The sequence below is a fragment of the Primulina tabacum genome, chromosome 4 (genome assembly GCF_025594145.1).
Source record: "Primulina tabacum isolate GXHZ01 chromosome 4, ASM2559414v2, whole genome shotgun sequence".
In the NCBI taxonomy this organism is placed as follows: domain Eukaryota; kingdom Viridiplantae; phylum Streptophyta; class Magnoliopsida; order Lamiales; family Gesneriaceae; genus Primulina; species Primulina tabacum.
The window spans coordinates 49154091-49298269 of NC_134553.1; the positions used below are offsets into that span (position 1 = coordinate 49154091).

General features: G+C 35.7%; 11 protein-coding genes, 4 long non-coding RNA genes and 1 pseudogene across 20 annotated transcripts in view; 10 read left to right on the top strand and 6 right to left on the bottom strand.

Moving 5' to 3' along the window:
- Positions 1–8218: 8218 nt before the first annotated feature.
- On the bottom strand, positions 8219–15282 carry LOC142543706 (aluminum-activated malate transporter 2-like). Of its 2 annotated transcripts, none has more exons than XM_075651111.1 (7): positions 15039–15282; positions 14754–14894; positions 14381–14653; positions 14087–14205; positions 13762–13905; positions 13328–13666; positions 8219–8278 (listed from the first exon to the last, which is right to left on the bottom strand). In XM_075651111.1, the coding sequence occupies exons 1-7, from the start codon at positions 15259–15261 to the stop codon at positions 8234–8236; spliced, it is 1284 nt and encodes a 427-aa protein (XP_075507226.1). In that variant the 5' UTR covers positions 15262–15282; the 3' UTR covers positions 8219–8233. The 2 variants fall into 2 exon arrangements, with proteins under 2 accessions (XP_075507226.1, XP_075507225.1); XM_075651110.1 differs by lacking the exon at positions 8219–8278 and adding an exon at positions 12846–13024.
- An 8335-nt stretch (positions 15283–23617) lies between these two features.
- On the top strand, positions 23618–24764 carry LOC142543707 (uncharacterized). The gene is made up of 2 exons (XR_012819814.1): positions 23618–23766; positions 24299–24764. It is a non-coding gene; the product is annotated as an uncharacterized LOC142543707 (long non-coding RNA).
- On the bottom strand, positions 24380–26368 carry LOC142543708 (uncharacterized). Its single transcript, XR_012819815.1, has 2 exons — positions 25509–26368; positions 24380–25101 (listed from the first exon to the last, which is right to left on the bottom strand). It is a non-coding gene; the product is annotated as an uncharacterized LOC142543708 (long non-coding RNA).
- A 6425-nt stretch (positions 26369–32793) lies between these two features.
- LOC142541752 (uncharacterized) lies at positions 32794–35306 on the top strand. Of its 2 annotated transcripts, none has more exons than XM_075648218.1 (5): positions 32794–32962; positions 34022–34252; positions 34384–34461; positions 34554–34625; positions 34813–35306. In XM_075648218.1, exons 1-5 carry the CDS (start codon positions 32915–32917, stop codon positions 35026–35028), a joined length of 645 nt encoding a protein of 214 aa, XP_075504333.1. In that variant the 5' UTR covers positions 32794–32914; the 3' UTR covers positions 35029–35306. The 2 variants fall into 2 exon arrangements, with proteins under 2 accessions (XP_075504333.1, XP_075504335.1); XM_075648220.1 differs by having other exon boundaries at positions 34387–34461; positions 34813–35303.
- A 387-nt stretch (positions 35307–35693) lies between these two features.
- LOC142543709 (uncharacterized) lies at positions 35694–37925 on the bottom strand. Its single transcript, XM_075651112.1, has 5 exons — positions 37620–37925; positions 37440–37517; positions 37260–37335; positions 36100–36173; positions 35694–36002 (listed from the first exon to the last, which is right to left on the bottom strand). Exons 1-5 carry the CDS (start codon positions 37722–37724, stop codon positions 35934–35936), a joined length of 402 nt encoding a protein of 133 aa, XP_075507227.1. The 5' UTR covers positions 37725–37925; the 3' UTR covers positions 35694–35933.
- An 8392-nt stretch (positions 37926–46317) lies between these two features.
- On the top strand, positions 46318–47825 carry LOC142543712 (small ribosomal subunit protein uS13z/uS13y/uS13x). Its single transcript, XM_075651114.1, has 4 exons — positions 46318–46457; positions 46566–46726; positions 47318–47506; positions 47590–47825. Exons 1-4 carry the CDS (start codon positions 46455–46457, stop codon positions 47693–47695), a joined length of 459 nt encoding a protein of 152 aa, XP_075507229.1. The 5' UTR covers positions 46318–46454; the 3' UTR covers positions 47696–47825.
- A 1858-nt stretch (positions 47826–49683) lies between these two features.
- Positions 49684–50593, bottom strand: LOC142543711 (uncharacterized). The gene has a single exon (XM_075651113.1). The coding sequence runs from the start codon at positions 50302–50304 to the stop codon at positions 49825–49827; it is 480 nt and encodes a 159-aa protein (XP_075507228.1). The 5' UTR covers positions 50305–50593; the 3' UTR covers positions 49684–49824.
- A 907-nt stretch (positions 50594–51500) lies between these two features.
- On the top strand, positions 51501–55005 carry LOC142543713 (uncharacterized). The gene is made up of 4 exons (XR_012819816.1): positions 51501–51641; positions 51733–53578; positions 53668–54108; positions 54991–55005. It is a non-coding gene; the product is annotated as an uncharacterized LOC142543713 (long non-coding RNA).
- Positions 55006–55511: 506 nt separating this feature from the next.
- On the bottom strand, positions 55512–56207 carry LOC142543714 (uncharacterized). The gene is made up of 2 exons (XR_012819817.1): positions 55899–56207; positions 55512–55793 (listed from the first exon to the last, which is right to left on the bottom strand). It is a non-coding gene; the product is annotated as an uncharacterized LOC142543714 (long non-coding RNA).
- Positions 56208–56649: 442 nt separating this feature from the next.
- Positions 56650–57970, top strand: LOC142541753 (FCS-Like Zinc finger 5-like). The gene is made up of 2 exons (XM_075648221.1): positions 56650–56991; positions 57787–57970. The coding sequence occupies exons 1-2, from the start codon at positions 56717–56719 to the stop codon at positions 57917–57919; spliced, it is 408 nt and encodes a 135-aa protein (XP_075504336.1). The 5' UTR covers positions 56650–56716; the 3' UTR covers positions 57920–57970.
- A 6470-nt stretch (positions 57971–64440) lies between these two features.
- LOC142543715 (type I inositol polyphosphate 5-phosphatase 4-like) lies at positions 64441–68571 on the bottom strand (annotated as a pseudogene).
- Positions 68572–103497: 34926 nt separating this feature from the next.
- Positions 103498–106593, top strand: LOC142543716 (heat stress transcription factor A-7a-like). Of its 3 annotated transcripts, XM_075651117.1 has the most exons (3): positions 103498–103726; positions 103820–104154; positions 105548–106593. In XM_075651117.1, the coding sequence occupies exons 2-3, from the start codon at positions 103846–103848 to the stop codon at positions 106325–106327; spliced, it is 1089 nt and encodes a 362-aa protein (XP_075507232.1). In that variant the 5' UTR covers positions 103498–103726; positions 103820–103845; the 3' UTR covers positions 106328–106593. The 3 variants fall into 3 exon arrangements, with proteins under 3 accessions (XP_075507232.1, XP_075507231.1, XP_075507233.1); XM_075651116.1 differs by having other exon boundaries at positions 103498–104154; XM_075651118.1 differs by lacking the exons at positions 103498–103726; positions 103820–104154 and adding an exon at positions 104996–105486.
- A 15238-nt stretch (positions 106594–121831) lies between these two features.
- LOC142543717 (protein indeterminate-domain 12-like) lies at positions 121832–124555 on the top strand. Its single transcript, XM_075651119.1, is given in 4 exon segments — positions 121832–122225; positions 122227–122356; positions 122457–122856; positions 123708–124555. Coding segments are annotated over 4 exon segments (1206 nt in total). The 5' UTR covers positions 121832–122180; the 3' UTR covers positions 124339–124555.
- Positions 124556–138319: 13764 nt separating this feature from the next.
- LOC142541754 (uncharacterized) lies at positions 138320–139457 on the top strand. The gene has a single exon (XM_075648222.1). It carries the CDS (start codon positions 138524–138526, stop codon positions 139376–139378), a length of 855 nt encoding a protein of 284 aa, XP_075504337.1. The 5' UTR covers positions 138320–138523; the 3' UTR covers positions 139379–139457.
- Positions 139458–140337: 880 nt separating this feature from the next.
- On the top strand, positions 140338–140970 carry LOC142543718 (calvin cycle protein CP12-2, chloroplastic-like). Of its 2 annotated transcripts, XM_075651121.1 has the most exons (2): positions 140338–140763; positions 140859–140970. In XM_075651121.1, exon 1 carries the CDS (start codon positions 140383–140385, stop codon positions 140758–140760), a length of 378 nt encoding a protein of 125 aa, XP_075507236.1. In that variant the 5' UTR covers positions 140338–140382; the 3' UTR covers positions 140761–140763; positions 140859–140970. The 2 variants fall into 2 exon arrangements, with proteins under 2 accessions (XP_075507236.1, XP_075507235.1); XM_075651120.1 differs by having other exon boundaries at positions 140339–140970.
- A 1120-nt stretch (positions 140971–142090) lies between these two features.
- The window catches only part of LOC142543719 (DNA replication licensing factor MCM7-like), a 5636-nt gene continuing 3547 nt past the window's right edge, over positions 142091–144179 (top strand). Inside the window, 7 exon segments of the mRNA XM_075651122.1 lie at positions 142091–142277; positions 142360–142427; positions 142582–142641; positions 142724–142947; positions 143230–143407; positions 143481–143603; positions 143682–143771. Coding sequence (XP_075507237.1) covers positions 142247–142277; positions 142360–142427; positions 142582–142641; positions 142724–142947; positions 143230–143407; positions 143481–143603; positions 143682–143771 — 774 coding nt within the window. The 5' untranslated portion in view covers positions 142091–142246.

Below are 144179 nucleotides of genomic sequence, written 5' to 3' on the forward strand. Positions count from 1 at the left end.
TGCCATAATATTTTGTAATGTTTGATATATTTCACTATTGAATAAGATTACGAAAAAAATTCTTGAATAGTCTAATTTTCCCCGTTAGACAGAGAGTCTTTAAAGGTAATGATTTGCTCTGAATATGGCTTCTGGAAAGCAAATCCAAGTGAAAGTGAATATGTTAATGACTATGTTCTTGAGTTTGTATGATGTGATTTAAAACACAGGGCGTAATATGAAACATGGGCTAAGAAAATCAGTCTAGCATTTTGGTCTGGAAGGTGGAGGCTTTATTTATGAGCAGTTGATACAAGAAACTGAACCTTGTAAGGTAGTGATTTTTTGTTTGTTATTCCTTTAATGGAGCAGATTCAACGCACTTAATATGTTGGAAAAGCCACGGAACCAAAGTTTAGTGTTTGTGGGCGATTCTATAGAAAGAAATCAATGGGAGTCCCTTCTCTGCATGCTATCGTCTGCTATTGCTAACAAGACATCAATATATGAAGTGAATAACGGCCCAATCACGAAGCATTCGAGCTCTTTAGTTTTAAAATTTAGTGATTTCAACTGCACACAGTAGAGTACTACAGGGCTCCATTTCTGGTGTTGCAGAGCCGACGTGCGGCTAGTGTGCCTGAAAACGTGAAACTGACGTTGAAGCTGGATGTAATGGATTGTGTCGGCAATCATTTAAGTTGGGGGGACCAATTAAAAGAATGAAAAAAAAACGTGGGTGATGCAGAAGGAAATTTCGTTTTGTTTTCAGAAGACGCATTTTTAACGCGTCTTCACACTGACAGAAGGCTCTATAAATAGAGCTCCCCCTTCATTCTGAAATCATCCATTCTTCGAGTTTTCTCTCATCTTATAAACATTTGAGTGCTTACCAACAATATTCTTATGGGCTTTCTAAGATTCGACGATGTCTTAACTGCGGTTCTCGGAGAAGAAAGTCGGCGCAAGAATAAGGAAGATAGATTGGTAACATCGAAGCAGGCAGAGGCTTTGCCGATGATAAGAGGAAGATTTATGGACCGTGACTCCAGTGGGAGCCAAAGACGAGGTAGATCAAAGTCGAGAAGTAAGAAGAAAAATATTTATTGCTTTAAATGTGGCGGTAAAGGGCACTTCAAGAAAGAGTGTACGAGTATCGATAAAAGCTCTCAAGGAAATGTGGCCAGTACGTCAGGCAGTGGTGAAATATTATTCAGCGAAGCAACAACTGTTGCAGAAGGAAGGCACAAATTTTGTGATACATGGATTATGGATTCAGGAGCGACGTGGCACATGACGTCTCGGAGAGAATGGTTTGATCATTATGAACCAGTCTCAGGAGGATCTGTATCCATGGGAAATGATCATGCCTTGGAAATCGCTGGGGTCGGTACTATCAAAATTAAAATGTTTGATGGCACCATTCGCACCATACAGGAGGTACGACATGTGAAGGGACTGACAAAAAAAATCTTTTGTCCTTAGGGCAATTGGATGATATCGGGTGCAAAACTCGGATCGAGAACGGGATCATGAAAATTGTGAAGGGAGCGCTTGTGGTTATGAAGGCGGAAAGGGTTGCTGCAAATCTGTATGTACTTTTGGAAGAAACACACAAAGAGGCAGAACTAGCTGTTGCATCAATTGGTTCAGGAGAAGAATTAACAGTGTTATGGCATAGAAAGCTCGGGCATATGTCAAAACGAGGGTTGAAAATTCTCTCAGAACGGAAGTTGCTGCCGGGACTTACAAAAGTGTCACTACCCTTTTGTGAGCACTGTGTTACCAATAAACAACACAGATTAAAGTTTGACACTTCTACTGCCAGGAGCAAAAGCATATTGGAGCTGATTCATTCGGATGTTTGGCAAGCACCGGTTGTATCCCTAGGAGGAGCGAGATACTTTGTCTCGTTCATTGATGATTTCTCTAGGAGATGTTGGGTGTATCCAATCAAGAAGAAATCAGATGTTTTCCAGATCTTCAAAGATTTCAAAGCTCGGGTTGAACTTGATTCTGAAAAGAAAATCAAGTGTCTGAGGACTGACAATGGAGGAGAATATATCAGTGACGAGTTTGATGCATATTGTCAACATGAGGGCATCAAGAGACAATTCACGACGACTTACACACCTCAACAGAATGGAGTGGCGGAGCGGATGAACATAACCTTGTTAGACAGAACAAGAGCTATGTTGAGGACTGCAGGTCTAGAAAAGTCATTTTGGGCAGAAGCAGTCAAAACCACTTGTTATATTGTCAATCGTTCTCCTTCAGTGGCGATTGATCTGAAGACTCCGATGGAGATGTGGACCGGGAAGCCGACAGATTATTCTCATTTGCATAAATTTGGAAGTCCGGTGTACGTTCTGTACAATGAGCAAGAAAGATCAAAGTTGGATTCGAAATACAGAAAATGTATCTTCTTGGGTTATGCTGATGGAGTAAAGGGGTTTCGCTTGTGGGATCCTACTGTTCACAAGCTTGTCATCAGCAGGGATGTTATCTTCGAGTAAGATAAAGTAAAGGGAGACAAAGACACACTGAATTCAGAAACTACTATTTTTCAGGTGGAAAATAAGACGGACGAAGGTCAAGTTTCTTGTGAAACAGTACCAGAGCACGAAGAACAAGAACATGTTGAGTATGAGATTTCCAATGTAAGACAGTCAACTCGAGACAGAAGACCACCAGGTTGGCTTTCAGATTATGTCACTGAAAGCAATATTGCATATTGTCTATTATCAGAGGATGGTGATGAAACGTCTACTCGTTTTAAAAGTGCGGAAATATTTTTTTTTTTTGCTTGCAATTATAAAATTGCATTTAAAATAATCGTATTTATTTACCAACAAGAATGACGCAGTTTAAAAAAATACTAACGTCATCCAAAATCAACATAAACGTAAACGTATAAAAATTCTTAAAATCATCAACGTATAAAAATGTTCATATCATCTCATATATCATAAATCATAAAGCGGAAAACATGTGGTCCTCGGGTCGTGTCACTGCACCAGGTTTGCCTACTCAGAGTTCAGCACCTCCTGTCTCCTACCCAAAATGCTCACCTGCATCACACACGCCTAGTGAGTCTAATGACTCAACACACCTGTACCAGTAATAACAAGTACATATACGTAGCACACAGCAGTGAAAAATAGCATAATCAGAATACGTTTCATGAGCTTAAAAACATGACCATAAGCGTGTCGTGTAAAATCGTAACGTGTCAAAACATGTCTCATCATGTTATCATATCATATGCGTAACTGTGACCTGTCAAAACATGGTAATAGCATGTATCATCGTATCAGCATATACGTGTTAAAATCTTAATTTGAATTCCGTTCATTAGCTGTGACTTTCGTATCATCATGTCATCATGTCAGTCGATGGATCCATCTACGTGTAACCGCGGTACCCGACGGCGGGGGACATCAGCGACACTCTCACCCGTCAACTGAGCCCGAGCCTATCATGTCATCATATCATGTCAATGGAAATACGATCGTCGGGCTCCCTCTGGGCTTTCTCCCGTAAACAGGCTCCCTCTGGGGCCTTTTCCCTCACGATATCTCCAATCATATCATCGTGTCAGTCACAACTAAATCACTTCCTTCAAAACGTGTCATCATATTCATCACTTAATAAAAGTATGCATATACATAATTTTTCTTTTAAACCAAGCATGCACCGTATTTATCATAATTTCGTAAAAATCATAAACGTGATGCATGAACATTTAAAAATATCATAATTTGTGCTCAGGACGCTGCCAGAACCAAAACCTCACCCCGGATGCAAAATGACCATTTTGCCCATGTCAACTCAAAAATTATCGTTTCATCCCTGGACCTCTAAAATTGACCCGAAGCTTACGGAACTCCTTAAAATATCCCAAAACATAATTAAAAGTATTCCTAGACGTAAACTCGAGCTCATAATACAACTTAACCGATTCGTTTCAAAACTTGGACCGGGGTCCCGGTTTTAACCCGAATTGAACCGAAACTAAACCAAATTTTCCCAAACTTAACCCATCCTTAAAACACACTCTAACAGCCCCTAATCTCCCCAAAATCAGCCCCTTAACCCACGGCTAAACCTGCTGTATTAAATGGTTTTCTCGGCCACCCTTCCTTTGAGCAATCACCAACCTACTCATGGCCCAACCCCTCACACATCGGTCCTCCCCTACAGCACCACCTGTCCAGCCCTCAAGACACACTATTAGAACCTTAGTGACTCATCTAAACTAAACCAAACTCAAAGAAAATAAAACGGCTGCACACTAAACGTAGGACCCGATCGCCCCTCTTGCTCCAAACTCTCGGCTCTCCACTCGTACACGTCCAGCCGATTTCTAAACCCCATGCCAGCGACTTGACACCACCAGCAACCTCTAGATACTCAAGAACCGCGGCCCCTCGCACCAGGAAATCAGTAGAAAGAAAGAAAACGTGAGAAAGAAAATGAAACATGCAAGTTTTCATGTAAAGTTCCTTCAAAGATATTAGCATGACATAGATCATAAGCTTTTCATAAAATACTGAAATTTACAGCGAATATATGGCGTGTATGAAGCAGAAATAAATGATACATGCGTGCCTTATGATGCGTGGAAGAACAAGAATGACTCGAGGGAGCCGGAGATTTTTTTCTTTGCAACAAGAAGCCAAAAACGTGGCCTTCAGCTGGTGCTTTCTCTGAAATCGAAGGGGAGGAAATTTTGAGTGGAGGTGTCGGCTGCTGAGAGGTGCAAAGTGGCTAGGTTTAGGATTAAGGGTGCATTATATAACAATTAAATGACTAATTAACCTATTAATGGGCCCTAATATTATTTTAAAGATTTAAAACCGATATTTAAGCTCAACAAGCCTAAAATTAGGCCCATTAAATCCCAACGCACTCCTGAAAAATATTTCGTGTTGAAAAGATTTTGAAAATATTAACCGAACTATTAAAAAGTCCCCCGATTCGATAAATTTTGCGTACTGTAAAAACTAAAACACTGCGGTTAAAAATACCCAAATAAAATCCCATTTTTGAAAAATACACTTAAAATGTTTTAAAATTAATATATAAAACAAATCGTGTAATAAAATAATTTTCCTGAGAAATCTCCGGACTCTGATCCTCGATCGAACGTGAAATGCACCTATAAACCCTAATGCATGAACTTTTAAAATTTCATGAATGAATTATACATAAAATGCACAAAATAATTAAACACATAATTTAAAATAAGACCCTAGATTGCATGAACTTTAAATAAATCATGAATTACACAATTTCATGGAATAAAGATGCATTTAATGCTTTAAAACAATTTAATAAAATACGAAAGAAATTTAATAACTTGCATGCATGTGGCTCACGCGGACCTTCAAATTTTTAGGACGTTACAATCTTCCCCCCTTAAATTGAATTTCGTCCCCGAAATTCGCTTATCCTTGATAGTCAAAAATAAAAAATAAAAAAATATATAGACTCTTAATTCTAATATCCCAATAACTCGCACTTCCTCTGCGCTACTCTGATAAAACAAGCGTTAATTTGTCCTTACGTCTCCTAAATCCTTAATAAATTTGCCTACCAAAATTCTCGTTTGCGAATCGCAACTTAAAACAACTTATGGTGACTTAGTTCTATTCTACTAATAGCTCGAATTTCAACTTTTTTCAAACTTCCCAGTATTAGAAATGGCAGTCCGAATTTTATTGCGTCTTACTTTTCTTATATTATACCCATAATGTTTATCAACCTATTACATTGTCATTTATGCTGTTCAACTAAAGAAATCTTAGTACCAAACTCTACTGATCAACTTCTATCATCGGTGATACACTTAAAAATTAAACCTTATGTCAACTCCGTAACAAAATTAGCCTAAGATTCTTGAATCGAATCTTTATCTTACGGCACCAAACTTACGCAACTTACTATTTACAAGTACATCCCAAATATTAAATTGTTGCAAATCTTAAATTCGAGTAACGTTAATCCATAAAACCCAAATATACACTATCGATCTTCTACCTAATTAATAAAACCTTTCTAGCATCAATCACATGCTTAAACTATTTTCTTCCCAATTACAATTTAGTTGATGCTTAAGACTCTTGGCTTTCCTCGTTGGAACGAATTTCGCATACTTACGTATCCTCAATATTTAATTACTTCTAGCGTATAAAACTTACTAAGTTATCCCATGTTAATGCTGAACTAATTATAATAAATAAACTTCACTTACAACCCATAAAATTCTAGAATATCTGTATCAAAATTTTAGATTTCTTACTCGCTGAGAATCGTAATATTCGTCCATTGGTAACCTATGCTGAACACAACTAATTCCCCTTTGTTTTCATTTCACCCAAAATTTCCGTATAAACACTTATCTCATAAACTTGAAATTCAAGCTTACTCAACCCAAGTAGTATTAGATAGAACAATTCCAACACATGTATTCACTCATTCCCAAGTTTCTTAATGATTTACCAAAAAAAATTATCAAGACAAGGTGTTTACCTAATTCTTACATGCGTTTATCAAGTAATCCTAACCATCCATCATACTCAACTTTCTAGAAAAACTTAACCCCAACAAAGGTATAAATTTAACTCTTAAGATCTTAAGTTCCCAAAATTTTGTTAACTCAATGTCTACTCTTATAACTTAACTAACTTATCAACTTCACCTTAAATTGTCATCACTTTAATTTCTTAATTTGCCACAACATAACACTTATATTTTCGAGCCCAAGATTGATTCATCATACAATTTCCTTGATTACCATTTCTTATAACATTATAACCCAAATATCTCAAGGTTCTAAATATCCCTTTAAATCTAAATCATAAAAATTCCGGTCATTTAAACCATTCGATTCTCACTTACTGCTAACTTAGTCCCCAAATTTAATAAAAATTACAAAATTAATTCTTACTTTCCTCGAATATTATTCAATTTGTCCTTAATTTTGAGGTCTAACAATTATCCATAAGTTCTTGCGTTCCTAATTCCACTTTATAGATTTCTCGTAACATAAAGTTCAATAATTTTAAGTTTATTAAACCAAAAATCAATTCTCATAACTTTGAAAAATTATTGATTTAACCCAAGTGTTCCTCCAAGTTCGAATTTAATCCTTAAAATTTCGGAATTTGCAATTTGGCCCTTAAAATTCTCGAAAATTACCATTTTGGCCCTACAACCCTACGAAATTTGCATTTCTAGTCCCCATAAAATTTTCCATCTTTGCCTCATTAAACCTTTAAATTCTCGAAACTCAGAATTAAATCCCAAACTTTAAATTCGAAATTAGTCCCTTAGAATTTCATTTTTGCACTTAGGTCCTCAAATAATTGGTTATTACAATTTGATCCTTAACATTATCAATTCATACAATTCAATCCTTAAATCTAGCTAGGTAGAGCATGCATCCTAAATAAATTTTACGTTTTAAACTTCCAAAGATTGTCGTAGTCTCGAATCATTAACCCTTACATGGAATCCTAAAAATTAACTCAACTAGCAACCACGAACCGTCAATAATTTCTTAGAAAATCTACAAGTCCCAAAAGCATTCATAATTGTCAAGTTTAACTTATGACCCACAAGTAGAACATCAGTACTACTAACCAAAAATTAATATAGACAAATCATTTCTAACCTCTCCTAATTCCCAATAGCAAAAATCTTATTCATGTCAAATTCCACCACAAAGCCAGCATGCAAGAAAATCATATAATTTCTCAACTCATGTCGTAATATGCATAAAAATTTTGAAACATATAATCTCAAAACATAACGACAGATAAACATGTACTGTAAAGCATATATCATGTAAACATGCAGGTGATAGCATTAAAAACATTTAAAACATTTAAATCATAAAGGCTTACAGACTTGAGGCTTGAAGACTGAGCGGCAGAAGCTGACGGTGGCACAACCCTATACAGGACTCTTGCTCTGATACCAACTGAAACGTCTACTCGTTTTAAAAGTGCGGAAATATTTTTTTTTTGCTTGCAATTATAAAATTGCATTTAAAATAATCGTATCTATTTACCAACAAGAATGACGCAGTTTAAAAAAATACTAACGTCATCCAAAATCAACATAAACGTAAACGTATAAAAATTCTTAAAATCATCAACGTATAAAAATGTTCATATCATCTCATATCTCATAAATCATAAAGCGGAAAACATGTGGTCCTCGGGACGTGTCACTGCACCAGGTTTGCCTACTCAGAATTCAGCACCTCCTGTCTCCTACCCAAAATGCTCACCTGCATCACACACGCCTAGTGAGTCTAATGACTCAACACACCTGTACCAGTAATAACAAGTACATATACGTAGCACACAGCAGTGAAAAATAGCATAATCAAAATACGTTTCATGAGCTTAAAAACATGACCATAAGCGTGTCGTGTAAAATCGTAACGTGTCAAAACATGTCTCATCATGTTATCATATCATATGCGTAACTGTGACATGTCAAAACATGGTAATAGCATGTATCATCGTATCAGCATATACGTGTTAAAATCTTAATTTGAATTCCGTTCATTAGCTGTGACTTTCGTATCATCATGTCATCATGTCAGTCGATGGATCCATCTACGTGTAACCGTGGTACCCGGCGGCGGGGGACATCAGCGACACTCTCACCCGTCAACTGAGCCCGAGCCTATCATGTCATCATATCATGTCAATGGAAATACGATCGTCGGGCTCCCTCTAGGGCTTTCTCCCGTAAACGAGCTCCCTCTGGGGCCTTTTCCCTCACGATATCTCCAATCATATCATCGTGTCATCGTGTTAGTCACAACTAAATCACTTCCTTCAAAACAAGTCATCATATTCATCACTTAATAAAAGTATGCATATACATAATTTTTCTTTTAAACCAAGCATGCACCGTATTTATCATAATTTCGTAAAAATCATAAACGTGATGCATGAACATTTAAAAATATCATAATTTGTGCTCAGGGCGCTGCCAGGACCAAAACCTCACCCCGGATGCAAAATGACCATTTTGCCCCTATCAACCCAAAAATTATCGTTTCATCCCTGGACCTCTAAAATTGACCCGAAGCTTACGGAACTCCTTAAAATATCCCAAAACATAATTAAAAGTATTCCTAGATGTAAACTCGAGCTCATAATACAACTTAACCGATTCGTTTCAAAACTTGGACCGGGGTCCCGGTTTTAACCCGAATTGAACCGAAACTAAACCAAATTTTCCCAAACTTAACCCATCCTTAAAACACACTCTAACAGCCCCTAATCTCCCCAAAATCAGCCCCTTAACCCACGGCTAAACCTGCTGTATTAAATGGTTTTCTCGGCCACCCTTCCTTTGAGCAATCACCAACCTACTCATGGCCCAACCCCTCACACATCGGTCCTCCCCTACAGCACCACCTGTCCAGCCCTCAAGACACACTATTAGAACCTTAGTGACTCATCTAAACTAAACCAAACTCAAAGAAAATAAAACGGCTGCACACTAAACGTAGGACCCGATCGCCCCTCTTGCTCCAAACTCTCGGCTCTCCACTCGTACACGTCCAGCCGATTTCTAAACCCCATGCCAGCGACTTGACACCACCAGCAACCTCTAGATACTCAAGAACCGCGGCCCCTCGCACCAGGAAATCAGTAGAAAGAAAGAAAACGTGAGAAAGAAAATGAAACATGCAAGTTTTCATGTAAAGTTCCTTCAAAGATATTAGCATGACATAGATCATAAGCTTTTCATAAAATACTGAAATTTACAGCGAATATATGGCGTGTATGAAGCAGAAATAAATGATACATGCGTGCCTTATGATGCGTGGAAGAACAAGAATGACTCGAGGGAGCCGGAGATTTTTTTCTTTGCAACAAGAAGCCAAAAACGTGGCCTTCAGCTGGTGCTTTCTCTGAAACCGAAGGGGAGGAAATTTTGAGTGGAGGTGTCGGCTGCTGAGAGGTGCAAAGTGGCTAGGTTTAGGATTAAGGGTGCATTATATAACAATTAAATGACTAATTAACCTATTAATGGGCCCTAATATTATTTTAAAGATTTAAAACCGATATTTAAGCTCAACAAGTCTAAAAGTAGGCCCATTAAATCCCAACGCACTCCTGAAAAATATTTCGTGTTGAAAAGATTTTGAAAATATTAACCGAACTATTAAAAAGTCCCCCGATTCGATAAATTTTGCGTACTGTAAAAACTAAAACACTGCGGTTAAAAATACCCAAATAAAATCCCATTTTTGAAAAATACACTTAAAATGTTTTAAAATTAATATATAAAACAAATCGTGTAATAAAATAATTTTCCTGAGAAATCTCCGGACTCTGATCCTCGATCGAACGTGAAATGCACCTATAAACCCTAATGCATGAACTTTTAAAATTTCATGAATGAATTATACATAAAATGCACAAAATAATTAAACACATAATTTAAAATAAGACCCTAGATTGCATGAACTTTAAATAAATCATGAATTACACAATTTCATGGAATAAAGATGCATTTAATGCTTTAAAACAATTTAATAAAATACGAAAGAAATTTAATAACTTGCATGCATGTGGCTCACGCGGACCTTCAAATTTTTAGGACGTTACAGGTGAGCCATCGAGTTTCCACGAGGCTACTCAAAGCTCGGATGTATCCCTGTGTATGATAGCAATGCAAGAAGAGTTGGAGGCATTAGACATGAATAAAACTTGGGATCTTGTTACACTACCACGAGGAAGGAAAGCCATTGGAAACAGATGGGTCTATAAGATCAAGCGTGATGGCAATAACCAAGTAGAGCGGTATCGTGCTAGATTGGTGGTAAAAGGGTATGCTCAGAAAGAAGGCATTGACTTCAATTAGATATTTTCTCCTGTGGTTCGGCTTACAACAGTCAGAGTGGTGCTGGCATTGTGTGCAGTGTTTGACCTACATCTAGAACAGCTAGATGTGAAAACGGCGTTTCTTTATGGAGATCTTGAAGAAGAAATCTATATGCTCCAGCCAGAAGGTTTTGCGGAAAAAGGCAAAGAGAACTTGGTTTGCAGGTTGAACAAATCTCTGTACGGTCTCAAACAGGCGCCGAGGTGTTGGTACAAGAGATTTGATTCCTATATCATGAGCCTTGGATACAACAGACTGAGTGCAGACCCTTGTACATATTTCAAGAGGTCTGGTGATGATTATATTATTTTGCTGTTGTATGTGGACGACATGTTGGTGGCAGGCCCCAACAAAGATCAAGTCCAAGGATTGAAGGCACAGTTGGCTAGAGAATTTGATATGAAGGACTTGGGACCAGCAAACAAGATTCTAGGGATGCAAGTTCACCGAGACAGAAGTAACAGAAAGATTTGGCTTTCCCAGAAAAATTATTTGAAGAAAGTCTTGCAACGCTTCAACATGCAAGATAGTAAGCCAATATCGACCCCTCTTCCTGTTAACTTCAAGTTATCCTCCGAGATGTGTCCTAGCAGTGAAGCAGAGAGGATGGAGATGTCTCGAGTACCGTATGCATCAGCAGTGGGAAGTTTGATGTTCGCCATGATCTGTACAAGACCAGACATTGCTCAAGCAGTGGGAGCAGTTAGTCGGTATATGGCGAATCCTGGACGAGAGCATTGGAGCACTGTTAAGAGGATCCTTAGATACATTAAGGGTACCTCGAATGCTGCATTATGTTATGGAGGATCGGATTTTACACTCAGGGGCTTTGTCGATTCAGATTATGCAGGAGATCCTGATAAGAGGAAATCTACCACTGGTTATGTGTTTACACTTGCAGGGGGAGCAGTAAGCTGGGTTTCAAAATTGCAGACAGTTGTGGCGTTATCTACAACAGAGGCAGAATACATGGCAGCTACTCAAGCTTGCAAGGAGGCAATATGGATTAAAAGGTTATTGGAGGAGATCGGGCACAAACAAGATAATGTTCCTTTGTTTTGCGACAGTCAGAGTGCCTTGCACATCGCAAGGAATCCAGCCTTTCATTTCAGGACGAAACACATTGGAGTACAATTTCACTTTGTGCGGGAAGTAGTAGAAGAAGGAAGTATGGATATGCAGAAGATCCATACGAAGGACAACATAGCTGATTTTCTGACCAAGCCAGTGAACACTGATAAGTTTGAGTGGTGTAGATCCTCAAGTGGTCTAGCCGAAACGTAAGCAGCAGGGAATGGCAAGATTGAAAGGGTGTGTGGAGATGTGTTTGATTTTCAATCAAATCTCCAAGTGGGAGAAATGTCGGCAATCATTTAAGTTGGGGGGACCAATTAAAAGAATGAAAAAAAAAACGTGGGTGATGCAGAAGGAAATTTCGTTTTGTTTTCAGAAGACGCGTTTTTAACGCGTCTTCACACTGACAGAAGGCTCTATAAATAGAGCTCCCCCCTTCATTCTGAAATCATCCCTTCTTCGATTTTTCTCTCATCTTATAAGCATTTGAGTGGTTAGTTCTATAATATTTGTGAGGTGTTTTGTTCTCCTGTATTAAGAGAGTGTGTGTTCTCTTTGGAAACACAGTGAGTGAGTTGTACACCACAAAATATTATAGTGGAATTCTTTTCATCTTGTCCGTGGTTTTTACCCTAATAATTTTTAGGGGTTTTCCACGTAAATCTCGGTGTCCAATTTATTCTTTATTTTCGGGTTTTATTATCTCAAATTCTGCACGTGGGACCAACAGATTGGAGCTCCGTGCAGTAGAAGGGTGCTAATTTGTCGGTTTTTAACAGTGGTGGAACAATGAGAAGACCACCAGATCTAAGGTGGTTGTCATTGACATGCAAAACATACATTGAGTTCAATATATCGATTGAGGTCTTACTACAGTATCAGAGGATGAATAAAATAGATTTATTGAATATAATCGAAGAAAAGATGGTCACTCTTTTATTTGTATTACTTAGGGCCTAATGCAGGACCGGCTCCTCTTCGTCGCCAAGACTGCAGCCACTGGTGGCTGACTGGTGTTCTCGTCTCTTGGAATGAACTTTTCTATGCACTCTTCCTTAAAAGACACATTTCTCATGGAAAAAATTTGACAAGTCGTCCTAATTCTTAGGAATGTCTTAAGAATTCTTATATCAGGAATAATATTGCAAAAGCTGCTGCATCTGGAAATACTAGCATACTTCGTATTTTCTTGAATACATATACATAAATCTATAAAAATATTATTGAGTTTATATAAATCGATTAATACATTAACGCATTTTCTAGTAGTAAGAGTCACAAAAATTCGTTTTTTAACAGATATATATATATATATATATATATATATATACATCAAGAAATGTAGTCATACTTTGCATTCGAATTTGGTGCTCGAAAAATCTGCCAACTCCCCAAGTTCTTCCACTTTTTTGGCTAATATTTCGACCCTTTCGACAATTTGCATCAACAAGAAATTAAAGCTGGCAATAGCAAGATTTTCATCTGAAGTAAGGGTTCCACCAATCTTGGAAGAGGGATATTGTGGGGTAAATTGTAGTTTCAGAGATTGCAGATTTGGAGATAGCAGATTCTTGGCTTGGCACCGATCCATTTTCTTAGTGCTTTCTCCAAGTTCTTTCAATATAAATACGATGGATATCATCAAAATTTCACAAGGTTCCTTCATTTTTTGCCTTTGCATTGATGTTGGCTGATTTGGAAATACCAAATAGATTTTGTAAATTAGGAAAAGAATATTAAATTATTTATTACATATATTTAGTAATAAAAAAAAATTGAAAGTACCTGCTTCGGGGATTGAATACATTGTTGCAAAGAGAGAACCAGAACACCGAGATCTCTTAGATACTCTCCGATTTCCAAGTATTTAGTCCATGGATAATTTAATCCAAATTTCCCATGCCAAGGCTCCCATTTGGCAAAATTTGCCTACATGTTAGAAAATAAAATTAGTGTACAACTATATTGAATATTATTAGTCGTTAAAAGAACATACATAATAATTCGAGTTCAAGCTCGAGTTCAACATATCATTAGATTCTCTTCATAAAAATGTGAAATATGGGAAAAATCAGATAAGTAATTTCAGAGTGTGATGTGAAGTCCGTACCAATGCTTCATCGTTGGACTTGGAGTTCAAAACTGCCTTGCAAGCTTGGATGTAAGCGCCGCCGATTTCTTGTTTGTTTTCCTTCTCACTTGTAATTGTGAAATATTCATCCAAACATCCTACGTACACCAATATTATTACAAAATTTAATTTCATACAAATCATCCTTCGTACCATAAATATATATGTTTTTTGTAATATGCCATTTACCACACAATTAACTATATAAGCATATAATAGAGTTTGGATTGACTATTTTCTTAGAGCTCAAAACTTGGATTCTACTAAACTTGCCTTGGATACTTGTTGAAAGTTTGTTAAACCTTGACGCCATTGAGTAATGTAATTCATCACTCGCCCAGATGGGAAATATAAACAAACTGATGAACATGCATATAGCGAAACCCATGCCGATTGTAGCCAGTCGATCACGGGCCAGCTCCACCACCTTCTCCGCCCGGATCCCGGAAACCACCACCAAGTTGAAAGTGAGGATGAAAATCATGGCTCCGTAGTCATATCTTCTCTTGATTCTTGGGATTGTTCTACAATATGTAGCACCAGCCGCTGACCACACGTTATACACGTTGTTATTAATCGAGAAAGATGGATAGATAATATATAAATATATATATATATTATCAAAGCCGTATATTTGTTCTCTTACCAAAGATAAAAATTGAAAGGCCGACAGTGACATGATTGCCAATCCCTCCAATTTCATCAGCCAAGATAGCAGCCAAACAGCCCAATCCACCACCTAATACAGTTCCAATCCCACGATTAATCCCTTTGCCTAACGTAGCGCCTGCAATTCATGTAAATTATATCTCAAACACGCACCAAATATAATTGGGCAATGCAGTTAATCTGCATGTCCCTAAAAAAATATCTATGTTATTGGAAATTTCTTTTGTAATGATAATTAAAAAAAACAAACAAACAAACAAACCCGTGTAAAATTCGAAGACGACAACCACCGTCATAATAGCCCACATAGCATTTTCTCCCACTTGCTTGAATAGAGGATTAAGCAAATACAAAAGAGAAACCAAAACCAATGCCAACGCAACTTTTATGCTATGGATAACTCTTTTAGTTTTCATTTCCTCAAGAAATGAGGAAACAAATGAAAGAAATACATTCTTGTTTTCTCCCTTTACAATGCCTATCATTTTTTAAATTTTTTTTTTTTGTTCTTTGAATGCATTGGAGAACTTGAGTGTGATATTGCCATTGTATTTATAGCTTGAGATGGGATAACTAGTGGTTGGTCAAGTGGAGAGTCACTTCCATTGGTTTGGTCAAATATTATTCGACAAACAAATTTACTTTTGGATTCTAGAAAATTTTATTTTAATTAAATTCAAAACACTTTTGAGTATACATGTCATTTTAATACATTTTTCTTGTTAGGCCCGTCGTGTGGTGAGGATAATACATTTTTTTTGCTTACAGAAACTTCTCGCGGGTCAGTTTTGTTTGACATATATTCTATTTCAGTCACTCATGAAAAAAATATAATATTTTTTAAAAAAATATTAATAGATTCGTGATATCGTCTCATAAAAAAAACAACTTATTAAAAAAATATTAATAGATTCGTGATATCGTCTCATAAAAAAAAACTTATTATTTTTTTAACACAGTAGAGGATCCAAATCCGTTGATGTGCTTGATATTATAAAATCTTGTTGTTATGACAATTACCAAAAAGGCATAACATTGTAAAATCGATAAATATGGTTATTTTTAAGATGTACATAGACAAAAACTTGTGTGAGACGGTCTCATGGGTCGTATTTTGTGAGAGATATCTCTTATTTGGGTCATCCATGAAAAAATATTATTTTTTATGCTAAAAGTAATACTTTTTATTGTGAATATCGGTAGGATTGACCCGTCTCACAAATAAATATTCGTGAAACCGTCTCACAAGAGACCTACTCATGTGCATATTATATTAAAAATAATAATGAATATTATTATTGACTGTTAATCAATTTATATAATATATGTAGACGAGAGTTTATAAGCGCTGTTAAATATCTTTTCTAAATTTTAAAAAACTTCGAATAATAAATTGTTTAAAAGAGATTATAAACTATGTCAAACAGATTAAAAAAAATTTCTCGAATAGTTAGATGGCTCGAATAAATGAGACGCCGGCAAGTTAGAGTTTATCTTTTGTGAGACGATCTCACGAATCTTTATTTATGAGACGGTCCAATCCTATCGATATTCACAATAAAAAGTAAAACTCTTAGCATAAAAATTTATACTTTTTCATAGATGACCCAAGTAAGAGATCCGTTTCACAAAATACGACTCGTGCGATGATTTCACACAAATTTTTGTGGGCAAGTTATGTGACATAGTATAATCAAACCCTCACCTCATGAAAAAAGTAAGCATCACAAAAGGCCAGTTGTTATTTGTTTCACATACGAATATTTCAAAAAAGTAAATATATAAAATTGAAAATATATGATATGTCCATTTAGAAAAGGGATGGCTAATGGAAGACAGACAAATTCAACGTTTAGAAAAGACGTCCTAAGCTTGTTAATTAAATATTTAGCCTCTTCTCCGCACACGTGAATTCATTGTTTTTTTTTTTCTTTTTGTAAATATAGGGAACTAGATATTATATTAAAGTTATAAGCTTAAAATTAATTTTTAAAACAAAAAAATTTCAGGTGAGACTGTATCACATATCAATTAGTGAGAAATATATCTAATCCGACCTAATTTATGAAACAAATATATTTCATAAAAAACCCATGTTTAATCATATCCACATAGTATATTATAATACGGCAAAAACTTGTGTGATACGGTCTCACAGGTCGTATTTTTTGAGACAGATCTTTTATTTGGGTCATCCATGAAAAATTATTATTTTTTATGCTAAGAGTATTATTTTTAATTGTGAATATCGGTAGGATTGACCATCTAACAGATAAAGATTCGTGAGACCGTGTGACAAGAGACATACTCTTATGATACACGGGAAGCCTAAAATACTATTAAATTAAAATGCAAGAGACAAGGATGGATGAGTGGAGAATAACGTTAATCTTATTTATGCCTGCCAATACAACCTATATCGCCTACGCCACTTGCGCGTAAATCAAAATTTAGGTCGGACAATATCATATTATATTAAGGACTTCCGCTCAAGGTTTTTCACATTTTTTATTCACATAAATTTAACGTGATGAATGAAACAAAAAAAAAAAAAAAAAAATCTGTTTTTACCTGACTCGCTGTTCCCTGCTACATCACGCTGGTAAACATAACACTAGTCAACCTATATTTTAATTTTTAGTAGTCTCAGACGAATCAACCACTTATATATTTATAATAATAATTAATATTTAAAACATAAAAAGTAAACGACGCAAATAAAATATAAAAGTATCATAAAATTGACTCGTGAGACCGTCTCACGAAAGTCGATCAAGAGACTTTAGTGATCATATAGATAAGATTACGATTTGTTTGAACGAACCATGTATCAAAAAAAAAAAAAAAAAAACTCAATCCAAACGCAATCTTATTTGATATTATAACTCCTCCACCCACCCTTCTCCACATGCATTAGATTTTGGGTGCTTTCGCTATTGCTCATCTGGAGTGTCTCCTAAAATGTGTGGTAAAAAAATTGTACTGAGATTTACGTTTGTGTATTTTGTCAGTTTGTAATCAAACCATCGGGAGAATTGTCTAATTTGGTGGCCACTCCTTGGGTTGCTTTTGGCATAAATTTTTAATTTATATATTGTAGGAAGGAAGAATATTGTTCTTACTGATCCACTAGTAAATTTCTTGAAATTGGAGGGTTCGCTGATGTTGATTGAAACCAGAATTATAAGTGGAAAATTTTTTTTTTTTAAAAAAAATTATTTACCAAAAAGATTACACAATTTAATTAGCTTAATTTATGAAATACAAAAGGTTTTATATTATATATCATGCCTTGGGATAAGAATTTTATTATATAAAATTTATTAAATATTAATTTTCTTGACATAAAACAAATAATATTAAGCTTAGTTAAATTTCAAGAATAATTATTTTGTCATCACTGTTAGTCATTGAATCAAGCAACTTTAGAGTTTTGAGACCGATTATCAACTTTTATGTTAAGTGCTCTTTTATTTATTTATTTACGATATATTTTTTTACAAAATAATTATATATTGTTATTAAAAAAATGAAATTCGTGGAGAATATGCGGTTGTGTGTCAGTATCCAATTTCGTACGTGAAAGGGGGCCCTCCAAGGAAAGCGGGATACCATTGCTTTTCCGTAGCACGGAAATTTTCTTTTTATTAATCAATGGTTTATATCACGATGCCAACCTCGTCCATATTAAATTTTAATATGAAATATTATTTTACTTATTAAATCTATATTATTTTATAATTATATTATAATTAAGATTAGATATTTAAAGTAACTAACTTTAATTTCGTGATATAAAAACCAAACATACACATGTCAAATTAGAAAATTTCTCTATTTTTATTTAATAAAAAATATTATACGAATCTATTTTTAGTAAATTTGTTAGTCTATAATCACATTTCCACGTGTTTTAAATTACTAAGATATTAATTTACCTTTATTTAGAATTTTAATTATATGATCATATTATGATCCTAACGTATATTTTTTTATTATGAAAGCCGTAAATTTAAAAGTAACACAAAAAAATAATCACCAAAATTGTATATTACAATAATATACATATATATATATATATATACACACACGTACACGGTCGCATGTCAAGGGATCCTAGTCATAATAATATTTCATGTCTTTTTTTTCAAAACTATATTTTTTATTTTGTTATCCTTATTGTTTTTAAAAATAAAAATATATATTCTTACAGATAATATATATTTTTGGGAAAGAAAAATGTATGTTTGATAAACTAAAAATAGCTAATACAGAACTCATACTCCACTAAATAATATGTATGAATTCCAATAAATTTCTTAAATGTATCTTTTTTTTATTCCTTTTATTGTTTTTTTAAAACAATCCATAACCCTTTTCGAAACAATTTTTAAAAATATTTGTTTGCTAAAAAATACTATTTTGGTTAATAAAATTTATATAAAAAAACATTTAAAATACCTGAAACAAAAAAATATGACTTATAGTCTTCGATTTTAAACTATTTAAAAAAATTATAATTAAATTAATTAATTATTATTATTAGTCTAAGCTCAAATTTATTTCAATTTTTTAAAGAAAACATCTTCAGAAAATTAAATGCTCTGATTTAACATGCTTTTGTCCTCAAACTAGTCCTTTGCATTCTTTTTAAGAAATGATATTTTGAACTAGTGCTCGGCAGAACTACGACTTAAAAAAAGTATGCAGTGGATCACCTTTCCAAGTTCTTTAAGATATAAATTTATAATCACAGGAAATGTTCTATAATGGATCTGTAAATAAATTTAAAGCTTTTATTCTTTCTTTTTTTTCCCCAAAAAATAAATATATAAAGCGTAAAAAATAATCGAAATAAATGTGTGCTTTAGGAGAGTGATATTCTTGTATATATTGAGATGCCATAATTAAAATAATATTGAATTGTAAGGAGTAGTGGATGGTGGAGACTCCACGTTTTAAATCACCATTCCAATATACTATTGGTTAAATGATGTAATTCAATTAGGTTTGTGCCAAAAAGTGAGAGTTGGGACATTCTAAATGTTATTTGACATGAATAGTTTAATGGATTACATGCATAGAATCACCTATGACATAGAGTGTTGGGAGAGAATTGACATTTGTTGGGTCCAATAATATCTTTGCTGGAAGTAATTTAACATATGGCAACTTAAATATTAGAATTTCACCGTTGCTATTAATTATAATTTCTGATAAAACGACGAACACTCGATCATATAACATTAAAATTACGGGTGTTTATTTCTAACATGAAATTATTATTATTTATATATTTGTGGCAACTCATAAACTTCTTGTTGGAATATATTTTTTACCATATGTTTTGGTAGTAACAAATAATATCATCGAGCTGTTTTAGGGTCAAACTGTCATTTCTATATATTTAAAGGTTTCTAGTTTCCGGTCAAATCGAGCCGCTCAACATTATATCAGAAGCTCAAGTTACAGACATTTTCAGAAGACCATTTGTCTTTTAACGAGACCGAGTTATATTAGCGAAGTGAACAAATCTAAACCATTCAAGTCTAACTGCACTACAATCGGTCAGACTTTAGTAGATCGAGGTGGATACTCCAACTCAAGTTGTTCGATGTTATCAGTTAAAATATCATTGCACAATATCCTACCAACTCCCGATTGACAAAAAAGTTTCCTAAAATGTCAAAAAATCAATAAAATTTTTAGAAGCTAAAAGAGATAAATGTGCAAAAATCAAAGAAGCATTAAATGAACATTTACTGCAGCATACGTGACAAGCTCATTCCGCCAGGAGTTAATACAGATGATCATTAAAAAAAATTTCGACCTTTGGAGCTTTTTCAAGTATATATATATAGACTCAGACTTAATATTAACATGATTTAAAGCTTTTAAAAGTCTGCAAATATTCAAGATCTCGAGCACTCATAATCGTTCAAATATCAAGCTGCTCACTTAGCAGACGCCTGTCTGTCCATATCAGATTTTCAAGGATCAATTTGTGCTGCCTTAACCAATTCTAGCCTTTCAAAACTATCTGTTGGAAGTTATTGTTTTTGTGAACCAGAAGTTCTTAAACAACAAGAAATTATTGAGTGATCACTTAGATTTTCAAATTAGACATTGATAAGTACTAATCAAAGGGGTTTTTTTTTTGTTTTTTTGTTTTTACAAGAGTGTACTAATCGTCCTCTTAAAGGATTAATTCCTAAATGGAAGAAGGATTGTCGGAGAAATGAAAATCTCCGAATATCCACAAAATTTTGTCTCATTTACGTACACACTTTATCTTGTCTGCTTGCTTATTTCTAGCCGCCTTGTTAATTGTTGTTTACATTGAATATATACAATATCACTCGTCTAGCCAGACTGTTTTCGTACTTATTTATTTTCAATAGTCCAGCTCAGTCTAGCCGTTCAAAAATGGGTTTTATTAGCTAAACACTGGAGCTCAGTTTTGCAAAAAAAAAAAAAAATTTAAAAAATTTATTCATCCCTTCTAAACTTTATTCCAATCCCAACGCTTTCCTTGGAACATTGTGGCATTTCATAGGAGAAGTGAAGAATCGGGAAGTGATTATAAGTTGGACAAATAAAAATTCGGTAGTCGGTCGAGATTTATGTATAGTTTTCCACAAGTTTAAGTCAGTTCTTATCGTTTCCTAGGACTAGCTCAGATTTTACTATCTTGTAGTGTATGTCGACATCGCCACTAATTGGTAGAGAAAAATTCAATAAGAAGTTTGTCGAGCTCTTTTTAATTAATCAGTTCATTTTTTAAGCTTATAAAAAAATTAATAGAGAAACTGAATTGAAGTAAGCACACAGAGATTAAATGACAACAGAAATATATAATGGACATAACGAACAAATATAGTAAACGAAGTATATAAAATTCAAATCAAAATTGTGTTTAAGTAGTAGCGGTTCGGATAAGAGCGCTATATATATTGTTGCTATTATTATTATTAAACGAAGTATATAAAATTCAAATCAAAATCCTTTGGGACCAACATGGAGACAACTTCTATACGTTCCAAGTTTTGGATGCACAAGAAAATGGACAAAATTGTGGCAAATGACTGACAAATCATTCCAATCAAACAAAAAATACCTTAATTTTTTCTTCCAATACCATATCATAGAGGCTGCTTCCCAAATTATCTTATCAACAAAGTTCATACTGATGCATATACTGTTTTACCTTTTGGTTTTTGCTTTCAGCTAAAGAACCGAAGGAGATTGTTATATTTGAATCTCGACTACTTTTTGTTTTCAAGCATATGTATCTCGTTTCAATCTAATACTGGGAATTAGGAATCAAAATGTTCCATTTAATGAGTCAATTAATTGATCACAATATAAATTGACTATCATGTCTCATCGCGTGTTTTCAAAAATTATCATATATTCATTGACATAAATTATTATAAAATCCATAAATTTGAAAGTTTTTTTTTTTTTTTTTTTAAAAAAAAACTGTTTAGAATGTAGAGGAACAATTTAATAGATTTATTCACCTATGACTATTATGTCTCGTGTAGGGGTGTGCAATCGGTCTATTCGGTTACCGACCGAACCAAATAAACCTATAACCGATTTTATTTACAAATAATCAAACCGATCGAAATATTCATAGAAATAGAATTAACCGAACTGATTTTCAAAACGACCGAAATAACCGATATTTTTTTAAAAAAATTGCGAATTTTAATACAAAAAGAAAACATTGCAAAGCTCGTAAATAACAAGAAACATTGAACGAAAAATATCAATAATAAATAGAAATATTGAATGTAAAATCATTGAATGAATGAACTTATTTTTAATGTATGAAAAATTGGGCTTCCTTCTAATGTATTTTTAATGCCCATATACAATTTAAATTAATATATATACTAAATCGGTTAATTCGATTTACCTGAATTTTTCAAATTAAAACCGAAACCAAACCGAATTAATCGATTGTTAAAAATTTCAAAACCGAACTTCCGAATTAATCGAACCGAATTAATTTGAAAATTCGGTTTGGTCAGTTATTTCAGTTTAACTGAAATTTTGCACATCCTAATCTCGTCAACTGCCAAGAGGCACTAATATAAATAAAAGAAATAAATTATATTTAATGTTTATCATGTAATGGAACAATACACAAAAAAAACGAATTATTCTATGTTATTTGATATCCTAACATAATTAAAAATGTTGTAATTCAGAATAAACAAGAACCAACACATTCGTACTTTAAGAAAATATGAATTTAATTGATTTTATAATTTCATTATATCATTATCACATCATTTGAATGATATTACAGAGCTGTAACAATGTTTCCCATAAAAAATATTACCTAAATAAATTTATCAAAAAAAAAATATATATATATATTTTTGTATTTAGCTTAAGTTGGGATTGATAGCAAACCATCAAGCAAGGGCTTAATAATAAACAGAAATATTCAGAACAAAAGAATACTATGTGACAGTGTGCGGATTGTTTCTTTACTCGAATCTGAAAAAGACGTATGAGATTCACATATACTATGATTTTTAGTTGCATCGGTGGTGTTTTTAGAAGAGAATCGGACTTCACTTAAAAATCATTTTATTGGTCAAATTGATTGGACTAATTCACAATCTTTTTTTTAAAAAAATTTTGGTTATATATATTAACTATGTTCTAAAAATCCCTACCTAAGACGTAGGTGGCCTTATGCCTACTGTTTTTTAGAACATTATAGATATTAAGCCTAAACATCTGATTCTTGTGGTTCATTTAAATATTTTTTTAACACTTCTTTTGTATCAGATTCAAACTCAAATAAAGATGCCACCAACTAAATAAACAAATGAAACAATGATAATTAGCAAACCAAAAAACAAGCAATAAAAATTACAAAATAAAGTTAGTTGTAACCTGGATCTTATTTCTCATCATTCTTTTATGTACACTGCCTTAGCCAATGCTCTTCCAAATCCAAACTCTTTGTTGATATATTTCAACAACTCCACATTTACTACCTCGCTTGGCTATCAATATCTCGAGAAAGAATGATTTGACACAAGTGAAAAGTCCATTCGCGTCCACTTCTTCACTTCTTATGCTCCGGTCGTTTAAAGAGTAATAAGGGTTCAAGTGGAAGGTGGCCAAATGTAGTGGACTATCAAGTCGATTACGATTTTTCTCATCAATAATATCAATAATCGGACGATAGTGGAGTGCTTTTTTTTTTTTGAAAAAAAAATCACTTTAATCTCATCTATCGCTCTAATTAATTCACTATACACAAAAACCATAGATGGTTTCTTTTCCCCATCAACATGACGAATTACCTTAGCTAAAGAGCAAGAACCTTCAAGCAAAAACTTACTCCATCCCAAAAAGAGACACTCGAAGAGGTATTATATGTCGTTTTTCCCTTTTACACTCTTTGAATGTTTGCAACATTTCATTCTTCACTAGAAACCATAGCTTTCAATTCATTTTTCTTCTCTATCAAGCTTTGTAAAGTTAAAAAAGTGGATACAAATCTTGTTATTCTCAACCTCTCAGTGTCGGTTTTTTTTTTTTTTTGTGAACTTCCTCATCATTGAAAATGTCTTGTTATGTGCATAAATAAAGATGGTGAAGCATTTCATCTTCTCAATCACCTCTTTGAATTTAGGTTGGTTCCCAATTCCTTGAAGCATAAGATTCACGGTGTGAGTTGCACATGAAATCCAAAATATATGTGGCCTCTTCTCCTTCAACAAATCTTTCGCCGCCATATTATTCGAAGCATTGTTCGTTACCACTGGAACTACATTTCGTGGCCCAACTTCTTCGGTGCAGTTGTCCACATATTCAAATATATAATTCTCGGTGTATGCTTAATCTAATGCTTCCCTAGAAGAAAAGAAAGTTTTGTATTCCTTACAATTGATACACAAATTCATAATACTTATTCTTTTCTAGTCGATCCAACCATCGCTCAAAATTGAGCAAACATTAAAAGCTAGTTCTTCTTCTTTCTTTTTTAATAGACTTTTAGTTCTTTCTACCTCTTCTTTCAGTAAAGGATCTCTTAATAGTTATTGAGTTGGAGGACAATAACTCGGTCCAAACTGACAAATCACTTCCACAAACCTCTTGAAGCTATCATCGTCAATGTCATGAAAAAGAATACCAGAATCATACACCCATCGAGTAAATAGGTTTCTTCTTTTCTCTAGACTCCATTTGTCTTCCTAATATTCATCAAGAACAACTTCTTCTCTCACCCCCACTTCATTTGTATTCCTTTGTTTCTTTTTTGTTCTTGTTTCTTCAATTACATTCTTTCACTTCACTTTATCATTGTCCGATGAATTCTTATACAGGGCAACATTTCCCTTGATGGGCAATATGTTGTTTCAACCGATAAATTCCACCGGTGGTAATTTTTCCACACAACTTACATTTCAACTTATTCAAAATTTTAGGATCACCGAGTCCGCAAATTCCCATCCTACATCTTTCGAATTACGCTTCAAAGAGTTATCTCCCTCTGTCTTCGAGATTGAATTAGTTGCATCAAAAGACATATTACCCTCCATTTTTCTTCAGAAATACTGATGTTAGTTCTAAAAGCCTCGGAATATCCTTTTCTTCCTTTTCCAATAGATTAGACAAAAAAAAAGCTGAAAAATTTTGATTATGAATCAAACAAAGTTACATTTTATGTGTAATAACCATACCCAACAATGTTAACATCATATTTAGAGTTTATTTCATTATAAGTTTGGCTAGATAACCTTGGTGTTATCAAATTCTCACGGTACACAGCCGACGACAGACAAATTTCGAGAAACAAATACTGAATTACCAAAGTAATGTAATCAACTACATTATCAAATCTGAAACAAAAAATAAACACACAATGCAGCAACTACCAAAAGAAAAAACAAAAAAAAATATTAAGTAAAAGACAAAAAGAATCACAAACTAAAATAAAGAGCTTCAAAAATGGCTCAAGTACACAACCAACCTATCATTACAATAGATCATGTTACTATTGATATTATATAATAGCAAAAACTCCACAAATGAACATAAAGGAGATTCGAGTAATCAAGTTCACAACTTGCCAAATTCTAAACAACGAGTAAAAAGACACTTCACCAAAAAAAAATTGAAGACGGATTCAGAATGTAAAGTGGAGGAAAATAAAAAAACAAAGTAAAAATTTCATTATCACAAAACAAACCTCACTAAATCGATCAAGCCGAAATAAACCTCAAACATCCACAAGGAAAATTTTGGCCAACAAAATCACTCTCATTCTTTGGGCAGATTTTCTCTAAAATATCAAAAGACTCAAAACAAAATTAATGAGCAATAAAATTTAAAAACCTAACACACAGCTCACCACTGGAGGACTTGACTGGCAGGAGTGAGAGCGGTCGACGGCGATGTGAGACGTGGCGGCCGATAGCAAGAAGCCCATCGATTTTTCTTGCAGCTTCTTGTTTCTCTGTGCTGCTTTTGTTCTCACTTCTACTCTGTTTAGTATTTAAGTTTTAAACATTAAAGTGAGGGAATATTTTAATTTTATTATTTTGAACCGGTCGATTAATTTAACTTAGCTTAGCGAAAAGTTAGAAAGATGGACGATTTCAAAAAAAACAATGAATATATTAGCGCTGTTGTGAAAAAGTAAAAATTTATGGTAAAAAGTAAAAATCTCAAAATCTCAAAATTTACCAAACTACACACTTTATAATATTTTTCTCTCTACTCAATTGTGATTTTCTTCACAAATGAGATATCTATTTATAGGAAATCTTTACAAATAATCCAAAAATAAAATACATCATTACCTACATCATCACACACTAATTTTCAATATTTACAACTCTTATTTTCAACATTCAAATATTCAACATTCAAATATTCAATACACACATTTTAAATATATTTTTCAACACTCCCCCTTGTGATGATGATCATAATGATTGTCTTCATTACGTGTTTTTATACTGCCTCGTTAAAAACCTTACTTGGAAAAACCCATTGGGATAAAAACCATAGTAAGGGAAAAAGAGTGCAGTCACGTAAACTCTCCCTGATGTTGACATGAACAATTCTTCACAAATTTCGTAGATTGCGCATCCCAATATTATATATGTGTTTTCTGAATATTGACGTAGGAAGTGCCTTTGTGAAGAGATCTGATGAGTTTTCACTTGATTGAATGTGACGAACATCAATACATCTATTCTTCTCAAGCTCCTTGGTGAATGCGAAGAACTTAGGAGGAATATGTTTAGTTCTGTCGCTTTTTATGTATCCTTCTTTCATTTGAGCAACACATGCAGCATTATCTTCATATAGTATCACAGGCTTCTCATCAGATGATAATCCGCATGAAATTTGGATATGTTGGGTCATTGATTTTAACCACACACATTCACGACTTGCTTCATGTAGTGCAATAATCTCGGCATGATTTGATGAAGTTGTTACGAGCGTTTGTTTCTGAGAACGCCAAGATATTGCAGTGCCTCCACGAGTAAATACATATCCAGTTTGGGAACGTGCCTTGTGTGGATCAGATAAGTATCCAGCATCAGCATAACCAATTATACTTGGATTAGCATCTTTTGAATACAAAAGTCCCAAGTCTGTCGTTCCTCGTAGATAACGGAATATATGTTTAATTCCGTTCCAGTGTCTCTTTGTTGGATATGTGCTAAATCTTGCCAACAGATTCACGGCAAAAGATATATCAGGCCTTGTACAATTTGTAAGGTACATAAGGGCACCGATGGCACTTAGATATGGTACTTCTGGACCAAGAATATCTTCATCATCTTCACATGGACGGAATGGATCATTTTCTATGTTTAATGATCTAACAACCATTGGAGTACTTAAAGGATTTGCTTTATCCATATTAAAACGTTTAAGGATCTTTTCTGTATAATTTGTCTGGTGAACAAACATTCAACATTCTTTTTGTTCAATTTGTAAACCCAGACAATACTTGGTTTTTCCAAGATCCTTCATTTCAAATTCTTCCTTCAAGTATGACACAACTTCTTGAATTTCCTTATTCGTTCCAATGATGTTTAAATCATCAACATATACAGCAATAATTACGCATCCGGATGTTGTTTTCTTAATGAAAACACAAGGGCATATTGAATTATTTACATATCCCTTTTTCATCAAGTGATCACTTAGTCGATTATACCACATTCGACCTGATTGCTTTAACCCATATAATGATCTTTGTAATTTCACAGAATAACATTCCCTGGGTTTTGAACTTTGTGCTTCAGGCATCTTAAATCCTTCAGGGATTTTCATATATATATTACTATCAAGTGATCCATATAAGTAAGCTGTAACAACATCCATAAGACACATTTCTAAATTTTCAGATACCGCCAAGCTAATCAAATACCGAAACGTAATTGCATCCATCACAGGAGACTACGTTTCTTCATAATCAATTCCAGGCCTTTGAGAAAAACTTTGTGCAACAAGTCGAGCTTTATATCTTACTATTTTATTTTTCTCATTTCGCTTTCGAATAAAAACCCATTTGTATCCAACAGGTTTTACACCTTCAGGTGTAAGGACTATAGGTCGAAAAACATTACGTTTATTTAGCGAATTTAATTCAACCTGGATGGCATCTTTCCATTTTATCCAATCCTGCCGATTTTTACATTCACCAAAAGATTTTGGTTCATGATCTTCGTTATCATTTATGATGTCGATTGCCACATATAAGAAAATATATCATCAATTTCATCTATATCTTTTCTGTTCCATATTTTTCCTGTATTAATATAATTGATAGAGATTTCATGATTCTCGTCAGTTTGTGGTTCTGACAGAACATTTTCATCATCATGTGTTTCTTCAGGAATACCATTCTCTATTTTGTGATCATCATGTGTTTCTTCAGAAACGTCATTCTTTATTTTGTGATCATCGTGTTTCTCTATGAATTTTCTTTTTCGAGGATTTTTATCTTTGGAACCGACTGACCTTCCACGCTTCAGGCGTTTAATGACATCATGAGTATCTTCCATTTGTTTCTTTGGAATTTCAATTCGAGCAGGGGCATTTGCAGCATGTATATATGATTTAGTTACCCCTTTTGTGTCTGCAAATGCATCTGGTATTTGATTTGCTATTCTTTGCAAGTGTACAATTTGTTGTACATCTTTTTCACATTGTTTTGTTCTTGGATCCAGATGTAACAATGATGATACATACCATGTAATTTCCTTTTCGGTATGTTTCTGTTCTCCCCCTAACATTGGGAAGATTTCCTCATTAAAATGACAATCAGCAAAACGTGCTGTGAACACGTCGCCTGTCTGAGGTTCAAGATATCGAATGATTGATGGACTATCATAACCGATATAAATTCCAACCTTTATTTGAGGTCTCATTTTCTTTCGTTGCGGTGGTGCAATAGGCACATACACCATACATCCAAAAATTCTCAGATGAGAAATGTCTGGTTCTTTACCAAATGCAAGCTGCAATGGGGAGTATTTATGATATGCACTTGGTCTGATGCGAATTAATGAAGCAGCGTGTAAAATTGCATGTCCCCATATAGAAATAGGGAGCTTTGTTTTCATAATCATTGGTCTAGCAATCATTTGCAGACGTTTAATCAATGATTCAGCCAATCCATTCTGTGTATGTACATGAGCAACAGGATGCTCAACAATGATTCCCATAGACATACAATAATCATTGAAAGTTTGGGAAGTAAATTCACCAGCATTATCAAGTCTAATTTTCTTGATTGTATAATCGGGAAATTGATTCCTCAATTTTATTATTTGAGCAAGTAATCTTGCAAATGCAACATTTCGAGTTGATAATAAACATACATGTGAACATCTGCTGGAGGCATCAATCAATACCATAAAGTATCTGAATGGTCCACATGGTGGATGGATTGGTCCACAAATATCACCCTGAATACGTTCAAGAAACATTGGTGATTCAGTTTGGATTTTGACTGGTGATTGTCTTATAATAAGTTTTCCAAGAGATCATGCTTTACATTGAAACTTATTATTCTGAAAGATCTTCTGGTCTTTCAGTGGATGACCATGTGTATTTTCTATAATTCTTCGCATCATTGTTGAACCAGGATGTCCCAATCGATCATGCCAATTGGTTAATATCGAAGAATTATCAACTACCATGTTTGATTCAACGGGACTTATATGTGTATAATGCAATCCAGTAGGGAGCATTGGTAGTTTTTCAATCACATATTTCTTTCCTGATTTATATGTGATAAGACACATATATTTCTCATTCCCTTCATTCATTGTTTGAGTATCATACCCATGGGAATATATATCATTAAAACTCAACAAATTTCTTTTCGATTGTGGTGAATATAAAGCATCATTGATCAAAAATTTTGTACCATTAGGTAAAAAAAATTGTGCTTTACCACATCCTTTAATCAAGTCTACAGGACCTAATATTGTATTCACCGTTGTTTTTGTTGGTTTTAGTTCCAAGAAATATCTTTTATCTCGGAGGATAGTGTGCGTTGTACCACTATCGGGTATGCAAACTTCAGCTTTGCTCATAGCATTTTCCATATTTGAACTTCAAAAAAAATATGCAATGAAATAAATTACTTGCAATATATATTTAAATATAACACAAATCATAATTATACAATAAAACATTATTCTATGAATACATGAAAAATAGATTATTGTACATTTATATTCTACCATTATATTGTTCATTTTCAGAGAAATCGTTGAGAAAATCTGCAGCATCAATATTGTTCATTTCTATCCCACCAACATATTGATCATTTCCAGAGAAATCATTCATAAAATCACCAGCATCAAAATGAGTTGAATCACTCAAACGGTCACTACGTTCAGTGAAGTTGGTCTCCTTTTCTTTCCCCTTTAATGATTCTTTATAAAGTTTACAAATGTGCTCAGGGGCTCGACAAACTTTGGACCAATGTCCTGGAGTACCACATCTGTAACAAGAACTTTCATATCTTTTTGAGTGCTTCTCATTAACACTTGTATTCTCATGATGCCTTTTCTGTGGATGGTTTGGGACGTTCTTTTGAGATGAGTTATAAAAATAACTATCTCGATTATTTTCAAAACCACGGCCTTGACCACGACCACGGCCAATTCCACGTCCACGTCCACGTCCTCGACCTCGACCAAAACCTTGTCTTTGAATTTGATTTTGGTTTCCAGGTTTAAATTCATTTTTACTTACAGCATTTACTTCTGGAAATGCTGTTGATCCAGTGGGTCGGGACTGATGATTTCTCATTAATAGCTCGTTGTTTTTTTCCGTCACAAGAAGACAGGCGATGAGTTCAGAATATCTCGCGAATCCACGTACTCTATATTGTTGCTGTAGAGTAATATTTGATGCATGAAACGTGGAAAATGTTTTTTCAAGCATCTCAGATTCTGTGACCTCATGTCCACAAAATTTTAATTGCGAGATTATTCTATACATCGCCGAATTGTAATCACTGACTTTTTTAAAGTCTTGGAATCTCAATGTATTCCATTCATCCCGGGCGGTCGGAAGTATAACTTCTCTTATATGTTCGAATCTTTCTTTTAATCCCTTCCACAAAGCCATGGGATTTTTTTCAGTCAGATATTCACATTTCAATCCATCGTCGAGATGTCGACGCAAAAATATCATGGCTCTTGCCTTTTCTTGTGACGTGCATATGCCATTTTCTTTAATGGTCTCGCTTAGACCCAATGACTCAAGATGCATTTCTACATCTAGAGTCCATGGCATATAATTCTTTCCCGTGATGTCGAGCGCAACAAATTCGAGCTTTGTTAAATTTGACATGGTGGTACTAAAAAAAATTACGATGCATTTTATTAGTTAATAATTATTGCAATACAAAGTAACGGATAAACAACAAGTACAAGTATTTGTAAAAATAAAGAAAACGCACGAGGAGGATATTCTCCGATAAATACAAGACTCGTGAGTATGACAACCAAAATAATTAAAAATATCCTTGAGAAAGCCATCTTCTTTTTTCTTCGAAAAATTTGATGATGAATAATTTTTAGAGAAGAAGAGAAAGTTGGAGTGATGGAATGTGTTTGTGAGATCATATTTATAGGGCAAAAACTAGCCGTTTTTTACCATTTATGACCGTTGGGGTACAAAAAAAATAAAGGTATGTATTTGTATAATTTTATGGTAATAATATGATATATAATATTAGACATGTTTAAATAATTATGTATATCATATCATAATATTATAATGAGTATCATAATTTATTTTGTTTAAAAACCTTATAGGCTTTTATACTTGTCGTATCCCTTACCGGGAGTGTGGGATGTCGTCTTAACATCCTCCCAGGATTTATAACAAGTTTATGAAAAATTTATTTTTATTATTTCTAATAATAACATTATATTGTATATTAAATAAATACACAATAAATAAATAACAGTAAAATAAATATAATTATTTTTGTTACCTTTTTCTTCTGTTTGGAGCTTGGAAAAGTATGTAGGACTTTTAGAGCTTCGTGGTGATAACGTGTTGTGAAAAAGTAAAAATTTATGGTAAAAAGTAAAAATCTCAAACTCTCAAAATTTACCAAACTACACACTTTATAATATTTTTCTCTCTACTCAATTGTGATTTTCTTCACAAATGAGAGATCTATTTATAGGAAATCTTTACAAATAATCCAAAAATAAAATACATCATTACCTACATCATCACACACTAATTTTCAATATTTACAACTCTTATTTTCAACATTCAAATATTCAACATTCAAATATTCAATACACACATTTTAAATATATTTTTCAACAAGCGCTTATTTGATTTTTTTTTTTTTTGAACTTTGAAAATTATTTATTTATGTTATTGATATATAAGTTTAGAATTTAAATATATTATTTATTATGTTATATTATTATTTTATTTTTTAAGATGACAATTCGATGACAGTCCGGTTACCAAAACATTCAATTGAATGGGCCAATACCCTTAAATAAAGCCATCCTCCCTCTCTTCTTCTGAATACCGCCTCTCTTTCTTCTGGTGTCTTTGTAACTTCTCTTGTAAAGAAAAGGAAGAATGGCTAGGAAAAGGAAGGCTGGAGATGTTGGAAAAATGGCCTATAAGGTATGCAATATTGCAGTAAAAATAAACACACGTTTAACTGAAGATTTGTGGGTATGTATTTCTTTTGTTCTTCGATGATAACGTTTCTTGGAATGTCACTTTCTTTCCCTTTTCCACCCTTTTAAGTGCATTGTTTTGATGTCATGCAAAAATTCTTGAAAACCGTATCCAATCTTCTGCTATGAATCTTGAAATCTTCTCGTAAAGAAGAAAGACTTCTGTTTGTTCTTGAACAAAGGGAACTGGGGTTTTATTGAGTGGACTACTTTTCGTATTTTGGATGCTAAACTTTTATTTGTGTGTCCAATCTGATTGAGAATATTGCCGTCGTCTGAAATGTGGGAAAAAAGAGAAAGATAGAAAGGTGAGTCTCGCTTTGCCTGTAAACTCTCTGTTCTACTTTTGCGCTTTTTGAAGCTTCTTCCTTAGGTTGGATGACTTAACTAGAGATATTATTTTGAAATCCCACTCCAAGGCTTTGGCACTGTATGATTCTACGTATCAATGATTCAGTTTCATATCTTTGCATTCCAAATAAATAACAATAGGCTATACGTTTAAATTCGGGATCAAAGTGTAGAGGTTCACAGAAATCAAATTTTCCCCTCTACATTTGGTAAGGGCCTTTCGTTTTCCTAATTTATAGCTTTCTGAAGTTTTCTACATGGTTGGAAAGGGTCATTGTTGGTAGCCTCGTAGTAACGCTAGGCACTACATTTAAGGTTGTGGAATTTTCTTTTGTTTGATTGATGGTTATGCAATTTTTGTTTCCTTTACGCTCAATTGGTGGTGTTCATGATCATCTTGCTTGAGTTGGCTATTATTTCAATCCATGTACTATTTCTTGAACTAAACCGATATACTTTATTTCTTTGAGACATTAGGAGATGATAGTTTCTTTTTAAGATATTAGAGTGCCTTCTCGTGTTCCTAACATTTTCTCCTCTGTGTGTTTTTATGCTTCTTCATCAATACACAATGAACTTCTGTTTAGCATGTTATAACCATTTCTCAATGTGCACTTTTACACTTTCTGAGAGTTGACACTGTAAACCACAGGGTAAAGCCCCCACATCGGAGAAATCAATAGGCGAAGAAAAAGAACACTCTGAAACTGCTCAAACTGTCTTGGAGTCCAAGGATGTTGAGAACAACATGCCTGAGGATGTAAGTCACATCGAACACACTGTGGAGACTGAAAATCTTGTTGAGAAAGGAAAGGAAGGATCGAACAGTTGTCAGCAAGTCGGTACTGTACCTAGCTTGGATGAGAGAAACACGAAACAGAAGGTGACTATCTTGTAACTTGTCAGAGCAATTGATAGACTCAAGTCCGAGGTGTCGTTTCATATTCAGTATCAACGCAGATACCTTATTCAATGGCTATGATGAAGAAATTTGTGCTTCATTGTACTCTTAAGCAGGTTTGCAGGACAACAAATGCTGACCCTTCTTCTGAACTCGGCTACAAAAGCATGTACATTACCTCACAAAAACAGGTAATGACATTTTCTTGTATGTTATGTCGTTGATGATTATGTATTTATTTAATTTTTGGTTTCTTGAATATGATGGCCATTTTATGGAGCAGATCGAGTACCTGATGGCAGAAAATTGTCGGCTTTCCATGAAGTTGGAATTTGCTCGTGGGAAAATTGAAGCGGTAAGTTTTAAATGACCTTTATCACAAACTTACTGCATTTCCATTGATTTTGAGTCAACCCTTCTTGTTTTAAATCGTCGAGTATTCTATACGTACTGAAATGAAACAATAAGAGTGTGCTTAAACGTGGTTCCTTCGTGTCATGGGATTAATCCTGTGTGTTTTATCAACTTGTGACTGGTACCAGTATGAGAAGGTGAATGATGCTATCCGTACGACTAAGGATGTGATTCTAGTTGACTCCATACGGGGTAAAACTCAGGAAAATGCAATTGGTAATGCCGACTCTGCTCCAGATGCAGATAATCACGTGGCATCTCCGGAAAAGAACGATTCTAAGAATGCTTCAAATATTGCTAATGAGCAAAAGAAAGTTTCTCGGCAGAGGAAGAAGAATTGCTGAGAAGAAATACCAATTCTTGATATGATGCTGTCCAGCTCGGGGAAATCATGAATGAATAAAGAAAAAGATAAACAGTAAGCAAAGGACTCAAGAGTGTTGGGGAGATTTTACTGTAATCTTTTTTTATTGGTATAATGTTGAATCTTGAAGATATTTGGTCCAAGTTGTGTTGAAAAAATGTTAATTAACTTGGAAAAATTCACTACCATTTGTGGGTAAAGATTGATCACGAGGTTTCTAATTATAAAGAAGTGTATGTTATGGCAGAATGCTCCTGTAGGGCTCATCTGTTTATATTATAAATTGAGTTAGATTTTAAGTCTTGATGAACCTTCTGGTATGACAAGAGGTAATTGAAATCCAAATTACAATCCCCCATCCAAAATCAAATCTTTCAGTTCAATTACAATCTAAGAGTAAATTTGAAATAATATATTCAAAATCAAGGATTTGAAATCCATAATTTTAATTTCATTTTATTCGTTTGAGCAAGTTTTGGCTATAGTGAATTTTAAAGTTATTTCCAATCAACTTTGAGAAATTGTATTGGTAATTATGATGAATTTCAATGCACTAGCAAACATAATGCACCCACGTGGTAGGGAAGTTTTTCCAAACAAGAGGAACTAAAAGGGTGCGAGCAAGGATTTCATGCAATTCCGCTAAATAGAGTAAGTAAACAAGTTGGTGAGGTGAATACTCTGAAAATGTCAACACATTAAGGAACTTGTAAATGCTACGTCTCCAGCTTTGAATATAGCATATATCAAGGTAAATACAACATCGACTCTCATAACCTCCATTAAGATCCAACTTCATGCTTGCAGTCCGTACAAAAGTCTGCTGCATTTGGAGGGACTGCGGGATTTCCTGGAGAAAAGTTTAGGTGCGTGATGCATTAGTCATCATATCGAGCATTTCATGCCAAGGCCGTTGCAGGTTAAAATGAGGCTCTTGTAACGATTGAGGTAATCCTGCAGTCAACAAAATACAAGTCGTGCACCATGGATTTAAAAGAGAATAAATGATAAATACACCATATAATTCATTGCAAAGGAGTAAGAATCTTACAATGATGTTGCTATCGTAGGCATAAAGCATCCCTTTCTTGTCATATTCACGTCGTTTTACTGGATCGATCAAAACTGGAAAAGATAATGAAATCCAATGTCAATCCTGGTCAAACTCGCATAAAAGAACAGCCAACAGAACTTTTATCAAAGGCTGAACAAGCTGCAACAATGGACCATAATCTAATGCATCCCCTAGATATATTTTTTGCCATCCTTATTGGAAAAACGGCAGACCTTATTCTAGAGCGCTGAGTTTCTAGGTGACTTGATGAAATTACCGTGTGATAGGGGAAGCGTTAAAAGTATGATTATTGATGGTTTGTCATGTTTTTACCACCTTGTAGTCCATTTATTAAGATGAGCTGAACTCAAGGTTTCTAAATTATGCATTGGAAATTCAGCATCACCTAACCTAATCCCATTATTTCCTAATCATTTGTTGAAGTTTCAACGGAACGTACATTCATTACATACTAATCACCACAGCCTTTACTCTTTAGCATCTCTGATCAATTATTACTGTATAACAAAAAGCCTTAGATGAATCCACCAGTTGTTGCCGAATCAAACGGTTTTAGTCGAGGTTGCATGTTCTAATATGAAAGATACAAAAGTCAGGGGTACTTGTTAATAGTCGCACCAATCCTCCATGTTAAATTCCAAGTAACATCAAGCTGAGAAATGTATACAACCTAGCATAAGAAAAATCATAAAAATCACATTTACAATCGAATTTTCCGAAAGGTCACACATTAAGTACCCTAAGAAAGAGCGATTGGCAAACACAACTAAACTACAAGCCTCCTAATCTGCAGCCCACAACCAGCTAATAACTAACAAATTGCACATCCTTCACGAAAATACAAAACAGCACATATCATTTGACCTGGTCTCTTGCCGTAAAGCTTACTGTCAAGTGTCAAGTTTTCTAAACCACAATTTTTTTCAGTGAAATTCGATGGTATTGAACTAATATGAACGTAATAATCCCCCAAACTCAAAATCAAATTGTCACAAGCATTTCATTTAAATGCCAAAAAATTGATAACCAATCTAAAACATATTGAGCAAAACAACTTTAAGCCGATAGAAAGCAAACATTAGCACATTATTAAATGAAACAGCATTCAGTTTAAAAATGAAAAAGGCACAGGATACCCATATAAGCCTCATTAATTTCTTGAAACCTGGAAGTCGCACAGTCCTCATTCTTCTTTTTATCTGGATGCCATTTCTGGTAGCAAATAAGAAACCCAAAAATACTAACATTAAACTAAAACAAAAAATGAACCAAAAACCCAAAAAAAAAAAAAAAAACAAGATAGCTAATGAATGTACCAGAGCAAGGCGAATGTAGTTAGAACGAATCACTTCTTCAGGAGCATCATAATCTACATCTAGAATTTTATAATAATCCTACAAACCAAATAAAAGGTTAGCCATCAACAAGAAGCAAATAGGAAAAACAATGATTTTTTACCCTAACAAAAATAGACAAGAGAAAAAAAAAATCAATACTTTAGGCTTCGATAACACGGAGAAGAACTCGTGGTCGGGGTGAGAATCGTCGTCGGATTCTTCTTCTTGAGGCTGTTGGAAATTGTACCACTCGTCCCACATCATTTTTCTCCGGTCGAGTTGGGCTCACCAAGATTTTCGCTTTTCTTCTCTCCGAATTTATCCGCTGAAATTTAGCGAAAACAGAAAAACCCAGAAGGGATACGGAATTTGGAGCAAAGAGAAATTGGCAACGACAGCAGAAGAAAATGGGCCGAACAGAATTACAACATGGATAATCCTCTTCCATGAAGTTGTTTTAAAAATTTTATACATTTTATAAAAATTTACAAAATAAATTTGGTTTCTTTGAACTAATGGATAAAATATATTTGGATTTATAAATAAAATTATTTGCGAGAGTGTTGTATTTTCTGTCATATAAATATCTTAAATTTCATTGTTTATATAATTAAAATCATTTGATAGATAATTAAAATTATTATATCATATATATATATATATATTTAGGCAAAAATTCACGAGTCATATTTTGTGAGATGAATCTCTTATTTAGGTTATCCATAAAAAAATATTATTTTTTATGTCAAGAGTATTACTTTTTATTGTGAATTTCGATATGATTGACCCGTCTTATAGATAAAAATTACGAGATCGTATCACAAGATGCATATTCATGTATTTAGTAACAGCAAGATTCAATTCTGTGTGCGCAAAACAAGTTAACGACAATATATTCTTTCATCAGAAAACAAATAATAATAATAAAATAATCTTCCAACGAAAAAAATTCCAAAATCTGGTCAAACAAGTAGCTTCTTCTATTCACTTTTCCAAGCACAGTGAAAAACTAGATCCAATACTGCTAGGCGTATGATTTGAATCGCTACTTCTAAACAAGAACACCGCTTTACCAACAACACCTGGATACAACCAGTTATGTACATCCCCATACACTTGGATCAAAAGCCCCTCCACCATAATCGTGTCGTTTCCCCGAAAATTCTACTTCAATCGCTCCACTTGCATCATCGTCTTGTTTTCTATGTATGTATATCGCCAGGCAATGATCATAGCTATCATTCAATCCCTACATCATGCACATCTCCGTTGGCCGAAAAATATGAACTCCTCCTCCGTGACGATCGAAAATCTCTCTAGAATTATCAACGCAAGGGGCCGAACTTGAATATATCTTCTTGTTGGCCTCATTGGTTAGGTCTCCAAGAAGCAAGCGTAATTCTTGGTTTACAAAATGGCGAGATAGAATCCTTGTAGTCTGTAGAGGTTTAGGCTCCGAACCGAACTTAGCAGACGATAAATCCCAGAAAATATCGACGGATGTAGAGTCTGAAACCAAATTCTCGATCAATGTAACTGTGATGAAGCCTGAAATGGATTTAGACTGGTACTGGTGCAAACATGACAAGATTTTGAGCTCCGGATTTGGTTGTGGTTGTGTTTGATGCAATTTGGACGACACTTTCACCAAAACAAGATGGGAAATCTTCCATTCTTTTTTCTTGGAATTTGTGGAAAGAAGGGATGAATGGAAATCACAGAATTTATTTTGAATGCCAACTCCAGGCTGTAGCTTCAAAAGGAACACCAGGACCACACATGCTGCTAAAAAAAAAAATTGAATGCAATGGACCAAACAAGATTAATGAAAGAAGCGATTTATTTTGAGAAAAGTGAGACATAAAAAGGCCAAGACGTGTTAGAAAACAAGAAAGAGATTCAATTTCAAATATGCTCCCAATTTAGTCGTTTTATGGTGTACAAATCTCAGTTATATAAAGTTCAAGAGACCGATATGCAGCTAAAACCCAACTGGCTTTGAGGAAGACAAGGAAACAGTTGCAATGTCTTGTCCAAATTAATCACCTGTGTCTCCCCTTTGCACAAATGAGAGATTAATTACGGAAATTGAATTTTTGGGCTTATTTTGTAAAATATTCGTATACATGTACCCACATATGACATAACATTTTTTTTTTAATAGATGTACCCACATAACATAACATGTGGTAGACAAGGGCATAATGGTATTGACATGCATGCAACATAAAACAAATAACGTACTGTTGAAAAATATATTTAAAATGTGAGTATTGAATATTTGAATGTTGAATATTTGAATGTTGAAAATAAGAGTTGTAAATATTGAAAATTAGTGTGTGATGATGTAGGTAATGATGTATTTTATTTTTGGATTATTTGTAAAGATTTCCTATAAATAGATCTCTCATTTGTGAAGAAAATCACAATTGAGTAGAGAGAAAAATATTATAAAGTGTGTAGTTTGGTAAATTTTGAGAGTTTGAGATTTTTACTTTTTACCATAAATTTTTACTTTTTCACAACACGTTATCAGCACGAAGCTCTAAAAGTCCTACATACTTTTCCAAGCTCCAAACAGAAGAAAAAGGTAACAAAAATATTATATTTATTTTACTGTTATTTATTTATTGTGTATTTATTTAATATACAATATAATGTTATTATTAGAAATAATAAAAATAAATTTTTCATAAACTTGTTATAAATCCTGGGAGGATGTTAAGACGACATCCCACACTCCCGGTAAGGGATACGACAAGTATAAAAGCCTATAAGGTTTTTAAACAAAATAAATTATGACACTCATTATAATATTATGATATGATATACATAATTATTTAAACATGTCTAATATTATATATATCATATTATTACCATAAAATTATACAAATACATACCTTTATTTTTTTTGTACCCCAACGGTCATAAATGGTAAAAAACGGCTAGTTTTTGCCCTATAAATATGATCTCACAAACACATTCCATCACTCCAACTTTCTCTTCTTCTCTAAAAATTATTCATCATCAAATTTTTCGAAGAAAAAAGAAGATGGCTTTCTCAAGGATATTTTTAATTATTTTGGTTGTCATACTCACGAGTCTTGTATTTATCGGAGAATATCCTCCTCGTGCGTTTTCTTTATTTTTACAAATACTTGTACTTGTTGTTTATCCGTTACTTTGTATTGCAATAATTATTAACTAATAAAATGCATCGTAATTTTTTTTAGTACCACCATGTCAAATTTAACAAAGCTAGAATTTGTTGCGCTCGACATCACGGGAAAGAATTATATGCCATGAACTCTAGATGTAGAAATACATCTTGAGTCATTGGGTCTAAGCGAGACCATTAAAGAAAATGGCATATGCACGTCACAAGAAAAGGCAAGAGCCATGATATTTTTGCGTCGACATCTCGACGATGGATTGAAATGTGAATATCTGACTGAAAAAAATCTCATGGCTTTGTGGAAGGGATTAAAAGAAAGATTCGAACATATAAGAGAAGTTATACTTCCGACCGCCCGGGATGAATGGAATACATTGAGATTCCAAGACTTTAAAAAAGTCAGTGATTACAATTCGGCGATGTATAGAATAATCTCGCAATTAAAATTTTGTGGACATGAGGTCACAGAATCTGAGATGCTTGAAAAAACATTTTCCACGTTTCATGCATCAAATATTACTCTACAGCAACAATATAGAGTATGTGGATTTGCGAGATATTCTGAACTCATCGCCTGTCTTCTTGTGGCGGAAAAAAACAACGAGCTATTAATGAGAAATCATCAGTCCCGACCCACTGGATCAACAGCATTTCCAGAAGTAAATGCTGTAAGTAAAAATGAATTTAAATCTGGAAACCAAAATCAAATTCAAAGACAAGGTTTTGGTTGAGGTCGAGGTCGAGGTCGTGGACGTGGACGTGGACGTGGACGTGGAATTGGCCGTGGTCGTGGTCAAGGCCGTGGTTTTGAAAATAATCGAGATAGTTATTTTTATAACTCATCTCAAAAGAACGTCCCAAACCATCCACAGAAAAGGCATCATGAGAATACAAGTGTTAATGAGAAGCACTCAAAAAGATATGAGAGTTCTTGTTACAGATGTGGTACTCCAGGACATTGGTCCAAAGTTTGTCGAGCCCCTGAGCACCTTTGTAAACTTTATAAAGAATCATTAAAGGGGAAAGAAAAGGAGACCAACTTCACTGAACGCAGTGACCGTTTGAGTGATTCAACTTATTTTGATGCTGGTGATTTTATGAATGATTTCTCTGGAAATGATCAATATGTTGGTGGGATAGAAATGAACAATATTGATGCTGCAGATTTTCTCAACGATTTCTCTGAAAATGAACAATATAATGGTAGAATATAAATGTACAATAATCTATTATTCATGTATTCATAGAATAATGTTTTATTGTATAATTATGATTTGTGTTATATTTAAATATATATTGCAAGTAATTTATTTCATTGCATATTTTTTTGAAGTTCAAATATGGAAAATGCTATGAGCAAAGCTGAAGTTTGCATACCCAATAGTGGTACAACGCACACTATCATCCGAGATAAAAGATATTTCTTGGAACTAAAACCAACAAAAACAACGGTGAATACAATATCAGGTCCTGTAGACTTGATTAAAGGATGTGGTAAAGCACAATTTTTGTTACCTAATGGTACAAAATTTTTGATCAATGATGCTTTATATTCACCACAATCGAAAAGAAATTTGTTGAGTTTTAATGATATATATTCCCATGGGTATGATACTCAAACAATGAATGAAGGGAATGAGAAATATATGTGTCTTATCACATATAAATCAGGAAAGAAATATGTGATTGAAAAACTATCAATGCTCTCTACTGGATTGCATTATACACATATAAGTCTCATTGAATCAAACATGGTAGTTGATAATTCTTCGATATTAACCAATTGGCATGATCGATTGGGACATCCTGGTTCAACAATGATGCGAAGAATTATAGAAAATACACATGGTCATCCACTGAAAGACCAGAAGATCTTTCAGAATAATAAGTTTCAATGTAAAGCATGTTCTCTTGGAAAACTTATTATAAGACCATCACCAGTCAAAATCCAAACTGAATCACCAATGTTTCTTGAACGTATTCAGGGTGATATTTGTGGACCAATCCATCCACCATGTGGACCATTCAGATATTTTATGGTATTGATTGATGCCTCCAGCAGATGGTCACATGTATGTTTATTATCAACTCGAAATGTTGCATTTGCAAGATTACTTGCTCAAATAATAAAATTGAGGAATCAATTTCCCGATTATACAATCAAGAAAATTAGACTTGATAATGCTGGTGAATTTACTTCCCAAACTTTCAATGATTATTGTATGTCTATGGGAATCATTGTTGAGCATCCTGTTGCTCATGTACATACACAGAATGGATTGGCTGAATCATTGATTAAACGTCTGCAAATGATTGCTAGACCAATGATTATGAAAACAAAGCTCCCTATTTCTATATGGGGACATGCAATTTTACACGCTGCTTCATTAATTCGCATCAGACCAAGTGCATATCATAAATACTCCTCATTGCAGCTTGCATTTGGTAAAGAACCAGACATTTCTCATCTGAGAATTTTTGGATGTATGGTGTATGTGCCTATTGCACCACCGCAACGAAAGAAAATGGGACCTCAAAGAAAGGTTGAAATTTATATCGGTTATGATAGTCCATCAATCATTCGATATCTTGAACCTCAGACAGGCGACGTGTTCACAGCACGTTTTGCTGATTGTCATTTTAATGAGGAAATCTTCCCAATGTTAGGGGGAGAACAGAAACATACCGAAAAGGAAATTACATGGTATGTATCATCATTGTTACATCTGGATCCAAGAACAAAACAATGTGAAAAAGATGTACAACAAATTGTACACTTGCAAAGAATAGCAAATCAAATACCAGATGCATTTGCAGACACAAAAGAGGTAACTAAATCATATATACATGCTGCAAATGCCCCTGCTCGAATTGAAATTCCAAAGAAACAAATGGAAGATACTCATGATGTCATTAAACGCCTGAAGCGTGGAAGGCCAGTCGGTTCCAAGGATAAAAATCCTCGAAAAAGAAAATTCATAGAGAAACACGATGATCACAAAATAAAGAATGACGTTTCTGAAGAAACACATGATGATCACAAAATAGAGAATGGTGTTCCTGAAGAAACACATGATGATGAAAATGTTCTGTCAGAACCACAAACTGACGAGAATCATGAAATCTCTATCAATTATATTAATACTGAAAAAATATGGAACCGAAAAGATATAGATGAAATTGATGATATATTTTCTTATAATGTGGCAATCGACATCATAAATGATAACGAAGATCATGAACCAAAATCTTTTGGTGAATGTAAAAATCGGCAGGATTGGATAAAATGGAAAGATGCCATCCAGGTTGAATTAAATTCGCTAAATAAACGTAATGTTTTTGGACCTATAGTCCTTACACCTGAAGGTGTAAAACCTGTTGGATACAAATGGGTTTTTATTCGAATGCGAAATGAGAAAAATGAAATAGTAAGATATAAAGCTCGACTTGTTGCACAAGGTTTTTCTCAAAGGCCTGGAATTGATTATGAAGAAACGTATTCTCCTGTGATGGATGCAATTACGTTTCGGTATTTGATTAGCTTGGCGGTATCTGAAAATTTAGAAATGCGTCTTATGGATGTTGTTACATCTTACTTATATGGATCACTTGATAGTAATATATATATGAAAATCCCTGAATGATTTAAGATGCCTGAAGCACAAAGTTCAAAACCCAGGGAATGTTATTCTGTGAAATTACAAAGATCATTATATGGGTTAAAGCAATCAGGTCGAATGTGGTATAATCGACTAAGTGATCACTTGATGAAAAAGGGATATGTAAATAATTCAATATGCCATTGTGTTTTCATTAAGAAAACAACATCCGGATGCGTAATTATTGCTGTATATGTTGATGATTTAAACATCATTGGAACGAATAAGGAAATTCAAGAAGTTGTGTCATACTTGAAGGAAGAATTTGAAATGAAGGATCTTGGAAAAACCAAGTATTGTCTGGGTTTACAAATTGAACAAAAAGAATGTGGAATGTTTGTTCACCAGACAAATTATACAGAAAAGATCCTTAAACGTTTTAATATGGATAAAGCAAATCCGTTAAGTACTCCAATGGTTGTTAGATCATTAAACATAGAAAATGATCCATTCCGTCCATGTGAAGATGATGAAGATATTCTTGGTCCAGAAGTACCATATCTAAGTGCCATCGGTGCCCTTATGTACCTTACAAATTGTACAAGGCCTGATATATCTTTTGCCGTGAATCTGTTGGCAAGATTTAGCACATATCCAACAAAGAGACACTGGAACGGAATTAAACATATATTCCGTTATCTACGAGGAACGACAGACTTGGGACTTTTGTATTCAAAAGATGCTAATCCAAGTATAATTGGTTATGCTGATGCTGGATACTTATCTGATCCACACAAGGCACGTTCCCAAACTGGATATGTATTTACTCGTGGAGGCACTGCAATATCTTGGCGTTCTCAGAAACAAACGCTCGTAACAACTTCATCAAATCATGCCGAGATTATTGCACTACATGAAGCAAGTCGTGAATGTTTGTGATTAAAATCAATGACCCAACATATCCAAATTTCATGCGGATTATCATCTGATGAGAAGCCTGTGATACTATATGAAGATAATGCTGCATGTGTTGCTCAAATGAAAGAATGATACATAAAAAGCGACAGAACTAAATATATTCCTCCTAAGTTCTTCGCATTCACTAAGGAGCTAGAGAAGAATAAATATATTGATGTTCGTTACATTCAATCAAGTGAAAACTCATCAGATCTCTTCACAAAGACACTTCCTACGTCAATATTCAGAAAGCACATATATAATATTGGGAAGCGCAATCTACAAAATTTGTGAAGAATTGTTCGTGTCAACATGAGGGGGAGTTTACGTGACTGCACTCTTTTTCCCTTACTATGGTTTTTATCCCAATGGGTTTTTCCTAGTAAGGTTTTTAACGAGGCAGTATAAAAACACGTAATGAAGACAATCATTATGATCATCATCACAAGGGGGAGTGTTGAAAAATATATTTAAAATGTGAGTATTGAATATTTGAATGTTGAATATTTGAATGTTGAAAATAAGAGTTGTAAATATTGAAAATTAGTGTGTGATGATGTAGGTAATGATGTATTTTATTTTTGGATTATTTGTAAAGATTTCCTATAAATAGATCTCTCATTTGTGAAGAAAATCACAATTGAGTAGAGAGAAAAATATTATAAAGTGTGTAGTTTGGTAAATTTTGAGAGTTTGAGATTTTTACTTTTTACCATAAATTTTTACTTTTTCACAACACGTACTACTTATTTTCATACCACAGATTTGTGAAAGATGCAGTACACTTGTCTCGTTGTCTTTGTTCAAGTTGAAACATCGAACAACATAAATTTCTCCAATTTTAAAACCAGAAATAATAAAATTATATTTTAAATCAATTCACAATAAATTTTAAAGTTCCAAGTATTTCCCAGACTAATAATTTGCATGATTTGAAAAATGCAGTAAAAGTTGTCTTAAAAATTCCAAATACTTATTTCTTTTTCCACAAAATAATTTTGCCTTAAAAACGTTTCCTAAAACATAAATAAAATCAAAACCAAACCCGAGGGACTTTTGCATCTTAAGTCCTTGCAAGTAATTGGACTTGAGCCCAAACTTATCAGCTAGTGTCCGTATTAGGCCCAGATGAAGGCCCATTTCAGCTAGGGTTTATACTTTTCCAATATTAACTTCTCCGTGGTTTTAACAAGTCTGCGCGGCTGGGGGACAAAGTCGGAGAAGAAATCTAAAATCTACGGAGATCAATTCGTAACCCTAACCATGGTTTGCTCGATACTCTTTCTCTATTGAGTAATTTTGAGAATTTTTTGATCAAATGCCTTTTATTGTGATTTTTATTAGAATTCAGGACTTCATTTTTGTGTGTTGCAGTCGCTCGTATCAAATGAGGAGTTCCAGCACATTCTGCGTGTGCAGAACACTAACGTTGATGGGAAGCAGAAGATCATGTTCGCTTTGACCTCCATTAAGGGTATCGGTCGCCGTTTTGCTAATATTGTCTGTAAGAAAGCAGATGTCGATATGAACAAGAGGTTTCCCTTTACTTCTTTTTTTTTTTTTTACAAAGAATCCGTAACATTTAGCCTGATTAATGTACCGATTTAGTGTGCTGATTTCTATCTCATATTGCATTTTACTGTTTTTTCTATCACACAAGATGCTGACATTACCTTTTTTAATCCAATTAGTCGAAGAAATTAAATGTATATCAACGCTAGAACATCATACTGTAAATTAGTAATTTTCGTATTATTTTTGGGGAGCTTGATTTTACTACCTTGATTCTGAGGTTCGGTGCTCATGGAAAATTTTGTTCATGTTGGGTGACTATATCATGTTTGAACTGACTGCTTTTGCGAAAGATGCTAGTAGATTTTTGTTTTACAACATTCCTATCCTGATTGAAATCGTGACTTTGGAAATTTGTATTCAATATTAAAAAGCTTGTTGTTTGACCTCTAAATATGGTTATGATGCACCTCTTCAATATTGCCACCTGATGGTCTTCGTTTTGGGGGAAAAATTGTGACCCGCATGTCTCAAGGTTTTTAGTCCTGTATTGTCTGTCGATGTCGATTTTATTTCTTGATGGACATATGTTTATGTTGTTTAATCTTAACCAGGGCTGGTGAACTTTCTGCTGCTGAGATCGACAACTTGATGGTAATTGTTGCTAACCCTCGCCAATTCAAGATTCCAGACTGGTTTCTGAACAGGAAGAAGGATTACAAGGATGGAAAGTTTTCTCAAGTCACTTCAAATGCTCTTGACATGAAACTCAGGGACGATCTCGAGCGTTTGAAGAAGATCAGGTTACACACTTCATATCTCTCATCTCATCTCTTGACCTCTACTCTTGCTCAGTGTTACTGAATCTGATGAGTCTCTTTTGCAGGAACCACCGTGGACTTCGTCACTACTGGGGCCTTCGCGTGCGTGGACAGCACACCAAGACTACAGGGCGTAGAGGAAAGACTGTTGGTGTCTCAAAGAAGCGATAAGCCTCCTCTCTTTTCTACTTCATATTTAATGACGGTTTTGGCTTTATTTTTGGCATCCGAGAGGATCTTGCTTGTAAGAAGTTTAATCTTTTTAAGTTTTGATGGATTTTGCATCCCAGCTCGCTTTCAATCATATGTTTTCCATGTGATTTAGTATCACACTGGAAATAAATTTAGGTTTTTTGAAGCCCATTATAGCTGTGGGAAAAATAGATAGTTTTTTAAATTCGCCTGCAATTTGATTGTGTAGAGAAATTTTCTATCAATTGAATCAGATTGGCGGCCAATTTTCAAGTCAAGCCTAACTGGAAAAGAAGAATGACATGGGTAATAAAGAAACTGGAAAAGAAGAAAAACAAGAGTAGAAGAATAACATGAGTAATAAAGAGCAACTTATCACATGATGATTAGTGCAATTTCATAGTATCTTTCATTGGCATCTAGAGAAAAGGATAAAAAGATTCTGTTCTCATCTTAATGAAAAGAAAAGGGGGACATTTAGACTTCGCATTAGAGTTGAATAAAGTAAAAGTGAAGGGTTACATAATATTCCGCAATGCCCCATACAAAAAGTTGGGATTCCTTCTTTTATTGGCTTTCCTAGGGAACAATTTCGATGCTCTGTCCCGTCATATTCTGGCGAAAATAGGTCACTAACAATTGCATATTTGGACAGTGTCAACTCCAAAAGTATTATGCGCTTGTCATTTGGCCATTGGATTAAATACAGCAAATGAAGGGATCCTTTGTTATTTGCATGTTGAGGAAACTACTGTGGAAGGAATATAGTTTGGGATACAGGAACTAATGAAAATTTCTTACGAGATATATGTAATAGGTACGTTGATCGATCTAAGTTTAACCCAAAGTGTTACTTGAGCCAAATAAACTATAGATTTGTCCCATAAGGAACGCTTCAAAAACATATCGATACAGAAATTAACTCAATAATTGAACGCTAACTTGATACTTGATCTTCTTCTACACAAAAAGTAGTGTGCTAATTTTGTTTTTCCGTAGCATAACCATTGAATCATTCACAAAAGACGAGTCCCTTACGAAATATGTAAATACATGAAAGATTTAGTCAAACAATCAATGATCCGATGCTACGCAAATGTTTTATAACAAATCATTTTGGACACCTTCCATTCACAATATACGAGTGTGCTACCCAGACAAGCACAACGGTAGCTTGCAAAAACGCGAGTTACAAAATAATATGAAAAATGTTATGCAGACATTCAACTGATGCGAACGCATCAGCATGAACAGGTTTGGGTTTAACAACGAATCAATAGATACGAGCACATGCACACGAACGGGTTTAATAACAAACCAACACATACAAGCACATCTGCACGAACAGGTTCAGAACCTTCCTTGGTTATGAGATACTAGCTTGTGACTAATCAGGAATGGAAGACAAGTCCCAACACATTTTTGCACACGCTCATGATAAAACCCCGCACAAATAACTAGAAAATGATGGCTTAAATATTCCCAAGAACAATAACCTTCAATAATATGTCATCACTGTTTGGAACGAGACAATAACACAGCAATCAGAAGCAACAACAGATTGGTTAACTTGAGGAACTGCAGTAACTCTGGCTTAATTTAATGAAACCACTCATCTTTTGAGAACCAAGTACCCTCACCGAGTAATTCAAAATCACTTGTCTAAAATTTTTGAGGAACTTTAATTAATACCCAGTGACCAAAAAAAAATATACCCGATGTTAAAGTCATAACTCATGCATTCGCAAACTGAGATGTACATTAAAAATCACCCAATAATTAATCATACGGTAAATGAAAATTTGCCATACACCCCGAATCTCTGTCAGCTTTGTCCTAATGGGAAAAAACAAGAACAAGATTAGTGAACATAATTTATTTACACTCTTGTTAGAAAAGCTTACCAAAACTTTGAATCGATTAACGTAATTCTACTAAAGAAGCTTCAAGAATTAATTCAAAATCTGTAAAAGAAACACGGATTATCACAACAACGCAGACATAAAATATATGATTTTGTAGATATCTTTGGATGTTTTCCACTGTGAAAGCATAATTGAACATTAATCTCGTACGCAGATTAAATCCTACAAAAGTTAACTTGGAATTTACTGTACAAGAACCAGCCTTCCAGCTCCAATATCCCCACCATCGTCGTCCTCCGCTGCCGCCCCTTTCGGCACCGTCACCACCAGCTCTCCGTCGTAGTAAACGGCAGAAGCTAGCTCCGGCCTCGTCGACTCCGGCAGCCGAAACCTCCACAAATCCAGCTCGAACTCCGTGCCTGGAAAGTCGACTACGACGTTTCCCCTGATAAGAATCTTTGTGACCCCAGGATAGATCTCGATAGCATCCGCCCTCACGTCGCCGGTGATTTCGTCGGTCACGGCAGCGAATATGAGAGAGTCGGGGGTTTCTTCGATTGTAACATCGGCGTCTGCGTGGAAGGGAAGCTCCAGAACCTTCTCAAAGATGTGGGGCAATCGCCGCAGCTTCTTCTGCCGGCAGCTGTTCGCCTGAGCAAGCAAGGATGCGACGTCGTACCGGAGAGTGGCGTTCCGCTGCCGAGGAACTGGGTGAACCTTCATCCTTAAAATTCCAAATTAATAGAAGAAATGGAAGCCCGGATAGCAATCTCTCTAGTTTCTCGAAGAAAATCAAGAAAAAAACTGAATTGAAAATGGAAGCGCAATCGAAATTTGAATCAAAGGTTAAGTTTTCATAAAAACCCGATCAAAATCTGAATTGGATAACGGAAACCCATTAAAATTAAACGCGAACATCGAATTTTTACGATAAGGGGAAGAAGAGAGTGATTATCCGGTGGATTTCGGAAGTGAAAAACGAGCAGGAATGATTGAGGCCGTATTGTGTATATTTTATATTTTGTTAATTTCTCTTATTTAACTGGGGAAAAAACATATATCTATTTACTTTATGTATAAAAAAAAGTCAATTTTCGTTTTCTAAATATTCCACCATTTTTCACCGCTTCAAATAACACCTCTCTATAAAGAACTAATTTTTTTTTTTTTTTTGGAATCCAACTAATCATATTAAAACAATCCTATTTGTTGGTATTTGCTAAGGCTTATGGACCTATTCTTTTTGGGTCTTGTAATCACATCTTTCATAATAACTCATGGAGATCTACTCACAGAAATCCCCACACATGACTTGTAGAGTACGTGTCTCCCCAATTTCGAACTTAAAATTTCAATCTAAGTCATAATTACTTGGATTAAAGAGAATTGATATCGATTGAGCTATACTATTTATTGTAAGGTCTATTAGTCTACTGCTTTTGGGTACTGTAATCACAGTCTCCTTGATAGTCCATGCGACACTTACTCACAGCACTCCCTACACCTGAATGTTGAATACGTGCCACCTCAGATTTTATAGTCGAGGACTGTCGATTTTTCTTACAGCAGAAATATTCATTTTCTAGTATTTTTGTATATCAATTAGCAAATGTGGTTGTTGATGTTTTGGCAAAAAATATAATTCTTATGCTAATCTTTGTACTTAATCGAGTCCATCAACTCATGTTGATGCCCTTGTAGCTTGTGATCCCTAATCCTTAAAAAATGGGTTTTAATTTTGGCTAAAAAAAATCTCCTATTTTAGGTTTAAAGTACCATTTAGACGTGTGTCGTAATTGCAAGGAAATGAAGGGTTAGTTTCGTAAATCGGGCAGGTGCTAACGTGGTGCACGCCGTGCCTAATACGAGATTTAAATACACCTGAGAAACCATTTGAGATCCGGATATTTATATGCTTCTCAGAGAGAACATGTACTTTTAACCTACACCTTCGCTTGAACCAAAAGCCCATAATTAGAGAGAGAAAATCTGACTGCTTATTTCACCAAACTGTCGGCTCACATCTTCGTGATATTCTTCGAATTCAGTTGAAGATTCAGGTAAGTTGTTCGATTTCATTTGTGTTATGGTCTGTTTTGCTTCGTTCCGATGTGATGTTTTTTGTTTGTTTGTTTGTTTTGGTTTTTGTAGCTAGATCTGAAGACAGTTAAGTGTTGGTTTGCGGTTGTTGTGGTGAAGTCGGATTAATTTATGTTCGATATATGTGTGGGGTTCAATGAAACGACTGTTGATCTGCTTAGATTCTGGTGGTTATGGAGAAGATCTAAAATTCTGGTTGCTTGACGTGTTCTAAGTATTAGTGTTCTCAGCTGCTGATTTGTTTAGATCTGTGAGTTTGTTTTGGTTATTAGTTAAGATTACTTAACAGACGAGAAGTAGACTGATAATTCAATGGAGGACACTGGTCGTCTCTCATCAAAGAAATCAGCATCGGGATTATGGTAGAAACCGTAGTCATCCAGCTTCCAACTTTGGGTTGTTTGGTTCTCCGCCTTCTAGTGGTTTTCGTGGCATCAATTGCCGGACATTCCATTCTGAAAATGTGTCACGACCAATGCCATTGAAATCTTGCTCAACGATCCCAGTTATCAATAGGGCATTTTCTTCTCCTTTTTCACCCAGAACCCCCCCAACTTCATCTGTTTATAAGGAAAAAAACTCCAAAAGTAACGCTAAAAGCAGCTCGATTCCGATTCCAATAAAGATCGAGTTTGAAAATGAGGAGCGGTCATTTGGAGATCAATTGCATTTCTCAGAGCGATGGGCTGGTCCAGCGTATTCCAATTCACCTCCCCCAAGTTCTTTACCCATGCCTAAGTTTTCACTACAGCCCAAAAGAACAGTTTCCCTTGACTTGCCTTGCTCAGCCTCGAAGATCGATTTACGCCCTATAGCGAAATCTGCACCTGCTTCACCGACAAGGGAGCGGATCACTTTCCCCAGCGATTTATGTGAGCCTTCGGATTCTGCTACATTGACACTTCGTCGCATGCTACATCTTGATATCTCTGATGAATGAAGAAGTATCTGAGGCAGTTTGTGCTTTTGTAAATAAATAAATTTTCCTACATTAGAGTAGTGGTGTATTTTGTGTTTCGAAAATAAAGCCAGTCCACAAAATAACTTATTAATTCTAGACTTGTAGTGTTTCGAGATTTCTGCGCTAGTGATGGTTATGGCTGTGCAAGAGCAAATGATGGTCGGTCAACTATTTCTAGACATCTCCGGAGGTTGATGTTGGTCTGACATTGAATGTGGTTTGGTTGGTCAGACGTTGATATGGAGAGGCAAGATCCTTTAAATTGAGGGCATGATTTTAGATATCCGACAAGCTGGGTAGAGCAGTGATGGATAGAATGAACTCAGTTGCGTATTTGCTTTTCAACCGAGTATAGATATAACTTGGAGGAGACTAAATGTTATTGCATGGCAACAGTTGAGATTTCCGATGTGACTTTCTCTCAGGATTGTTCATTGTTACTCCCCTCCTTTTTAGTTAGTATTACTTTGTTTCCTTCTGCTTGCATATAGTGTAAAACCATTATTTCGTTTTACGGGCTTATTACCTGTAACTCAAGGCCCTGTTTTTCTATTTTCAGCCTGCGTGAGTATCTTTTGATTTTCCCCTTCATCCAAACTCCAAGTTCAATAGATTTTGTTTCTTGTTTCTGTATCCTTCTCTCCTGTTTCTGTTTTCTGTGAGATTAGATCCTTATAATCTGTATCTTTGTCATGCAAAGATGTCTTCTCCCTCTCGCTGTCTTTTATGGTTTTTTTTAAAAGAAGAAGGTGAGGGAAGTAGGGACAAGTTTATCTTTGTGCTTGTAGCATTTGTTTAGGTTTGATCCGAATTTTAATTCTATAAGCTTTCTCCTATCGATATTTGTTGAGAATGAGTTGTATCCGTTCCTTTTCATCTAGAATTCCATTCGTCATCCGGAATTGTCGAGTGTTGACCATACGCTGCTGTTCACAGGTAATTGTTTCAATAATTTTACAGTTGATATTTTTTTCTTCGATGTGTTGAATGTTTGGGCTCACACTTTTTCCCCATATTTTTGGCAGTTTATTTTCATTAGAGAATCGGCTGAAGAACTGTTCCAGTACCTATCGAATTGCTAATATTTCTATCCATATTTATGGGTTTGTTCTGCTTTTTCAGTTGTCTTGTATCAGAGTCTTTATTTCTGAAGATGATCAATCTATTATCTAGATACGCAGCTAGTCTGTTTAGGAGAACACTATTACATATGACGTATGTTTTAAAGGACCTTCACTTCCCAGTTTGTATACTTGTCCAGATTGATACTACAGCTACCGTATACTCTCTTTATTCCTGTAAATTACATCATCTCGCCTATCGTTGTAGTTCGGAGATGTCCTAAAGAAACAACCAAAACTTCAATAAAACAGCTAAACACAGAGAAGCAACATCAGATTCATGCGAGAAAACGATCATTCACGACCAGGGTTGCAGTGCAATTTCCAGAAACAAAATTTACATTTGTGAGAAAAGTATATGTAGGATATGATATTTGTATTTGCTACAGAAATGTTTAGGTGGTCTTACGCTTGCACTGATCAATCCCATTTGTTGGAGAAATTGGAGTTCTGTGTAAAAATCAATCCTTCTTTCAAATGCCAAATTTCACGTGAAATCAATAAAGATGAGCATTGAAAATGTATGTATCAATGATAATGTTTCTTAAAAAGCATAATCTATATCTGGATTTTTGTTTCTCATTGTTATTAGTTGTCTCGTATCAATTGGATAAAATATTTGAGAGTTGTATACGTGAGCTCGAACATTACTCACAAATTTACATTATCTGTTCTTGACTATCAATGTCTCAAATGTCGAAGCTAAGAAATTGATGTTTGGGGCTGTAAAGTAATTTTTTCAATATAATTCAGCGCAGTTAAAACTTTGTATCTATATTGATCAATTTGTTTAATATAACTCGTATCCTTGCAACAAAACAAACAACCAAGAGCGACAGCACCATTTGTATTCCAAGATAAGACGGTTATAGTAACATATCATTTCAAGGGTTGATTTCATTTTACATGTAGGGGCACTATCCCCATGATGGAATCAAGGGTCCAAATTTAGACACACATACATGGGGTTCACTAATTTTTTAAAAATCACATATGTGTGTGAATCTTGTCCATCCAAACCATGTGGGGAGATGAGCCTTGTCTCGTGTCATTACTCATTCCAAATTAAAATATGATATTTCAAAAAAAAAATTATAAATAAATTTCATGTGATTTGAGCAATTTCAGCTTGGCCCGTTATTCTTCCCATTTTCTGCTATCAAGAATTCAATAAACTTTTGAGGGCACTAACTTGTTCGTTCAATCAATCTTTGTCTTGTTCAACAGACAACAAATCAAGGGAATCAGATTCCAAAACGCTGCTTTCGAAGCCATTTTCCATTTTCTGGACATTGAACAATTCAGGATCATCGCCACGGCAACTCTCCACAATGCAATCATCATATATATGAGTTGTTTTTGGATTAGGTCCACGAGTGATCACGCAAGTATAATCTTCACACATCTCCATTTCTTTTAAAGAAAGCAGCCTCGAAAATTCTCTAACTGGAGTGCTGGAAAATGGGCTCAACACCTGAGAATCACGAGTCATGATTCCGAAATCACCCAGATAATTAGGTGATTCGGGCGAGGACCTTGTGCTGGAAATTTCAACATTAAGCTTTGCTCCAAATAGAGCTATTCTGGTTACTGGTTTCGATAACTTTTCATCAATATTTTGTTCGTTTATCGAGTCAATCAAGGCAAGTCCTATGGCTTTTGGCTCTAGTTTAACCCCGAGCCTTTGCTGATGAGTTCAGGAATTGGGGATGGGGTACTTGACAAGTTTTTATCCGACAAAATCTGTAGCAAAATTGGGTGAATTCTTGGGGTCAAGAACCGAACTTTGACTGATTACTGTGTTATCTGAAATGATTTTTGACCAAAGCCCATTAAAAACTCTCGGAGAACCCAAGTAATAAGGTGTTTGTTTGGTGAAACTTTTGGTATCTGGAGCAGAGAATGGGTTTTGGTCAGCAGCCATCAAAGCTTGTTTATAGGTCACAGTTCTTGATCTGTTCCTCAGCATGTGCAATCTATCAAACGATCAATCTATTCACTAAAATTTCACCCAAGATTCTGCAATGTGACTGTAAAATATACCAAGATATAGTTCGAAAATTACCAATCACCCATATTGATCAAAAGTTAAGAAAGAAAAATAAACTTTTTTAAAAATAAGATTAGCAGCAAACCTGGAATCTGTGCCTTTATTCACTCCATGAATGGTTGCTGAAGAAGCACATGAAAAATGGAATAGACTTCTACTTTCTCCATAAGAAGTTGGGATATTTTTATTATTAAATCTGTGAAGAAGTGGAGCAAACTTTGCTAAATCTCATGAGCTTCCATTTTTAGAACACCGACAGATGAATGAAAGAAAGGCCCAGTTTTGTTTTTCTTTTATCTGATATGTGGTTGGGTTGAAGTTTTTCACAGTTTCTTGGAAACTTCTCAAGTTAATTTTAATCTTCATCATTAGGCCATTGAAAGAGAGAAAAAAATTCCAAGTGTGTCTATTAAAAATAATATTTATATAAACACTAGTTAATTAATTTTGTTTTCTTCATATGTTTTTTCCTTTGAAATTTTTAAAAACATTTTTTTTTTATTGCTAACAATAATTTAAAATCAATATTAGTAATATCATTCGTTTTATTTTTCGAATTCTGATCACAAAATCTTACGAAATTTAAAATTATATGTATTAAAAAATTTATCAACCTAACAAAAACAATTATAATATTTTATTGATTCATAAATTGAAAACAATAATTAATATTTTTAGTTTTTTATTAATTATTATATGTATATATTAAATTTTTTTGAACTTTTTTGCAGTACTTGAAAAATGGGTCAAAATGGGGCTTGTTTCCTTAAAGGGGACCGTATGTGCCATATATATAGGCGAGCTGCCGCTGCTCACCACCTTTCGCTCATTAGTTGTATTTGTTTCGAACACCAACACGCAGCGTAGAAAACCCTAACTCAGCTTCCATATTACTCGGCGAAGATGCGGGGAAAGCGCAGCCGGAACGCTGGTTCATCGACTCAACATGCGACGCCTCTTGAAACCGATGGCTCTGCTTCCCTTAGCCCCGCGAAGGTTATGAAGCCCTCTGGAGCCCACGCCGAAGAGCAGTTGCAGCCGAATATTTTGAACGCTTTTTCACCGGCGGCGCATCAGACTGCTGGAGAATCTGATCAGCTTAAAATGGGAGATTTTCTGGAGAAATGCCACTATTGCCAGAAGCGGATAGCGCAGAACTCGGAGGTCTTCATGTATAGGTAGAAGGAACTTGGGGGATGATTATTTATTTCTAATATATTATATATAGTATTCGGTCTCGATTATACTGAACGAGAAGATCATGGAATTTTACTGGTTGCTTCTGTATTTTATGCTTTAAATGGTTAAATACAATTTGTGTTTTCACAGTTATGTACTTCCATTATCCATTTTTTGATCTTCCTCTTCGATCGATTCCATTTATTGGAGTTTATTTACTTATAAGTCAATTAAATTGGTCACTCTTGTGATTTTTTTTTAAATTTTTTTAAAAAAACATAAAACTCCTATGTAAAATTATAAGCTTCTTAAAACCTCGTGTTTTGAAAATTGAGGCACATTACCCCTTTTGCAGGGATCTTTAAAGTAAAAGGTTGTGAAAGATTATTAATTTTATACATTTTTTTTACGTTTTCATAGTGGCCCTCAGAGAATCTGCTGCGTGTGTTTGATATCCTGATTTTTATTTCTTCATTAGGAACCTGAATTTTACGTTTCCCCGACAGTCCGGTGTGATGTTCACAATTTTCATCTTGGCAACAATCTATCGACATCATGTCATCATTCGATCAAAGTTATAAGATCCCATTTTGTCTAATCCAACATCACTTCAAAAACTTTATGCATCGATTTGTTGGTACTAATCAAGGAATTCAATCATTTTACTTGTCTACTTAATCAATGCATCTCTATTATTGCATGTCATATACAAAACTATCTGCCTAAGATCCTCTAGATTATTTATATTTTCACGTGTTAGAATTGATCAAGTTTGTGTGTTCAATTTGGTGCAGCAACCTCTGTGCGTTTTGCTCTGCTGAGTGCCGGGACTTTCAAATGGCAAAAGACCAATTGGTGGAGACACAATCAGTAAATCCCCGAGAGAAGATAGTTCCAGGCCCGGGGATTTACAATGTGAAGGGTTAGCCTAGTTCTTATGATTGAGCGGAATACAAACGGCGCCACACACTTATCTTGTCAAATACTACTAACTACAGATGCATTCAGCTGTCAATATTTTGGTGATCGGTTTATGCTTCTGCATTGGATAGGAATAGTTTTACTGACATTCCATGTTACCATACATCTTTACAATAGGAAAGCTGTTTTTTCCAGCTTCTAGAAGTAATCGCCCTAAAGCCCCTGTTTACGTCTGGGTTTCTATGTTAGCATATTACAGCTGCTAATCTGAAGTCAGACGTGGTGCTGTTAAATGGTATAACCTTGATGTGGTCAGGCATTTAAACATTACCTAAAGCATAAGTATCTCTCGGTTTTTTACATTCATCTGCATTTCGTTTTATTGTCCATTTTGTTTCTTTGATCAGTTTTTAATGGCACTGATCTTGGACAAGAGTTCTGTGTCCGTCGTGCAAGGGTGGTTTGGAAGATAAATCGCTGTAATAGAAAAGCCCGAAACAAAAATGAGAGTTTATGATTGCTCTTAGTAGACTAGTGGCATGATTACAAATAACTGAGAGAATTTTGCTTTAGGCCCTTGTAGTCATGTTGATTTTATCATGACGTTAAATAGCCAGTACTGTTTGTTGACATGGAAAACTGGCTTTGTGATTTAGGAGGATTTTAGATTTGCCCCGTTGCTAAATTTTTCCGTTTAGCCTAATGGGACAATGTATACATACCGGATCATGACAAATTCATATATCCATCCTTAATCAAGATTAGGGTATTTTGCACTTAAGGATGCCGTGATAGTTGAACATCGTTCTTCGCCTCACAAGATCCATTCTTTGCTTTCTCAGATCAATTAAAAAAGCTGGACTCTATATTTTTGTCATGATAAGAAGTGGTCCTTGCTAGTCCTTTTGCGAACAGCTTATCCCATTCGATTTGAATTCAAATTTAAAACATCGTAAGCGTTTGCCTATGTTTGGTGAGTATCTCCGTATCGCAAATATGGACCAAGTTATGGCTTCCCTGAATCCCCATAATCCAAGCACACCGCAGATAGAGCCATTGCAAAACCCAACAAAGGAATCATTCTCCATATCGGAGCTCCCCACGTTTGAGCTGATAATATTGGGGCGAAAAAAGGGAAGAGAGGGATGACAAGAACTTATTCAGGACATGATGCGTTTATGTAAATATTTAATATTATTAAAGTGATGTAATTTTTTTAATCAATCCATTTGATTGTATTAGAAATTGAAGAACACCGGAAGCTAAGAAACTAGAGGAGTGAATACTTTGCTTTCTAAAGAAATGAATCCAATGTCTTACAATAACCGTCAACGATGTACCCTATTATATCAATACAAAAATGCACGCTTATGCTATAAGGAACACGCTTAACAAATACAAAATAGAAGAAACGTGTTGCACTTTATTTAATACGCCCCCCTCAAGATGGAGCATGGATGTTGTGAATCCCCATCTTGGATAAGAGCATGCGGAAACGAGTTGGCAGCAAAGATTTAGTGAACAAATCAGCAAGTTGCAAGTGTGTCGAAAGATGCAAGATCTTGATGAGTCCACTCTGAAGTTTATCTTGCACAACATGGCAATCAATTTCAATATGCTTCGTTCTTTCATGAAAAACAGGATTAGACGCAATATGGATGGCTGATTGACTGTCACAAAACAATACAACAGGCTCATGACAAGAGACACAAAGATCCTTCAATAACGACAACAACCAAATCACCTCACAAGTAGCATTGGCCATTGACCTGTATTCGGCTTCAGCAGACGATCGGGAAACGGTTTGTTGCTTCTTGGACTTCCAAGAAACCAAGGACTCACCAAGGAGAACACAATAACCAGAAACTGAACGCCGAGTATCTGAACAGGCTGCCCAATCCGAATCAGAGAAGAAACTAAGCTTAAGTGAGGTTGACTTACCATAAAAAAGACCTTGACCAACCGTTCCTTTTACATATTTAAGCACTGAATAGACAGCCTGCAAGTGTGAGTGTCGAGGCTTGGAGACAAATTGGCTTAACATGTTAACGGAATAAGCTAGGTCCGGCCTTGTGATGGTCAAATACAAGAGCTTCCCCATCAGCTTTCTGTAAACAGAAGGATCATCTAATAGGTCACCATCTTCATTATTGAGTTTCAAGTTGGCATCCAAAGGTGTTGTGCGAGGTTTGCATCCTAAGAGACCTGCTTCAGTAAGCAACTGGAGAGCATAATGTCGTTGACAAATGGAGATACCACGAGAAGATCTCGCAACTTCGATCCCTAGAAAATACTTCAAACTGCCCAAATCCTTCAGTTTAAAATGACTATCCAAGAATATCTTCAAATCTAATGCTTCTTTTTCATTGTTCGTCGCAATGACAATGTCATCAACATAGACTAATAATGCTAAAAAAATATCACCTCTTGATCGAGTAAACAAAGAACTATCAGCATGTGATTGACGAAAACCAATGGTGAGTAATGTGGATGAAAACTTGGAGAACCATTGACGTGAGGCCTGCTTAAGACCATATAAAGATTTATGCAACTTACAAACTTGCATCTGCGGGAAGATCTTCCTTTTGGCGGTGATATCCTGGAGGTAGTGCCATATACACCTCCTCAACCAAATCACCATGCAAGAAGGCATTATTTACATCGAGTTGGGTAAGGGACCATCCGCGAATTGCTACCAATGCTAGCAAGGTTCTGACCGTTACAATTTTGGCCACGGGTGAAAATGTTTCAAAGTAGTCCACCCCCTCTTGTTGTGTGTATCCCTTAGCAACCAATCGAGCTTTGTACCTTTCCAGTGAACCATCAGCTCGAAATTTGGCTTTATACACCCAACGACATCCTACAACACTCTTGCCATGTGGCAAAGAAACAATAGACCAAGTTCGATTACTTTCTAGAGCTTGCAATTCAGCATCCATGGCTATGCGCCACTCTGGTTTCATAACAGCTTGGGAGAAAGTGTCTGGCTCAACAATGGAAGAGATATTAATAACAAGAACTTGGTAAGAACTGGAAAGCTTATGCACACTAAGGACAGAAGATAAAGGGTGAAAGGTGGAGGATGAAGAGGAGGATGTAGTAGCGTAGCAATGATAATCACTCAACCATGCAGGTTTGGTTGAATTTCGAAGTGGACGGGCAGCAACCTCATTATTGGAGTTTATAACCGGGGAATCCAAAGGTTGTGGAAATAAACCAAGCTGAGTTGGTAACACAGAATCAGCAAAGATATTGAAGTCGACAGGAGAACGAGATTCGCATTGAAAAGGAAAGACATTCTCATGAAATGTAACATCTCGAGATATGTAAATCTCATTGGTGAGAAGATTAAGCAATTTATATGCTTTATAACCAGGGGGATAGCCAAGGAAAACAGACCTTATTGCTCGAGGAGAGAACTTTGTGCGATGACTAAGGAGGGTTGAACCATAGCACAGGCAACCAAACACCTTGAGGTGTGAATAGGAAGGACTTTTGTGAAAGAGCAAATCAAATTGAGATTTATTTGATAAAAGAGAAGTAGGTGAGCGATTAATAAGGTATATAGATGTGAGAATACAATCACTCCAGTAGTCTAGAGGGATATGAGATTGAAATAATAAAGCTCGAGCCACATTCAAGATGTGCTGATGTTTTCTTTCCACAACTGAATTCTGTTGCGGTCGCTCCACACAAGAACGAAATGGGATTATCCCTTCGGACTTGAAAAATTCAGAAAACTTAAGTTCTGGAGCATTGTCTGATCGAACTGATTTTATTCGTTTATCAAATTGTGTATGAATCATCCGACAGTAAGAAGGAAATACATGCAACACATCAGATTTAGACTTGAGCAAATAAACCCAAGTATATCGAGAATGATCATCTACAATTGTGAGAAAATATTTGAAACCATCAACACTTAAAGGGCTAAAGGGTCCCCAGATATCAATATCAATCAAATCAAAAGTGTTATTGGATAGTGAATTATTTGAAATAAAAGGCAATCGTCTTTGTTTTTACAAAGGACATATGTCACAGTTCAACATATTAGTATTATTGATGGGATTAATGCCCAAAATCTTTCCCAAAACAGACAACTTAAGCATGTCCGAATCTATAATGCCAAATTTGAGACTTGAAAAAGGAAGCATTACAAAGTGAAGCAGGAGCTGGAAATTGGCACAAAATGTATAGATCACCCATTCTTCTACCCATCCCAATCATCTTGTTCTGTTTGAGAACCTGAATTTGACAAGAATCATGAAGAAAAAAAACTGAGCAAGGAATTTGCTTGGTTAATGAACTGATGGACATCAAGTTAAAATTAAAATGGGGAACATAGAGAACATCTTTCAAGATTAACTCCCTGGACAACCTAACTGTACCTATATGTGTAACAGAGACTTTCGAATTATTAGGCAATGTGACACTAGAATAGAACGGTTTGGAGTCGTGGAATAACCTCAAGGAACAACAAATATGGTGTGTGGCGCCCGTGTCTATGATCCAAGACAAAGAAAGAATAGGGGCATGATCAGTGGATAATGAGGATGTACCGGTGAAACAAGGTGTAATATCAGGTTGGTGCTGTGAAACCAAAGTGTTGTTGTCACCAAGCTGAAGTTGCGAGCTTAAGAAAGCAATCAGCTGTCGGCAATGGTCTGGTTTCAGATTCTCACCAACTGTGGACAGTACGTCATCAGGACAGCTGCGAGCATGATTAACATGGACCTTTCCTTCACTCTGTTTTTGCTTATACTTTGGATGACTGAGGATATCCGTGCAACTTGTAACACTTGTCGACAGTGTGATTAGGAAAATGGCAATGTGAACAAATATGCCTATCAAATGTGCTTCCCTTAACAGTAGGGGCACCTCTCACAGCAGCAGCATTCGAGGTATTGAAGACCAATGATTGACCAGGAATCGCAGAAACATCATGATGTATAGACCTTTGCCTTTCTTCCTGAACCACCAAAGAGAAAGTCTTCGAAATCACTGGCAGTGGTTCCATCATCAAAATTTGAGCACGAATCTGAGCATATGACTCATTTAAACCCATTAAAAACTGCATCACACATTCCTGATTGTGATAATCCATCCATTTCTTTATCGATCCACATTGACAGACAGAAGTTGGCTGAAAATCCTTCAATTCATCCCATAAAGTTCGCATTCTAGTATAATAAGAGCTAATATCCATTGATCCTTGATGTAGTCCAGTCAAGAGCTTCTTAATTTGAAAAACTCTTGGGGCATTACTCTGGTGAAATCTATCTCTCAAATCATTCCAAATTTCATATGCTGTGGATATGTACAATAAGCTGTCCGCAATTTCTCGACTAACAGAGTTCAAAATCCACGAGATTACCATGCTATTACAACGAACCCAAGCAGCATACAACAAATCACTAGATGGCGGGCGTAATTGTGTACCATCAACAAACGAAAACTTGTTTTTAGCTGTCAAGGCCATTGACATCGCTCGATTCCAGGTATTATAGTTGTTACCTGTAAGAAGGTGAGAAACCAAGACCAAACCTGGATGATCGCCATTCTGCAGAAAAAACGGACTGCTCGAATCTTCAAAGGACATCCGACCACCTGAATTGTTCGAGCTTGTAGCTGGAGACGGAATTGGCACTTGATTCCCTCTCGCCATGGAAGACAATCAGAGTTACAGCTCAAAATTTTGATTTATGCTCTGATACCATATTAGAAATTGAAGAACACCGGAAGCTAAGAAACGAGAGGAGTGAATACTTTGCTTTCTAAAGAAATGAATCCAATGTCTTACAATAACCGTCAACGATGTACCCTATTATATCAATACAAAAATGCACGCTTATGCTATAAGGAACACGCTTAATAAATACAAATAGAAGAAACGTGCTGCACTTTATTTAATAGATTGAATTAATAAAATAAACGTAATATTTCAAACTAAAAAATTTATGGCTGGCATATCTTATATAAAAGTTTAAATATATTTTAAAATAATCTCGCTGAGCACCATTTCTGAGGAATAGATTACTCGTGCTTGGGAACAAAATTTGGGAGAGAAATAGATGAATACGGTTACAAATGGTCATATCTCTGTTCGGATTGTGTAGCTCTTCTTGGAATTTGGTGCACCCGCCAGACTTCCATGCCCCACTTGATGTTGGAACCGTCTTGTTTTATTTTACTTTTTTATTTATATAATATATAGTACTATTTTATTCTTTAAAAAAGCTGATATTTGCAGTTAATATTCCATAGAATTGTGTGCAAAACTAATTTCTCATGAATCCTGATTCTTTTCGATGTTTCACTTTAAACATTCACTGAATCTTTACACAAACGAACCCACCTCGGCCTATCCTCATCTTTACTTTACTTACTTAGTCAAGCAACTTTTTAACCATTTCTTCCATAAAGACGAAAATTGTTGGTCATTGACTAAAAAAGAGAATGGGTTTTGCGTACTTTGAAAAGGACGTTTTCTAAATATTTTTCCCTTGTATAAACTCAAATTTTTTGAAAGACAGTATCACATGAATGGACAGCAAAACACCGTTGGCTAACAAGAAAATTTGCTTAATCTTTATTACATTTGAGCACAGACTTAATCGCTCTACATTTGTTGGGATGCAAACTGGGAAAAAGAAGTATAATTCAGTCAATGTAATTTTGTTGTATTTACAGCAAGTCTCTAAGAAGTCATAGGTTACACCTCTAAGATCGATGTAACTGCACCTTGTAAGCATTATTGACAGCGACTCAATTTTTCTAGTTCTTTCTAGAAGTCGAGGGCAATACCGAGCATTTCTTCACGAATCGAGCCTGCCAAAATAGTTAGCCATGTAAAGAAAACAGATGTGTTGTATCGATCAATACTCAGCACCAAAACTAGGCTCCTTGGCCACTAGCTTGCATCCATCAATGCCTTTGGGACCTAACGACGAACTGGGAGGCGATATTCAGAATTTTAGTAGGTCGCTGGTTGTTGGAGCCGTTTGTTCCTCTCGGGCTCTCATCTGTAAACTCTTTCAATCTTATTTGACAACTTGGTATCGGATATTGCAGACTTAGGATCCTACGTGGAAGTGCTTGAACGAGGGTTCACTGAAGTATATCCGACCATATTCATTCGAGTATGGCAACAACTCTTCAACCTCAATTCTAGAGCTGGAATAACTAAGGCTTTTCTTCATTCTGGCACGATTTATACACTCGACTTCTGCCGAAAATATACTGCACACTGGTCGATGATCTGAGAATCTAGACTCTCCACGGACGTATGATAGTTGTTGGAGGCCACGGCCATACCACAGTATACGATCACACCTTTTATCCAAGAAAAACATACCGTATTAAGGTTGTTTGGAAGATATTTATATAAAAAAAAACAAAGCGAAAAACCCATCTTGCTATGGTAAATCACTTCATGCCGTAGTACATCGTTTAGTTTTAGAATGGAAAATTAATTACCATGCAGGTGTTCTTTGTTTCTCTTTAGGACGCGTATTTTCCCCAGCATATCTATCCGAGTTGTTTGAGTATTTGTATGTGGGAGGAAAATATATTCTCCCCTCCTTCCAACCTGTAAATACACGCCCGTATCTCTGCTCCATCCGAAGCTGTTCAAAAAAGAAAAAGAAAGTAAAATGATGGCTCGGATTGAATAAAAATCCGTAAACCGATGGCTAAAATAATTGAGTTCGCTTGCCTGGTCATTTTCTAACAAGGCTCTCCAGTTGTGCATCTCCACCAGGGCCTTTGCATATGGTTTTGAGAGGGAAATCCGGTAATTCAGGTCTCCGAGCCATATGATTCGACTTAAAGAAAACACAAACAGATTGAATCTTTAAACTTCTTAAACCAGAGACAAATTTTGGTCTAATTTTCCAATTCGAGTTATTATGAAAATGAACCTTAGCAAAGTGATGGAACTTACTCGTGCTCGAGGATTGTCTGAGGAGAGTTCTCATCTCCCATATCATGAACTCTTGGAAACCTTGTTTTCCTCAAATTTCCATGACATCGGAGTTTCTTCTCTGCTCGTCACCATCCTTCTCACCAGAGCTCAAATGGCTACAAACGAAGCAGAAGCTCGTTTGGTGCAAAGACATGCTAATCGAAATAGAACCCTGAAAAATATCATTTTATGAGATCACTCACATTAATCCCATAATCATAATGCTACAGTGGCATACCTTGTTCCCAAGATAACCCATCAATCCTCTGCTAACACAAGACACCTTCAGATTCCGAACATCATCTCTTAAATCACTCTTTATCCATATCGTTAGAAAAATACCAACCATCTGCTTGCTTGCAATCAAACAGTACCTTGACTGCTCAGCTTGTCTGTCTCTATCCATAGAGATAGAACCGCTATACGAAATGGTTGAGTACTCTTCACTCTGCCCATTTTCCTCATCAGAGTAACAGTCCCGCTTAAGATTTGGATCATAATAGTCGCTTGGTCTATTTCCATAAATGACCCGATCACAAACACTGAATCGACGATCAAAGCTAGTATGTGGCTTTGAAATTTCATCATCGTGCATTCGCATGCTATGGCTCAATGATTGGAAAGATAGTCGATTTGAAAAAGAGTAAGCCTTTTCTCTGTTTAACCCCGCAGAATTATCATCCAGTTCAACTACAGGACATGGAACTGGCGAAGGTGTTTGATGGCCACCAGTGCTTCCGGGATGACTCCTTAATGTTTTATGGATAAGTGATAACCATTTCCTAGCAGGACCATTATCTTCTGAGCCTAAAACATTACCAGCATTTAAAGGGACGATTTCTTGAAACCTAAAAGTGATAAACTTCCGTCAATAATAAACTCAACATAAGTTAAATGGACAATATTGTTAGACAAAGAACTCACCCTAGAACATAGATATCAGCAGGAGATGAGGTGTGTAGCCACTCTTCAAGATTTAGCCAACCAGGTGGCGATTTTCCGGCCACATTCCATGTGGCCACAAAGATCCTATACCAATATCATGATCGGGAACTTACCATTTCAAATATCGATCTTTAAAATGGGAAACTTAAAACCGATGTGCTAAAGAAAGGATAAAATAAGTAGATACCTGTAGTTTTGTATATCCATTATTTGGGAGGTATCAAGATCAATCTTACATCGCCGACCAGAATTTCGTTCATTCGATTTCTCTGTCAATCCAATAGGGAACACAAAAATGGAATTAAGCCAATTGATTTCCATATAATAATTTGACATTAACTACTAGTACTGTTACCCTTCTTTAAAGAAAATAAAAGAAAACAAAAGAAAGAAACTGTTGTATAAGTTTAACCTGTTTGGCTTTTACTGAGAGTGCATGCATCCCTCTCTGAGATACTGTTCCTCCATTCTTCATCAAAACCTAAAAAGCAAAAACTTTGTTACTGAGAATTAGAAAATTAATTATTGGGAATGTAACAAACCAGGGATCTTAACAGATCGATGGCGGCAGAGATCTCTGCATTTAATATTTTTTCTGTTCTGTGCAAGATAAACAGCGATAGATGCAGACTGAGGGTTGAAAATAAATAAAATGGGAACCTTAATCGCATATAACTAACAAAATAATGTATCACAAGAAGATAAAAAAGCAAATCACCTCCATAAATGATGCCCTCAGCATGAAAATTCTCGGCCTTGCTCTTGAAGTTGAACCATTTTTTGACCAGTGTTTTAGGCCATGAAACCTTCGCCACAGAATACCAGTGTCATAAATCTTAAAAACAAATAAATAGAGCAGCAGATTCAACAAATTCCCATTCGTTTCAAACAATCAAACCTTGCTTTTCTTTGGGTTCCCATCTCTCATTTTTCACCACCTCATATGCTACCACCTTCTGATTTTCTATGAACAAAGATCAAACCTTTATTCTACCTTCATCACCGGCCAGTCAGAAATTCTCGGTCTTTCTTTCCAAGAACTAATTTTATGAAAAATAACAATCCAAATATTAAAGCTGATAAATTAAGAAAATGAAGGCATATCTTCCTTGATCGATGGAATCAAAGGAAGCCCATCAAGTGGCATTTTGATTCGAGAAAAAGCAGTAGTTGTTTATTTTGCCTCTGTTTCAATTATTAAACGACAAGTACACAAATGAAATCAAGGGAACGGTTTTATAAATCAGATTCTAAATGTAGAAACAGGACAATGCAGAAAACAAAGATCAAGAAAGAATGTAGAGATATGGCGTTTAGTCGTATGGTAGAGGGTGATTTGTGTTTTGAGCACAGGGCAAAGTATCGAATTTTGGAGAGAATAAAGTGAAGACTGCAGGATTGAAGAAAAGGAACAAAATAAACACACAGGCACGCGCTTGGTGTGTGTATCTTGGGTGGCAAATCAAGGGGACCTGGCTCAAAATAAGGGTGACATAGCAGTACAGCACCGTGAATTTTGCTAGCCACACGACAGGACCCCGCCAAGCTGCCCGCACGCTTTTTGTCCTTTGATTTCAGAGCAGTGACCCTGCACGCACTCACCAACGGAAGTTGGGAAGGTCTTCAATATGATCAATAAATTCAGCATGCAGAAGCAGAGCTAATGTCAGTAAATGTTTTATATTTTCGATTAATATTTTTGGTAGTGTCATAAGAATTCGAATAAATCTATTTTCTCAAGCATTGTGAATAGAAAAAAGATGTATTTTTCATCATAATGTTCTTGTGATCTATCTTTTGTTTTCTGGCTGAAAAATATTCGTTCTCGACTGTGAATCTTGAGAAATCTTTCAATAACTTTTATCGGGTTTTGATAAATTGGAATATTTAGTGCATGGAATGGTATTTGGCATGCCGGAGATCTATATGTTAGAACACTATGAAAGCTCTGTTTCCAAGCATATCACACCTTCTTTTAAGGTCCAAACACACGGATTTTTAAGATTGTTTTGTCCGACCATTTCCGGGTATTACCGATTAAATTCACCTTAGTGTAGCATCTAATTTAGGCCGATTAGGGAATTTTTGGGCAGTGTTTAGCCACAATATATATACATACACCTGTCTCGAGGGATTTAAATAAACTTTTATTTGAGTGAATATATATCATAAAGTTTAAAATAAAATACTTTTTTTTTTGGGATTATATTCTCCATGATGTAAAATTTTAGTTGAATATTCTCATGTCCACATGCTACAAATGGCCAAACACATGATTTGCAATCAAGTCTTGGATTAGTTTAATAATTCCTAGGATTAAAGTAATGATGTTAGAGAGAATATATATGACTAAATTAGTTCCCTATTGATATAGTCTTTAGCAAGACCCAAAAGACAAACAATATTTAGTGAAGCATCATCTAGTAATAATAGACTCCTTTCTTGTCTCAATAATGGGGTGTCAAACAAGTCTAATCACTGCTGCTTCCAAGCCAAATATAGCTCCATTTTTTTTTACAAATATAATATTCAAATAGAAAAAGAGAGTTGACAGTAGTAACTAGTAAAGCACTTACTGAATAATTTTTTTTTTTCAAATTAAAGTTAAAATTTATATTTTTGAAAAGACGAAAACTTGTGTGAGACGATATGGGTCGTTTTTTGTAACACATGTCTCTTATTTGGTTCATCCATGAAAAATTATTACTTTTTATGCTAAGAATATTACTTTTTATTGTGAATATCGGTAGGATTGATCCGTCTGATAGATAAAGATTCGTGAGACAGTCTCACAAGAGATCTACTCTTTTGAAAATATTATATATAAAATTGTAAAGAATTACAATTATTTTTGTTGGTGCTTTGAATCCACGATAGAAAAAGTTCGTGGCATTCCATATTCTTGTTTATCGCATTTAATAAAATGGACGAAGTAATTAAATAAAGGAGTCTAAGCTGGATCGTTTGGTAGAGACGTGCCTTTCATTTTGGAAAGTCGTAATGAAAATTGCCACTTTTGGCTTTAGTATCTGGAAAATTAATGAGATTGGGATTCGGATTCATTTTATTTTGAAGTGTGTCACTAGTCTATGAAATAATTAGGTCTTCTATAAATCTAGTTTAAGCAAACATTCTACAATTGTTAAGGAGTCCACTTCATGTTGTTGGACTGGCTTTCAATTAGCTAATGAATAATCAGTTTTCACAATTAATTTGAAGAGACCTCAATTTATAAAATAAAACCACACAAAGTAAGCAAATAGGTGTCCATCAATTAACTTGTGGGGTCCCAAAAGTCAGAGTCCTTGTATGCCATTAAATCAAGATAGTACCTTGAAATAACATCATGTGGGTTGGCCCCAACAATAACTCATAAAAAAGCAAATGGCTAAACTAGTTAGTAAATGTATCAATAAGTATTTGAAATTATGTGATAATAATACTTATTCAAGACCAAAAAAAAAAAAGTGAGAACGAGTTTTAAGTCAATGTCATGTCCGATACCAATAGCCTATCTATCTTGTTTATATGATGTTTCTCATATTTCAAACTGAAAGCAATGAAGGCTCCAATAGCACCGAGCAAACGAGCTTTGGTTAAAAGTGGTGAGATTTATATAAAGTGATCAGTTTAGAAAGTGGTCTAAAGCATCAATGAATCGGATGAGCCGATTTAGTCCCATTAGCCGATTTTAATTTATTTGCAGGGGCTGAACACGGGGAAATTACCTGATGAGACTTGGACACCAATTAACCAAAGTTATACATACACACACTGGTCCTTAGGGAGATCGACTTTATCATCAAAGAGAAATGAAATCTTCAGACATGGCTCCATGATAAAAGTTTTATCATTGTGTATGTCAATCTTCTCAAGCTGAAGTACGTCATGCTCATGCAGCATATAATTTCATTTCTGCAAGATGGTTGAGTAGGAGTTTCCTGATAAATTATTTTTTTTTATGTTGAATGAAGATTGGGAACCTAATAACATCTAATTTTCATGAGTATCCTTTAACATCCATGCAATGGATTCTTGGAGTAGAGGGAATTTCCAAGTATCAGCCACATTAAGGAGAAGTTGGATATTTCTATGGAACTCGGATAACTCCATGTTGCAAGCTTAGGATCCACCAAAACATTAGTCTCCAAACACCTGTGTAGCATTGGCTTCATGGCATATGTCGCACGCTAGCTTTTGAAGGCAGTAGAACCGATCACTCTGTCGTACAAATTGTTTCCCACATTGAGGCAGAGTGCAACACAACTCTGAGATGTTAGGGTCCTCTAATAGCATAAATCTACATCACTGCAATTGTTACAGTAACTGTGGACATTGAAAAAAAATGGAATTCAGAGAATCCAATAGATACTAGAGCATAACATAACCCGAAGAAGATCATTGTATTTATTGGCTATGCATATTTTAATGCAACAAATTTTCCTACAAATGACGTCTGGTATAGGTAGATATAATGGCTTATTAAATTCACCCAAGGAGAGAATTATTTTACATGGATTATTAACAAGATAAATCTTCTCATTTTCTCTAGAATAACAAAGACAATAGATTCTTTAGATAAAATCTCTACAGGCAACAACCGAAATGCTATTAGAAATAACTAATCAGACATGCAGAATAATTTCTTTAATGTTAGAGACAATTGTGATGTATATCTTTCTCGCGACGATATAAACACGACCAAAGTCCATAAGAGCACCTCTTGCAATTCTGTATTTGGTTATGTTTTGGTGATATTTTGGATGATATGTATGTCATGTGTGAGCCACCTCTTGGTTACTGCGGCTGCATGTGAGATGCATGTGAGCCACCTTTGTTTCCTTATGGTCAAAGTGCTGCATGACGGAGTCCCATTGTGGATGTTGTTTTGTTATGTCTGTCATATGAGCCACCTCTTGGTTCCTGCAGGTCAAATGCTGCATGTGGGGAAGCATGTGAGCTATCTCATGTTTCCCTGTGGTCAAAGTGCTGCACGATAGAAATTTTGATCTGGATTATGTTCTTATGTTATTTTTGCATTCTGTCATCCTAGCTACATGTGTATTTATTATTTATTTTTGTGAAAACTTTTGTCGTTATCCTTGAGATCGAATTAGTGGCTGGATACAGGAGTGAACTGAATAATTTTGGTTTCAGGTAATAATCTAACCGAGGAACACGAATATCTAGAATATGTGGAAGAGATCATTGAGGATGATGATGACATGGAAGATGCTTCGTAGACTTTGGAGACTTGAATTCTTTCATTTGAGTTCTTTTAGGATTTGTGGATTATTTCCTTCCAAATATTTTGGCTAGTTCTTTGGAAGACTAATTTATTTACTCATTGATATGATTGGGGGATTGACTCACTATTTTCTTTTAATAAATAAATTATGATTCTTTTTAAATTTTTAGGCCTTATGTTGATGATATGAGTTATCAGTACTTTAAACAAGAATTGACCTCTACAAATAGTGCGTGGGTTTGGGTATGCAAAATCCGGGCCTTACATATGAACATAATGATTTTTGTCAAAAATAAAATTACATTTTCCTCTCCCTCACTAAATCTGATGAAATAATGGTTTTGTTCATGCTACTTACATGAGTAGTGCTCTTATCCACTCAACACATGACACGTATGCAGAGTGACAAATCATGACGACTTATTGGTGTATGGATTAGTGACTATGATTCATCACTTAGCACACACGTTATGTGTTGAGTGGATGAAGACATTACCCATATGGATAACATTTATCAAACCCGAAATAACGACAAGCACATCATCATTGACTCCTCTTACAGTGGAAATATATGTATGTTTGGGTTTATGTATGAAGACAAATGCTGGAAGTCTGTGAAAATAATGGCCTTCGTCTATATTATTGATGTTAAAGGTATCTACTGTTATTGTAACCATCGATTCCGGCATTTGGCTCCGGTTCCACGATGAGACTTGACGAGTATAAGGTTGTCAAGAAAAACTTGATATTCAACAATAGCAGCTACATTCCAATTTTAAAAAAGATGAGATTACCTCAAGATTTATATATTTTAAATCATACTGTTCTCGTCACACGTACATTTTCCTAGCTGGTTTAAAAATAGTTGCAATGTGCTTTTACATGTGCGGCAAAAATTGTCATGAATGTCATTGAACATTGTATGGTATATGCAAATTCTTTGACCGTGCGATAAACTGAATGAAGCATGGGCAGAACACGGATTGAAAACCATAGATATGATATTCGATGGACAAATTACATCGAAATTCCATATATGAGTTTGAATTTATCCGAGAATATCAGACTACAATCAAAATCTTCACAAATTGCTAAATGAGAAACAACCTTTTGCCCTCCACCATTCACGGTATATATTGTATGTCATTGACTGACTGGTAACAATGTTAATCGCAATCAACTTTTTGCTACTTAAAAAGGTGCTTCTTTATGATCGAAATAACCCAAAAAAAAAAAGAAGAAGATGGTAATAATAATAATAATAATAATAATAATTAAAATAAATAATTCATTCATACGTGTGGGCTTTTATGTTCTGGTGTAGCACTGATATTTTAATTGGACTTATCTTGTTAGTAGCCCATTAATTTTTATGTTCTGATGTAGCCCACTAACATTCCCATCTCAAAAGTTCTAAAAATTTCCAAACTGAAGACAAATTAAAAGCCTTTTGAAGCAAGAAGGAAGCTTTGTGATAGCTATGACTTATTCCTGGTGGACAAAAGGGTTGTTCATTTGCTGCCCAAATTGATAGGTAAGGAGTTTTTCAAGAAAAAGAAGCTGCCTTTGGGGCTGGATTTGAGTAAGAAAAACTTGAAGTTTCAAGTGGAGAGGGCTTCGGGAAGTGCTTTACTGTACATGAGGACCGGGACATGTTGTGTGGTGAAGGTCGGAAAAGTGTTGATGGAAAAGGATGAAGTTGTGGTCAATGTGTTGGATGCGATGGTGGGGGCTATTGAGAAGGTGCCAAAGAAGTGGAATGGTGTGAGGAGTCTGCACCTGAAGTTCTATGACTCTGTGGCGACGCGAGGTTGAAAATAGAGGGTGCGAAAAGTGAGAAGGGAGCCGAGCTAGTGAAGAAATGCTTGAAAAGTTCCTCCTCATTACGAGGCACATTTGGACCTGAAGATAATTCCTATCCACATAAAACACAATGACATATACAAAAGTACATGATAGAAAATGCATTGACGACAATAACGGCAAAGACAACTGACACTGAGTTCTAAATGGGACGAGGTCATCAAGCTACATTGATTTTTTAAGCAATTATCTAGTATCTAATTTGAAGGGGCACACCGGAATAGAGAAACATGAATGTATAATGTGTAAAAGAACCACTCGCCGATTAAAGTTCAAATAAAGCTCAAATTTATTGATTAAAGATAAATTCTGAAGCACATCATGTATCCCAAAAAGTTCGAAGTCAAAGCTCAACTCAAAAGGAAAAGTAGGATGCTTGCTTCAGGTTCTTTAACACTAGTTCCCCGCAGTAACAAATTAACAAGTGTCGGCTCATCCAGTCAAAGAAAGTGGTTGGCGGAAGCTTCGTGGAAATTTCAGAATGAAGGGGGAGCTCTATTTATAGAGCTCATGTCAGTGTAAAAACGCGTATAAAAACGCGTTTTCTCTTCTATTTGAAATTTCCACGAAGCTTCCGCCAATCACTTTCTTTGACTGGATGAGCCGACATTTCTCCCACTTGGAGATTTGATTGAGAATTAAACACATCTCCACAAATCCTTTCAATCTTGCCATTCCCTGCTGCTTACGTTTCTGCTAGACCACTTGAGAATCTACACCACTCAAAATTATCAGTGTTCACTGGCTTGGTCAGAAAATCAGCTATGTTATCCTTCATATGGATCTTCTGCATATCCATGTTTCTTTCTTCTACTACTTCCCGCACAAAGTGAAATTATACTCCAATGTGTTTCGTCCTGGAATGAAAGGCTGAATTCGTTGCGATGTGCAAGGCACTCTGACTGTCACAAAACAAAAGAACATTCTCTTGTTTATATTCGATCTCCTCCAATAACCTTTTAATCCATGTTGCCTCCTTGCAAGCTTGAGTAGCTGCCATGTATTCTGCCTCTGTTGTAGATAACACCACAACTGTCTGCAGTTTTGAAACTCAGCTTACTGCTCCCCCTGCAAGTGTAAACACATAACCAGTAGTAGATTTCCTCTTATCAGGATCACCTGCATAATCTGAATCGACATAGCCCCTGAGTGTAAAATCTGATCCTCCATAACATATTGCAGCATTTGAGGTACCCTTAATGTATCTAAGGATCCTCTTAACAGTGCTCTAATGCTCTCGTCCAGGATTCATCATATACCGACTAACTGCTCCCACTGCTTGAGCAATGTCCGGTCTTGTACAGATCATGGCGAACATCAAACTTCCCACTGCTGATGCATATGATACTCGAGACATCTCCATCCTCTCTGCTTCATTGTTAGGACACATCTCGGAGGATAACTTGAAGTTAACAGGAAGAGGGGTCAATATTGGCTTACTATCTTGCATGTTGAAGCGTTGCAAGACTTTCTTCAAATAATTTTTCCGGGAAAGCCAAATTTTTCTGTTACTTCTATCGCGGTGAACTTGCATCCCTAGAATCTTGTTTGCTGATCCCAAGTCCTTCACATCAAATTCCCTAGCTAACTGTGCCTTCAATCATTGGACCTGATCTTTGTTGGGGCCTGCTACCAACATGTCGTCCACATACAACAGACTGAGTGCAGACCCTTGTACATATTTCAAGAGGTCTGATGATGATTATATTCTTTTGCCTTGGTCTGCTATAGCCAAGTGTAATAGAAGAGAAAACGCGTTTTTATACGCGTTTTCACACTGACATGGGCTCTATAAATAGAGCTCTCACTTCATTCTGAAATTATCCCTTCTTCGAGTTTTCTCTCGTCTTGTAAGCATTTGAGTGCTTAGTCCTATAATATTTGTGAGGTGTTTTGTTTTCCTGTATTAAGAGAGTGTGTGTTTTCTTTGGAAACACAATGAGTGAGTTGTACACCACAAAATATTATAGTGGAATTCTTTTCTTCTTGCCCGTGGTTTTTACCCTAATAATTTTTAGGGGTTTTCCACGTAAATCTCGGTGTCCAATTTATTCTTTATTTTCGGATTTTATTATCTCAAATTACGCACGTGGGACCAACAACAAGAAAGTGCATAAATTACTATCCAACGTATATCCCACAACAAGAAAGTGCATAAATTACTATCCAACGTATATAATTATTGAAGCAAGGATAACCAAATAGAGAAAATCAAGAACCCACATCAAAAATGGAATTACCGAGCTAGCTAAACGACACTCCTAAAAATGTAATCTTTCAGATCCAAGAAAGGGTTACCACAAATTAGAAGCATCATTACCCACGAGACTAACTTGAAATTTTACAGCTGGATTTCTATCAAACAAATTCCTTCAACGGAGAAGAAACTAAAAAGTACCTTGGGAGGAAGAGTTCTTCTTCAAGAAAGCATCCTACCATTCAGAATCAATGGCTTTATTGTCCACTGGAACTGAGCTAGCGATCTTGCTCTTGTTCTTGTTTTTCTTCTTCTTCTTGATTTTTTTAAATTTGTTAGAATTCTGGTTTTGCTTAGGTTTCTTTGGAGGAACCATAGCTCGCAAATCGTATAATGTTCATTGTTGGTATAATTTTGATTTCTTGAGTACTATGGACTCTTCTTCGCTCGAATTCCTTTGCAGATTACACCGGATTTGGTATTCAAGCCCACGGGCCTGTTACATTGAACAAGGCCGAGCCCAAGTTTCCACATTATCACCAAGCATGTTTCCTTTTTTTAGACAGTTGTTTTTTTAAAAATAAAAAATAAATAAAATATATCACCAAAATTGTGAGCCCGACTTGTAATATAATTATCATTTTTAAATTATAGTAGTAGAAACATGTCCAATTCCCGACTTTACAAAAGATAATCAAAATGATAACAATACAACCTCGAATGAAAGACAAACATAATTTTACGATCTTGCTAACTCCATGTTTTAATTTCCATAATTTTATTTCTACCAAGAATCCTGAAATCATGTATCTAAAATTTACTATAAATATAAACAAAATAAAGTTAAGTATTTTGGGACTTTATGAAAAAGTAAACTGAACTTATATATTTATAATAAGTTCAACTGTAATTTATTAGTGCGGTAATTCAATATAAAATTACATATATAAGTAGTAATATACCGTCAAGAAATTTTCTTGTTAATTGAAATGCAATGACTGTTTAGGAATCTGAAATGAATATTGTGCGCTCAAGAGGTGGCTCCCACCAACATTTTGTGTAGCACTTTTGCCTCACGTACTCAAATAATATTCATACAATCGATCATTTACAAGCTAATGTGAGCTGATATTTTCTGACTGAAGTAACGTTGTTCAGATGAATCATATACCTAGGTTTAAACTCACTTTTTGGGCCGAAGCCGTGTTGTCCAGCGGACTAGTAATCTGGTACATAGACAGTTGTTCAAGGCTCCAGACATTCATTCATTCAATCAATCAGAACAATTCGATCAATATAATGTGAAATGCATAATATGATGTAATATATTGTTGGAATTTTGATGCTTAATGAATGAAAATTAAGCAAATAAATCAATGTGTTTGATTGGGAAAATTCAAAACGATGAACGAAGCTTAATGAACGAATATTAAGTTCGGTGGTTCTGAATTAAACTAGAAACGAGTTCTTCAAATGTTGAAAGAACTTCAAACGAGTAGTCGGAACATGTAAGGGACGAAAAAAAAAATTGATCGATGAACAGTGCCCGACGCGCGGCTGCGCACGGATCTGCGCGCGCCTGCCTAGTGCTGCCGAGCGCGCTCCTGCCGAGCGCGCTCCTGCCGAGAGCGCTCGGCAAGGGCTGCCGAGCGATGCCGAGAGCGCTCGGCAGCGTGCGCGCGCGGGCGCCTGCACGCGTCCCTTCGTGCTGTTTTCGTGTCCCTTCAATTTTTCTGGTATTTTTTCATTTCCTTGGCATTTTTTGATGATTTTGGCCAGTTACAATGGCCAAGGGACATCCCTATGTATGAAAGATCATGTCTTTTCACATGGAAAACATTAAATGCTTGATATTTTGAAAATCAAAAATACATACAAAAACTTTTTCCATCATAAGCATATTGTTATTCTTCTTTCTTCAACAAGAGAGAGTTTCTTCATTTCTTTGTTATAGAACTTGAATATTTGAGTGCTCATTATTCAAGAGTTGTAGTTGTATCTTGGGAGAAGATTGTCACCAACCTATAGCACATTGTGAGAGGCAAATTCTTCTTAAGGAGAAAGTGTTCAACACTTGCCTCTACAAGCCATATTCTTTTGTTTTCTTCTTGCTTCTTCTCTCAAATTTGAATACCACAAACAACAATCTTAAGAAGAAATTTGATTTTGATCATTTGCAAGAAGAATTTCAATGGCATCAACATCTACAACACCACATGCAACCATTGGACAAGGAGAGAAACCGGAGAAGTTTTCTGGTGCGGACTTCAAAAGATGGCAACAAAAGATGCTTTTCTATCTCACAACCTTGAGTTTGTCAAGGTTCTTGAAGTATGATCCTCCCACCGTTGCTGAAAACGAGACAGATACTAACATGAGGGCTGCTTTGGATGCATGGAACCAAAGTGACTTCTTGTGCAAGAACTACATCCTAAATGGACTTGACAATGCATTGTACAATGTGTATTGTCAAGTCAAGACCGCCAAGGAACTTTGGGATATGCTTGATAAGAAATACATGACGGAGGATGCGGGCTTGAAGAAGTTCGTTGTTGGGAGATTTTTGGACTTCAAGATGGTGGACTCAAAATCTGTGATGAGTCAAGTGCAAGAATTACAACTTATCTTGCTTCTTGCACGAGATTCATGCGTAAGGAATGAGTTTAAGCGAATCTTTTCAAGTTGCTGCGTTGATCGAGAAACTCCCTCCATTGTGGAAGGATTTCAAGAATTATTTGAAGCATAAAAGAAAGGAGATGGGATTGGAGGATCTCATTGTGAGATTGAGGATAGAAGAGGACAACAAGAGTACCGAGGCCAAGGAAAGTAAAATGGCAGCAATGGTGAACATTGTTGAATCGAGTTTTCAAGGGAAGAAGAGGAAGTTTGAGAAGCAACCACAACAAGGCCAACAACCACCAAACAAGAAGAAGTTCAAAGGCACTTGTTATAACTGCGGAAAACCAAATCACATGGCTAAGAATTGTAGGAAGCCAAAGAAGGGAAATCCTCAAGCCAATATAGTTCAAGAAAGGTCGGTACCATTTGATTTTTCTCAACTTGATTTGACTGCAGTTATTTTGGAAGCAAACTTGGTTGAAAACTCCAATGAGTGGTGGGTTGATACTGGAGCAACTCGACACATATGCTCCAACAAAGGGATGTTCTCCACATACACTCCATCGACCGGGAGAAAACTATACACGGGAACTCCGCTACATCTGAGGTGGTGGGCACCGGAAATGTGGTACTGAAGATGACATCGGGTTTGGAAGTAACCCTTGTTAATGCACTTCATGTACCGGACATAAGAAAGAACCTCGTGTCGGGGTCTCTGTTGGTTAAACACGGGTTTAGACTAGTATTTGAGTCTAACAAGGTTGTATTAACAAAGAATGGTCATTTTATTGGAAAAAAGATATCTCGATGAGAACATTTTCAAGTTGAATTTAATGGCTATACGCCAAAATGTTGTTGAAAGTAATAAAGACAAAAGTTCTATTTACTTGCTTGAGTGTTCTCATTTATGACATGTTCGTTTAGGACACGTAAATTTTAATACCTTGCAACGTTTAATGAAACTTGAATTATTGCCTAAACACAACGTCGATCCAACACAAAAATGCGAGATATGTGTTGAAGCAAAAATGACCAAAGCGCCTTACCACTCGATTGAAAGATGTACAACTTCTCTAGAACTAATACACACCGATCTTGGTGATTTAAAGTTTGTACAAACTAGAGGAGGGAGAAGTTACTATGTGACATTCATTAATGATAATACAAGGTACTGTTACGTATATCTTTTGAGGTCGAAAGATGAAGCTCTTGAAGCATTCAAATGTTATAAGACTGAAGTTGAGAATCAACTAGGCAATACAAATAAAGAGAGTTCGAAGCGATAGAGGGGGCGAATACGGAGCACCGTTTGATGAATTCTGCACATCTGCGGGTATAATTCATGAAACGACTGCACCTTATTCACCACAATCGAAGGCATTGCCGAAATAAAGAATCGAACCCTGAAAGATATGATGAATGATATGTTAATAAGTTCAGGACTACCCCAAAACTTGTGGGAGGAAGCAATACTATCGGCTAATCACATCCTGAACAAGATACCCCACAAGAAAAATGACAAGTCTCCTTACGAATTGTGGAAAGGTCATAAGCCTTCCTACAAGTACCTCAAAGTGTGGGGGTGTCTAGCTAAGGTTGAAATACCAAAGCCTAAACAAGAGCGAATTGGACCAAAGACGATCGACTGCATATTCATCGGATATGCACATAATAGTAGTACCTATAGGTTTATAGTGCACAAATCTGAAAATCCAGAAATGAATATGGGCATGACAATTGAGTCAAGAAATGCAGTATTTTTTGAAAATATATTTCCTTGTAAAGAGAGGAAAGAAAATGGTTCTAGCAAGCGAAAACTTGAGATGGAGCATAAAGGTCAAGTACCTACACATGATCCAACTCTAAATGAAAATGCTATACCATTGGAAGGCTCTTCAAAGGAGCAAGAGGCAAAAAGAAGCAAAAGGGCTAGAATCTCAAAGTCCTTTGGTCCATAATTCCATACTTTTATGTTGGAGAATGAACCAAAGAATATACAAGATGCTCTGGCTATCCCTGAAGCTCCTTATTGGAAATAAGCCATCAACTCTGAAATGGATTCTATTTTGCAAAACCATACTTGGGAACTAGTGGATCTTCCACCAGGTACCAAGCCTATTGGGATGCAAATGGATATTGAAAAAGAAAATGAGAGTTGATGGAAGTATTAAAAAATACAAAGCCAGGCTTGTGGCCAAAGGTTATAGACAAAGAGAAGGTCATGATTTCTTCGACACGTATTCACCAGTTTCAAGAATAACATTCATTCGTGTGCTCATTACTGTTGCAGCTTTGCATAACCTTGAGATACATCAAATGGATGTCAATACGGCATTCCTAAATGGTGAACTTGAAGAAGAAATATATATGGAGCAACCTGAAGGCTTCATTGTTAAAGGACAAGAAAGAAAAGTCTGTCGTTTAATTAAGTCACTATACGGACTTAAACAAGCGCCCAAGCAGTGGCACGAAAAATTTGACAAGGTAGTATTGTCAAATAGATTTAAGATTAATGAGTGTGACAAATGTGTTTACATTAAAGGCACTCGAGAATCTTATGTGATAGTATGTCTATATGTGGATGACATGCTAATAATGGAGAATAGCCAAGAGTTGATTAAGGGTACAAAGACAATGTTGACAAAACATTTTGATATGAAAGATATGGGTATTGGTGATGTAATTCTAGTGATTAAAATCTTTAGAACTCCAGAAGCAATAGTCCTATCTCAATCTCATTATGTATAAACAGTGTTAAAGAAGTTTAACGCTTATGACTCTACCCCAGTAAAAACGCCTTTAGACGTGAATGTCCATTTGACGAAGAATCGTGGAGAACCAGTTTCTCAACTGGAATACTCCAAAATTATTGGAAGCCTTATATACATCACTAATTGTACTAGACCTGACATCGCTTGTGCAGTTAACAAGTTAAGTCGGTTTACAAGTAATCCTAGTGATGCACACTGGAAGGCGTTGACAAGGGTGCTTAGATATTTAAAGCACACCTCAGAATATGGACTAAATTACACAAGGTATCCTGCAGTGCTTGAAGGATATTGTGATGCAAATTGGATTTCTGATACCAATGACTCCAAATCCACCAACGGCTTTGTATTTAGCATTGGTGGAGGAGCAGTCTCTTGGAGGTCATCGAAACAAACTTGCATTGCTAGATCTACTATGGAATCGGAGTTCATAGCGCTAGATAAAGCTGCAGAAGAAGCTGAATGGCTTCGCAACTTTTTAGAGGACATTCCATGTTGGGCAAGTCCAGTGCCAGCAATCTTGATACATTGCGACAGTCAGTCGGCAATTGCAATGGCACAAAACACTATGTACAATGGCAAGTCTCGACACATTCGTCGAAGACATAATACTGTGCGACAGTTGATCTCTAATGGAGTTATATCTGTTGATTATATTAAATCAAAGGATAACTTAGCGGATCCGCTTACAAAAGCATTAAATAGAGATCAAATGTACTGTCTTTCAAGAGGAAATGGGTTTAAAACCTACCAAATAAAGTTTTCATAGTGGCAACCCAACCTTGTAGATTGGAGATCCCAAGATCTTGGTTCAATGGGACAACTAAGTTATGAGAACTTGATGAATCACTCCTCATTCCCAAGAAGATGAGTGAAGTTGCCTACAAAGGTAGTGAGGTTAAGTATTGTACTTTTAATGATTCCGTAGCTTGCAAAAGCGGGGTAAGTAGGATACCTTTTTACAAGGAGATCACCTATGTACGTGTGAGGACGGGCCGCCTCAATGAAACATGTATGAAGCCAAGATGTGTTCCATGGCCAAAACGGACACAACCGATAAAACAAAATGGAAATGGAAGGAAGGTTATCATGTGGGTACAGTTGTCTGGTTTTACATGAACCGCCAAGAAGTTCAAGACATCAAGTTCACTTAGTGGCCTAATCCGATTATATTCCACTAGGGCATGTTCAAAGCCAAAAGCTACCTCTCCTGATGTGATAATTTTTCGTATATACTCTCTCTTATGCATCACGAGCATTCATACATTAATTTCATTCATGTGGAGGATTGTTGGAATTTTGATGCTTAATGAATGAAAATTAAGCAAATAAATCAATGTGTTTGATTGGAAAAATTCGAAACGATGAACGAAGCTTAATGAACGAATATTAAGTTCGGTGGTTCTGAATTAAACTCGAAACGAGTTCATCAAATGTTGAAAGAAGTTCAAATGAGTAGTCGGAACATGTAAGGGACGAAAAAAAAAATTGTTCGATGAACAGTGCCCGGCTGCGCGGCTGCGCACGGATCTGCGCGCAGCCGCGCGTGTCTGCCAGTAGCAGGCACGCGGCCGCGCGCGCTCCTGCCGAGAGCGCTCGGCAGGGGCTGCCGAGCGCTGCCGAGAGCGCTCGGCAGCGTGCGCGCACGGGCGCCTGCACGCGTCCCTTCGTGTTGTTTTCGTGTCCCTTCAATTTTTCTGGCATTTTTTCATTTCCTAGGCATTGTTTGATGATTGTGGTCAGTTACAATGGCCAATGGACATCCCTATGAATGAAAAATCATGTCTTTTCACATGAAAAACATTAAATGCTTGATATTTTGAAAATCAAAAATACATACAAAAACTTTTTCCATCATAAGCATATTGTTCTTCTTCCTTTTTCAACAAGATAGAGTTTCTTCATTTCTTTGTTATAGAACTTGAATATTTGAGTGACCATTATTCAAGAGTTGTAGTTGTATCTTGGGAGAAGATTGCCACCAACCTCTAGCACATTGTGAGGGGCAAATTCTTCTTAAGGAGAAAGTGTTCAACACTTGCCTCTACAAGCCATATTCTTTTGTTTTCTTCTTGCTTCTCCTCTCAAATTTGAATACCACAAACAACATATATGTGAATAAATCGGTAGTTTATGAAGCTTTAATGTAAATTTTAGGCTGAATACCATAAGAGTCATAACTGAAGAAAAACCGACAATGAACTCAGTGTAGAAAACTCACCTCGACAGCTTATTTTTTCGTCTTGGTTTCAATCCAAACCAAGATAATTTTCTATAAATATAATCTGAGTTATTTTACATTGATTAGAACTGATAGTGTATGGTAAAAAATTTTAAATTCATTTTTGAACAAAACTCACATCGGATAAATTTGAATAAAGTTTTAAATATTTATAGTAATTAAAGTACATGTCCAAAAATTACTAAAATTTCCGAAAATGTCTAAAAATAGTGTAGAAATCCGGTCTTCGGAAACCTCCGAATTGGAACGACTGCATGTGGCTGCTCCGATGGTCATGCGCCGATGAAATTTTTACAGTGGTTTCTTCTTATCGAGATTTACAACTTTTTTTATTGAAATTGGTTTTAAATTCATAATGGATTTTACCCACATTTTGAAAAACAAAGATTATTATTTGGCTTACTTCGCTCATCCAAAATAGTTTTTCGATGACTGTGAGGATGATCTACCGACACATTTGTAAGCTAGGAAATATTTTGAACAAATTTTATGTTAAAACCACAATGCAAATCGTTCAAGAAGAAGATAAAATATAAGCTGAAAGCAGCTACTTTAAAACCTTTTTCAGATACTGTTTTTAGTGAATCTTGATTTTCTAATGCAAAATAGATTAATGATTTTACTACACCTCCTATACAGTTAATTTCTGACGAAAGAAGAGTTTCGTTTAAAATTTTCGGATTTTTTAAGAGATGATATACTATTTTTCCATCATTTTTTCCTATTTTATTCTTTTTTTCTTGCTCTCGTTCCTCTCTCCATTTTTCCTCTAAAGCTTCCGAATTTCAGTTTATTTTACGATAAAAACATGATGCCTATTTATAGGCAAGAATGTAGGGGCGAATTAGTCACATATTCTTGACGCTTGTTGTGACTTTGAAATACAAGTGTCAAGTTTGTAAAATTTAATTTTTATTATATATATATATATATATATATATGATATTTAGGTGATTGATTTGATTGTAATATTCCTTTTATAGACTAACATCTCTATATTATAAATAGAGGTGTTTAGTTGTAATAAGGTGGACTTGTTTTTCTCTCATTCTCTCTACTAAATTTATAACACGTTATCAGCACGAGTGTTCTTCAAAGGTAAAGTCATTAATTATTTTTCTTTCGTATGTATGCTCTCGATGAAGCACAATATGTAGATTTCATACTGGTGCTCTCGAAATAGCAAATATGATCTTATGATGATAATTTTAGTTTTATATTAATGCTCCAGAAGTAGCACAATATTTTATGTTTATATTGATGCTCTTGAAGAAGCACAAATTCTTATTTTATGTTGGTGTTCTTAAAGCAGCACTACATATTTTTATGTTGATAATCATGATAGATACAAGATCTTAAATTTACCAATATTCCTGAAGAATATTATTCAAGATCTTATATCTATCAATATTCCTAAGAATATTATCCAAGATCTTCAATTTACATTCCTGAAGAATATTGACTAAATACAAATTAGAAATACATTTACTTTATATGCTTTTACATTTTGACCATTAACGTGATGGATTCTTAATTATTATTATTTTTTTTCTCAGATCTACGTATATACTAATTGATTAGTGACTTATTGCACTTAATAAGTTAATTATTGTTGGATTTTATATTGCTATATTAGTACTAGTTAGGATTTTACATGGTTTTGAAAACTATTGATTAATTGTTTTCCTTGATAAATGCTTTTACTATAATTGAATATGTTAATATATCTATCAAATCTGTTTCTAAATATGGACATGATTAAATTTTGTGATATTATATAACATTTTTAATATTATATCAAAAAAAATGTCTCTAAAATTTCATTCGTTATTAATTTTCTTAAATTTTTTCATTTAACAGTTGCTATGGCAAATATTACCAAACTCGAATTCGAAGCACTTGACATCAGTGGAAAAAACTATTTGTCATGGATTTTGGATGCTGAGGTTCATCTTATTTTTAAAAATCTTGGAGATACGATAAAAGAAGCAAACAACGAATCCCTGCAGGATCTTGCAAAATCACTCATTTTCCTTCGTTACCATCTCCATGATGGATTGAAAGCCAAGTATCTCACTGTGAAAAACCCGCAAGAACTTTGAAAAGATCTTAAAGAAAGGTGACCATCAGAGAACTATAGCTTCTCCCAATAGCCCGCTACGAATGGATCCACCTTCGCCTGCAAGATTTCAAATCTGTAAGCGACTATAATTCTGCATTATTCAAGATTTGTTCCAAGCTCAAACTTTGTAGAGAAAATATTTCTGATCAAGATCTACTTGAAAAAACATTCTCTACTTTCCACGCATCAAATGCGCTCCTGCAGGCAGCAATATCGTGAACGTGGATTTAACAAATACTCTGAGCTTATTTCATGTCTACTAGATGCTGAATAGAACAATGAACTACTGATGAAAAATCATCAAATGCGCCCAACCGGCTCTACACCATTTCCTGAAGCAAATGAAATAGCATTCCCTGAAGTGAATGTCAACTCAACCCAAATCCCTCATTACGTCCGCGTCCGCGTCCGCGGACGCGGACGCGCCAATGGTTAAGGAAAAATTATCAGCAACATGATGGAAAGAGACAGAAAACAAACCACCAGCCGTGAAAACCGAATAATGAAGAATCAGTTGAAAAACCAAAAGAATATGAAGATAAGTGTTTCAAATGTGGAACGGAGGACATTGGTCTCGTACCTGTCGTACGGCAAAGCATCTTGTGGGTCTCTACCAAAATTCAATCAAAGGAAAAGGAAAAATAGAGACAAGTTTTGCTGATGATAATGGCCTTGTCGACATAACTCATTTAGATGTCTCTGATTTCTTTGCACAACCGGATGGGAATATTGATCATTTGATTGGGGGTGGTGTGCTAGAAAATATAGATTGATCAAATTCTGATTCTAGTACTTTTTTCTTGTCTTAGCTCAATGTTTTTAATTATCTATGTTATTTTCTAGAATGTCCGCATTATTATATCTTGGTTTAAGGTTTTTCTTGAGTTGTAATAAGTGATAACTACTTTGAGGACCTTGTTTAACTACAATTTTATTTTATGGATCTTAGAGTTATAACTTACTTTATTATGCATTTATTTTTAGATTAATGAGGGAATAATTCAGACGTTTGTCTAGCTGATAGTGGTACAACACACACCATCCTTAAAAGCAAAAGGTATTTTTTAGAATTAATATTAGCTGAAAATAATGTTATAACAATATCGGGTGCATCAAAAATTATTGAAGGCCATGGAAAGACAAAATACATTTTACCAAATGAGACAAGCCTATATATTGAAAATGCTCTATATGCTAGCAAATCCAATAGAAATTTGCTTAGCTTTAAAGATATCCGCCGAAATGGATATCATATTGAAACATTGATTGCAAACAATGTTGAATACCTTTGTATTGCATCTATTATATGCGGCCAGAAGCAAATAAAAGAAAGATTATGTGCACTCTCCTCTGGAATGTATTGCACAATAATTAAAGCCATTGAGGCAAATACAGTCACCAACACGAAGTTTGTTGACAACAAAAATTTCATATTATGGCACGACCGACTTGGTCACCCTGGGAGTTCAACGATGCAAAGAATAATAAATAATACTCGTGGACATCCCCTAAAGAACCAAAAGATTATTTTAAATAATGACTTTTCATGTGTGACCTGTTCACAAGGCAAACTCATTATAAGACCTTCCCCAACGAAGGTTGATATTGAAATTCCAGCATTCTTGGAAAGAATCCATGGGGATATTTGTGGGCCTATACACCCATCATGTGGACCATTTCGATACTTCATGATATTAATTGATGCCTTCAACTAGGTGGTCACATGTTAGTTTGCTTGCAACTCGAAATATAGATTTTTCAAAGCTACTTGGTCAAATTAGTAAATTACGAGTCCAATTCCCTGATCACCTAATCAAGACAATTCGTCTTGATAATGCTGCTGAATTCAAATCACAAGAATTTGATGATTTTTGTAAATCAATTAGGATCTCAGTTGAGCATTCAGTTGCTCATGTTCATACACAGAATGGTCTTGCAGAATCATTTATTAAAAGATTGCAATTAATTGCAAGACCGCTACTCATGAAAACAAAACTACCATCTTCAGTCTGGGGTCATGCTATCATACACGTTGCATCACTGATTCGTGTAAGACCAACTAATTACCACCAATACTCACCTTTGCATCTTGCGTATGGTCGAGAACCTGAAGTTTCTCACATTAGAGAATTTGGTTGTGCGGTACAAGTACCTATCCCACCTACACAACGGACCAAAATGGGTCCACAACGTAGACTTGGAATTTATATGGGATATGACTCACCTTCTATCATTAGATATTTGGAGCCATTAACAGGCGACTTGTATACCGCAAGATTTGCAGACTGTCATTTTTATGAAAGTGATTTTCCAATACTGGGAAGAGCAAAATTGTATCCAGAAGAACAACGAAAAATTTGTTGGAATGAGAAAACATTATCACATTATGATCCCCGAAACAATCAATGTGATCAAGAAGTTGGAAGGATCATTCACTTGCAAAGAATTGCTAATGAATTGCCCGATGCTTTTGTTAATACAAAAAATGTAATAAAGTCACACATACAAGTGGAGAATACTCCAGTGAAGATCGATGTCCCTACAGGACCATCTAATACTTCACCCGCAAATGAATCTAAAATACGCCAGAAACGTGGTCGACCGATTGGTTCGAAGGATACAGTACCTAGGAAAGGAAAGGTGCAAGAAAAACAAGAATTGAAAGCTCCAGAAGAAGCAACCTTACATGATACTACAAGAAAAATAAATGAAACAGATGTGGATAACGTGATTCAGGGAGAATCAGAATCACATGAAAATACCGAGACTTCAACAAATTATTTGATATCTCGTAAAATATGGGATCGGAGAAAAACAAACATTGACAATGTTTTCACTCTTAATGTGGCCCTTGATATCACGCAAGGTGCTAATGACCCCGAACCACAATCTGTTAAAGATTGTCAACAAAGAAATGACTGGCCGAAATGGAAGGAAGCTACTCTAGAAAAACGTAAAGTGTTTGGACCCGTAGTTCAAACACCTAAAAATGTAGTCCCTGTAGGATACAAATGGGTGTTTGTACGAAAAAGGAATGAAATTGTAAGATACAAAGCCAGACTTGTAGCTCAAGGTTTTTCTCAAAGACCTGAAATCGACTATGAGGAAACATACTCACCTGTGATGGATGCCACCACTTTTCGATTTTTGATTAGCTTAGCTGTATCAGAATATTTGGACATGCGACTAATGGATGTGGTCACTGCATATTTATATGGTTCACTTGATAACGACATATACATGAAAATACCTGAAGGATTTAAACCATCAGAAGCAAGTGATACAACCCCCAAGACAATGTTCTCAATAAAATTGCAAAAATCATTATATGGATTAAAACAATCCGGACGCATGTGGTACAATCGTCTTAGCAAGTCTCTACTACAAGAAGGTTATACAAATGATGTTATTTGCCCATGTGTTTTTACAAAAAGAACGGATGAGGGTTTTGCTATCGTGGCAGTATATGTCGATGATTTAAATCTTATAGGAACTCCCGAAGAGCTCACCAAAACTGCCAATTATTTAAAAAGTGAATTTGAGATGAAATACTTGGGAAAGACAAAGTTCTGTCTTGGATTGCAAATTGAACATTTATCCGAAGAAATGTTTGTTCATCAATCTTCATACACAGAGAAGATATTAGAACGCTTTTACATGGACAAAGCACACTCATTAGCATCACCAATGGTCGTCCGATCACTCGACACTAATAAAGATCCTTTCCGCCCACTTGAACATGGAGAAAAAATCATTGGTCCTGAAGTACCATATCTTAGTGCAATTGGTGCATTGTTATATCTTGCAAATTGCACTCGACCAGATATAGCATTTTCTGTTAACCTCCTAGCAAGATATAGTTCTTCTCCAACCCGAAGATATTGGAATGGTGTGAAACACATATTTCGTTACCTTCGTGGTACAACTAATATGGGATTGTTTTATTTGAAAAAATCAAATTTATCTTTAATAGGATATGCAGATGCAGGCTATCTTTCAGATCCACATTAAGCCAAATCCCAAACAGATTATGTGTTTACACGAGGGGGCACTGCAATTTCATGGAAGTTGACAAAGCAAACTTTAACAGCGACATCATCTAATCACTCTGAGATCATTGCAATGCATGAAGCAAGCCGAGAATGTATGTGGTTGAGGTCCGTAACCCAACATATTCAAAGATCATGCGGGTTACCAACAATGAAAGATAGCCCGACGACTATATTTGAAGATAATGCTGCTTGCATCGCACAACTAAAAGGAGGATATATCAAAGGTGATCGAACGAAACATATTTCGCCAAAGTTTTTCTACACACACGAACTTCAGAAGAAAAGCGATATTGATGTACAACAAATTCGTTCTAGTGACAATGTAGCTGATTTATTCACAAAAGCGTTACCAACATCAACATTCAAGAAATTGGTGTACAAGATAGGGATGCATCAATTAACAGATCTTCGGTGATTGAAATCAGGGGGAGTATTAGTTGTTGTACTCTTTTTCCTTCGTTCAGGTTTTTCCCACAGGGTTTTACTGACAAGGTTTTAACAAGGTAACATTAAATTCTCCATCAATCATCTAAGGGGGAGTGTTATATATATATATATATATGATATTTAGGTGATTGATTTGATTGTAATGTTCCTTTTATAGACTAACCTCTCTACATTATAAATAGAGGTGTTTAGTTGTAATAAGGTGGACTTGTTTTTCTCTCATTCTCTCTACTAAATTTATAACAATTTTTTTTTTCTTTTGTTAAGTAAAGATTATTATATCTTTATTCATTATATATATAAATATATATTATATGTATGTATATATATTTAGAAGCATTTTAATTTATTTTATTTCAACTCTTTACGTAGATTAACGTGCAAGAAAAATTATTTATATACGTCAAATATTTTGCTAGACTAAATGGTTTTATTTATTTAATTATTGTTATTATTATTCAAATCCATTAATTAAAATTTGACTAAACAATGGGTATTACAAGAATCTCACACACATTTCCATCTTTAAAACCCCAAAACAACAACATTATTTCATTTTCATTTTAATTTTTAAAAGCTTACTCACAATTACTATTAATAGTTATTACTTTTTGTTCAATCCCGTTGGATTTTGTCACGACTCGGCTTTTTTCCATTTGTTAATGGAAATTTTGTCTTTGTGTCATGCGAATGTATTAAATGAATGTATATGACACTATTCCACATTGAATAGAAGAGAAATGTGTTGAAATCTAGTATCACTTTTGACTTTGAATTCAACAATTTCTTTTCAAACATGTAGGCTAACCAACCTTAGCTTGAAGAACATTCATAGTTTTTCACACCTTCACCATTGACATTACCATGGCTCCATATTTACCTACCAGCCCAAACCTTCCATATAAATACACTCACTTTGTATTGCTTCAAATCATCTCAAAAAAGCAAGAGATATACAAACGTATAATGAGTGTTGTATAGCTTAATTTTTTAGATAAATTTTAGTATGCTTTGTGATTTCGACATTGTATGATCTTCCGCATCGGAAAGAATTTTCTATTGTCATTAAAGCTGTGTGAGTTTCACTTAAAAGTGAGATTGAGTGTGTCATCTAAGAATTATTATTTTTGAAATTCTTGGTATTCCTTAAGTTGTTACATGGAGAGTTATTTTTATCATCCACTATTGTAGGAATGATTTGTACACAATATTAATATATTAAAAATTTCTTTTGGTGGGCTGTGGTTTCATGATTTTTCTCTATTTGGGGTTTTCAAGTAAAAATCTTTATGTCATTTTTCTTCATACACTACTAGAAAAACGTAAAACGACAACGGATATTATCTGTTGTCGTAGGCCATTTAAAAACTGTTGTAACTGAGAGTGTTGTTGAAAGTGTGTTCAACGATAACGGTTTAAAACCGTTGTTGTTGCTAACATCAGCGACAGATTTTTGACATTAGTGACGTATTTAACCATCGCTAAAATTCGCGACGGAAATCATGCCAACCGTCGCTAATTAGCGACAGTTAAATAAACCGTCACTAAAATTAGAAACAGATTTTCCATAAAGTCCGTTGCTACATTTAGCGACGGTTTGTCATGATGTCCGTCGCTAATTTTTTCAGTAAAATTAAAAAAATTTACTTTTAATAATTTACTAAATCTAACAACATTCATGATCTTAACTAAAACTTAAAAATTTGCAATAAATTGAAGCGAGAAAATTTACTCTAAATCGAAACTAAAATCGTGTAAGAGAAAAATTTTAAGTGTTGTGAAGTGGTGTGGAAGAAAATGGATTGAAAACGGTGATATTTATAGACAAGTTGCGACGCTTTTTGATTAACCGTCGCTATTAGCAACAGATTAACATTAAACCGTCGCTATTAGCGACAGCAACGACTGTTATAATTAAACCGTCGCTAATTTAAAATTTTAACGACAGTTTTGAATAAACCATCGTTAATTTAAAATATGCGACAGTTTAGCTTAAAACCGTCGCTAATTTAAGAAATGCAACGGTTTTAAGAAACCGTCGCTAAATTTCGCGACGGTTTTGCTAAAACCGTCGTGAAATGTAGCAACGGTTTAATAGAACCGTTGTTGTTTGTCCAAAAACACGCTAATTGACAACGGTTTTCGATTGTCCAAAAAAACACGCTACTAGACATCGATTTATAAAACCGTTGTTGTTGACCCTAAAAAAACGCTCAAAGACAATGGTTTTTAAAAAACCGTTGTCGATTGTCCAAAAAAACACGCTAATAGACAACAGTTTATAGAACCGTTAGCGTTGACCCTAAAAAAAACTGCACAAAGACAACGATTTTTAGAAAACTGTTGTCTTTGACCCCCAAAAAGACAACGTAAAATCGTTGTCTTTTGCTTTAAAAAATAACATACGACAACGGTTTTCTAAAAAACCGTTGTAAAAAATAAAAGACATCGGTTTTAGCGAAAAACCGTTGTCAGTATATGTGTTGTTGAATGACAAATTTATTGTAGTGATACTTATTATCATGATTGATATCGTGTAAATATTTTGATTCGAAATTATCACTAAAAGGGAAAAGAATCAATGCTTCCACCAAACAACGACGATTTAATTTGGCCATCTTTCCAAACAAGTGTTATCAGAGCCACATTTGGATCAATAGAAAAATCTCTTGGAGAAATGTTTAAACTCAACAGATCAAATTAATCCATATAAAAGGAAAGAATGTTGGACCTGCTACATTACAGATATTTGTATTTGCCATTGAGTGGCGATAATTCCCAACAAGAAAACTTATCAAATGAATTACGGACTATACTTGATACCCCAGGGATGAACCTTTCAAGATCCGGCCCAAACTCCCGGCCCATCTCTGAGGCCCACAGGTGACTGGCCCATGACAAGCCCAGGTATTCTCCTATAAATACCAGGTTTGAGCGTATGCTAATGAATTCACTATATTGTTTTCAGCAGCGCCCTTAGCTGCTCCTCCCATATATCCTCAGTCTCTGACTTGAGCGTCGGAGGGGCTACGCCGGGACACCCTCCTGGCCCCCTCCTAACGGTCTTATTTGTGATTTCAGGCACAGGGTAATGTTGAAGCCCGTGTCTGGATTAGTGACGCTTGCGTGGATCGGACCCTCAATTTCTCGTGAGTATCACTTGGCGCCGTCTGTGGGAACACTTGAGTTGAGGCGTAGAGATGGTAGGCAAGAAAGGAAGTAGAAGAGCTACCTCAGCATCATCGCGTCCTCGGAGGGGACCCGAACAATCTCATGTTGAGACAAGACAGGAACAACCGCGTCTTGAGACGAGACATGAACAACCTCGTCAAGAGACAAGAACCGAGCAGCCCCTTCACGAGACAAGGGTCGAGCAACCCCGTCCCAATGAGAATGTGGGGAGCTTGACCCTAGAACAGTTGGGACAATTTATCACCCGGACAGTGGATGAGGCCATAAAGAGGAATCAAGAGCCTATGTTTGCAGAAGAGCAGGCCGCTCGCCAGGAGCGAGAGGAGAATGTGGAGGGTAGTCAAAGTAGGGTAGAGGAGATGCGACCCCTCCCCAGTGAGGAGAATCCGGAGATGGAGGAGATGTGGAGGGAGATACGGATGATGAGGCAGCAGTTGGCAAACAGAGCTGCAGCGCCCAAGAAAGGAAGTCCTTTTTCCCTCGCCATTTTGGAAGAGGGGCTTCCTCCAAATTTCCGACAGTCAAACGTTGGAGAATATGATGGACATACGGACCCCGAAGAACACTTGGGGAGGTTTGAGAATGCGGCTCTGTTGCACCAATATTCGGATGGAGTCAGGTGCAGGGTGTTTCTAGGCACGTTGGTGAGGTCAGCCCAGCAGTGGTTTAACACTTTGCAGCCCAGCTCTATACGTTCTTTTGAGGACTTCTCAGCTGCCTTCTTGCACCAATTTTCGAGCAGCAAGAGGCACCAAAAAAATTATTTGAGCCTGTTCGTGATGAAACAGCAAGAGAATAAAACTTTGCAAGAATTTGTCCAGCGTTTCAACAGTGCAGCGCTGGAAATACCAGCGGCTACCCCTGACATCATGATAAGTGCCTTCACACAAGGACTGAGGGGAGGGGAGTTTTTCAAGTCGCTGGTCAAGAAGCCTCCGTTGAGCTATGATGATCTGTTGGCTCGAGCTGAGAAATATGTAAACTTGGACGATGCCCAACGGTACAGAAGGATGGAGAGCCGGCCCGGAGGAAGTAGAGTTGAGGGAGCGGAGAAGGGATGAAGGAAGAGGGGTGCGGGGGAAAGAGAGGAAGACAGAACTAATAGTAGAAGACAATTCTCATCCCATGTTCCCCTAGATAGGAGTCGGGACGAGGAGATGGAGGTGAGGGAGCCCGCGGGGAGGTGGGAGAAGTCGCGAAGGGTTGGGTGCAGTGCTAGATTGCCTTCACGGGATAGACGAGAAGGATCCTCATTAAGGAGTCGACAAAGGTCTCGCTCGCCCCCTAGGCGTGGTCAAGGCCCTCCATGGATAAATCAGAGGATGGGTGAGCAGAGAGGGGAAGGTGGATGTCAAGATGTCCCTCAGGAGCTCGTGGAACCGAGGAGGGGAATGAATGAGGATAACCACCATACGAGAGGAATGATTCATATGATCTCGGGGGGTGCTACTGATGGAGACTCTGGGCGAGCTCGGAAGGCACATGGGAGAAGGTTGAAGAACTTTGAGATATCTAGGGGTGTAGACTTACCACAAGACCCCGTCATCAGCTTTGGGCCGGAAGACCTCCGAGGCGTTGTGACTCCACATAACGATGCCTTGGTGGTAACGATCACCATTGCCAATTATGATGTGGCGAGAATATTTATTGATAATGAAAGCTCCGTGAACGTCTTGTTCAAGAGCACGTTGGATCAAATGAAGATGAGAGGATTTGAGTTTGAGCCGGTATCCACCCCGCTGTATGGGTTTGCAGAACACGTCATCTTGCCTTTGGGTCAGATTGTTCTTCCCCTATCCTTGGGGACTGATCCTCGACGGGTAACAAAGGTGATAGCCTTCACTGTAGTAGATACCCCGTCAGCGTATAGTGGAATTCTAGGACGACCAGCCCTGAAGGATTTTAGAGCAGTAGCTTCCAGTTATCATCAGAAGTTTAAGTTTCCTGTGGGAAGAGGAGTTGGAGTCCTGTGCGGGGACCAAAAAGTCGCACGTCGTTGTTATGAAAGAATCGTGAAGGAAGAAGAAAAGAGAGGTCACGAGCATTCGCATGGAATATTGAGCTCAGTCTTGCAGTTGTAGAGTCATTCGGAGAAGCTTCTAAATGGGTAACTTTGTCTTGTGGAGGTACAAGAGGAGCTGAGAGGAAAGTTGGAGAATGAGATGGGTAATGCTCTAAAGAGGCATGAGAACGCTTACCACCTTAGAGAATATCTTTACTTAATTTTTGATGTATTTCGTTCCTGAATTTGTCTTACGTTATCAGTTGATATTTAATAAAGCCAAGTTCTTATATTAAGTTCGTGGTTGTTCTTGTATTACGAGATTATATGAATTTTATTTTACCTACTTAGGCTGCGCCTAGTAGAGGAGAAGAGTGGGGGGGAGAAAAGTTAAATTTTTCCTGCTAAGGCATCGCCTAGCAGAGAAGTAGAGGGTGAGGTGGAGAATATTTATTTTCCTGCTAAGGCATCGCCTAACAGAGGAGCAGAGTTGGGGAGAAGAAAAATTTTATTTTCCTTCTAAGTTGTCGCCTAGCAGAGGAGTTTGAGGGTGAGGGTGGAGAATATTTATTTTCCTGCTAAGGCATCGCCTAGCAGAGGAGTTAGAGGGTGGGCGAATTGAATTTTATTTTCCTGCTAAGGCCCGGCTTAGCAGAGGAGTTAGAGTGTGGAGGTGTTGATTTTATTTTCCTGCTAAGGCCCGGCTTAGCAGAGGAGTTATGAGATGATGAAGTGAGAGTTTGATTTTCCTGCTAAGGCCCGGCTTGGCAGAGGAGTTAGAGGGTGGAGGTGTTGATTTTACTTTCCTGCTAAGGCCCGGCTTAGCATAGGAGTTAGAGGGTGGAGGTGTTGATTTTATTTTCCTGCTAAGGCATCGCCTAGCAGAGGAGTTAGAGGGTGGGCGCATTGAATTTTATTTTTCTGCTAAGGCCCGGCTTAGCAGAGGAGTTAGAGGGTGGAGGTGTTGATTTTATTTTCCTGCTAAGGCCAGGCTTAGCAGAGGAGTTAGAGGGTGGAGGTGTTGATTTTATTTTCCTGCTAAGGCCCGGCTTAGCAGAGGAGTTATGAGATGATGAAGTGAGAGTTTGATTTTTCCTGCTATGGCCCGGCTTGGCAGAGGAGTTAGAGGGTGGAGGTGTTGATTTTACTTTCCTGCTAAGGCCCGGCTTCGCAGAGGAGTTAGAGGGTGGAGGTGTTGATTTTATTTTCCTGCTAAGGCCGGGCTTAGCAGAGGAGTTATGAGATGATGAAGTGAGAGTTTGATTTTTCCTGCTAAGGCCCGGCTTGGCAGAGGAGTTAGAGGGTGGAGGTGTTGATTTTACTTTCCTGCTAAGGCCCGGCTTCGCAGAGGAGTTAGAGGGTGGAGGTGTTGATTTTATTTTCCTGCTAAGGCATCGCCTAGCAGAGGAGTTAGAGGGTGGGCGTATTGAATTTTATTTTCTTGCTAAGGCCCGGCTTAGCAGAGGAGTTAGAGGGTGGAGGTGTTGATTTTATTTTCCTGCTAAGGCCCGGCTTAGCAGAGGAGTTATGAGATGATGAGGTGAGAGGATTTTACTTTCCTGCTAAGGCCCGTCTTAGCAGAGGAGTTAGAGGGTGGATATGTTTATTTTATTTTCCTGCTAAGGCATCGCCTAGCAGAGGAGTTAGAGGGTGGGCGCATTGAATTTTATTTTCCTGCTAAGGCCCGGCTTAGCAGAGGAGTTAGAGGGTGGAGGTGTTGATTTTATTTTCCTGCTAAGGTCCGGCTTAGCAGAGGAGTTATGAGATGATGAAGTGAGAGTTTGATTTTTCCTGCTAAGGCCCGGCTTGGCAGAGGAGTTAGAGGGTGGAGGTGTTGATTTTACTTTCCTGCTAAGGCCCGACTTAGCAGAGGAGTTAGAGGGTGGAGGTGTTGATTTTATTTTCCTGCTAAGGCATCGCCTAGCAGAGGAGTTAGAGGGTGGGCGCATTGAATTTTATTTTCTTGCTAAGGCCCGGCTTAGCAGAGGAGTTAGTGGGTGGAGGTGTTGATTTTATTTTCCTTCTAAGGCCCGGCTTAGCAGAGGAGTTATGAGATGATGAGGTGAGAGTTTGATTTTTCCTGCTAAGGCCCGGCTTAGCAGAGGAGTTAGAGGGTGGAGATGTTGATTTTATTTTCCTGCTAAGGCATCGCCTAGCAGAGGAGTTAGAGGGTGGGCGCATTGAATTTTATTTTCTGCTAAGGCCCGGCTTAGCGGAGGAGTCAGAGGGTGGAGGTGTTGAATTTTTATTTTCCTGCCAAGGCCCGGCTTAGCAGAGGAGTCAGAGGGTGGAGGTGTTGATTTTATTTTCCTGCTAAGGCCCGGCTTAGTAGAGGAGTTATGAGATGATGAAGTGAGAGTTTGATTTTTCGTGCTAAGGCCCGGCTTAGCATAGGAGTTAGAGGGTGGAGGTGTTGATTTTACTTTCCTGCTAAGGCCCGGCTTAGCAGAGGAGTTAGAGGGTGGAGGTGTTGATTTTATTTTCCTGCTAAGGCATCGCCTAGCAGAGGAGTTAGAGGGTGGGCGCATTGAATTTTATTTTCTTGCTAAGGCCCGGCTTAGCAGAGGAGTTAGATGGTGGAGGTGTTGATTTTATTTTCCTACTCAGGCATCGCCTAGCAGATGAGTTAGAGGGTGGGCGCATTGAATTTTATTTTCTTGCTAAGGCCCGGCTTCGCAGAGGAGTTAGAGGGTGGAGGTGTTGATTTTATTTTCCTGCTAAGGCATCGCCTAGCAGAGGAGCTAGAGGGTGGACGCATTGAATTTTATTTTCTTGCTAAGGCCCGGCTTAGCAGAGGAGTTAGAGGGTGGAGGTGTTGATTTTATTTTCCTACTAAGGTCCGGCTTAGTAGAGGAGTTATGAGATGATGAGATGAGAGTTTGATTTTTCCTGCTAAGGCCCGGCTTAGCAGAGGAGTTAGAGGGTGGAGATGTTGATTTTATTTTTCCTGCTAAGGCATCGCCTAGCAGAGGAGTTAGAGGGTGGGCGCATTGAATTTTATTTTCTACTAAGGCCCGGCTTAGCGGAGGAGTCAGAGGGTGGAGGTGTTGAATTTTTATTTTCCTGCTAAGGTATCACCTAGCAGAGGAGTTAGAGGGTTAGAGTGAATAATTTTTTTTTTCTGCTAAGGTCCGGCTTAGCAGAGGAGTTATGAGATGCTGAGGTGAGAGTTTGATTTTTCCTGTTAAGGCCCGATTTAGCAGAGGAGTTAGAGGGTGAGGAGGTTGAAGTTTTTATTTTTCCTGCTAAGGACTATTTTAGCAGAGGATTCAAGGGCGCGGGGAAGTATAAATTATTTTCCTTCAAAAGTTTAGTAGAGGACCTTGAAGATGGGGGCGACGAGGGCATACTGTGTTAGAAAAATTTATTTCGTTTGTCGTTAACGAACAATGGCAACGCCCCCATAATTTTTTCAGAAACAATCATTCACAAATGAATATCTCTATTGTAACCTCTTCGAAATAAAAATCTCAACATGCTTGGGCGGGGTTACGAGGGGCGAGTGTGGCGGTGGTGGCTGGGCGAGCACGAGGGCAGTGCTAGGGCGAGAGGCTGCACGCTGGGGAGTTAGGGGCGAGGTTGATGTGGGCGAGCGTGGCAGACGGGGCAGGTGCTCGGTGGGCGAGCTGGGAGTGAGGGCGAGCTGCCGTGGGCGAGAGTTGCAGACGGGGCAGGCGCATGGTGGGCGAGCTGGGGGTGAGGGCGAGCTGCTGTGGGCGAGCGTGGCAGACGGGGCAGGCGCACGGTGGGCGAGCTACCGGGGGCGAGCTTGGCAGGCGCGCGGTGGGCGAGCTACTGTGGGCGAGCGAGGCGCGCTCGGCAGGGGCGCCCGGCAGGAGTGCTCGGCGAGGACGAGCGTGTGCGCGGCTGCGCGTGCATGGCAGGAGGGTGAGAGGCGCTTGGCGAGGGTGTAGCAGCGTGCTGGCGAGGCTGGCGGTTGAGGCGAGGGCAGCGTCGCGTCAGTGCGACTCGGCGAGGGGTGAGCGTGCGGCAGTGACGAACGGCTGGAAGAAAATGCACAACTCGCACCCGGTAGACCGAGAACAACGCAATTAATCGAACTTTGAACCTACGATTCAGTTCGACTTGGGAGGGGGAGACTGGTGATACCCCAGGGATGAACCTTTCAAGATCCGGCCCAAACTCCCGGCCCATCTCTGAGGCCCACAGGTGACTGGCCCATGACAAGCCCAGGTATTCTCCTATAAATACCAGGTTGGAGCGTATGATAATGAATTCACTATATTGTTTTCAGCAGCGTCCCTTAGCTGCTCCCCCCATATATCCTCAGTCTCTGACTTGAGCGTCGGATGGGCTACGCCGGGACACCCTCCTGGCCCCCTCCTAACGGTCTTATTTGTGATTTCAGGCACAGGGTAATGTTGAAGCCCGTGTCTGGATTAGTGACGCTTGCGTGGATCGGACCCTCAATTTCCCGTGAGTATCAATACTGTATATAAATATTGTTGGTTTCATATGACGTTTTATTGAACCTGTATATTTCATCAATTTGAGAACGAGAATAAAGTTGATATTCTATGGATCAAAACTGAAGCTATGTTTGAGATGAAAAATGTCTTGAACAAAGCTTTTATCATCAAAAATCTTGTTTGTTTGTTAATTCTCTCCAACAAAATATTCTTAAAAGCCCAACATGATGTAGTGACATGATTATATGAGTTGTGGTACTTATAATAATCTCGTCCCTTCAGTTGTTCTTTACATGACACTCTATGATCTGGTAGGAAGTTATAAATTTCTTTTTACCAGGAAATAAAAAATTTCATCAGTATTTGATACATCGAAAGTGTACTGCACATCTTTAGGGAGTTGAGGGCTACTATTCTTATATGATTCTACCGCTTTCTATTTTAGCAAAGAACAATATATGAACCACTTGATCGGATCTCAGCTAATGTAAACTCCTCCACTTCTTGACAATAGGACCTCGTAATTCTTTTTTTGTATGGCCTTTCCCTAAAAAATTCCTCATATTCGGCAACTTTCACAGCCAACTCAAAGAAATCTTCGAACTCCATGCCTCGAAATTTCTTCCCCAATTTGAAATCCAAACCTTTTGGTGCCATTTTCACGAATTCAATCTCAAGTAAGAACACCTTGCATCTATTATTCATCTTTTTGAACATGTCGATAAACAACTCTACATATTCCTCTTTCTTTTGAGTGGTTCTAAATAAATCAACAATACATACATCTGGTTCAGTTTTATAGAACCGAGTGTGAAACTTCTTGCCATTTATTTTCAATTCATCACTGAATTCTTGGAGAGTGAGTCGAGGGAATTTGCGAATAACCACAACTTTAAGTTGTTGAAGTTTTCCAAATTAGCCAACTCTCTATACTGGATAATAAATATGGTTTTGCTCTCTATGTTGGATCGAGTTTCCTCCCCAGAGAATAGGTTGAAGTCATGAACTCTATAACCACTGAGATAAGGGTAATTCACATCTATGTAGTGTGGATAGGGATTGTAAAACTCGGCCAATATAACTCTTGAACAGTTTCTCGTACAATTTTTGGGTCTATCACTGAGATATTCTGGGCTGGGAGTAGATGATGACAATATTGTACACCTCGAGCTTGAATCCCATATTACAACCAGTATTACCTCCTTGAAAGGCAATGTTGACTCCCTCATCATAAAAACAATGTTGATTCACTGGATTGGTCATATTATACGGCTGATCAGAATTCTGAAGTTGGGTGGTGAGTATCACCTGCCTTACCATTCTTTGAACCTTTTCCACCCTCTTTGATATATTTGCTCCCCTAACTAGCATTAACCGATTGGGTTGTTTGGATCACCATAGCCTTCAGATAGGCCAGAATATCACTAGCCAGTACCTTTGATCCTTCCACCACCTCTTTTGAGTTATCATTGGTTGGAGGATCTTGAGTTTCATGGAATGGAATTAGCTGACCATGGAATTTTCCTTCTAGTTGGTCAATCATATCTTAGCATAGATATTTCTTGTGTATTTTCTTCAACACCTTATTCTTTTCTGACAGATTTTTTTTTATGCTGGAGTATTTTAGGTCCATTGGACGTGCCAAAAATTTTATTTGCACAATATTTATATGTTGCGGGCATGCCAGGTGTAAAGACGCACCGACATGTTTGGAAAACAATAAAATCTAACTTCTCACTCTATACTCTAACAATGGAATAGAATATCAAGTTCTCAACAAACTTTCTTGCGAAGTCTGGTATTTCTCACTTTACCACCCTGTGCACGCATGTGAACACAATAAATGATTGAACGACGTCGTAGACACATGGTTGAAACTGATCTTTTGCTCGCTCGTCATGCATCTCTCGCGCTGCCATACTAGAATTATGCATTTGCTACTCCTGTATATTTTATTAATTGCACCTCACAATTCTCTTCCTCTTATGTGTATTTTTTCCGGTCGCCTCCAAAATGCTTTTCTGTGCCTCTGGTGGCTTATGTTGATCCCTTGCTTTGCCTTGAACACATCCAATCAACACGATAAAAGGCAAACTCTTGGGCTCCGTTTAGTACGTGTGATGGGATAAGTAAATGATTAGTAATTAGAGTGATTAAAAAATGAGATATATGGATTAATAGTATGGTGGGATAAATAACATGGTGTTTGGTATGATTTTAAAATGATGGATTAATTTTGTAAATTTTATTGCAATGACCAAAATACCCCAAATGTTATTTAAATATATATTCTTAAAATAATTTGATAGATAATTAAATATTTATAATTATAATTTATATTTATTAAAATTAATTTAAATATATTTATTATAAATATATTTAAAAATATTACGGTAATTATTAAACAAAATAAATTAGAATTTAATAAATATTTATTTTCATAAAAGAATTAATTAACATGATTAGAAATTTAATTTAAGATAGATTTGCATTACAATTTATTTTCTTCAAAATGATTGAAAATAATAAAAATATATAAAATTAATTTATAAAAAATATAATAAAAATTTAAATATTATATTAATTATTAAATTTTCACTAATTTTAATTTTCATATTATATTGAAGAAGACAATTCAAGGGTATTATGGTCAATATACAATTTTATCATTATCACTATTCAAGAATTATACATTATCACATCTTTGAGAAGGGATATTTAATCACACAAATAACATAAATAGTTAGTGCTTTCAATCATAATCAAGTGATGTCTTTATTTAAGGGATGCTTTCAATCTAAATTAAAAATGAACCAAAAATGAGATAAGGGATGATTATTTAATAATCATTCCCTTATCATGACAACCAAACATAGCTTTGAGCAATTGATTGTGTAATTTGCAATTATAAAGGAGTCTTTATTTATTGAACTTACTAAATTCTTCGCGATTGTGTAGCTAATTACATTTGATAGTCGAGTAGAATATGTCATTACAATCTTGTACATATGCCAATTAACTGTGTACCCCATTGTTTGAGTACATGCATTGTGTTTTCATTTAGAAATTACATTAATAATTCTTTTTTTTAAAAAAAATATTGTAGCAATATGCTATAGTTCTACTTATTTGGATTGTCCACTCATGAATTTTTTCTTCAATCAAAGCTACCAAGTCAATAAAAAATTGATTAATCAATAAAGAATAATTCGATCCACCACATGTCTAGTAAATAATTTGTCCCTTGGACACAAAAATTTATGTAAAAATATTATCTTTTATTGTAATATGTTCGTATGACAAGTAAATATATATGTTATGAATAAAGATTCGTGTAATCGTCTCACAAAATATATGTTCATATATTGTAAGTGCATATTAAACAAACGGTGCCTTTGTTTTTTTCTCAACTATTTCCTCTTATTTGTAATTGCATGTTTTGAAGTATATATTATTTGGATTCATCAGAGCTTTGGCCTGTCCTCTGATTAAATTACAGCCACTATTGACAACAACTTGAGGGGCGTTGTAATTACAGAACTGCCCTTCTTCCAGTCTAGAAGTTTCCAGGAAACTGCGCCGTACTCTCCCGCACCTTCCAAATCTAGAACTTTCCACTCTTAAGATATTTTTAGAAGTTTCAGCCCGCAAATGCTATTTCCCAATCGAGAAACCTAACCAATTTCTTGGTAAAGGTCTTCAAAAGAATTCAGTCAAGAACTGGTAAATTGTGCTTTTCTTCAGCTTCTTTCCATGGCTTCCCAGCTAATTTTCCATTCTATTCATCTCAATGATCTGTTAAACTTCATGATTCAGGCTCTGGTTTTGCTATATTAAATGTGATGGACCCGAGCTTTCCAGTCAAAGAAGAGCATACGCCATGGCAGCAGGCAATCAATGATCGGGGACAGGGGACGACGGAAATGGGCCAGCCTCGGGCGATAGAAGGGCTGCATGAGATGGGTCCGCCGCCGTTTCTCAAAAAGACATTCGATATGGTGGATGATCCGAACACGAATCACATCGTTTCATGGAGCAGAGGAGGTCAAAGCTTCGTTGTTTGGGATCCTCATTCGTTTTCCACAAGTGTTGTGCCCAATTACTTTAAGCACAACAATTTCTCCAGCTTTGTTAGACAGCTTAATACCTATGTAAGTTTCTCTTCTAAGGACCTATTTTGATCTTCTTTTTCTTTTATTTTTTTAAATCAGCGACTTCGGATTATAAAAACATGAGCATATTATATATGCAGCTCGTAATTTTATTCATAAACCTTGGAATTTGAATCTGAATCGTTTTTGTTTGAATTTGATTTTTTTTTCGAAGAGTTAAATTTTGATTTTTTGCTACTAAATGTTTGTGCTTTTTTTTATTTTTGAGAGGAAATGTTTGTGTTTTTGGTATCATGTGATAGGACGTGCCTGTACGTTGTAAATATCATAGTCGGAGCTGTCTTTTCGAGTAATTAAGCGTACGTACAACGGGTGACATATATATATATATATATATATATATATAATAGCTGAAATTATATTTGTATGTTTTTACAACCATAAAAGAATCTGAAGTTGACGAATTTAGAAATAAATCAAGTGGCGATTGTGGATTTGGTGTGAGCTACGTGTCCATCTAAATGTAAAAGTCGACCTCACAAAAAATATAAAAAAAAAACATAGAGTGCATGATGGTCCAAAGCAGGAGCAACTTGCACAAGAAAATTCATAAAATTATGAGCGAAGGTGCCACGTCTCAAAGTCTATATCTCTAATATATTATTAGAATACAACTTTTCAAGGCAAGATATTATCGCAAGTTGCCAACTTGGTACTTAAAAACACATTTACTGTTTGGCTAGCCTGTCCATCCCTAATTTGCAAGGACATGCTGTCTTTTATTTCAGCGGATTCGTGTATGTTTCTGTATATCACGGAAAGGACACGTGCGAGCGCACACGTATATATATACATATATTTAATAGTCTTTGTACATTGAGAAGGCGTACACGTGCACCCGTGTGTGTGTGTATAGTATGTCTGTACAATGAAAGGGCATACCCATGTACACCTGTATGTATGTGTGTGTGTGTAGTATGTATATCGATATATGTGTATATGTATGTTTATGTAAGAAAGAGACCGGGCAGATGTTTGAATAATGTCTCTCGTATCAACATTTTAGAAAAATAAAGCAACCCCAGAAATCTTAAAGCAAATGGGTTTAGAAGGCCTTGCTTTCCTTGTTCCTTGAATGTAAGGTAAGGATCTGAAGAGGCCATCGAAGGTGTCTATTTGAACATTCGTAAGATCACGCCATGCATCTACTTTATCAGTTTTATTATTATTATTGCTTAGAACGATTAGTTTTTATCGAAGCAATGTTCTTTTACGTTGATGCGACTGAATTTTCTAGTGTTGATTCTTTACATTCACTTTGTTCCTGTTCATTCTTCAGTGAAAAACCGCTCCGACAATCATTTCTTGAAGGTATCATTTGGATATATTCTTCAAATGTTGCTAAAAAAAAGTGGAATCTTGATCCGTGCAGGGCTTTAGAAAGGTTGACCCGGACAAATGGGAATTCGCTCACGAGGCATTTCTAGAAGGCCGAAAGCATCTTCTGAGGAACATAAGGAGAAGAAAAACACCTTCTCAATCTCTTCCTCCACAGCAAGATCAGGCCGAACCGTGTGTCGAAGTCGGAAGATACGGATTAGATGAGGAAATTGATCGATTGAGGCGTGACAAGCATGTGTTAATGATGGAACTAGTGAAGCTTAGGCAGCAGCAACAGAACATTAGAACTTACCTTCAGCAAATGGATTTGAGGTTACAAAGAACTGAGAGGAAGCAACAGCAAATGATGAGCTTCTTGGCAAGAGCAATGCAGAATCCTGACTTTATTCATAAATTAGTCCAGCATAAGGAGAAGAGAAGAGAACTTGAAGAAGCTGTTTCTAAGAAGAGGCTTAGACCGATTGAATATGGTGAATCAAGCCGAACCAACAAAGGAAAGAACCCCATCAAAGTGGAACCATTAGAATTTGGTGAGACTGACCCATACTACCAAGTGTCTGAATTGGAGGCACTTGCTTTGGAGATGCAGGGACTGGGTAAGGAAAAATGGGAACATGAATACGAAGAGGAACGGGAACTTACCCAACTAGGGAGTTATGATAAAGAACTGGACGATGGTTTTTGGGAAGAGTTACTGAATGAAAGATTAGATCAAGAACAAGGCATGCCTGAGAATGAAGATGAGGACGAGGAGGAGGATGTGAATTTCTTGGCGGATCGGTTGGGATTCTTGGGTTCGAGCCCCAAATGATCATGCTGTGGTTTTGTGACAAGAAAATCTTTTGACATTGATTCTTGATGACTGCTAATGTAGTTTGCCACGTTTCTTAATTAGGCTCATTTTCCTGCTGGACTCGAATTGGAATTAAGGAGTTGTCGTCTCTAGCTAATTGTTCATTAGACTGTGTTAAGAGCATTGATGTAGAAGTCTTAACCATTTTCTGTATATTTCGACATCTTTTCGTAACAAAGATGTGTAATTTGGGGTCTATTTGATTGTCTTTGAATGGGACTAAATTTCTTATCTGAGTTTGTATTTATGTGTATATATAATTGTTTGGACAAATGAAAACTCATTAACAAGTCGAACATTCTAAAACTTAATGTGTTCTGAAAAATTAAGTCCTAAATAGCCATAATTTATAATGTCTAGCTGTGAAGAATTTTTAAATTCGTAACTAACTTTATTGCAATATATCAAATTATATATGATGTGATTTTCGGGTAGTCTTGATTTTCTCTAATTCGTTAAGATCTTTGTTAGTACACATCAATCATAATACAACTATCACATCTTGCTATGTAATTTAAAATGTGTCATATATGGCTCAGCTATATCTAATCTAACATTTCATGTAAATGTATGATTTTTAATTGTGAATTTTTTTAATATATTTTTATTCATTTAAGTTAGTAAATTAAATCAATATTTTTTATAGGTTTTTTTTTAATTCATTGTCAATCTTAAATTATTTTGAACATTAATGCATATTAAATGTATTAATTTACTAATGGTTTTTCTTTACTACTCCTAAAATGAGAGGATATCTACATGGTTGCTAATGAATATTTAATGTCTTTATTTTTTCTTTTCTTTTATTTTACATATAAATACATAACTTTTATAACAAGTTGATTTTTAAATATGAACTAAGAAGCATAACACATGACTGTAGATATTGAAATATGCTAAAAATTATCTGAAAGAATATCTTTTTAACATAAAATATTAATTGAATTATTCCGTGATTATGGTTTTGCAATAATTTCCTCAGATTTTTTTTTTGATGAATTATTTTTAATTGTAGTTTTGCTACTTGTACCTCTCATTGCGCGGGGTAGAAAACATGATGTCATGTATGGATGTAAGCCGCTTTAATTTTTAAAATATAACTAATAAAATTTGAGAGCTCTTCAACTCATTTTTTAGTTTTCATACCATTATAAACACATTATATTATTTTTTATGAATTTTATAATTTTTATATATTTACTAATTAATACCTATAAATTTGTGAAACTTTTGATATTTTTATATAGATTGTAAGAAAGCCTAAAAGTTAAAAAATTCTAATAAAATGTTTAATATTTCAGATATAACTAATAAATTTTATGAACTCTTCAACAATATTATATGTTTTCAACTTTCTTAAACTATTACAATCACATTTAGATTATTATAAAATAATTCTTTGAAAAAAACTTAAGAATTTTTTTATGTATTTAAATTAATTATATTAGTTAATATCAAAAAATTCATGAAACACTTGAAATTTTTATGTAGATGATAAGAAATGCTTAATATTGACAAATTTCAATTTCAATAAATTTATTTAACTAGAAATTAAATAAATAGTTGCTCAATAATTTAGTCATTTCACTTCTGAATCATTATGTCTTATGATAATATTTTACATAATAATGCTTTTAAAATTAAATTTCCTATTATTATATATTTTGTTTTTCAATTTTCAGTCGCATTCTAAACATTTTACAAATTATGATTGTATTAATTTTACTACGAAATCATCATATATATATATATATATATATATATATATATTGATTTATTGTCTTATTTATTCTTTTCAACCTATTAATTAATTTCTCATTGTATATGATGAAATTATATACATAAAAAATATTTTTTCATCTTTTCTACATATTAATTAATCTCTCATTATATATGATGAGTTTATATATAAAAAAAGCTATTTCTCACATTTCAAAAACAAAATTGTTATTTAATATTAATCTCTTACTAAGTTAACTAAGTTATGTTGACCAATTCATTGTGCATTATTACTATGATTGCAACTTAATGGAACATAGATGAGGGCATAAGGTTGTCACCCTAACAATTAATATTTATGTTTAAATTATTATTATCAATTAAAATTACTTTTTTTTTATGGAATTATTTGATTAGTAAGAATAGATTTAATTTACAGAAATTATTTCTCATGTGAAATAACACTCATATTAGATTTGTTAGGTGCAATAATTGTTCATGTGAGTTATAACAATCAAAACGTGACATTTGAGTTGCTTTACGATTTTAAAAAATTTTAGTTAACATTGCACTGTTACCATCGATTATGACTTTTGATAAAACGGCAAGTGCATAGTCCTACAATTAATGGTATTTATCAAAGCCAAAGTCATGAGATCGATTTTCATAGATTTCAAGTAGTGTAATTATTGAAAGTGAGATTTTTGGAATGCAATAATTTTCCTTGCTGGATACATCGATCGAACCATGATGATTGAGCTACTATACCGTTTGAAATATTTGATTTGTACCGTTACCATCAGCTATAAAAAAGCGACAAATATATTGTCCTGCAATTGGTATAAGATCTAATGTCACGAATTCGATTCATATTGATCGCAAATAATGCAATTGTTGGGATACAATAATTGTTCATTCTGAATATAACAATCGAAACGTGACGTTTGAACTACTGTACAATTTTAAAAGATTTGAGTTCAACGTTTAAGCATTGTCACCACAAGTTAATAATTTTTTGTAAAACGACAAACACTCTATCCTACATGATTTATTTATATAATGAATCAACTAATATTATATTAATTTAACTAAATAATAAAGTTTGAATCTGAAATTTTTCTTAAATACATTAAGACAAACAATTGATAAAAATTATTAAGAAAACTTTCATTGGAAAAATGTTTTACTAAACAAAATAAATTATTATTGTTTATTTTTTATCCTTTTCAAACCCAGAATCATAAATTCTAAATTATAACCGAAAAATTTGAAATCTCATGTCATTTTTCTCTATCAATTCTTAATTGTTTTTATAATATTTGACTTTAATCACTACTTTAAAAGTGTTTTTATATATCTTAGGATAATTTTAACTATTATATGGACTTATGAATGTAGCAAAATTAATTCAAAATGTAGTGGTAATAGCTTTTTTTTATTGTTGTAAGATTTGATATTATTCAAAATATTGTTTTACTATATATTGTTTTTTAATGATTAAATATATTTTGTGTGTGTATATATATTCAAAATTAGTTTTTGAATTATGTGAATATATGCATATTTTTTAATATTTTTATGATGTTATGACTTAAATATAAAAATAACATTTAGTAATTTTTTTTGAAAGAATTAATATTTGTACCTAAAGATTAGGAAGTGTCTCATTAATTTTTTTTGAAGGAAGATAACATAGTTATATTTTGGACTTTTTCTAATATATTATCTGCTCTTTTATTTTCATGTATTTTCTCCTATCAAGTAATTATATCAATAATTTTAAAATTAATACATATATCACATCTATTTAATCACTTCAATTTTTTTCCAGTTTTTTCTACTCATTATACTTCAAAATTAAGGCGTATATTATTTCTCATTAACAATTAATTCATATGCTTAATTCATATGCGTATATTATATGCTTAATTCATATATTTATGAGCTTATTTAATTTGTCATGTTCATTTGGTTCTTTAAATAATTTTCTATGTTAGTTTAATATGTTAATTAATAGTGTACTTAACTTTCATTTGTGAGTAGGGGTGGTACGGTACGGTATACCGTACCGAACTACGGTACCATATACCGTACCGAAAATATCGGTATGAAATTTTTCCATACCGATATCGATACCGAAAATTCGGTATACCACACATTCGGTATACCAAATTTTCGGTATGAAAAAAGTTCATACCAGTACCGTACCGACACCGAAAATTTTGTCGGTATACCGAAAAAATCATCGATATAACGAAATGTTTTCGGTATACCGACTATTTTTTTGGTATACCGAACTTAAATTTAAAAAAAATAATAATAAAAAATATTTTCGGTATTTTGGTATATACCGAAATACCGAAAAAAAAATATTCCGTACCGATACCGATACCGAAAATTTCGGTATACCGATTTTTTCGGTAAGTTCGGTATTTTTTCGGTACGATATTTCGCTATTTCGCTATTTCGGTATTTTTTTCCACCCCTATTTGTGAGTTTTCTTTTTTACCCTTTCATTTGTTTTATATTGTCATGTTCATGGGGTTCTTTAAGTCATTTTTTATATATTTGTGATCGTCGCGTCGAGAGCTTCTGACTGAGGTAATTTTCTTCTAGTTCCAGCAGCTCTAAATATCAAAGTGCTGGAATAGCATGTATTTGAAGTTGAATTTCTGATATGTAGTGGAATAACCGACAAGAAACTTGTATTCGAAGTCGGAATTGAATTATGATATGAATTTGATTTGATATGAATTTTTGAAGCTTCAAATGATATTTGAAACTCATATTAATGATTTCGGAGTATGTTATTGATTGGAATGAGTATGTTATTGATGTAGATAAAGTGTAATATCAATATCTTCAGGCTACATCAACTGGAAACGAAGAATTGAGGTATGTTGCGACCGGGTAACATACGACAGGTATCTGTATTATATGATATATATCGGATTGATTTGATTGATTGGAATGAGTTTATATGTCTATATGCCTTATTTGTTGATTGATGTGGCATACATGACATTGAGATTGAGATATCGATGTATAAAATAAATGTTTTGTTAACACACATCATTTTATGCATACATCGATACATGACATGCACGTTGAGCTATGATCCTTGGATACCCTGATATGATTTGATTGGATTCCGGGGTTTGTGAACACAATCGCTATGCCGGTATTATATGACCCGTAAAGCATAGACAATTGTGGCCCCATATGATTGGATATGAGATTTGGGATTTGATGGCGCTTTGCCGACGCCATCATACGAGTATCCCATATTGGCCGGTGTGCCAGCTCGAGCATTGATTTGATAGCGATTCGATTGGTTCAGACATGTGCTCAGTGGATGGGCATATTCCCTGATACCTCCACGACACACATGCATTGCATACCATATATCATTGTTTAGATATCTGTGGTATATATATGATTGGTTGTTCCATACGAAGCTTTGCTCACCCCCAAGGGGGGCTGTTGTTGTCTTTGTGTGTGGACAATGGCAGGTACTCCAGGATATCAGGAGACCGGAGAGGGTACTTCTGGAGGGAGCCACAGCTTGGGCTGAGATTTTATGTTTTTGTCTTGTTCCCAGTATATATGTATATGTATCTATATACCGGGGCATGTCCCGAGAATATGAGTTGTTTGTATATGAGTGGTTATGACTTGGTGTGGGCATGTTTATGATATGAGATTAAATACTATTTTTAGTATTTAAATTATAGAAGAAATATTTCGGGCTCATTGTAAAGAAATTTTAAACTCGTTTTCCGCTGTAATTAGTTAACCCTAATCAGATTACATTGTAATAACGATTAGGAGCTAAGGGCCCCACAAATCTTCTTCACCAGCCCCAGAATTGGATCTGCTCTTTTTCTTCTAATATTTATTCCTCGTTCTTATCTGAAATATGTTTGGTGGGTGAGTGATATGATTGTCACTCAGTAAGCAGGGCCGGGAATAACTCCCAATTTCGAAATCGTTTTCAACAGAAACAATAATACAGTAATATACAGAAACTCTTTATTTCAGAACAGAAATCAGTATTCAGAAATCAGTAATCGGAAATCAGTATTCGGTATTCAGTAATCAGAATTTAACAAGTAAGCACTGAGCACGTTCGTGAATTTCATGGCTAAACTGATATCAGTCCTCTATATGTTCTCTCCTCTAAGGGGTGAGGCCAGTAATCAGTAATCAGTAATCAATAATGTTCAGAATACCATTAGTTCACTAAGTTTCAGTGCTTCGAAATCAGATATCAGGAATCAAGAATATACTTTGCTTTAAAACAGAAATCATCAAACGGTTTTCAAGATATTTATACATAAGCCCACTTACTGTAATTTGATAAAAGTGTTTCGGTTGAAGTCTGAAATCTGCTTGTTCTTGCTACTGGTTTCTACTGCTCGAAAATCAGCATTCTCTTAGCTCGAAAATTCAAGTGATAATCTCAAGATTTGTGTAACCCAATTCAGAGGTCTGAGAGTGTTATTTATAGGCCAAATTATGACTGTTAGCCTCCCAATTAATGACCATAATGTGACATTAACAGCCTTTATTCCATGTTAATGCTTCAGTTATAAGTCTAAGCTGAATCAGTAACTGTCTGATGCTTTCTCGCTCTTCTGCTGTTGGATTCTGTCTGCTAAAAAATACATGTCTGCTGGAAAGACCACTTCAATGTCACGCCCGGGACGAGGGTTGGTTGACACCGGCGTTGCTCTCAAATTTACATTCGAAAACAAAAAGCCTCAGAAGTACAAAATTCAGAAACCAGTCTTTTATTCATAATAATCATTGTCTGATACAAATGTTTTACAGCAAAAATGTAAAACCGAACATAATATTGTCTTCACAGATGCAGCGGAATCTAATTACAAATCAGAACTAAGAACAATGATTTTCATCACCAATCCCAAAACTGAAGTTGCTCCTCTTCTTCTAACAACTCTTCCTCATTCTTATCTGAGATGGGTTTGGTGGGTGAGTGATATGATTGTCACTCAGTAAGCGGGGGCGGGAATAACTCCCAATTTCGAAATCGTTTTCAACAGAAACAATAATACAGTAATATACAGAAACTCTTTATTTCAGAACATAAATCAGTATTCAGAAATCAGTAATCGGAAATCAGTATTCGGTATTCAGTAATCAGAATTTAACAAGTAAGCACTGAGCACGTTCGTGAATTTCATGGATAAACTGATATCAGTCCCCTATATGTTCTCTCCTCTAAGAGGTGAGGCCAATAATCAGTAATCAGTAATGTTCAGAATATATATTCCTACCATTAGTTCACTAAGTTTCAGTGCTTCGAAATCAAATATTAGGAATCAAGAATATACTTTGCTTTAAAACAGAAATCATCAAACGGTTTTCAAGATATTTATACATAAGCCCACTTACTGTAATTTGCTAAAAGTGTTTCGGTTGAAGTCTGAAATCTGCTTGTTCTTGCTACTGGTTTCTACTGCTCGAAAATCAACACTCTCTTAGCTCGAAAATTCAAGTGATAATCTCAAGATTTGTGTAACCCAATTCAGAGGTCTGAGAGTGTTATTTATAGGCCAAATTATGACTGTTAGCCTCCCAATTAATGATCATAATCTGACATTAACAGCTTTTATTCCATGTTAATGCTTCAGTTACAAGTCTAAGCTGAATCAGTAACTGTCTGCTGCTTTCTCGCTCTTCTGCTGCTGGATTCTGTCTGCTGGAAAATACATGTCTGCTGGAAAAATACCAGCTTCTGAAATATGAGTTGCTGCTGGAATTTTGATAGCTGCTGAAACATTTCTAGCTGCTGGAAATTCAGGTTCTCACATCTCTCCCTCCTTATGAGAAGTTTCGTCCTCGAAACTTGGTTGAACATGCTCCTCAAAGAGGTAAGGGTATTGATCTCGCATCTTTTCTTCTAACTCCCAAGTAGCTTCTCTTTCGGTGTGGTTGGACCATTGTACTTTTACATATGGAATAGTTCGTTTCCTCAGTACTTGGTCTTTGTTATCCACAATTCGAATCGGAAGCTCTTCATATTTTAGTCCTTCATTTAAATTTCCCTCAACCAACAGTGGTCCAGCTTCAAGAATATGACTAGGATCGGAAATATATCTCCTCAGCTGTGAAACGTGGAATACATTGTGAATTCTTGACATGTCGGGTGGAAGTGCTACTCTATAAGCAAGTGTTCCCACTTTCTCAAGAATTTCAAATGGTCCGACGTATCTGGAATTCAGTTTCCCAGCCTTATTGAATCGGATTACACCCTTCATGGGTGACACTTTCACATATGCCTTTTCTCCAACTTCAAATTCCACGGGTCGTCTTTTCTGATCACCCCAGCTTTTCTGTCGATCTTGTGCAGCTTTTAATCTCTCCTTGATCAAAGCGACTTTATCCACTGTTTCTTGGATCATTTCGGGTCCAACAATGGCTTTTTCCCCTACCTCATTCCAATACAGTAGCGATCGACACTTTCGTCCATACAGAGCTTCGTATGGTGCCATTTCAATACTGCTGTGGTAACTATTATTGTATGCAAACTCAATTAAGGGCAGATGTTCGCTCCAATTACCACTGAAATCTAGAGCACATGCTCTCAGCATATCTTCTAGAGTTTGAATTGTCCTCTCTGTTTGGCCATCGGTCTGAGGGTGATATGCCGTACTAAGAGTAACTTTAGTTCCCATAGCTTGTTGAAAGCTCTTCCAAAATCGAGATGTAAATCTAGGATTTCTGTCTGATAGTATGCTAGCTGGTACTCCATGTAATCGCACGATCTCATTCATGTACAAGGTGGCTAGCTTGTCCAAATTATAATTCATGCGGACAGGTAAGAAATGCGCAGATTTTGGGAGTCTATCTACGATTACCCATACTCCGTCATGACCTTGTCTCGTCTTTGGTAAACCCACTACGAAATCCATAGAAATATGCTCACATTTCCATTTTGGAATTTCTAGAGGTTGCAGAAGTCCTCCAGGTCTTTGGTGCTCTGCCTTGACTTGCTGTCACACGTGACACTTGGAAACAAACATTGCCACGTCTTTCTTCATTCCACTCCACCAAAACTTTTTCTTCAAATCTCTGTACATCTTGGTAGTGCCAGGATGAACTAAAAATTTCGACTTATGGGCCTCAGACATTACTTCTTGTCGAAGATTATCGATGTCTGGTATGCACAATCGTCCTTTCATCCACAAGATTCCTTTGTGGTCCATAACGAAGTCTGATGATTTTCCTTCTTTAGCTTGCTCTTTCAGTTTCACCAAAGCGGAATCTCTATCTTGACTTATCTTGATAGACTCTCGAAGGCATAGTTGTGCTTAAAGTGATGTCAGGATCATCTTACTCATATTCTTTCAACTTAAAGCATCTGCTACCTTGTTGTCTTTGCCTGGGTGGTAGCTTATCGTCAAGTCGTAATCCTTCATGAGTTCAATCAATCGCCTGTGTCTCATGTTTAACTCTTTCTGAGTGAACAAGTACTTGAGGCTTTGATGATCGGTGAATATTTCACATCTAGCACCATATAAACAGTGTCTCCAAATCTTGAGTGCAAATACCTCTGCTGCTAGCTCGAGGTCATGTGTTGGGTAATTCTGTTCATACGTCTTCAACTGTCTCGACGCGTATGCAATCACCCTGCCCTCTCGCATGAGTACACATCCTAACCTCCTTTAGATGCATAACTGTAGATGGTGAAGTCTTTGCCTTCAGTTGGCAATACTAACACCGGAGTTGAGATAGGCTTCTTCTTCAAAGTCTCGAAGCTTTGCTAACATTTTTCACTCCTATTGAAACTTGGAGTTCTTCTATATGAGCTAGGTGAGGGGTATGACTATTGAAGAAAACCCTTCAACAAATTTTTGGTAATAGCCCGCTAATCCCAAAAAAAATTCTAATTTCTTTCATTGAATTTGGTCTCGGCCAATCTGAAATTGCTTCTACTTTCTTATGGTCCACAGCTACTCCTGCTGCTGATATGATGTGACCCAAGAATGTGACGCTTTCTAGCCAAAATTCGCATTTCTTGAACTTGGCGTATAGCTCTTTTTCTCTCAGCGTCTGGAGGGTGAGACGAAGATGCTTTTTGTGATCTTCCTCACTTGACGAATACACTAGAATGTCGTCGATGAATACCACAACAAACTTTTCAAGAATTGGTTTGAACACCCTGTTCATGAGATCCATGAAGGCTGCCGGAGCGTTTGTTAATCCAAATGGCATTACCATGAACGCATAGTGTCCATACCTTGTTCTGAAGGCTGTCTTCGGAATATCGTCTGTCTTGACCTTGAGTTGGTGGTAGCCTGACCTTAAGTCAAGCTTGGAAAAGGCTGTAGTTCCCTTGAGTTGGTCAAACAGGTCATCTATCCTTGGAAGCGGACACTTATTCTTGATTGTGATCTTATTCAGTTCTCTGTAATCGATACACAATCTCATGCTTCTGTCCTTCTTCTTTACGAACAGGACATGAGCTCCCCACGGAGATGCGTTTGGTCGAATTTGCTTCTTATCCAACAATTCTTGAAGTTGTTCTTTGAGTTCTTTCAACTCTGCTGGAGCCATACGGTATGGTGTTTTTGAGATTGGTGTAGCCCTAGGAATCAAGTTGAGCTCAAACTCCACTTCACGGTCGGGGATTGTGCCATTGAGTTCTTCGGGAAAGACGTCCGGAAATTCCTGAATAACTGGAATATCCTCTATCTTTAGAGTAACTTTTTTATTTACCTCGCTGATCGATCATTGCTAGTTAGACTTTCTAGGTCTCAGAAGTAGAAAGGAAGGATTTCTGTTCCTTATCTTTACCACGAAGTACGATTTACTCTTGGATTGAGGTTTGGCATTCTTATCCCGACAATCTACCATTACATGATTCTTGTCCAACCAATCAATTCCCATAGTACACTGTATAAGATCGGCACTTAATATATGCGTATCCATACTTATTTTATTCTATCTTAGAATTACCACGATTACTAACTCAAATCTTGAAACCAATATAGAATCTTAGAATATAACTCCTTATCAGCCGATTGCTTCAAGTCCCAATAATTATAACTTAGTTAAAATTTCTTTCAACCTTGAACGGAAGAAACTAAATCCTCAGACAATTCTTCGTTTACTAAATCTTTCCTTAATCAAAACTATGAGTCTAGCATGTTTTAACACAAACAAGTTTCATTGGAGGTCCTTCACTTAGCATCCCAAATTTAATGTACATATCATTAATTATTGACACAAAATTTTTCCTACATCTGAATTTCAAAGCTTATATAATCCTTATCTCATATTTTCATAACTAATTTATTATCCTCGAGTTAAACAATTCATCTTAAGTCAGAAGCTTATCTTCGATAGGTAAATTCCCAAAAATATAAGTTAACTTATATCAGATAGGTACATTCCCAATAGATGTAATAATCTTCTTCACCAGCCCCAGAATTGGATCTGCTCTTTTTCGTCTAATATTTCTTCCTCGTTCTTATCTGAGATATGTTTGGTGGGTGAGTGATATGATTGTCACTCAGTAAGCAGGGGCGAAAATAACTCCCAGTTTTCGAAATCGTTTTCAACAGAAACAGTAATACAATAATATACAGAAGACTCGTATTTTCATAACAGAAATCATAATTCAGAATTTACAGGTTTCAGAACAGAAATCAGAATTAATAAGCACTGAGCACGTTAGTGAATTTCATGGCTAAACTGATATCAGTCCCCTATATGTTCTCTCCTCTAAGGGGTGAGGCCAGAATCAGAATCAGAATTCAGAAATGTTCAGAATATATATTCCTACCATTAGTTCACTAAGAAGTTTCAGTGCTTCAAATCATATATCAGAAATCAAACATACAGAAACTGAACTTTAAAACAGAATTATCAAACGGATTTCAAGATATTTATATATAAGCCCACTTACTGTAATTTGTTAGAGTGTTCCGGTTGAAGTCTGGAAATAGGCTTGCTCTTGCTATTGCTTTCTACTGCCCGAAAATAAGCACTCTCTTATCTCATATATTTCAAGTGATAACTCAAGATTTGTGTAACACCAATTCAGAGGTTGAGGGTGCTATTTATAGGCAAAATTCTGACTGTTAGCCTCCCAATTAATGGCAATAATCTGCCATTAACAACCTTTATTCTGTGTTAAATGCTTCAGTTACAAGTCTAAGCTGAATCAGTAACTGTCTGCTGGAATATCGCTCTTCTGCTGCTGGATTTTATCTGTTGTCTGCTGCTGGATTCTAATCTGCTGGAAAAGTATCAACTTCTGAAATATTATCTTCTGCTGGAAATTTTGCATTGCTACTGAAATGCTGGAAATTATTTGCATTGCTACTAAAATGCTGGAAATTCGGGTTCTCACAAAAATTGTGTGACTTCGTATTATAATTTTATTTCTTAAGGTTTTATTAAAAGATTTTTCATGATGATTTTGAGACACCATTTTTTCCTTTAGTGTGTTTTTTTAAAAAGTAAAATATTTATGAAACTATGACATTAATAAGGCGATTTCTCTTTATTTGAAAAAAATATTGAAAAATTTATAAAATTTTTGAATAATATGAGTTAGTATTTAATTTGAGACTGATTTATGCTTTTTGTTGTTCGTATATACTTCAATTTCTTTGTTATTGTACTAAATAAATTATTTTTGAACTTTGAATTATCATTTTTTTATGGAGGTTGTTTGTGTCATGAATTTTTTAATTCATTTTGTTTAGTATTGTTGGCGGCAATTAATTTTTCTGATATTTGTCTTGTTGTTTATATGAAAATATGTATGAGAGTGCACCAATCAAAGCCACATATTTTGGGTCTTATGTTCTACGAATAGGGTAATATATGACTTCTGTGAATTATATAATTTATTGGTTCTTCATACATGTATTTAAGAATTGAATCAAATTTTGAACAAAAAATTTATGACAAACATAGTGGATGAAAAAAACATGTTAAAAAAATAATGTTGCGTATTACTATGTCCCTATTTCTGTATGATATAATTCAAACACATTTTTTTAGATATTTGAAATTAGGTCTAACTAAGTGACATGAAACATATACATATATTTGAAGGCGTATTTAAAGCAAAATATTAACAACAAGAATGATTCATATTTAAATCAACGTAGCACAATGAAGAATAAATTGGAAAATTGTATGTGTAATATTTAAAGCAAAATAATAACAACAAGAATGATTCATATTTAAATCAACGTAGCACAATGAAGAATAAATTGGAAAATTGTATGTGTAATATTTAAAGCAAAATAATAACAACAAGAATGATTCATATTTAAGGGTTATATAGTGATTATGTTGCTAGGTTTGCAACATATTGATGCCATATAAAATATCAATATTTCTCAAAAAATAAACAAAAAGAAAAAATTCTTCATTCAAAAAAAGAAATACATGAAAAAAATTGTGTATAATTCTCATTCTATTTTTAATGGTATGAGAACAATTTTAAAGCTTTGTGGACACAATAGATCAAATTTGTGCATTTTTAGTAAATTGAAACATTGAGCCTGTTGCACTTTATTTCTTCTAATATTAACTCGATAGATTTCGAGGTAGCTAAGAGGTTGTTTTTGTCTATTTTTTTAGTTAAAGCGGCTAAAAAACTAATTCATGAGATATATGATGGTAACATAGAGAACTACTCGGCAAATAAATTCACTTAGCCGAATAGTGAAATTCAAATTGAATTATACAATATTTCATCAAATTAATTTTGTATATTATAAGATGCTCATGAAATCTAAACAGTTGTATTAGTAGATGAGATATTGAATAAGATAAATATTTTGATATTTATATTTGAATGATATCTCATATACATATCTTAATTACGTTATCCGTGTCCTTCTCAAGATTTTTAAATTACAATAATTAATTTTTTATGTCGTTCTAAAATATATAAAACACTACAAAACAAAATGTAAACTCGATAGAATAAAATTTGTTTTGTTTATGAGATTGAAACTATATCATCCCCATGATATGATGCACGCAATCATTGTTCCAAATCTTCTAAAAAACGAAGAACGAAATGACTTTCCTGAATTGCGTCAAATTAAACGATGACACAGTTCTAAGATATAGTCATTTGAAAAGATCTTCAAGTTTTTTCCTCACACTAATTGAGAAATAATTGTTAAAAATTTATTAAACTTATAGCTATATGTTGATAATATTGATATTAAATATATAAAAAATGATATTACAAATATCACGATGTTTGAAGAAATTACAACACCATTTATTTGGTATGTTGTTGAAGAATATATATGTTATACATACTTTTAGTCACAAGTAAAAATCAATCACGACTAAAAACAACATTTATTCTTATGAGTTATCAAAAACTGAAAAATCATTCAACAATAAAATAAATATTTGGAAAATAAGATTACTGAATAAAACCAATGTAGAAAACCGAAAAAACGTCCTGATAGGAAAGTAAACTACGAGCATGTTAGATCTCAGATGAGGATTTTAAATAACATAATAGATGTTAAAGACGATCATATACTTGCTGAGTATACCAAAATGGTTATATGTATATTATAACAAACTACGACAAAGAGTTGTTGAGTTATCAAAATCAACCAAGAAGTATATTGAAAAGTGTGTCATGCGGATAAGATAACTTCTCCGATTCATATACCGTCTATGATCATAATTTTTGATTTTGTGGTTTGGTTTGTTTCAATTAATAAATGCTATTAGCCATATTTTAATTCATTTAAATATTATCAAAATTTCGTACTTATATTTCCAGTAATTTAGTTGCTCACGTGCAACGCACATACACTTTTCTAGTATATATATATATATACACTTCCTCATCAGTGCCTAACATTTCATATGCATGCATACATTAATATCATGAGTTTTACATTCTTCATGAGAGTATGCATAGTTCCAAAGTTTAAATTCTTCTTTCTCTGTAATTCAGATTCAGGGGCTGCGCTTGCCTTTTTGGTGTATGATTGATATACATGTAACAGCAGTGTAATAATTCACTAATGATAATGAGGTGGGCCTAGTTAAGCAAATGCATAGGCGCTTTGCCTTTATATTTTACAAGTTTTTTTGAGCCACGCAATCAATTTCTTTGTTAGCAATTCCTCCTTTTAATACAAACTCATCCATTCAAATCAAATTCCCTTTTAAGGGATTTGGGTGTTTTATGACAGTAGCGAAAGAAATGACAGAAAGTGTCAATTCCTTTTCTTTTAGTTTGCCTTTTTCACCAGAAATTTTATTCGTTATAACTATGACTTGCGTGTGAGTATTAGATATTAATCTTTGGATTCATATCCCTTCAGCTTTGTGATTTAAATATTTTCAATCATAAGATCTCGATCGATGTGTCTAATTATACATCGTTTGTATTTTGTATGTGCATGTTTGTTGTATACATACATTAATTATGCATAAAGTTATATAGAAATATATATTAGTTGAGCAGTAACTAGGATTATTTAAAATGAATAACCTTTTTTATTAATCTGCATGTATCATGCATAATAACTTTTTCAATCATGACATTTCAAATTACCAACGCGACAGAAAGTGCATCAATATAAAATATACATAAAATCATCTGTATTTAGTTCTCACTTTCACTGTACGTGTACCCTACCACCTATCCTTGCATGTATATATAGAGAGACACCGATAGCTACAAACAAGCATATGTTCTTCCCATGCTAATTAATTTTGGGTGTGTGGAGGAATTATAAAGTATTTATTTTTTCTCTTGCTTTACATAATTAATTCCAAGAAAATAAAATTATATAGTTTTCCAGCCCATTCGAAATATTTCGGATTTCAACTGCTGAAGTTTACGGTCACCTGTTTTAAATCTTTGTTGTGTATACAGGTGGGATTCAGCTATCTTGCATTGTTTTTATTTACACCTGTTGATTTCAGTTTAAGAGCTTTTAATAAGGTTGGTAACAATAAAAGAAGATTTCCAAAGTAAATTGGATTAGTGGGCTCTTTTGTTTAATTTTCTTGTTCCATTTTATTTCTTTCTTTCTTCAACTTCTTGAAAGTCATGTTTCCGGCAGTGATGTCCAATTCAACCTGTGTTTTTGAGGAAGTCCAGTGTTTCATCTGGTCATAGGGTTCAAAATTTTGGTTTCTCAAATTCAGTGCTCATGAGTAATTCTATTCTGACCAGTCAAGAACCACTGAAAATGAAGAAGAAAAGAAACCTTCCGGGAAATCCAGGTGACCAAAAACATTTATTTAATTTGTTCTCAGTTATATGTGGCAAGAATTCATCTCACATTTCTGGGATCTTCATTTATTTTATTTTTATATATTTTAGATCCTGATGCGGAAGTAATTGCATTATCTCCAAGAGCCCTTTTGGCTACAAACAGATATGTTTGTGAGGTGTGCAAAAAGGGTTTTCAGAGAGATCAAAATCTCCAGCTTCACAGAAGAGGACACAATCTTCCATGGAAACTGAAGCAGAGAAACAGCAAAGAAGCTAACAGGAAGAAAGCCTATGTTTGCCCTGAGATCTCATGTGTTCATCACCATCCTTCAAGGGCTTTAGGTGATTTAACAGGAATCAAAAAACATTATTCCAGGAAACATGGGGAGAAGAAATGGAACTGTGACAAATGTTCCAAGATCTATGCTGTTCAATCAGATTGGAAAGCACATTCTAAAACTTGTGGAACTAGAGAATACAAGTGTGATTGTGGAACCATTTTCTCCAGGTATTTTAATTAATCTTTTTAACCACACATGTAGTTGCTTGGAAAATTCAAATCTTATGCGTGATTTCTTAGAAAAATATTACTTTAACCACTGCGAAAAGTAGGTTAACTCAGACTTTATCGCCTGAACTCAAGAATCATGGTGAACAATACGATGCAAATTAAGGTTTGCATGCAACAGTCTTTTTGAACTTTTTCTAGTGCGTGTACTTGGTGTGATTAAAAGGAACTCCACGACCAACGATGTGTTCTGGATATTTGCTTTTGCGTGGTTAATGTGGTAGAAAATTGCTGGAAAAATTCTCTCAAATTCCTGTAAGTTTCTTTTTCTTTCCATTTTTCCCCTTTTTTTTTTTTTTTTTCTGTCAGAGGAGCTGTAAAAATTTGAACCTCATCTTAAAATCTGCTGAAGTCATGCATACGTACACAGGCATGTCGGTTCCTTCTTGTATTCTTGTTTCAGCACACGTAAAGGGATTTGGATTCGATACCTGCTTATTTCATGCAAACACCATTCAAAATCATCATATTATTGCCTCAAAAATAATTAATTTTTTCATGGCCTCAAAATTATTCGAAGTATGAGAGTAATCGTAAATATATACGCGCATGTTAAGCTTAGCATATATATATTTCAATAAAACGACAAAATCTTATGCTTGTGTTGGAAAACACGTGAAATAATATTTTTGTCAACCAAATCGGTACGATATCATACAAAAACATCATTAAGTCAAACATCTTGCGTGTATTCTATAAATTTTCATCGAATGTTTTGCTTTTTTCCCCATAGCAAGCCTCAATGTAATTTCAACGTCAAAAGAATTTATTTTATCGTTAAAATTTTGCAGGAAGGATGGTTTTATCACCCACAGGGCATTCTGTGATGCTTTAGCTCAAGAAAGCGCCAGGCTCTCTGCAGCCACTCTGCCACCACCAAGTCCCAACAATGCCTTACCTTTCCGTAATTTGGACCACCACGAAACGCCACTGCCGCACCCGCCTCTCCTCCCATTGGCCCCCCTCCACTGCCACAATATTCCCCTCAACTCCTGGGATCCACCACCCCATAACCCCGAGTCCAATCATTTCATCAAACCCGAGACCCTCTACGTTCCCTTCTCTTTTTCAACACTCTACCAAGAACAAAATCTTATGACGTCCCCATTGGAGAACCTTCATGTCAGCTTCTCCGGCAGTCTCTCAGCCACCGCACTCCTCCAGAAGGCGGCCACAATGAGGGTGGCCGCGGGTCATACGGGCTCCAACATGGCTCACATGGACATGATGCATATGCATCACGCCGGGGCAGCACCAGGGATTTGGCAGAACAGTGATAATACGACAAGGGATTTTCTGGGGCTGAAGGAAGATCAATGCGGCGGTAGAGAACTAGTGGCATACGATCACGATCGTGCATTGTTGAAGAATCAAGGGTTCGGATTTTCTGAGACCTACTCGGCAACATGGGGAAATTGTTGAAGATCGCTAGCTATTGATCTTTACAAAATTCAGGAGAGACGAAAAAACATAATAATGAATTAATATTACTACTGTGGTTATTTTCATTGCCGGCGTGACGACGTGAACGATCACTAGTGCTTCATTTTCGAGCTAGAATACAAATGTGATGCTGTCGGACATAAATTAGTTCAATCAAATATTTTTGTAACTCTAGTATAATTTATAGTTTTTGCATGAAATCATATATAATGTTCAAAATCTTTGATACCATTTAGCAATGAAAATAATATTAGTAAAAAACAAGTAAATATGTAATTTTCACTCAAAATCCCACTTTCATCTCCTCTCTTGCGTCGAAAATCATGTATATCAGATCTTGTATCTTTTTTCTACATACGTGAGAAAAAGAAAAAGGAAAAAGCACCTAAGAATAATTTTAATGAAAATATCATGTAAATAAAAAAGTCTGAAAGGAACTAGAATTTTTAAAGAAGTGTAATTAGCTAGCTCATTCGATTAATTGATCTAATTACATGATATCCTGTTTTATTTTCGAAAATCTACACTCGCAAAAATGTCTTTATACATACATCCCTTTAATTTTTTGTGTTACTAAGAAAAATAAAAGGAATATAGGGTGTGGTCTTTATGTAAAGAAGACGATGAAATTGTAAAAAAAATGCAGTAAGCGTGAGTTGAAAAGGAGGTGTCTCTCTTTGGTTAGTGGTGGTCCGAGAATTAGTGCTTCAATCAAAAAGAAAAAGATAAGAAAAATATTCAAAAAATATAATATGTAAAATCTAAATGTCAACGGGTTTTACGAAAGACGCCCAATTTAGCATTCTCAAATTGCGTGCAAAGTCCCGCGGTTGAGGCAAAACAAATGACTTTGCTCCCCTGTGTGCATTGTTTTCATGCCCAGATCATATTACATAATTATTTCAATTTATATTAACAATCTTAACAGGTAGTTTGAAATTAAAATACTGTATATATGACTTTGCTTTCATCATCCCAAAGTCGAGAGATGGTTGTTACAGTTAATACCTCGTCTCAAAACTTAAAATCTTGATGTCAAATATGTTACAAATCCTCGACATCATATTTGTAATTAATATTATGCATGAATAAATTTTCACATAAATTGTGTTTTAATAGTGTTTCAAGTCAAATGAAAAAGTATGCAAGTCCAAAAAGAACAAGTATCACCACCTTTAAAAAGTATATTCACCAACCACAGGGAAGAAATATTGAGAATTAAACAGAATTTGGATAAGCACGCCAGAGTTAAGAGGTATATTCGACATCCCACAATTATTTTAGAAAAAATAAAATGAGAATCAATAATGAAAGCAAAAGAAAAAAGAAGAAGCAAGAGTTACTATAATGCTTCAATGGTGGCATCTCCAAGCTTGTAGAAAACAATACACGTAAGTTGCAAGTTAAAGCAACGGCAGATCCAATCAATCAATCAATATATTTTTGGAGACCTTAAGTTTTTAAGAATTTTTTGTTTGAACTTGCCGACTGCCCTAGTCTCTTAATCCATCCCCAAGTTTAGGTACAAATAGATACCATTTGCCTCATAGAAAAGACATATTCTTTCCATCTTTGTGGAGCACAAGCAGACAAGCTAAAAGCTTCTATTCTGTTCTCTCTTCTTCCCCTCTCTCTTTAGTCTCAAAGACTTTGCATATGTCAGTACTTCATAAGAGAATATCATCCCCACTGACCAGACCTTTCATTCTTTTCCTTCTTTCTTCCAAATCCCATAATTATCAAGCCTTCTTTTCCTTGCTTTTTTAAACCTTTTTTCCCCTTTGCTGCAAATCCCAATGCAACTTCATTAGTACTCCCTTTTTTTCAGATAACTCTTGAGTGTCACCAAGGCAATGAATCAAGAGTAAGATCGAGGCAGATATCCCAATAATTCAAAGCCAAGTTCAAGATAATTTTGAATCAATCTTGGCTCCACCCACAAGAGATGTATGTTCTTTTACCTTTTACCATTCTTTTACAAGTTTGTAACGAATAAAGCAAATTCTTGAGATAAAAAGGTGAAGAGGATAAACGAACAGATCTAAAAAGATAACGTGATCAGTGACAATAATACTTACAAAGTGCATTAGATGCAATGCAGTAGTTAATAGAAAAAGGTCAGACTATAGCAGTTCCATTATTAAATAATGAAATATTAATCTATGGCAGCAGAGTTGTTAAAATATTTGAGGAGCATTCTCAAAATTACTAGGTTTTTATGACAGATACCTTGTTCAGAAGAATGCTCCATGACTGACAAACTGGTTATCAAACATGTTTTACTATATCGCATGAATTCTACCAGAAGAATGCCCCAATAATTTGAAAATTGAAATCAAACTCTTCAGTGCAAGGAAAAAAACAAGCTAAAAAATAACACGCAAAAATCTTCTGCAGCAATATTATTCTCCTTAGCATAGTTAGTAACCGAGTGAGGGGAAAAGAAAGAAGATCCAAGGCGAAAAGAGAACAACAGATCTTTCTGCAACAGAATCATTAAAGCAGGGTAAGAAACAGAACAAGTTCTGATGAAAGATACGAGACTGGAACCCTCCCAACCCGATCAGAGAGTCTGGCAAAACACCTCATAAATACAGCAGGTGAGATTTGAACAAGCAACCAAAAACTTTATGGACCAAAAGTGAGGAAGAAGTTAAAAAAAAAAAAAAAAAACGAAATAGCTAGCAAACTTCTACAATTTTGTCCTGCATTCCGTCCAGCAACCCAGAAGCCAAAGCGACATTTGACTGATCTGATGGTGAAATTTTATCAGGGTCGCATTGCGCATACTTACACACTATTTCCCCTCACTGACAAAAAAATCTTAATTACTGTTTTTCAATACAAATATATCTGCCTCCAGCTTGCAGAATACAATCATTGCTAAATTCAGAATATCACCAGGATAAAGTATCTATCGTTGTTGGAGGAACTGATGTTCACATGCACTTCCGTTCAAGTTTTGTCATATAAATTATCATTTCCGTGCCAAACCGGTGGTTCAACGTTTAAATTTTTTAGAACAATATTTCACCAATTCCACATCTGAAGAACATGCGTAACAGTCTGGAACAAAACTATAAGTGCATATTGCTGTATGAGGAAGAAAATGTAAAAGAAAAAGTAGTCATGGACCATATGCGAATGTAAATCAAGCTAAGCGCATCTTTATTCTCGTTTTCTTTCAAACGTACAGGCTTGATCGATAGTCATGGATTAATTAAGTGAATTCAAATTATTGCCGTTTATGCAATTCCGATTAATACAATTTAAAGTGGTTTTCCCCTTTTGAACTGAATCTGATAGTCATAACCACATGTCTTGCTCCCTGTATACCGATTACCAATTGAAAAATTTATTAGAAGATCTCAGGGAAACACAATGTCATCAAATGCGTGCATGGTGTTTCCAGGTCATCTCTCGGATATCATTTCCCACACTACATGTATTTACAACGACCTGCATCAACAAACCGAGACATAGTAATCACAATCAAAACATAGAAAGCGAAATGCAGATGATCAGTTTTGAGAAAGGGATCCATGAAGTAATCCGCAAACGATGAAAGAATTTCTAACAATCACTATGTTGGCCTATCAATTAGGCTCTACGCGTGACACTTTGAAAGGGCCAACATTGCATCAATCAGGCTTGATTTGCACAGATCCTTAAACAGGTTTCGATTTGTTGGAGAAAGTGGTGCCCATATTCCGTTGCTCAGTTGATTTTCCAACCCAAGCTACAATCACCATTTTTTACCACATATTTTCAAAAATTAGGATTAGAGTAGTATGCCGAATGCTATAGAAACGCTCTCAAAGAAAAAGAATTTCGAGAATCACCTTTGCTTTTACGTTTTCTGAAGAATAATATGCAGTTAGGCTCATGTTTTAAAATATATATGCATGTGTTTTGAAAATTCGATCGGCATGACATATTCCTTTAATTTGTTTCATTCGTTTGACATAAATATTTGAAAGAACGTTTGAAATTATTTAAAGGCGTTGTTATGATTTGCATATGAAATGGTAAGGAAATTCTGATTTTTTATAAGTTTTTATACGACCCATAATCGGTGGGATTATAGTCGTTTCATGGAATCGCCCTTTGGAGGAATAAATATTAGGGACCAATCGGTTAAACATGGAAAAAAATATGAATTTCAGTGTCATTTGTTATGTTCTGTTTTGTTTTGTATTTGGCATGCTTATCCTATGAATCATATAAATGTATAGTATTTGTTATTCGTTATGATCGATCAGCTACAACTTGTTGAGTGTTTCCCCAAACAGTTATCTCTTACTATCACTATCTCTAAATAAGAACGATGATCAAGTAGAACTTAGAAAAGGAAGAGCCAAATATGTTTTGAGGTCGTTGAATAAGATGTTTTCAATTTAAAATTTGAAGTGTATAAAACTGCTTTAGCCGTGTTATTTCAGTTTTATTTAAAGTTGTGAAAAACGCTTCCGCGATGTTTTTTTTGTTTCGTTTTGGGAATGTTCGTCGTAATGACAAGGCTATTTTGAATTACTTATGAAATAGACTAGTTTTAAGTTTATATTGTGCTACGAAGCTTGTGTATTTTTCAAATATGTGATTGTCAAACAACGTCAAATGTCTCAAGCTTCGACCTCGGGACGTGACATTTAGCAAATTTCACGCCCCGAGACCGAGGCGTCGGTGACATCCGGCATTGTTTATCAATTTACATAAAAACAATTAAGCCTTCGTAGCAAATAGCCAAACACCTGTCTTTTCATAAATAAATATTGTCTTGACAACGACAAAAAAATGAAAATTACATCAGAATTGTGGAAGCGAAATAAATACAAAATCTTGAGTCTAGATCTTTTGGTGTGATCACCAGCCCCAGAACGTCTCATGTTCCTCCTCGTTCAATTGTTCTTCATTCTTATCTGGGGAGAGATGTAAGGGGTGAGTGCTTTGGGAAACACTCAGCAAGTGGGGGATCGATCGATTACCATAAATACATATAAAGATAATTTTAAAACATCTTTTAACAGATTTTCAAAACTTATCATATCAAACATTAACCGAATCAGACTCAAAAGGTGCAAAAAAACTTATTAGAACAGAACAGATCGAAACAAACGGAACACTGTTATTCATCTTATCCTCCATGGTCAAATTGTCCCCCATATGTTAGTCCTCTAAGGAGTGAGGACCAAAACACAGTTTTATACCCACCGATGGAGGCCATAACACAGTTTTATACCCACTGATGGGGGCCATAACAGAATTTACAACGTCATTCCATATCCAACTCGAATCATAACAGTGTATTACAAAATCAGATTCATCAAACAGTACTTATCAGAATTATGAGAGGAATCAGCAGATTCAAAGAACGTCGAGACCAGAAGAACATATCGTACATCGATCGAGATTTTTATCATAAATAATATAGCATTTTTCGAAAATGATTTGACACACATATAAGCATGTCATACTTATACAAATTTTAATTTACAAAGAAATACATAGCAAAAACACACTTACCGAGTTTGAAGGTGTAGTTTTCGAAATTTCCAAGTCCGGACGTACAACTCCCGTTGAATCTCGGTCAGACGGTGACCGAAACCTTGCAGTATTTTGCCTAGATTTATGAAACAAATCTAGCAGCCCTTCGACGTATCTTCTGATCACGCAGACTGCACGAAGCTTTCTCCCTTTTCTTCTTGCCTTAGACGCCGAAATGGAGAGGAGAAGAGAGGAGAGGGACAACTTTTTGTGATGATTTTGGGTGTGGTCTCTTCAACATACAATGTTGTATTTATAGGTGAGATTTTTCCCTTTGAACTTCCTCATGGCCAACCCCTTGCATTCCAAGCAAGCATTAATTGTATTCATTCATTCATCCAAGCAAAACAAGAGTCACTTTGGTATATCAAGGGTCATCTCTTTCATAATAAATTCATCCAAGCATACCAAGAGTCACTTTGGTATATTCAAAGGACATTTCATGCATAATGAATTTGTCCAATCCCTTTGATTGTATTCGCAAATTTCGGGTTCTCACATCCCACCCTCCTTATTGAAAGTTTCATCATCGAAACTTGGTTCAGCTCGACCGTTTGAAGAGATGAGGATATTGTGTGCGCATCTTCTCCTCTAGTTCCCAGGTTGCTTCCTGTTCAGTATGATTCGACCACTGTATTTTGACATATGGAATGGTCCGATCTATCAACACTTGATCTTTTATGTCCACTATTCGAATAGGGATTTCTTCATACTTCAGCTCCTCGTTCAGATTTCCTTCGATTAGTAGCGGTGCAACTTTAAGAATGTGACTTGGATCTGAGACATACTTCCTTAGCTATGAGACGTGGAAGACGTTGTGAATCCTTGACATGCCTGGTGGTAAAGCCAATGATAGGCTAGGCTTCCCACTTTGCCCAGTATTTCGAAGGGTCCGCAATACCTTGGATTTAGTTTTCTATATTTGTTGAATCGAATCACTCCTTTCATAGGGAAAACATTACATAAGATTTCTCACCGATTTCAAACTCCAACGGTCTTCGCTTTAAATCAACCCAGCTCATTTGTCGATCTTGAGCTGCCTTGAGTTTTTTCTTGATAATAGCTATTTTATCAACAGTTACTTGAACAGTTCAGGTATCATGATAGCTTTCTCTCCGATTTCAATACTTCCACGATAATTATTGTTATCGGCAAATTCAATCAAAGGGGGGTGTTTACTTCAATTTCCTCCGAAGTCTATGACACATGCCCTAAGAATATCTTCAAGAGCCTGTATTTTTATTCTCAATTTGTCCATCACTTTGGGATTGACTATCCGTGCTGAGAGTGATCTTGGTACACATGGCTTCCTGAAAACAATTTCCAAAATCGGAAAGAACTTTGGGTTTCTATTGGACAAAATTCTTGCCGTAACACTATGTAGTCCTTTTGGCTTAGCGCATCAGCTATCTTGTTAGCCTTATGTCATAATCTTTCAATAGTTCGATCCATCGTCTTTTTCTCATGTTTAATTCCTTTTGTGTGAACGGTATTTGAGGCTTTGATGATCGACAAATATCTCACATTTGGTACCAATGAATTTGATTCAATGGATCTTGGGCACCAATATAGTTGTGGCTAATTCAATATCATGTGTTGGATAATTTTGCTCACATGGTTTTAATTTTCTTGATGCAATAGGCAATTACTTATCCCTTCTTGAATGAGAACACATTACAATCCTCTTTTGATGTATCATTGTAAATTGTGAAATTCATGCCTTATTCGAGAAGTACTAATAATGGCGTAGAAGCGAGTTTCTTTTTCAAGATCTAAAACTCTTCTCACATTCTTCAATCTAATTGAATTTAGAGTTTTTCTGAGTGAGCTTCGTGAGCGGAAGAAAATTCTTCAACGCATTTTCTTAATAGCCAACTAATCCCAGAAAGCTTCGAATTTCTATTTCATTTTTCGGTCAAGGCCAGTCCATGATTGTCTCCACCTTCTTGTGACCCACTAATATGCTCATTTCAGATATTATATGACCCAGGAATGTGACGCTTTTTAGTAAAAATTCACATTTCTTACATTTAGTATATAATTATTTTTCTCTGAGGATCTGCAGAGTAAGACGAAGACCTTCCTTGCAGTCTTCCTCACTTGTTGAATATGGAAGAATGTCATTACCACAAACTTGTCGAGGAATTTCTTGAACACTTTATTCATGAGGTCTATGAATGCTGCTGGAGCATTGGTCAGACCAAAAGGTAATATCATGAACTCGTAATGGCCGTATCTCGTCCTGAAGGTTGTTTTAGGAATATCTTCTGCTTTGACCTTCGGTTGATGGTATTCTGACCTCAGATCGAGTTTTGAAAAGACCTTGGATCCTTTCAATTGGTCGAAAAGGTCATCTATCTTTGGGAGAAGGTATTTATTCTTATTTGTAATCGTGTTCAACTCTCTATAGTCGATGCATAATCTCATACTCCCGTCTTTCTTTTTCACAAATAGTACATGGGCTCCCCACGGAGATGCACTGGGTCGGATCTGCTTTTTATCCAACAACCCTTGGAGTTGATCTTTAGTTCATTTAACTATGATGGGGCCATTCTGTATGGTGCTTTTGAGATTGGTGTAGCCCCAGGGATCAAGTTGATCTCAAACTTCACTTCACGGTCAGGAATCGTGCCAGTCAATTCTTCAGGGAAGATGTCCGGAAATTCCTGAATAACTGGAATATCCTCTATCTTCAGAGTAACTTCGTCATTTACCTCGCTGATCATTGCTAGTTAGACTTCTTCGCCATACTCCATGGATTTTTAGGTCTGAGAAGCAGAAAAGAAGGATTTTTGTTCCTTATCCTTGACATGACATACGATTTAATCTTGGATTGGAGTTTGGCATTCTTACCCCAACAATCTACCATTGCATGATTCTTTTCCAATCAATCAATTCTCATAGTATACTGAATAAAATCGGCACTGAATATATGCGTATACATACTTATTTTATTATATCTTAAAATTATCACGATTATTATCTCAAAACTTAAAACCAATATAGAATCTTAGAACATAACTCTTTATCAGCTTATTGACTCAAGTCTCAATAATTATAACATAATTAAAATTTCTTTCAACCTTGTACGGAAGAAACTAATTCCTCAAATAATTCGTCTTTTACTAAATTTTTCCTTAATCAAGACTATGAGCCTAGCATGCTTTAACACAAACAAGTTTCGTTGGATGTCTTTCTCCTCAAATCTCCTTTTTTTTGTACTATAAGAAGAGTCAGAACTTATTATGTATGCTACACTTCCTCGATGCCAATCAATATCTTACTTTATTTTCATAAGGAAATGACCTAAAAATAATATAAATTTCTCACTAGATATTATTTCTTACAAAATCCTATATATTTAAATTTAGCACTTAATATCTCAAATTTAATGTACATACCGTAATTTTTTACACAAAATCAAATTCTACATCTAAATATCAAAGCTTATATAATTCTTATCTCATATTTTCATAAATAATTTATTATCTCCGAGTCAAACATTTCATCTTAAGTCAGAAGCTTATCTCCGATAGGTAAATTCTAAAAAATGTAAGTCAACTTATATCAGATATGTGTATTCCCCAAAATATGAGTCAACTTATATCTAATAGGTACATTCCCAGTATAATTCAACTTATCTTTGTACATTCCCAAAAAATGTTACATTTATTTCTTTTCGTATCATATAACCATAATACGAGTCTAGCCTATCTTATCATCTTTCCATCATCACTACTCTTTTTCCACTACATCCATAGGTACTTCTTCTTCTTCTTTCATGCTTTCCACGACAAGGTGCATATGGTTATTTTGTTCTTGCAGTCTATCCATAGCGCCATGAAGCTTGGCGATATAATGTTCTTGTTTGCTATCAAGGTCTTCTTGTTGATGACGAGAGTGGTTAGCAAGATCCTTCTCAGTTTCAATCCTTACTATCAACTTTCGGTTAGGGGAAACTAGTCGTACCACATGAGATATGTTACTTAGGGTTAGGACGAGCTGGCTCTCTGCTCGATTAAGATGATGGGTGAGACATTGTACGTCAATTTGAAGCAGGTTCCTAATCTCCAAGAGTTCTTGTTTCTCTTGTTTTCCTCTAGCGAGTTGAGCTTTTAGGGTTTCAATTTCCATACTTGGTTTTCAATGGTAAGTTGACGCATGCGAAGGACGGCTTGAGCACGAGTACAAGGGGTGGCTATTTCCAATACATATCGAATGAAAAAAGGATCAAAGTTTCATTATCAGAGAAGCAAGCTATTTGGATCGAACAGAATGAGATTTTCCAAAAGTGGAAAGAAGGGGTAATTTCGCACACATTGAAAAAAGTTGACAAGATTGAGTTCCGAGAATCTATGTGAAAGTATAAGCCATCCAATTATGATGACATCTTAAATTCGAAGATTTAAACAAACGGAAATGATTGTGATATATCAGAATGATTTGGATGGGAAGGCATGAGCTTTTGCCAAAATTTGACTTTGCCAAATTTTGTCTATCAAACTCCCAGCCGGATTATGAATCTGGCGGTTCTGATACCACTAAAATGTCACGCCCCGAGACCGAGGCATCGGTGACATCCGACATTGTTTATCAATTTACATGAAAACAAATAAGCCTCGTAGCAAATAGCCAAACACCAGCCTTTTCATAAATAAATATTGTCTTTACAATGACAACAAAATAAAAATTACATTAGAACTGCGGAAGCGAAATAAATACAAAGTCTTGAGTCTAGATCTTTTGGTGCAATCATCAGCCTCAGAACGTCTCATGTTCCTCCTCGTTCAATTGTTCTTCATTCTTATTTGGGGAGAGATGTAAGGGGTGAGTGCTTTGAGAAACACTCAGCAAGTGAGGGCCGATCGATTACCATAAATACATATAAAGATAATTTTAAAACATCTTTTAACAGATTTTCGAAACTTATCATATCAAACATTAACGGAATCAGACTCAAAAGGTGAAACAAAACTTATCATAATAGAACAGATCGGAACAAACGGAACACTGTTATTCATCTTGTCCTCCATGGTCAAATTGTCCACCATATGTTAGTCCTCTAAGGGGTGAGGCCAAAATACAGTTTTATACTCACTGATGGAGGTCATAACACAGTTTTATACCCACTGGTGGGCCATACAAGAATTTACAATCAGTCGTTCCATATCCAACTCGAATCATAACAGTGTATTACAAAATATTCATCAAACAGTACTTATCAGAATTATGAGAGGACTCAGCAGATTCAAAGAACTTCGAGACCAGAAGAACATATCGTACATCGATCGAGATTTTTATCATACCTAATATAGCATTTTTTGAAAATGATTTGACACACATACAAGCATGTCATACTTATACAAATTTTAAGTTACAAAGAAATACATAGCAAAAACCCACTTACCGAGTTTGAAGGTGTAGTTTTCGAAATTTCCAAGTCCGGACTTACAACTCCCGTTGAATCTCGGTCAGACGGTGACCGAAACCTTGCAGTATTTTGCCTAGATTTATGAAGCAAATCTAGCAGCACTTCGACGTATCTTTTGATCACTCGGACTGCACGAAGCCTTCTCCCTTTTCTTCTTGCCTTAGATGCCGAAATGGAGAGGAGAAGAGAGGAGAGGGATAACTTTTTGTGATGATTTTGGGTGTGGTCTCTTCAACATACAATGGTGTATTTATAGGTGAGATTTTGTCCTTTGAACTTCCTCATGGCCAACCCCTTGCATTCCAAGCAAGCATTAATTGTATTCATTCATCCAAGCACAGCAAGAGTCACTTTGGTATATCAAAGGTCATCTCTTTCATAATAAATTCATCCAACATACCAAGAGTCACTTTGGTATATTCAAGGGACATTTCATGCATAATGAATTTGTCCAATCCCTTTGATTGTATTCGCAAATTTCGGGTTCTCACAAATGACATAGGTATATGGATTAACTTGTGAGCAGGATAGGCTCATGATGACGTGAGAGCATGTACATGTATTTAGTGGAGTTTCCATGCATACATCTTGATAGATACAATGACATCTTATTCGTTTGTACCTGCCAAATTTTGTTGAGTCTCTTGCCATCTGATCTTCCTGTTGCCTACCTTGTTATCTGTATCTACATTGATGGGTGCTAGTATGGGAAATTATGAAGTTGTTACTGATTGAATAGTGAAGTTCGATGTCACTTGAAAAAAACAGAAGCTTACCGCTAGTCATGCTTTAAGCCACTCAATGTCTCCGTGATCTTTGTAACCACTTATTGGCTGCCTACAACTGTTGAAATTTTCGGAAGATCCACACTTGCCAAGTTCCAGTTTCTATTAGAGATTTCATCTATTCCAAAATTGCTTCCTTTCCACTTTGTCTTTGTAAGTGCCTTGTGTAGATATTTCAGCAATATTGACTTTAGTGGTGAATGTTGCAAAAGGTGAAGATAATTTTGCGTAGCCCATGTAGTTGGAAATTGGATACTTTGTGCATGATCTTACCCCTTCTTGAAAGCCAGTAGGCAATTCCAAGTCCTTCAAAGCCCCTTGCAGAAAAAATCTATCCAGTAGTAGCTGTTTTAGGATCCAATGACTGGCATCGTTGGAATCAAAGCGAAGACAAGTGCGTATATCACCCTCGGACTGGTGGATGTTCCGAGCTTCTCACACATACATAAGCCAAGCCATTCCCATCACCTGCGCTGTATTGGAAAAGTGGAGTTGCACCATCCTTTTTCATATAGAACGACCATTACAAAAACTTGATCATAAGGAGAAGAAAATTGGCAACAAGATCATTTCACTTACCGGAGTTCAACAGAGGAGCAATGGAAGCCACATGAGCGACCGAATACAATAAATATGCACCAACAATATCCGAAAGTATTCACATAATTACAAGCTTTCATTCTTTCAAATCTTTTTAGATTTCATTTTTTGCCTTGAATTGCCTTGAATTGAATTTCAATAACCGCAACAAAAGAAATAACGTTTTCTAGGATTCTAATCAAGGCAATCTCGGCAAGGAAAAGAGACCGCCATGTTCATTTTCTCAACTGGTCATTGATTAGAATTTTTGCGCGTTGCATTTTTTATATTTAAAAGACTGACCAGATTGATCGAACCAAACCTTATCACACTTTATTTTAAAGTTTATGAAAAAAAAACACAATATAAAAAAATTCAAGACGTTCTAAATAATTGAAATTTAGGAAAGCAAATGCTCTATCTATATCAGTACCAATTGATGAATGTGCTATATTCAGGGCAACACCAACCCTACAGTAAAATGGCGCGAAATAGAGTCACAAGTTGAAGCTAGATAGCCTCATATTCGAATAAACATATGATAAATCATCTCAAGATTAAAACTTAACAATTAACTTTGATACTAAACTTTCTACGATCGTAAGTCTCGAAGTTAATTGTTAAAACATAATTTAAAATTGCATTAAATTAAAATAAACTACATAATTAATGCATTGTATTCCTCAGTCTGCATCACTGAAAAGTATATAATAACAATATAGTGAAAAAAAACATAATTAGTTCGTTCATTTTGGTCAATTGGTATTGCATGACATATTGGGGTGTTTCTATATACAAGTATTTCATGCATACAAATTATATATTAATACAAATACTTGCGAATAAGCGAAGAAATACAAGTACTCCCCACTGGTATTTTCGGAAAGACATAAAATAGAAATATGTCGGGTGTTAGAGAGAAAGGATAATAATATATACTACCTAATTATTATATAGAATAAGATCAATTGTCTATTTTTAAGTTAAGTCAAAAATTGTTTTTTGATGTATAAACAAACAAGAATTATTTTACTTTTATTATTATTTTTAAACAATTATTTTGGTTGGCGATGTCTCGGGAAGAATTAGAAATTACATATATGCTGATTAAGTCAAATTATCCAACACATACAAATATAATAATATTAACAACAACATTGAAACACGCTTAATCATGGGGGTTAACTGATACCTTCTTCTTAGAAATATAATAAAATCTTGAAAATAAATCAAATAAATCTATTTTAAAAAAATAAAGAAATAGTAACGCGTTAATCAAGTTTTCTAATAAATCAACCATGAAATTAATAAAATAAACGTATTCAAAATCATCATAATCAATAAGTCAAAATATACCAACAAATTTTTTTTTTAATTTAAAAAAAGTAGTTCAAAAAATTACATTTACAAGTCGGACCAGTTTGGTTAATTGACATCGATCCAACTAAACCAATATTTTCAAGATGAAGCTTCAAAATACCAGCAAATCCAACTAAATCGTGAAATAAATCGGTTCCATCTATTATTTCCATTCGGGAAAAAAAAAAAAAGAGAATCTCCTCTATCTGTACATCGCCAAGCAGAATAACCAGTATATTATACATAATATTAATTAAATAAACATGTTAAAATAGTTTACATTTTGTAATGTAATTGAATGGCGACCATGTCCTATGGCAACTCGCTCAACGACCAAACGAGGTCGTGACACCCACGTTTAACCTCCATGCATATACATATATATATATGTATATGCAAGCCCATATCATGATCTTGTTAAAAAACATATTCATTTTCGATTCGCAGCTGTCTCTTAGCTGGGATTATGATGGAGTTGACGATAAGTTTATCACAAACTAATCATGTGAGTAACGGCGAGGAAAACGGGGGCGGCGCCGCCGTCATTCGGGAGACTTTTCATATACTCACCAACACCCTCCTCAGTCTCCTCCTCCCTCTCTCGTTCCTCCTCCTCGCCCGCCTCGCCACCGCTAACTATTTCCAATCCGCATCTGATAACTACCCCACTCAGAATCCCACTTATTTGTTATGTTCCCTTTTCTTGAACAAGAGACTCACGATTCTCCATCTACTAGTCTCTGTAATCAGTGCAGCCACTCTGGCCCAAGGACTGACCGGAAAAACCACATTCCTGAGCCAGCCCTTTTTGACAAGACATCGTTTGTACGCGGCGTGGACTCTCCTCTGCGTGTTACAGCTATGCGTCGGCTTAGGTATTGAAGGGAGTATAGCCGCCGGTGTCGAGGGCTCGAGCTTGGGTCAAGAAAAGGGTCTGCTCTGCAGAGTGTTGTTCTTCTTAGGGCTGCATGAAACGACGCGGTTCTGGTGGAGAACCGTGGTGAAGCCAGTGGTTGATGACACGGTGTTGGGAGTTTACAGGGAGGAGGAAGGATGGGTGGTGAAGTTGGTGATAGGGGTGGGCTTCGGGTGGCTTTGGTGGTGGCGCGTGAGAGAGGAGGTGGAGGCGCTGGCGCTGGCGGCTGAGATGAGGAGGGAGCTGATGATGGGGATTGGGGTGGCGGACTTTGTGGGGTGGTGGCTGTATTACATAACGGTGACAGTGGGAATGGTTAGAGTTGTGAAGGGTTTGATCGGGGTGTGGATGTTTTTGGTTTGTAATCGTAGGAGAAAGCCAACTCCGAATGACGAAAAGGTTTGACTTTGGGAGGTGGTACGAATTTTTAAGAAAATTTATTATTGTAATTTTTTAATCAATTCTTTGTGGAGTGGTCGTGGACACCCCATCAGTTTGAATTCTTGTACTCTGTCTTTCTTAATTAGATCAATTAGACAATATATCAAATCTAACTCGTCGGCAAGACAAGTTGCAATTCCACTTCCAAAAAACAAAACAAAAAAAAAACACTCTTTGCACACATTTAAATATTAAGATAAGATACTTTCTAAGAAAATATATCAAGATCTATGATGAGTAAGTCATACTTTCTCGCCAAAAAAAAAAAAAATGATACAGGCATCAGTCTCTACTTTATCACGTATTTTTAGCATTTATTATTATTATTATCATTATTTGACATAACCGAAAATGACTATTGAAGCTGAAGTCATTGACCCAAAATTATCCTACGTGTCATAATTAATTATTGATCCGAATTACTCCATATTAATAACATTACGTGCATATATCCCTATTCATGTCACCTCACATTCTATTTCTATGATTATATCAAATAACTAAAAGTTTTAGATTTTCCCATGAACATGAAGCAGTCTGTGATACCAAGAAAAGTGATCTATATATCCATCTCTCTCTAAACGGGAGACAATCGATTTTTTGCATTTAAAAAACTTAGAAATCAAAATTTTAATATAACTGATTTTGTTACATAAACTTAATAATTTATCATGCAAAAAAGAAATAATTTACCGCGATAACGTAAACTTGGACGATATGGTACAAATTAAATGATGTTTTACGAGTAAGTTTAAGCTGGAAATTAAGTAACTGGTTATTATCCAACACTTTCAAAAAACAAAAAGAAAAACCTACAAAATATCTATTCGATAGGTTGACGTGGAAGACTCCGAGAGGCGGACAAAAGATAAGAAATCTGTGTCCATAAAAGTTCAAGTTCTAATATATTATATACTACATTCTAAGTTAATAGGATTGCTACTCATTAGCATTAGCTCGTTGTTCCAATGGCAGCGGTTAACCTCTCAACCCCCAAAGTATTTGGCAAGGCAACAGCGTCCCAGGAACCTAATATCCTCAAGTTTTCAATACTAAACAGCGCATGGAAGAGGGGAACCACCACCCAGTTCAGGCGGATGTACATCCGTCCCGTGGCGGCGGCTCCGGATCGTATATCGGGGAAGGTGGAGGAAAGTATCAAGAAAGCCCAGGAGACCTGTTCCGATGATCCAGTGAGCGGCGAGTGTGCGGCGGCTTGGGACGAGGTGGAGGAGTTGAGCGCGGCGGCGAGCCACGCCAGGGATAGGAAGAAGGAATCCGATGCGTTGGAGGAATTCTGTAAGGATAATCCGGAGACGGAGGAGTGTCGCACTTACGATAATTAATCGGTTGGCTGTATGGGTTTGCTCCTTCTCTAATATTTGGTTTGGTTAAAGCCTTTGTGTGGTCTACTTTCTTGGATTCAGCTTAGTTTGTTTTTCAGGATCTTGGTGTTGAGCCATCAAAATAAATTAAGTATTATTCCGGTTCTCGCTTGATGTAAGAATCTCAAGGGTTGTCAAATTCCAAAGTACGAGAGATACTTGATTCGTGGCTCCGGAGAAATTCACTGAATATATATGTACAAACTTGGCAAGAAAAAGAAATATAATGTAATTATAGCTGCAGAAAAGATCTAGAGATCTATACTTCTTTCCCCATGATATACGAGTTCGTTTCATCATTTCACACAAAAATAAGAATTGCACAAATAAATTTCCTATTTCATTCTTATTTGTGAGTGTTGTAATGACATCAAGTTACATAGGGATATTATTAGCAAAGGAGTTAATTTAGACACTCTGATTATATATAAATATTTGGAATAAATGAAAAACAAATATAGTCTACGTGTTTAAGACAAACAAGCAAGCTCCTGAGCAGAAATTATCAGGGCCTAGGATCATTTATATTACTTCCAAGCAGCTTAACAGCACACGAGGTACTGAACGAATTTTAGATATAATCCCCAGATCGATCCCTACTTGATGGATCAATGATGATAAGTTCCGTATCTGCTAATGCAACGTTAATAAATGCTAGAACGTAACAAGAAAACATAAAGAGAATAATATCGGCCTCACTAAAACATGATAAATCGCCCGCTTCACAAGGACTATGAGCAAAGAGAAATGAAAATGATCACCAATTCTAAAGAAAACAGATAAAATTGGCACCAAAGAAAACCCACGTACAGAGAGCACATCACCATCAATTTCTAATGAAGGAACTACAAACTTTTCAAGTTAACAAACAAAGCCCAATGGTCCTGATAGGATCACAGCGAAAACATCACAACAACACAAATATCAATAAAAGTTTGACCAATAGATGCAAAGCGATGTTGGGATAATCAATCAACGGAAGATGAGATAACACGGGGAGGAAAAAACTTGTGTGAGACGGCTTCATAGGTCGTATTTTGTGAGACATGTCTCTTATTAGGGTCATCCATGAAAAAGTATTGTTTTTTATACTAATAGTATATTATTTTTTATTGTGAATATCGTTAGAATTGATCAGTCTCACAGATAAATATTCATGAGACGCCTACACAAAAAATAATAATAATTTGAAAAAGAGTATTAAGTAAAGCGAATAGTCTTCTTTCTTAATTTACCAGCACATTTGCAAATCAAATTCACCCAACTAACTATAAATAAGACCCCACAAACCAGATTTCGGAGTAATTTTCCAAATGTTTGACGGGTCAAACTTCCAAATACGGATACCCGCTCCATTTCTTGCTCGGAGGCACTTGTTTCCCGCCAAAAAATCCAATACCTTCTTCTTTAGCACTTCCTTTTTGCCGCCAACTCAAGGAGCGGCGCCATGGATGATCTCAATTTCAAGCGAGACATAGGTAATCTATCTCTCCAATGTTTCATTACCCCTTCTTGTGTGTTTGCACATGTTTGTACTGGATTTTGTGTTACTTGTTTCAGAAATCGCCAAGGATTTTCTCTCCAAATTTGCAGATCCGAATGGCGAAGCCAAATACATCGACATCCTTGTGAGTTTCCATAATTTTGCTTCCCTTTTCTCTCTCATTATGGATACGGGTCACCAGAGTACAATATGAGCTTAATGGAGATATTTGGTGCCTTTTTCATCTTCAGAGATTGTTCGTTTTTTTTTTATTATCTTTCTGATTTGTTGATTTTCAGCAAAATGTAGCGAATCGGAAAGTTAAGGCCATCCAGATCGAGCTTGAAGACCTATCTAATGTGACGTTTCTTTTCTTCCCTTGTCGAATGCGAACTTTTCGGTTTTTGATTTAGAGTTTTTATTGTATTTTTTAAAAATTAGTACAAGGACTTGGACGAAGAATTTTTTAAGCGGGTCACCGAAAACACGCGGAGATACGTCGGAGTATTTGCGAGTGCAATTGACGAGCTTTTGCCGGAGCCAACAGAGGTCTTTATGGATGACGACCACGATATGTTGATGACTCAGAGATCTGAGGAAGGAAATGAAAGTTCTGATCGCTCTGATCCACAGCAAAAGATGCCTATCGATATTAAGCGACAATTGTAAGATTTATTCAAGAAAGTTGGAATTTTTAATTTTTATTCGATTGTCATAAAATGCTTGATGTTTAGTTGTACAACTGATTTTGTGAATTCACTATTTATTGGAGATAGCGAAAAGAAAAGGCAAAAATATATTTCGTTGACTGTGCTAATGTCATTGTCTCAAGTTTGACTCTACATTTTTCTTGAACTAGAGGCAGTATAAGAATTGTGATCACGATCATCTGCTAACCTTCTTAAGAAAGGAAGGGGAAATTAACTGACTTTTTTTGTGAAAACCAGTGAAGTTTACATTAAAGCATCTCCAAAAGGCCGAGCTTTCACTATTAGGGAAGTTAAAGCTGCATATATCGGTCAGCTTGTAAGGATATCTGGTATTGTGACACGTTGTTCAGATGTCAAACCATTAATGCAGGTGGCTGTCTATACATGCGAAGAGTGTGGATTTGAAATCTACCAGGTGCTGTATTTACTATGTGCTCGACTTTATCTTTGACTTCGTATGCTCAATAATCTGCGATTTTATCTCGCAGGAGGTAACTGCTCGAGTATTCATGCCTCTATTTGATTGTCCATCTGTTCAATGCAAAACAAATAGAGCCAAAGGAAATCTTATTCCCCAGCTCAGGGCATCAAAATTTTTGAAGTTTCAGGAGGTTAAAACTTAAATTTATGAGTGACAATTCAATCAACATGCGTGAGATCCTTTTCATAGAATTTTAAATTTATTGCAGGCAAAACTTCAAGAGCTAGCTGAACATGTTCCAAAAGGGCACATTCCTCGCTCCATGACTGTTCATTTTAGGGGAGAGCTTACGCGAAAGGTTGGTGGTCTCTGTTGTCTTTCAAGTGTTTTTCAAAAACTGCATAAAATCGATGCATGTCTACACGCTGTTGGTAGATGACCTGTGCTCCTTGCAAATGAGTGTTTATGACAAGTCTTAATATGCCACATGTCACTTCAACTTCGGCTAGGAGCCTAGGACCTCTGGTTGTGGAACCTTGATCAGTTTGGTGAACTCAAATTATTATGCAAGCTTGGAAAAGCTTTTTTTGAAAAAAAATTCAGTAATAAAAGTGATTTACATTCTTGAAATGGTTTAGATATATAATTAGAACTCTTTGATTTATGTTTCAAACCTGACAAGTGATGATCAATATAGAAGATTAGATTTTAATAGTTAATAAAAGGCTCAAACATACCAAAATGCTAAATGTAAATTAGTAATGCT

What these genes read in the sequence shown, in the direction of transcription:
- LOC142543711 (XM_075651113.1), bottom strand. Translation starts at nt 50,304, where the DNA reads ATGAAGGTTCACCCAGTTCCTCGGCAGCGGAACGCCACTCTCCGGTAC.
- LOC142543709 (XM_075651112.1), bottom strand. Translation starts at nt 37,724, where the DNA reads ATGATGTGGGACGAGTGGTACAATTTCCAACAGCCTCAAGAAGAAGAA. An exon ending in ACTACATTCGCCTTGCTCTG is followed by an intron (nt 37,336 to 37,439) that starts GTACATTCATTA and finishes ATTTGCTACCAG; the next exon opens with AAATGGCATCCAGATAAAAA. An exon ending in CCTACGATAGCAACATCATT is followed by an intron (nt 36,003 to 36,099) that starts GTAAGATTCTTA and finishes TGTTGACTGCAG; the next exon opens with GATTACCTCAATCGTTACAA.
- LOC142541754 (XM_075648222.1), top strand. Translation starts at nt 138,524, where the DNA reads ATGATGGAGTTGACGATAAGTTTATCACAAACTAATCATGTGAGTAAC.
- LOC142541753 (XM_075648221.1), top strand. Translation starts at nt 56,717, where the DNA reads ATGCGGGGAAAGCGCAGCCGGAACGCTGGTTCATCGACTCAACATGCG. An exon ending in TCGGAGGTCTTCATGTATAG is followed by an intron (nt 56,992 to 57,786) that starts GTAGAAGGAACT and finishes AATTTGGTGCAG; the next exon opens with CAACCTCTGTGCGTTTTGCT.
- LOC142541752 (XM_075648218.1), top strand. Translation starts at nt 32,915, where the DNA reads ATGGCTAGGAAAAGGAAGGCTGGAGATGTTGGAAAAATGGCCTATAAG. An exon ending in AGAGAAACACGAAACAGAAG is followed by an intron (nt 34,253 to 34,383) that starts GTGACTATCTTG and finishes TGTACTCTTAAG; the next exon opens with CAGGTTTGCAGGACAACAAA. An exon ending in CTCGTGGGAAAATTGAAGCG is followed by an intron (nt 34,626 to 34,812) that starts GTAAGTTTTAAA and finishes GACTGGTACCAG; the next exon opens with TATGAGAAGGTGAATGATGC.
- LOC142543716 (XM_075651116.1), top strand. Translation starts at nt 103,846, where the DNA reads ATGGACCCGAGCTTTCCAGTCAAAGAAGAGCATACGCCATGGCAGCAG. An exon ending in TTAGACAGCTTAATACCTAT is followed by an intron (nt 104,155 to 105,547) that starts GTAAGTTTCTCT and finishes TGATCCGTGCAG; the next exon opens with GGCTTTAGAAAGGTTGACCC.
- LOC142543718 (XM_075651121.1), top strand. Translation starts at nt 140,383, where the DNA reads ATGGCAGCGGTTAACCTCTCAACCCCCAAAGTATTTGGCAAGGCAACA.
- LOC142543712 (XM_075651114.1), top strand. An exon ending in GATGTCGATATGAACAAGAG is followed by an intron (nt 46,727 to 47,317) that starts GTTTCCCTTTAC and finishes AATCTTAACCAG; the next exon opens with GGCTGGTGAACTTTCTGCTG. An exon ending in GAGCGTTTGAAGAAGATCAG is followed by an intron (nt 47,507 to 47,589) that starts GTTACACACTTC and finishes TCTCTTTTGCAG; the next exon opens with GAACCACCGTGGACTTCGTC.
- LOC142543706 (XM_075651110.1), bottom strand. Translation starts at nt 15,261, where the DNA reads ATGATAGGCATTGTAAAGGGAGAAAACAAGAATGTATTTCTTTCATTT. An exon ending in CGTCTTCGAATTTTACACGG is followed by an intron (nt 14,895 to 15,038) that starts GTTTGTTTGTTT and finishes CATGAATTGCAG; the next exon opens with GCGCTACGTTAGGCAAAGGG. An exon ending in GTATTCAATCCCCGAAGCAG is followed by an intron (nt 13,667 to 13,761) that starts GTACTTTCAATT and finishes TTTCCAAATCAG; the next exon opens with CCAACATCAATGCAAAGGCA.